The sequence below is a fragment of the Leopardus geoffroyi genome, chromosome D2 (genome assembly GCF_018350155.1).
Source record: "Leopardus geoffroyi isolate Oge1 chromosome D2, O.geoffroyi_Oge1_pat1.0, whole genome shotgun sequence".
In the NCBI taxonomy this organism is placed as follows: Eukaryota; Metazoa; Chordata; class Mammalia; order Carnivora; family Felidae; genus Leopardus; species Leopardus geoffroyi.
The window spans coordinates 4,032,397-4,176,575 of NC_059334.1; positions in this window are offsets into that span (position 1 = coordinate 4,032,397).

Below are 144,179 nucleotides of genomic sequence, written 5' to 3' on the forward strand. Positions count from 1 at the left end.
GATTTACGATGCACTGGTTTCCCTTCCTCCTACAAGCTTTGTCACAGGAATTAGATGTTGGAATTTTATGGCCTCATATGTCCCCTAAAAGATAACACTTAACTGTATAACTTTGACCTTTTCCATGTTCCATAATTTTACTGAATGGCCGTTCTGATTCTTCCCTTTACAAGGTGGCTCAGCAGCCAATGACAAGACCGAAAGTCACAAAGAACGCCATTTGTAATTGATAAGTGGCCAAAGACAGGCAGCCCAGTCCCGTATCTCTCATAACAGTCTTGGTCTTCTCAGGTTGGTTTCTCATCTTGAAACAGTCATTACAAGGAAGACAAAACAAATCTCGAAAGTAATACATGAGAAAACTGATGCCATGAGGAGGTATGATTATCTCTCTCAATTCACAGAAGAGGTCCTCGGCAAGATAATTAATTTAACCTGTGGGTCACTTAATGAAGCAGGAATATGGGGCACCTGGGTGGCTCAATGGGTTAAGCATCTGACCTTGGCTCAGGTCATGAACTGGCAGTTCATGAGTTCAAGCCCTGCATCAGGCTCTGTGCTGACAGCTCAGAGCCTGGAGCCTGTTTCAGATTCTGTGTCTCCCTCTCTCTCTCTGCCCCTCCCTAGCTCATTCTCTCTCTCCCTCTCTCCCTCTCTCTCAAAAATAAACAAACATTAAAAAATAGAGTCGTAGGGGAGCCTGGGTGGCTCAGTCGGTTGAGCATCTGACCTTGGCTCAGGTCATGATCTCATAGTTCATGAATTCAAGCCCTGCGTCAGGCTCTGTGCTGACAGCTCAGAGCCTGGAGCCTGTTTCGGATTCTGTGTCTCCCTCTCTCTCTCTCTGCCCCTCCCTAGCTCATTCTCTCTCTCTCTCTCTCTCTCTCTCTCTGCCTCTCTCTCACTCATACTGTCTCTCTCTCTCTCTCTCAAAAATAAACATTAAAAAAAATTAAAAAAAAAAAAAAAGAAGCAGGAATAACTCCCTCTCGGTTCCCACACATTTGTGGCACCATCAGTGACTACTTAAATAAACAGGTAAGCCCTGTCACCAGTACCAGGCCAGCGGCTACGGACATAAAGTCTTAGACAAAGTAGCCCTGCTGTCTCAGTGTCTGAAGATAGGAGGAGAAACCGAATTGCCCTCTTCAGTGACAGGTTTCCTGATGAAGATGTACACTCTGGATTCCCAAGAGCTGTGGGATCATGCACTTTGTGTGATGGCTGCAAACCATCCAGGCAACAGAAAGCCACCTGCTTCGGTTGTTTGGGGCGTTCAACTGCTCAGGGTGAAGGAGGGGCCCAGGTGAGACCCAAAGGGGCCTTTCAGCCCTTAGATTCCTTGATTCATCGCTGTCAGGATACTCCATGGCCCCATAGCTACTTGTGTTTGTTTGATTGTTCTGGAATAAAAATGAGTCAGGGGGCACCTGGGTGGCGCAGTCGGTTAAGCGTCCAACTTCAGCCAGGTCACGATCTCGTGGTCTGTGAGTTCGAGCCCCGCGTCGGGCTCTGGGCTGATGGCTCAGAACCTGGAGCCTGCTTCCGATTCTGTGTCTCCCTCTCTCTCTGCCCCTCCCCCGTTCATGCTCTGTCTCTCTCTGTCCCCAAAATAAATAAACGTTGAAAAAAAAAAATGAGTCAGAACGTACACTTGCATTCCAGATTTGCATTCAAATCTATGGGCAAAAGCCAAAATACGCAATACTCTACTCCACACTGTTAAAGAAAGAATTGGCAAAAGCCATTTTGATGCTGAGAATAACACACATTATTAAAAGATTTAGGTTGAAAGGAAAAGTGATTTGAAATTGAATAGCACTGGGAGTCATCTGCTTTGAAAACCGCTCAAGAAGGAGTTGAAAATAGATAAAAAATCTTAGAAAGTTTTAGGTGGTCTGATTCTCTATAAGTAAAGGATTCAACCAAGTCATTTTGACTTCAATGGTTTCCTCAATGAATCTGTAGGTTGCAAAGTAGAGGCAAAGTTACTTTTTTTTTTTTTTTGCCAAAACGGCATACATGGAATGAATCAGAACAATACATTCAGTTTCAAAGATTCAAAATAGAACAGAAATATTTCATATCTAGTCTTTGTTGTTCTCTAATCATAAAGAAAAAAAAATCAGAGAAACTAGATGAATAAAATATGTGAAGACTTCAAATAAAATTTAACATCCCTCTTCCCCTCATATCAAAATGGAAAATTTATCTTATCTTTATAAGTTGCTTTATCTTACGCACTTGTTGCTTTGCCTCATAGGCTAAATGCATACAATCTTCAGATTTCAGTTGTCCATTTACTGTGTCTCTTAATAGGTTCTAATTAGATCTTTGTTTAAAATTAATAGATGAAGAAAAATAAGGAAACTTTACTCAGAAAACAAATAATTATCCAAATTCATTTAACTGCTCTTTTGTGCACCATATCTCTTCTTCTCCCCTAAAACTGTCACTTGCCAAAGTTCACAGCTCAGAATTTCACAGGAAGGAGAACCTCCTTGATTCACCCGGATGCAAACTTATGCCTGGCGGACCCGTTTCTTTCAGGTGCTTGTTTTCTACTCTATCTTCTATAAGTGAAGTGTACCAGCCTTACATTTTCCCCTTGAGTTAGAATCAAATTCGTTGATTTATAAATCAGACTTTAAGACTCAAATCTCTATTACTCTGTCTCTTAATAGATGATAGATAGATAATAGGCAGACAGATATGGATAGATAGGTAGGTATGATAGGTAGGTAGATGGAGAGATAGATAGGCAGATACATGACAGATGACAGATGACAGATAGATAGATATGGGGATTAATATACTATTTTCTTCTAGTTAGTAAGTGCCTCTCCTCTAATCCCATACTACTAGATTTTGTCTGAGAATTGCCTAAAACAATACAAGCATGACATTTTCCAATTATTAGAAAAATAATTAAACATCTCCCATTTTACTGAGCACAAAATAAAATTAGGCTAAATATAAATGTGTCAAATCATAGATGCTATGAACACATTTCTGTTTTCTCCACCTGGAATATCCTTTCCTCTTCTTATCCTGCCCCATAGTCCAATATCCTTCAGGTATCAACTGAAGTATCATCTCGCTCATACAGTCTTCCTTACTCCTGGGTGCAGTTAGCTGACCCAGCAAAATCCCAGCACAAAGTAATGTTTCCCTTGTGGCATTTATCCCTGTCGGTTGTCATTGCACATGTAATCATCACTTCTTTGGCAATAGCCTGGGTGCGGGAAGGGAGTCTGTGTACCTTGATTAATGTATACTCAGGGTCTTGCATCGTGCTTTGTGAAATAAATATTTTCTTTTAAAAGATGAGCAAGTGAATAAACATGAAGACTACTATCAGTCTGGTAAAACAATCAGAGCTTCTGTTTTACACCAATGAAAAAAATATCTGCTTACTTAACCGCCCTGACACATTTAACACACATTTACAAGACACGAACTGGAAACTACTGGGTTTTTAGCACTCTGGGTAAATGACTTCAATAGGATGGGCTGTCATTGAAGGTTTAATCACTGTGAACAGAAACTGCTAGTTCAGAAAAGCTTTCAAGTAGTTTGATTTATGTTTTTAAGTTTTTGTTGCTCAGGGCTTCCTAGAGTTACAAGACTGAATCTTGAAATAATTACTTTTTTAAAATGATTCTTGAGAACTCTGACATTTTAAATAATTTTATCAACTCCTCTGAGAAATAATTCCTGGATTCCACAAAAATGGGCATTCACATGGCATTTTGCTGACAATTTCAGAGCATTAACAGAACTCTTTATTCTGTGTCCTGTAATGAGTCTAGTCTGGCCATTTAGAAAGGTGAGAAGAATCATCAACCGAGGACATTTTCAGCTTGAATCATAGAACCAAATATCATAGTTCCATACCTGGACCCTCTTAGAACAATCCCTGGTGAGGACTCTAAAGTCAACCATTTCCCGAGGTGGCTCAGCTGGTTAAGCATCCAACTTCAACTCAGGTTGTGACCTCACAGCTCTTGGGCTGGAGCCCTGCTTTGGGCTCTGTGCTGACAGCTTGGAGCCTGGAGCCTGCTTCAGATTCTGTGTCTCCCTGCCTCTCACTCCCTGTCTCCCCTGCTTGCTCACTCACTCTCTCTCTCAAAAATAAACATTTAAAAAAATAAAAATAAAGTAAACCATTTCCCTAGTTAATTGACCATCAAAGTTATAACAGAAACAATTTCTGTACTGTGTCTATAAGAACATTCTCATGCAAATTACAAATTGTGTCTGCAAGCTTAGAAAAAAGATGCTAATGGTAACTGTGGTTTACTGGCAAAACCCAATTAGCTGGCACCAGACCAACCCCTGCCTTTGACAGCTGGCTTCCACCGAAACTCAGATTAAAACTGTTGAGAAGAGGAGTGTATCTATATTCAGGGCAAACTTTTCGAAATCCTCAAATAAGACTTCATTTTTATATTTCCCAGGATTTGTCCTCTGAGAGGAATATGCTCTTAGGAGAGAATGTTGATATGATGGCAATACTTCAACTTTAGGAATTACCCATAGATGCCTAATAATCCTCATCTACTGGGATATTTATGAGTTAACAGTGTTAAGATACATGTCCACGTTGACTCAGTAGCTACAGGACAATGAACTCTACGAGTTTACCTGCTTTGGCACAGTGGCATTAAACTCCTTAGATTTTTCTACTCCTCTCCTTACACTTCACAATTTCTCATTTCAAGTTCTGCCCCACAAGTATAACACGCTGTGATTCTGTAATTAGCAAAGCGACCAAATACTTACAAAGTCATCCAGTGACATGGGAACTTGGTACTGCTAACTCCTTTATTGAGGGCCATTAAGGGCAAAAAAGGATGAATCACTACCCTTCGTCCCTGAAGACAGAGCTGAAAACAGCTGCAGAGAACTCTCTTTTGATACACATACTTTTTCTGATAATATTATCCCTAGTTTGTATTTTATTGTATAAACCTGTTGAGGTTTCAAAATGATCAACACAGAAAAAGATCTAGTAGGCTAGGGACACCTGGGTGTCTCACTCAGGTCATAATCTCCTGGTCAGTGAGTTCAAGCCCCACGTCGGGCTCTGTGCTGACAGCTAGGAGCCTGGAGCCTGCTTCAGGTTCTGTGTCTCCCTCTCTCTCTGCCACTCCCCTGCTCATGCTCTGTCTTTCTCTCCCTCTCTCAAGACTGAATAAATATTTTTTAAAAATTTTGAAAAGAGGGATGGGGGAGGAGCCAAGATGGGGGAACAGCATGGAAGCTTTTTGTGTGTCTCTCATCCATGAAATCCAGCCAGACCAACACTCAACCATCCTGCACACCTAGAAAACTGACTGGAGGATTAACACAACAATCTGCACAACCAGAACCACAGAATTCAGCAGGTACGCGGCGCAGCAGGTACTGAGTGGTGGACTGGGCAGAGAGGACCCGGCAGCCTGCAGGGAGCCTCTCTTGCAGGCGGAGAGAGGAGGGGGGGGGGGTCAGGGAGAATACGAAAAAAGCACCCCTCTACAAAAGCAGCTGGAGAGAATGTGGAAAATTGGAAACAGCCGTAGGGACTAAACTAAAATGGGAGAAAGGAGAAAGGAGAAGGTTTCAATTCCATTAAGACTGTAAACAAGGGGGACGCAAAGGCTGCAACCCCGCAGCTCCCTACCTGGCGGTGCTCTGGTGCGAAGGGCGAATCCCCAGGAGCAGGGTGGGGTCCGGGAGGTTCTCGGGCCACACGGGGAAAAGCGGTTCCACTGCTGGAAGGACATTTGCTGGAGACTGTTGAAGCCCCCTGGTCCCGGCAGACCCCAGAAAACGGCCACATTCGCTGGGGCTGGAACAAGCACCCTCGTTAAGGGTGAAGCCTGGTGCCAGATGCGTGTTGTGAGTTTCCATCATCCCTGACACGCTGCTGCTACCCTGTTTCCCGAACTTTTTCTGGGGCGGGCTGGCACCCGGCTGCAGTCTCGGGCACCGGCAGCAGCAGGGTCCCGCAAGAGTTCCTGGGTGCGGCCGACACTCGGCCATTGCTCCTTCGGCCATTGCTGGGTGAGACCCTCTCGCAGGGCGGACGGGGCAAAGCCGCGGTCCTTCAGAAGTAAGGGGCCGGGGAAAACAGCCGCGTCTGAGACAGAACTCGGGAGAGAAGTGCTGCCTGGGGCCTGGTCACGGACAGTGAGAAAGCGGGGCGCGGCCGAGGGCTGAAGACGGAGGACGGGCGCGTGATTGCTCACCCGGGAGAACAGACCAGGTAGGTGGCTGACGCCATTTGCACCTCTGCCGCGCATGCGCATACGCACCCGCACCCAAGAGCGCCGCAACACTCCACCCCAGAAGGCGAGCAGCGCCACCTAGTGGAGGACGGAGCCGTTACACTGAGCCCCGCCCACCTGGGCCAACCTCCCTCCTTGAACACAAGTCTCACCACCGGCTTAGTTTATGGACCATAAAGCGCTTCAGAGTCTGACTTCTAGGGAAAACGAAGTCACGTCAATCCTGTTTCAATCTGTTAGCAGGTCCATCTATTCAATTTTCTTTCTTTTTTTTCTCTTGTTCACTTCTTTTTCTTGAATACAGAAATAGAAAAAAATTCATTTTTATTTTAAATTTTTATTAAAAATATTTTCCTTAATTTTTTTACTATACTTTTTCCTTTTGTGTAAATTTTTTCAAATTCTATTTTACTTCCATCATTTGATTTTAGTCTACTTCAGTGTGTTCACTTTTTAAATTTTTCAAACAATTTCCTTTTTTTACTCTTTTTTCTTTTTCATTTCTTTTCTTTTTCTTGAATACAGAAAGAAAAAATTCGTTTTTATTCTTAATTTTTATTAAAAGATCTTTTTCTTTATTTTTTCTACTATATTCTTTACTTTTGTGAAAATGTTTTCAAATTCTATTTTACTCCCATCATCTCATTTTAGTCTACTTCAGTGTATTCATTTTTTCAAATTCTCAAACGATTTCCTTTCCCCCCCTTTTTTTCTCTAATCTGTCAAACAACTTTCAACAACCAGACCAAAACACACCTAGGATCTAGCATCATTTATTAGATTTGTGTGTGTGTGTTGGGGGGGAGGGTATGTGTTTAATTTATTTTAATTTTGATATTTTTAAAATTTTAATGTTTTTTAATTTTAATATTTCTACCTTATTAATTCCTTTCCTCCCTTCAAAATGACAAAAGGAAGGAATTCACTGAAAAAAAAAAAAAAGAGCATGAAGAAAAGACAGCCAGGGATTTAACCAACACAGATACAAGCAAGCTGTCTGAACCAGAATTTAGAATCATGATAATAAGAATACTAGCTGGAGCTGAAAATAGATTAGAATCCCCTTCTGTGGAGATAAAAGAAGCAAAAACTAGTCAGGATGAAATAAAAAATGCTATAACTGAGGCACAATCATGGATGGATGCCACAGCGGCAAAGATGGATGAGGAATGACAGAGAATCAGTGATATAGAGGACAAACTTATAGAGAATAACAAAGAAGAAAAAAAAGAGGGAGATTAAGGCAAAAGAGCATGATTTAAGATTTAGAGAAATCAGTGACTCATTAAAAAGGCACAACATGAGAATCATAGGGGTCCCAGAAGAAGGAGAGAGAGAAATAGGGGTAGAAGGGTTATGTGAGCAAATCATAGCACAAAACTTTCCTAACCTGGGGAAAGACACAGACATCAAAATCCAGGAAGCACAGAGGACCCCCATTAGATTCAACAAAACCGACCATCAACAAGGCATATCAGAGTCAAATTCACAAAATACTCAGACAAGGAGAGAATCATGAAAGCAGCAAGGGGAAAAGAGTCCTTAACCTACAAGGGAAGACAGATCAGGTTTGCAGCAGACCTATCCACAGAAACTTGGCAGGCCAGAGAGGAGTGGCAGGATATATACAGTGTGCTGAATCAGAAAAATAGGCAGCCAAGAAATCTTTATCCAGCAAGGCTGTCATTCAAAATAGGAGAGATGAAAAGTTTCCCAGAAAAACAAAAATTAAAGGAGTTTGTAACCACTAAACCAGCCCTGCAAGAAATTTGAAGGGGGACTCTCTGAGGAGAGATGCCGGAAGCCAAGCTATCCAACCAGCCTGATGGCAGGGCCCGGGTGGTGGATGGATCAGGACTGCATGGTGGCCCACCGACAGTGAAGCTTCTTGTACTCCTGCTTTTATGTAATTTGGCCTTAGCGTTGGTTGGGGCAGCCCCCCTACCAATGAAAGTACCTGGGGATTTGTCAGTTGGGGGATTGCCCAAGACAGGCGCCCCAGGAAAAGACCTTCGGGGAAAGAAAAAAGATTCTGCAGGGAAATTATGTGGCCCTACCTACAGCCCTTGCCACCCCCTATAAAGACTCCTCTACATAAAGGAAGGATAGCTCCATATATTTCCCAGTCAAGGAGGGGGACAAATGGATTCAAAATCCCAACTCCAGTAACAAAGGAGTGTATCTATGGATACAAGTTACTCCAACCCCTAGGCCCACTTGGCCCCCAGGAGGCATTCCAGATGATAACTGGACCTGGTGGGTTAAGGTACAGAATGGTTCATTAGTTCCTAGGTATACAATGTCTTTCTCAGAACGCATAAGGCATGGGTTCCCAGGGTCCTCCTGGCTCCCGCCCAGCACCCCAGACCAAAGTGAATACTTCTCTTCCTTGTACCACAAATGGCACAAAGGAACAATTTAGAAGTCATGTCCTTGTAAAACATTCCACTTGAGGTGTTGAGAGCTAGATGACCTCGAAAGGGCAGGGGGAACGTTACAAGAAAATAACTGTTTGGGTGATTATACAAAGGAACATTTTTAGCATTAGGTAATGCCGAGAAACATAGATAAGGCATGCTGAAAGGAATTTGCTAACAAATATAATACTATTCTTGCTACAATAAAGTGGCCAGTCTAACACACTGCTGTTGTCTGTGCCCATTTGTTTTTATGTTTTTTGCCAACGCCGTTCATCCTTCAGGAACCCCTGGACCTGCTGGGGCTGCTCCCTGGCAGGGAGAAAAGATGAGGAAAAAAAAAAAAAAAAAAAAAAAAAAATATATATATATATATATATATATATATATATATATATATATATATATATATTTAAATAAATACCAAAAGCAACAAAGATTAGAAAGGACCAGAGAACACCACCAGAAACTCCCAACTCTACAAGCATCATTATGGCAATAAATTCATATCTTTCAGTACTCACTCTAAACCTCAATGGACTCACTGCTCCAATCAAAAGACACAGGGTAACAGAACGGATAAGAAAACAAGATCCATCTGTAGCTGTTTACAAGAGACCCACTTTAGACCTAAAGACACCTTCAGATTGAAAATAAGGGATGGCCAACCATCTATCATGCCATTAGGCATGTCAACAATTAGGTTGACAAAATAAAGCCAAAGTAGCCATACTTATATCAGACAATCTAGACTTTAAAATAAAGACCGTATCAAGAGATGCTGAAGGGCATTATACCATAAGCAAGGGGTCTACAGACCAAGAAGACCTAACAACTGTAAACATTTATGCGCCAAATGTGGTGGCACCCAAATATATAAATCAATTAATCACAATCATAAAGAAACTCATTGATAGTAATACCAGAATAGTAGGAGACTTTAACACCCCACTTAACAACAATGGACAGATCATCTAATCAAAAAATCAACAAGGAAACAATGGCTTTGAATGACAAACTGGCCCAGATGAACTTAACAGATACATTCAGAACATTTCACCCTAAAGCAGCAGAATATACATTCTTCTCCAGCGCACATGGAACGTTCCCCAGAATAGACCATATACTGGGACACAAATCAGCCCTAAGTAAGTACAAAAAGGTCGAGATCATACCGTGCATATTTTCAGACCAAAACGCTATGAAACTCGAAATCAACCCCAAGAAAAAATTTGGAAAGGTAACAAATACTTGGAGACTGAAGAACATCCTACTAAAGAATGAATGGGCTAACCAAGCAGTTAAAGAGGAAATTAAAAAGTAGATGGAAATCAATGGAAATGATAACGCAGCAAAGGCGGTAATAAGAGGAAAGTAGATAGCAATCCAGGCCTTCCTAAAGAAGGAAGAAAGATCTGAGGTACACAACCTAACCTTATGCCTTAAGGAGCTGGAAAAAGAACAGCAAATAAAACCCAAAACCAGCAGAAGACAGGAAATAATAAAGATTAGAGCATAAATTAATGCTATCAAAACCAAAAAAACAGTAGAACAGATCAATGAAACCAGAAGCTGGTTCTTTGAAAGAATTAACAAAATTGATAAACCACTAGCCAGTTTGATGAAAAAAAAAAAAAAAAAAAAAGGGAATGACCCAAATAAACAAAATCAAGAATGAAAGAGGAGAGATCACAACCAACACAGCACAAATAAAAACAATAATAAGAGAATATTATGAGCAATTAAATGCCAATAAAATGGGCAATTTGGAAGAAATGGACAAATTCCTAGAAACATATACACTACCAAAACTGAAACAGGAAGAAATAGAAAATTTGAACAGACCCATAACCAGTAAAGAACTGGAATTAGTCATCAAAAATCTGCCAACAAACAAGAGTCCAGGGCCAGATGCATTTCTAGGGGAATTCTACCAAACATTTAAGGAAGAGTTAACACCTTTTCTCTTGAAGGTGTTCCAAAAAATAGAAATGGAAGGAAAACTTCCAAACTCTTTCTATGCAGCCAGCATTACCTTGATTCCAAAACCAGACAGAGACCCCACTAAAAAGGAGAACTACAGACCGACTTCCCTGATGAACATGGAGGCAAAAATCCTGAACAAGACATTAGCCAACTGGATCCAACAATACATTAAAAAAATTATTCACCACGACCAAGCGGGATTTACACCTGGGATGCAGGCCTGGTTCAACATCGGCAAAACAATTAACGGGATTCATCACATCAATAAAAGAAAGGACAAGAACCATATGATCCTCTCAATAGATGCAGAGAAAGCATTTGACAAAATGCAGCACCCTTTCTTGATAAAAACCCTCAGGAAAGTAGGGATAGAAGGAGCATACCTCGAGATCATAAAAGCCATATATGAACAACCCATTGCTAATATCATCCTCAATGGGGAAAAACTGAGAGCTTTCCCCCTGAGGTCAGGAACAAGACAGGGATGTCCACTCTCACCACTGTTATTCAACATACTATTGGAAGTCTTAGCCTCTGCAATCAGACAACACAAAGAAATAAAAGGCATCCAAATCGTCCAGGAGGAGATCAAACTTTCCCTCTTCACAGATGGCATGATACTCTATATGGAAAACCCAAAAGATTCCACCAAAAAACTGCTAGAGTTGACTCATGAATTCAGCAAAGTTTCAGGATATAAAATCAACACACAGAAATCAGTTGCATTCCTATACACCAACAATGAAGCAACAGAAAGAGAAATCAAGGAATCGATCCCATTTACAGTTGCACAAAAAAACATAAAATACCTGGGAATAAATCTAACCAAAGAGGTGAAAAATCTATACAATGAAAACTATACAAAGCTTATGAAAGAAATTGAAGAAGACACAAAAAAATGGAAAAAGATTCCATGCTCCTAGATAGGAAGAACAAATATTGTTAAAATGTCGATAGTACCCAAAGCAATCTACATATTTAATGCAATCCCTATCAAAATAACACCAGCATTGTGCACAGAGCTAGAACAAATAGTCCTAAAATTTGTATGGAGCCAGAAAAGACCCCAAATAGCCCAAGCAATCTTGAAAAAGAAAACCAAAGCAGTAGGCATCACAATCCCAGACTTCAAGCTATACTACAAAGCCATAATCATCAAGACACCATGGTCCTGGCACAAAACCAGACACTCAGATCAATGGAACAAAATAGAGAACCCAGAAATGGACTCACAAACGTATGGCCAACTAATCTTTGACAAAGCAGGAAAGAATATCAAATGGAATAAACACAGTCTCTTCACCAAGTGGTGCTGGGAAAACTGGACAGTGACATGCAGAAATGAACCTGGACCACTTTCTCACACCAGACACAAAAATAAACTCAAAATGGATGAAAGAGCTAAATGTAAGACAGGAAGCCATCAAAATCCTCGAGGAGAAAGCAGGCAAAAACCTCTTTGATCTTGGCCACAGCAACCTCTTACCCAACACGTCTCCAGAGGCAAGGGAAACAAAAGCAAAAATGAACTATGGGGACCTCATCAAAATAAAAGCTTCTGCACAGCGAAGGGCACAATCAGCAAAACTAAAAGGCAACGGACAGAATGGGAGAAGATATTTGCAAATAACATACCAGATAAAGGGTTAGTATCCAAAATCTACAAAGAACTGATCAAACTCAACACCCAAAAAAACAAATAATCCAGTGAAGAAATGGGCCAAAGACATGAATAGACACTTCTCCAAAGAAGACATCCAGATGGCCAACTGACACATGAAAAAATGCTCAACATCATTCATCATCAGGTAAATACACATCAAAACCACAATGAGATATCACCTTACACCTGTCAGAATGGGTCACATTAACAACTCAGGCAATAACAGACGTTGGCAAGGATGTGGAGAAAGAGGATCTCTTTGGCATTGTTGGTGGGAATGCAAGCTGGTGCTGCCACTCTGGAAAACAGTATGGAGGGTCCTCAAATAACACTAAATAGAACTCCCCTACAACCCAGCAATTGCACTAGTAGTCATTTATCCAAGGGATACAGGTGTGCTCTTTTGAAGGGACACATGCACCCCCATGTTTATAGCAGCACTATCAACAATACCCAAAGTATAAAAAGAGCCCAAATGTCCATCAATAGATGAATGGACAAAGAAGATGTGGTATATATATATATATATATATATATATATATATATATACACACACACACACACACACACACACACACACACAAGGGAGCATTACTCAGCAATCAAAAAGAATGAAATCATGCCATCTGCAACTATGTGGATGGAACTGGAGGGTATTATGCTAAGTGAAATTAGTCATAGGAAGACAAAAATCATATGATTTCACTCATGAGGACTTTAAGAGACAAAACAGATGAACATAAGGGAAGGGAAATAAAAATAATATAAAAACAGGGAGGGGGACAAAGCAGAAGAGATTCATAAATACGGAGAACAAACTGAGGGTTGCTGGAGGGGTTGTGGGAGGGGGGATGGGTTAAATGGGTAAGGGGCACTAAGGAATCTACTCCTAAAATCACTGTTGCACTATATGCCAACTAATTTGGATGTAAATTAAAAAAAAATACATAAAATTTCAAAAAATTTAAAAATGATCTAGCAGGCTAAAATGTTGTTCCCTGAACACATGAATAATTTTGCATCCCTTATAATCAATACGTAATAATCACATTAGCACATATTGAGAGGAGAAGGTGAGTTCTGCTTCGGGCAGAAGTAAAGAAGGAGGGAATCTTGTCACAGCACTCAGTGTGATGGTTACTCTCTTGTGTCCAGAGCATTAGGGTCTGGATCCGTACTTGAACTTGCCCATGAAGCAAAATGAAAACTATATGATCGACAAATGGAAACTCATCATGTTAGAAGACAAACTAGTTACTATCTCTTATGCAAGCATGCCCTCTGGTATTTTTTACCACTTAAAAAATACTCTTTCTGAATAGTGTTAACTGATTCCATCATATTTCTGGTAATACTTCAACAACCCTACAAATTGGCATACCAGGAACTTGTGCGATGACAGTCCCTTATTCATTCTGGGTTTTCACAAGCTTCTCCTACCGGCTCCATGGCTTTATGGATACCCTGAATGTTCTCTCTTACCCCTATTGACACTTAACACCTCAATTTAAGAAGTAAAGGATAAACTGAATCCCAGTTATTCTACAGAGAAATAAGGTGAGCCATTGACATGTGAACTCACTTATTCAACAACTACACCATCTAACTAGAAACAGATCTCATCTGCTATTGATTATCCCCCCCCGCCCAAGAACAAATTAAGAGCCTTAGAATCTTTCATTTTTGTAGTATAGGCAGTAGGAAATAGGGAGTGACAACAAAGAACTAGAAACTACAAGAGCTGATTTATTATAAGTCAGTTAAAATACAGTACTTCCCCTTATCCATGACCCCCAGTGGATGCCTGATGTCACAGACAGGACAGAATCCTGCATATACTATATTTTTTCCTATACATACATGCCTGTGATAAAGTTTATAAATTAGGCACAATGAGAAGTTAACAGCAATAATCCATAATAAAGTAGAACAACTATAACCATATACTGTAATAAAAGTTGCATGAGTGTGGTCTCACTAGCTCTCTGCCTAAATATGTCATTGTGCTATACTCATCCTTCTCTTGATGATGCGAATTGATAAAACATCTCTGTAATGAGGTGAAGAGAGGTGAATGACTAGGCAGCGGGATGTAGTGTTAGTCCCTAATATCCTTCTGAGGATACATCCGAAGGAGGGCCATCTGCTTCAGATCTTGGTTGACCATTTGGCTGCAGGTAACTGAAACCATAGAAAGTGAAACAGCAGATAGGAGGGCACTACCACACGTAAAAACCTGTCTTGGCAGTATCTTCTGCCATATCAGCACATTGCCAATAGATGTCAGATATTGTCAGATGATTGCACAATGATTTATAGCCATTTCTGGATGTTTCGTGAATTTTATTACTCAGTGATGCTTTCTTCAGGATCTTAAAGACATTTTATTCTTTATTATCTGATTTATGTTTGGTGGTAATAGCATCAATGTTAAGAAGATTAGCTAATAGCTGTTTTGGAAGCACTTTTTTTTTTCTTCTATCTTCTATTTCATCTGTTTAAAAAAACACTTTCTAGATAGATTATTTATAAGTTGTGGACCTCCTGAAATTGCTGGGTAAAATACTTTATGAAGCGCTTTGTTCTTTCTCACACTTTTTTAAATAACCAGAGTACTTGATTTTGCATGTCTGGTTTTATTTGGTGCATGTCCCAAATGTCTCCTGGGACACATTTATCCTAAGAGAAATTACTTACTGTTTATCAGAAATCCTGTATTTTTAACCTATGTTAACAATCTTATGTTAACTTCCTTTGGTCCTAAATATATTCATGATTAAACCTGCTCTTCAAGAACATTTTTTAATGTGAAATTATGACTCTCATATAGATAGAAAAATATAGACACGATTTTTAGTCTATTATTTTCTACTAATTTTGTATAGCAATAAAAGCATTGACTAAGAAGTCTTGAACAAATGGCAATGGTCATGTTGGGTTTTCTCTTATATCTCCTTGCAGTATTGATCTGCTAACCTACTACCTACTCTTGAATTACAGATTTAATCTCTTTAGTAATTATAAGACTATTCACAATATCTATTTCATGTGGTTGACTTTCGTTAATTTGTGCATTTCAAAGACAGTCTATTTCACGTAAACTGTTGTATTCACGTGCATAGAGTTTTTTTTACACATTAACATTTATCATTGGTGATAAATCAGTTACATTCCTGATATTTGTGTCCTCTCTCCTTTTATCTTAGTCTTGCTAGAAGATTATCAATTTTATTGCTTTTAAATGACTCATCTTTTTGTTTCATTGATTTTCTTGATTGTTTCCTGTTTTCATTTTTTTTTCATTTTTACTCCTATCTCTATTTCCTTCTGCCAGTTTTCCTTGGCTTTATTTTGTTCTTTTTCTAGTTTCTTAAGCTCAAATATTTGCTTTTGATTGTTTTCCTTCTCTAATATAAGCATTTAATTCAATGAATTACCTGCTAATTACTGCTTTAGCTGTATCCCACAAAATTTGATATGCCATAATTTCATTTTTGTGCAGTTAAAATATTTTCAAGAGGTGCCTGGGTGGCTCAGTCAGTTAAGCATTCTGATTCTTGATTTCGAGCACAACATTGGGCTCTGCGCTGACATTGCGGAGCCTGCTTGGGATCCTTTCTCTCTCTCTCTCTCTCTCTCTCTCTCTCTTCTCCTTCCCTCTCTCTCTCTCTCTCGGAATAAATAAATAAACTTAAAAAATATTTTCTAATGTGAGACTTTGTCTTCAACCAGTGTATTATGTAGATGTGTGCGGTTTAATTTTACAGTGCTCGGAGATCTTCTGTTATTTATTTCTAATTTATTTCCATCATAGTCAGAGAGCATACTTTGTATAATTTCAATTATTCTACATTTTTCAAGGTTTGTTTTATGGCCTAGGATATCACCTACCTTGATAAATGTTCCAGGAACTCTTGAAGAGAGTATTTAGCTGTTGGTGTGTGTAGGATTCTGTAAATGTCTAATAGATCCAGTTGGTTGATAGTGTTTTAAGCTCTTGTGTATCCCTGCCCCTGCCTGTCTATTAGTTCTATTAAAGTCTCCAACTAAAACTGTGGATTATTCTATTGCTGCTTTCATTACTATCTGTTTTTAAAATGCATTTTGCAGCTCTGTTTATATATGATGTTTACTTATGATTGTTATGTCTCCCTGGAAAACCAACCCGTTTATCACAATCTAATATGACTTTTTATACCTGAAAATTTTCTTTGTTCTGCAGTCTAATTTGTGTGTTATTAACACTCCAGCTCTTTGATTACAGTTCAGATGGCGTATTTACCCCCATTCTTCTATGTGTAGCCTAATTATTTCATTATACATAAAGTAAGTTTCTTGTAGACTAAATATAGTTGGGTATTACTTTATTATCCAATCTAAGAGTGTTGTCTGTTTTTTAACTAGCATGAGCAGATAATTTGCATTGAAAGTGATTATTTATATGTTTGGATTTAGGTCCACCAGTGTTCTTGATGATCTGTCTATTCCATTATTTTAAAAATTAGTTTATTTCCCTTTCCAGCTTTCTTTTGAGGTATTGAAGTTTTTTTTTTTTTGTTTTTTTGTTTTTTTTTTTAGTATTCCATACTGATGAGCCTATTGTGCTTTGTGCTTTGGTTATACCTCTTTGAACACCCATAGCTGAGCTTAAGAAAGAAAGTCATGGTATCAGGCTTCAGGCCAGCCTTTGCCAGACTGGCTACTGTGGTGCTTCCCTGGAATTTCTATGTCTCAACCATCTTCCTATCCCAGGTTTTAGCTTGTCCATTTAACCACCTGTTCACAGCATGATCTCATTTTATATGGGGGTCACCAGTACAAGTGCACCAGCTAATGGAGCCCGTGTTGAACTGTACCACAGAACCAGAAGTGCAACACTTTAAAAAAAAATTAATGTTTATTGACTTTTGAGAGAGAGACAGAGAGAGCATGCACAAGCAGGGGAGGGGCAGAGAGGGAGGCAGAGCATCCCAAGCCGGTTCCAGACTGACACAGAGAGCCTGATGCGGGGCTTAGTCTCATGAACTGGGAGATCATGACCTAAACTGAAGTCGGACGGTTAACCAACTGAACCACTCAGGCCCCCCGGAAGTACAGCACTTCTGTGCCCCCTGGTAAACCTCCACAGTTTAGTTTGAAGCAGACTTCACAGGAAGAAAGTGACCCACTGGTCAGTTGTGGCCAATATGAAAAATAAGCCAAAAGATAGTACTGAAAGCCAGTGTTAATGAGTGAGATACACTGTTCAGCAAAAAAAAACAAGGTTACTGGAGAGCTAAGCAAGAATCTTAGAATGGAAATATCTAAAGAGGGTTTAGATATTTATAAGAAGTTGACCATTCGACATAATGCTAAGAGAGCGCAAAGCCTCATAACATGTTTAAACGTAACTATTTTTAATTAAAAATATATGATGAAATATGTGATAAGTATAAAACATAATCCTAAGAACCAAAGGCTGGGCCTCATTTTCCAGAATTTTCTGAGAGCCTATAATTATTACTGTTTTGTTGTTGCTGGGAATCCTGCTGATGATACAGAATTTATCATCTGCATGAACAGTAAAGTGGGAAATGTTTGAAAACATGTCAAGAAATTAAAGAACTTCATGGTGTGATTTTAGGTGATCAAAGAGTAAGGACAGCTTTTAGAGAAACCAAATAAAATATTCATTCTAAGGAAGTGTTTCTGCTTCAGCAAACACTAAAGGGGCTTCAAAAAAATTCTAGTGGAAAATCTCTAAATCAATTTTTGGAACAAAGAAGACAGTATAAAAATAACTGAAAGGTGGAGTTCGGTGGAAATATTAGAAGTTCTATGGAGGATCATTAAACTCTCAGGGGGAAAAGAGTCACACACAAAGCTAACCCAAGGGCAGTAATTCAAGTACGTCACTGCAATCCAAGAAGGAGACCTAACCTCCACCAGCTTTAGGAAACCAGAGCTGTTCCCCAAGAAACAGATTCCAGAAGTGAATTTGGAGAGAAAGAGAAGAAAATATTAGAAGTTATAATAGAATAATACAAAATTCAAGAACCAGAAAAAAAATTACCAAAAACAAAACAAACCAGTCAAAGCCTCATGAAACTCCCTATATTTACAAAGACAGTCCCCAGCTCCATAATTACTTCTCACGCTTTGGAAAGAACTCTTTTGGAACTGAGACATCAGCTGCCAACCTGGAGATATATACGAAGACAAATAAACCAAAACACGGGTCTGCTTCAAGGGCAAGCTCCTAGAAGGTATGTTTACCAAATATTTTCAGAAACAGGAACTCTAAGGCAAGGGGGCTTCACTTTTTGCCACCATCACTGAAAATACATCTCTGTATTTTATTTTTTCTTTCTTCTTAATGAAAAACATGAGTCTGTGTTTACAACAACTGGCCTCCATCTGGGGCAGCAAGAGATCCAGCTCGGGTTTGGAACCTGGGGCCCCTCCAGCATCCCCTTTACTCTGAAATGTGGTGGGTATTACACTGATGCCCCAAACCTGAGACCTTGCACCTATGTCCGTTATGGACTGTCCACAGGAGAATGGCACTATCCATCTGATTAATGTGGACAACCCCTCAACTGCAGGATCTCGTGACCTCTGAGCCCTCTTCCACTTCTGATTGTGGCTAGGCACTGTCTTTTTTTTTTTTTTTAATTTTGATGTTTATTTATTTTTGAGACAGAGAGACAGAGTGCAAGCAGGGGAGGGGCAGAGAGAGAGAGAGAGAGAGAATGGGAGACACAGAATCCAAAGCGGGCTCCAGGCTCCGAGCTGTCAGCACAGAGCCCGATGTGGTGCTTGAACTCACAAACCGTGAGATCATGACCTGAGCCGAAGTCGGCCACTTAACCAACTGAGCCACCCAGGTGCTCCAGCTGGGTACTGTCTTTAAGGGTCCTCACCGAGGCCTTCACCTTGACGAAGGGGCTTGCCTTCTAATCTTCAGGGTATAGACAAAGACACACACCTTAGAAATTCAACTCTGAAATTCACTATTTTGGTGAAAAAGGAAGTATTCATCACCCATGAAGACCACTCTAAGCTTTGGAATCCTATAGATTTAGCTACCTTTTACAAGGTAGCTACCTTTTATATTGCTCAGCTCATCAAAATAGAGAATGATTTAAAAATTAAAATAAATATACCTTTTAATATGTGCTATGTTTGTATTCTAGATTTAAATTTTCTATTGCCTTAAAAATAATTGCAAACTAGACATTTCACTCGGGTATTGAAGTTATTTCTTTGAACATTAAATAAAGCAACATACATAGTCTCTGGCACATTTGGCGAAAGATACTTTGCGTTAAGATCTTTTGCGCTTTGATTTGTCATGCATACTTCAGATTAGCAGGTATCACCTGATTTTCCAGCCAACAAATGATCTCAACTGTTGCATTTACTATAGATAAACTGCCTTCTGCACTTCCCTTAAAAGTGCATTATGATAAATAAAAGGTAGTTGTCTTCTGAACTATAATCATCTGCTGCTAAAAGTTGGTGTACAAAGCCTCAAATGGCGAAATGGCAGACATAAAGAGCAAATGATCCCTTAATCACCTCATTGTAAATGTTTACAAGAAAGAGCATCACAGGCCTGAAATGTGAACTTCGTGTTCCCTTTACTGCAATCCCTTGCAAAATTATCGTTAAATGCTTTGCTAAACTGCCCCATTTACAACACATGTTCTTATATTACTGCCATTTCTTAGTTTGATGGACCTATACATCCTGGGATATGGGCTGAAACAGAGCCTACCCATGTGACTACAGCAATATGACCAAGCTGTCAAATAATTTGTATCCTAACCATTACAACATTGAAGGGAATGTGCTTGTTTTAGCTTTTCTGAGTCAGGCCACCAAGTAAGAAAATGGCAACTTTGAAAATAAGCTTTGAAAAGCTCCTTAAGGGGATAGACAATATTGTCTGTTGTACACGTTCATGTTAGAATAAATAACTAAAAGCAAGACCATCCAAAAAACGTGATAGGTATTCAAGTTTAACTTACATCTCTATCAAATGTAATTCCAAATTCTGCCTGAGGACACGTGCATATGTTACCCTCTGTGACTCTCCTCCGTCATCTTTCCTCAGATGTAATTTACACAGTATCATCAGAGAGGAACGGATCAAAAGGACCTATGGATATAATATCTCAGCGCCAGTAAAATTCGGCACACTTACTATGGGAAGGAATTGTTTTTATTTAACCTGGACATAAACCTATTTACCTATTTTCTTTAGTGGTATTTTTTTCAAGCTTTCAAAATTTTCTGTAAACTTTTCAAATAAAAGCAAGCCTGTTGACACTGTTTCCTCCATATAAAGGTATTGATTTGAATTCCATTCTCTGTTTTGACTTAGTGACATTTCCAGGGTATTTTATCCCTACAAAGGGTCACTTAAACATTTGCTATGAACATTTGCCACGTTCTTTTCCTGTTTGAGGTAACTCTGGTGTTGTGGACTGTCTACAAAGAGGAAAACATATATCTATACTTGATTAAATCTGAACATAGTCTAAACACACCTAAACTCACTGCAGAGGAAATGGTTGATAACAATGAGTGTCAGGATAGGCTCTGGAAAACATAAATCTTCCAGGATTCACGAAGAAAGGAATTTTGCACCAGGAATCCCGGGATTTAAATCTGTTGAAAGGGAGGCACCTGGGTGGCTCAGTTGGTTGAGCGTCCTGCTTTAGCTCAGGTCATGATCTCATGGCTTGCGAGTCCGAGCCCCGAGTCGGGCTCTGTGCTGACAACTCAGAGCCTGGAGCCTGCTTCAGATTCTGTGTCTCCCTCTCTCTCTCTCTGTTCATCCCCTGCTTGTTCTGTCTTTCTCTCTCTGTCTCTCTCTCTCAAAACATAAATAAATAAAAACACTAAAACAATTGTTTCAAGCTGTTGAAAGGTAAGGCTGAAGGAGTAATACTTGGGGAAGCCACCTCCAGCTTGCCTCCTTCAGGCACCAACGGCCAGAGCTCCCTGCAGCCCCTAGGAGGTAGTTACCACCCAAATCACTGGCCACTGAAAAACAACACACCCGCCAAACTCTCACTTGTCCCCTGGGTGGCGGGAGGAGAACTCTTCTGTTGGTCTTTGCCTTCCCAGTCTCTCTTTTCCCTTGGCACACTCTCCTTCCCAGATTCGGCCTCTTCAATGCAGGGACATTTTAAAACCAGTGGGGGAATCCAACAATTAGAAACAGCTTGGGTAACATCTATCAAGTTCCTTACTCAAAGCTGACAAATAGCAAGGAATGAAAATGGTAGCATAATGGTGACTTCGTGTCCTCACATCTCCGTTGGGTCCAAAACCAAAAAACATAAAACAAAACAAAACAACAACAAAAACCCACAACAACTCAAACTGATTTTTTTTTTTTTTTTTTTTTTTTGCCTGTTCAGCTAATTCTCGTTATAAGGGTAGGTGTTACAGTTTGCTGAAACTATAGACAATTATCATTATCTGTGTGGAATCAGCAGTCAACAAGCTCATTTTTGATTCAGGTTGCATTAGTTCATTTGACGTGCATGTTTCCTATAGGGAGTCTTCATTTATCTGTTCTTTCTCCTTCCCTGCCAGAATTAAGCAGATGTTTTTCTGTATGATATCTGTTCAATGGACGCTTATACAATTGCTTTCCAAACTAGTGTTATGGCCCTTCCAGAGAGGGATAGAGGGACCAGACATAAAATGTCTATCATCCCAGGATGACTTCAGGTAGGCTGGGTCCGAATAGAGATAAATGGGATATTTTTGAGAAAACCTAAACAATTTAAGTATATTCGCAATTGTATCTCCATTAAAAGTGACTTTTTTTCTGTGTTTAGTTTAAGCGGGAATTACTTCAGCTCTTTATTTTTCTTTGCAGAAAATATCTTCATGTCTGCAGCCAGAAAGAAGAAAATTCACACCCATTTTTTAATGCAACTTTTAGAGAATAAATCCTTTGCTCCTTACTCCAAACATCAGTGGTGCTGCAGTGAATTCACTAGTGCTCATGTTTTTAAGAAGCTCTATTGAGGAAATAGTCAAAAAGTTAATAATAGGGAGTCTGGTGTAAAAATGGAAAGTGGTCTGAACCATACCTCACATTGACCAGTCTACCTTGCTGTTTTATGTTATGTCACATTGTTATTTATTTTACCTTTCTAAGGAGTTCAGAATTTTTTGTACAGATGATAGATGTGGGGCAGGTAGATAGATTTTGGGTATGCCAAGAATGACAACTCAACTTTTGCAAAAGAGAGGTTCATCTATATCTTCTTGTCCAGATCAGTTATAATAATTACTGATGTAAATATGAGGGAATTTAGCCTAAAAAAAAAAAAAGAACAAAAATATAAAACAGAACACAATAACTCTGCAAAGAGTTACATGAATTGAGAGAGGGTCTGAACTGGCAATGTAGCTACAGAGGTCTTGACAGGAATATGTTTAAATCGTGCTCATCATTGGAATTTTCTGGAAAATAAATGACTGCCTATTAATGACCAAGTCCAAGACAAACAAGATTTGGGAGTAATTGCAAGTTTTGCTCTTAGAAGTAGAGCTTAAGTTTTAGTTATACATGAAAATCAGGCAAAACAGAGAAAAACTTCTGGCTGAACTAGAAATTACTTTGTTAATTACCACACAGCTATTTAACATGAATCAATGTGACAGATCAATAAATGCACCAGAAAACAAAGAAATTATTTGTCTTTTGCTATTTTAATCCACCCCATGTAAAACAATCTGCAAATGCGTTACTGTTTGGCGAGTTAAAAATCCATAGGGGTGTTAATCACTCAGAGACAGGGTTTTCCATATTCAATTTGTGAGCGACCCAGAGTATCTCTGGAACTGTTACCTTATGACCACCTGGACCCAAATCACCTGTATGGATTGTTTATTGTGTTGATTGATGTCTGGGTCCTTTTCCAAACGTATTGAATTAGAATTTGGGGGTTTCAACTGAAATTTTGCAATTATAGCAGACTTCTCTGCTTCTTATCACACTGAGGCTAGAGCACTACTGGTTTTTATACGATAGGAAATTTCTGTCTCTCAACTTCAGGCATATTTTTAAACTGGAAGATTCACTGCAGAAGTGTTAATAAAGGACAAGTTTCAAATAGAAGAAAAAATTCTTCAAATTAGAGACACCCTACATATATACCCTTAGAACAAGGAGAAGTTGCACTGATTTGTTCAGCAAGAAATATTTGTTAACCAGGCCTTGAGTGGCAGTGTTCTAGAAACTGGTGCCCAGCGTTTTAAAAAAGGACAAGAAGGGGCGCCTGGGTGGCGCAGTCGGTTAAGCGTCCGACTTCAGCCAGGTCACGATCTCGCGGTCCGTGGGTTCGAGTCCCGCGTCGGGCTCTGGGCTGAAGGCTCGGAGCCTGGAGCCTGTTTCTGATTCTGTGTCTCCCTCTCTCTCTGTCCCTCCCCCGTTCATGCTCTGTCTCTCTCTGTCCCCAAAAAAAATAAATAAACGTTGAAAAAAAAATTAAAAAAAAATTTAAAATTTAAAAAAGGACAAGAATGTACACCCTTATGAAGCTCACAGGAAAAGGTCAGATAATAAAACACAGTGAACCTAAAAGTATGTTAAAAGAAAATTAAAGGGGCGCCTGGGTGGCTCAGTTGGTTAAGCTTCCAACTTCAGCTCAGGTCATGATCTCAGTTTGTGAGTTTAAGCCCCGCGTCGGGCTCTGTGCTGACAGCTCAGAGCCTGGAACCTGCTTTGGATTCTGTGTCTCCCTCTCTCTCTGCCCTTCCCGCACTCACACTCTCTCTCTTTCTCTCTCTCTCAAAAATAAATAAACATTTAACAGTTTATTTTAAAAAGACAATTAGAATGGAAAAGAAAGAAAATAGAAATGGGTAAGAGGGACCAAGACTGCCAGGGAGAAGTTGTCGAAGGGTTTTAAACAGCCTTTCAACAAAGATTTGAAGGAAGTGAGGGAATTGGTCATGTGAACATTCTAAGTAAACGAAATAATCTGTACAAAAACCTCAAGGGTTACATCTTTGCTGACAATCACATTTTCTTTAATATCACTCATTTCACCAAAGAAAAATAATTTCTCCTATTGACCAAAGACCCCTGTGATACTTGGTGTATGTAACATGTCTTCACTGTGGATTTCTTCCTAGAGGATTTCAAATACCAACTAAATGTTAAATATCCTTCCCTAGGGATTGATTAAGGTTGACTTACATACTCTGGTTATAGTAAAATATAAAGTAAATGGTAGAAAATATAGAAGATACCACCTTAGGGGTTCATTGATGGGAATATGCAGGTGTGATTGTCCAATGTGAATTCTTTTTTTTTTTTTTTTTAACGTTTATTTATTTTTGAGAGACAGAGAGAGACAGGTTGTGAGCAGGGCAGGGGCAGAGAGAGAGGGAGACACAGAATCGGAAGCAGGCTCCAGGCTCTGAGCTGTCAGCACAGAGCCCGACGCGGGTTTTATTTGTATAGCTATCTTAGAATCTTAGTATTATTCATTTAGAGAGTTAAGAGGAAATTAGACATAAATTGTCTAGTTAGAAGATGAGCTAATGATGATTTAAGCCATTTCAGGAATGGGGGTTGGCTGAGACTTTCAGAGAAACATCATCCTCTCCAATCCTTCCTTCCTTTCCAAAGATGCTGATCTTAAGAATGTTTCTACTTGGGGCGCCTGGTGGATCAGTTGGTTAAGTGTCTAACTCTTGATTTCAGCTCAGGTCATGACCATATGGTGTGTGAGTTCGAGCCCTGCATCGGGCTCTGTGCTGACAGCACTGAGTTTGCTTGGGATTCTCTCTCCCTCTCTCTCTGCCCCTCCACTGCTCTCTCTCTCTCTCTCTCTCTCAAAATAAAATTTTTAAAAAAGAGCATTTTTAAAAAAAAGAACGTATCTACTAGACCTTCTGCATGCTACTCTCCCCTTCAGTGTTTCCCAGGGATCCAAACAGACCAGAGCAAGGGAGTAGTTCCTCTCCAAGAAAACTTTCTACCAAACAAGCTCTATGATCAGATATTTTATGGGACCCCAGGGGAATGGTGTAGATTTGGAGCAGTACTTTATTGAAATACATTTTTCATTCCATTTTGATTTCCAGTGTGGTGTTTTTTGTTTTTTTTTTAATATGTTAAACTGGCTGAATTGGCTGCCTAATGCAACTTCAACTTTTTGGCGCACTGAAGACTGTTTCTGCTTCTCGGTTTTGCAAATTCCAGACAATCTGACTTTTCATATCTATATAGATATATAGATATATATAGATATAGATCAGTCATCCTGAAAAAAGAGAGTTTTGAAATAGATCTTTCCTGTAGTTGTATAGTAGAGAGATTTGGAAATGATGATATTCACATCTCCTATCCCCATAACAATATTCAGACATTGCAAATCCAGTCTCGTTTACTTTTCTTTTTACCTGGAATTTCCATCATATAACAAGTTGAGCCTTTGGGAAGATATTGAAATTATTTCTTGCTTCTGAATTTACTTTTAGCTCTAAAAAATATCCCCTGTGTCTGATCTTTCCTAATTCTTAACCACTTATTCCCATTATTACATATATCAGGAAGAAGAATTTGTTCTCGCCCATTTTGAGAATTTTGTGATAAGAAGATACAGAATTGGATTTTAATGGCTCAGCATAAGCAGAAGGCAAAGGCACAAGCTTCTGATCTTCTAACATAAGGGTTAATTACGTGGAGCCTGATGGCCAGATGTCCTCTCTTCCCCTTCGGCACAGATCAAGGATAAGGAGGTTTCAGTTCAACGCTGGAGATTCAGAAATCACACCCACAAAGCCTCCAAGCAGTCAGGCTCTTCTCAGAGACTACATTTACAATTCACAAAAAGAGAGCAATGAACACTTTGCTGCCAATCCTCATTGAGGAGATTCAGATTCTACATTCACCATGAGACAAAATAAAAAAGAGTTGATGTTTAGGAACATGTGTTCCATAAAATGGTTACTGGGAATTTCTGAATATAATTCATGATACATTATATTGGTCCCAGTTTTAATGAATCATGTATTTATTGTGTCCCTATATAGTTAATTTTACGCTAGGGAAATGAATAGGGACAACACAGCCTCTTACATTTTCTTCTGCACTGTAATGTTCCATTTCGGGGCCCACTGAAAAATCAAACCATGGACCCCAAATACTCTCCTGCAGGTAAAACCAACATAACTACTGCTCAGAGTTCATCCAGAGTATCGCCAGTTCTGACTACATATTTATTGTAAACTGTGATGATCAAAATATATAATACCTAAAGAGCAAGAATCAATGATGTATAATGAGCTTATGCAAATTAGTACCATATGCCCAATAGAAAAACTGGTACAAACAAGAACAGAAACAGAAACATGTAAATTACCTGACAAGCTGGTAAATTCCTAGGTAATATAAAAAAAAACACCCTAACCTTTATGAATACAAAATGTGTGCTAATGGAAAGAACATTATTGTTTTGTAGTTATCAATCTGATAAAGTTTAAACATTAACATAAACTGAATGTGGCATGGAATAGGATATTATTTGGCTTTAAAAGGAAGGAAATCGGTCAGATTCTGCAATATGCGTGAACCTTAAAAGACATTTATACTAAGTAAGCCAGGCACAAAGAAGACAAATACTATATGATTCCACTTATTTGAGGTATCTAAAGTGGACACATTTCTAGAAAGGTAAATTGCGATGGTTGCCAAGGGCTGGGATAAGGGGGAGATGGGCAGTTATTTAACGGGTTCAGAATTTCAGCTTTACACAATGAAAAAGTTACAGAGATATGCTGTACAAGGATGATATACGTGACATTACTGAACTATATGCTTAAGAATGGTCAAGATGGCATACTTTATATGATGTGTTTTTGTCACAATTAGAGGTGTTTTTTTTTTTTTTATAAAATGCACACACACAAATTATTAAAGTTATCTAATGGAAGTGAGGATCTGGGAACATAGATATTTTCTTTCCTTTTAGGTGCATTACTTGATATAATATTTTAAATTTTCAATTTGGTAACGTTTGTCATTTAAAATTTGTATCCTAGGGGCCCCTGGGTGGCTCAGTCAGTTAAGCATCTGACTTGAGCTCACTGCTCATGGGTTCAAGCCCCATGTCTGGCTCTGTGCTGACAGTTCAGAGCCTGGAACCTTCTTGGGATTCTGTGTCTCTGCCCTTCCCCCACTCGCACTATGTCTGTCTGTCTGTCTCTCTCTCTCAAAATTAATAAACATTAAATAACTTAGTGTATTTTATCTGTGTCTTAACATAATCCTCGTGTGAATAATACTCATATTAACATTGGAGAAGAGATGCTTTAGACAAGGGACAGGCAATGTTGCTGGCCAAACAGAGCCTGCTACACTCCAAAACATGATAGCTAGGGATTAGTAGAAGGGAGAGTATATGAAGGGCTTCACAATGTATTTTCTGTATTTCCATTTCAATGGCCATGTCATATTTGTCATATACAGGCTTTTGTTTTAAAAGCACAAGAAATTACTATCTTGCCACCTTTGTGTTCATCTTGATCCCTGATGATGGATTAACCTGTAGTCTATCTGGATATGTAAGGTTTTAGCTCATGAAAATAATCTCATTTAATCTCTCTGTGTTCATTTAGATAATACTGTTCTGGAAAAACAATGTTCTCACTTAATGATATTGGGCGAATACTACACAGAATTATGAAAAGCACTGAAAAGTATTCTGGCAAAAATGGGAGAAAATTATTCCAATTAGAGAAAGTAAATTTGCTTCTGTGACCACTTTGAAAGAATATGAACATCTTGTCAATTCAATTTCTTCATCGTTAATTGGAAGTATATATAGGTATGTGTGTGTGTGTGTGTATATATATATATATATATATGTATATATATATATATATACTTGTATACCTATAATTCATGGAGGTTTTGAATACTCAATGGAATCATACTCTCCCAAAGATGAATTTTGTGAAGATAGTTGCCAAGTTTTGCTATAGATTTTTTATGTTATAATGGCATTTGAACGAGCAGGCTTACTCTGGTGGTAGTATCGTGTTTGAAGGCCTACCATATTTAAATACTAATTTTCACAACCAAATTAAAAATGAGCACCTTTCCTAAACCCGCTGTGAACCAAGGTAAGACAAAACAGTATTAGAGCGCCGCCTGCTGACACACAGCAGCCACAGCTAATACTCCTATAAACTACCATTTTACATGACCAAGCCATTAAACTTCGAGATTATTCCTTGAATAATTAGAATACTTACGTACTTTAATTTTTCTAAATCCTTCTTTATTACTCTGCAATATACAATTGGTTCGTTTTGTAAAACATTAAATAAAGGCTTTTTCTTGAAACTGTTTACAAAAAAAAAGTAGACTGCTACTTGTAGTGCTTGAAATTTTTTAAGGTGAATCTTTCTTTTTTCTGAGAAGAATGCTTGAGAATATTTACCATCAAATGGAGCCCTAAAATTTTAGCCCTGAAGGAGATCTGGGATTTCAACTTTTTAAAAATTGAATCCCCCAGTGAAAAATCAGAGAAGAAAGCATTTGCTAGAGTTCCGACAGCTAGATTGTATCAGATTCTGACTTAGGACCCGGGTTGATGTCCAGAACCCATTGGTTGATCCATTACTTATTAGAATAACTTAGTGGAGTGCGTTGAACAAAGGCTTGTTTTTTCTCCAGCATTTAAAGACCGTCAAAGAGCAAAGGAAAATTGATATAAAGATTATAAAGTTTATTCATATAACAAACACACCTCATTTATTAAGTTCATAAACTGGGGGTATTTTTTTTTAATGTTTATTTATTTTTGGGAGAGAGAGAGAGCGGGAGTTGGGGAGGGGCAGAGAGAGACACACACACAGAATCCGAAGCAGGCTCCAGGCTCCAAGCTGTCAGCACAGAGCCCGATGTGGGGCTCAAACCCACAAACCATTAGATCATCACCTGGGCTGAAGTCGGAAGCTTAACCAAGTGAGCCACCTAGGCTCATAAATACTCTTTATTTTTATTCATTTTATTTTTTTTTAATTTTTTTAACGTTTATTTATTTTTGAGACAGAGAGAGACAGAGCATGAACAGGGGAGGAACAGAGAGAGAGGGAGACGCAGAATCTGAAACAGGCTCCAGGCTCTGAGCTGTCAGCACAGAGCCCGATGCGGGGCTCGAACTCATGGACCGGGAGATCATGACCTGAGCCGAAGTCGGACGCTTAACCAACCAAACCACCCAGGCGCCCCTATTTTATTTTATTTTTTTATTTTTTTAATTTATTATATATTTTACTGCTTTGGCTTTTGTTTGGTCTGGCTGAATATTTTACTTACCTGCCTGGCTATTTTTGTAAGTAGTTAACTCCATCTGAAAGGCCATGTGGAAAAAGCCATAATCAACTAAATTTAGAAAATTCAAACTCTAAGAACCATTCTATTTCATTTTTCTACTTCCCTGACAATTTTCTACAAAACTCAGTTTCAAGAGAGAATAGCCATGAATTTCTACAATAATTTTAGTTGTACATGCTGACTTCTGAAAAACATCTTATAGAAAAATAAACAATAGTGATTTGCTACAGGGCATAAGGACCAACACAATTCTTTTCTGATACATTTTAAATGTCTCACCAATTCTAGGCAGTAATAAGCTGGTAAAACTCACTACAGGAAGATAATAAAAATATTTCAAAGAGTTTTCAAATCTTTCTTTCTTTTGTACTGCAGTAACTTAAGATCATCAAGAAAGACTCATTTTAGGGTATATACATGCGTATGTGAACAATCAACAATCATTTCATTGTAAATGTATTTTCCTCACCTCAGGTTCTATAACAACAAAAAACAGTAAACTTTACACATAAATGTTTTAAGTTCATCATATCAGGGTCTGTGGAAGGCTTCCTTTATTTTTTTAACGCTTATTTATTTATTATTTTGAAAGAGGAAAAGAGAGCACAAACAGGGGAGGGACAGAGAGAGAGGGAGACAGAATCCCAAGCAGACTCTGCACCATTAGCACAGAGCCCCACGCGGGTCTTGATCCCAGGAACCGAGAGATCATGACCTGAGCTGATCCTGTCGCTTAACTGACTGAGCCACCAGATGCCCCGAAAGGCTCCCTTTATAATGGCAGATTTTTAGCCAGCATGTGGTACTGTAAATCTGTACATCCGCATTGCATTTAACTAGCAGTGTCAAGGAAATACAAGGAAAGATTTCTGGACAAAACGTGCACTTTAAGAGTGTGATTGGAAGATGAAGCTAACGGTATATGGGGAAGCAGTGATTCACGAACAATAGAATTATTTTATATCGTCCACTAGCAAAGAAAAGAAGCTGAAGACCCTGAAATGAATTGATGCATAGTCCTTGGTTTGCTGGGAAAACACTAGCTTGGAAACCATTAGGAAAATACAGTAATCGTATCTTTAATTCAATATTAAATAATGGAACGGAAACTTATAAAAAGAGGTGGTAGTTTTTTTGTTCAAAAGAATCAGTTCTACTAAAGCAGTTTGATACAAAAAGAGACTTGAAGAAGCCACTTCTTAAAGAAAAAAGAGAGAGAGAGAGAGAGAGAGAGCAGAAAGCTGTTGAAAACATGAAGAAATTATCCCTAACCAAATCTGTCAAGTTATTAGTACAGAGAAAATAAAAATAAAGGAATTGCATTATGCTCTGTGGGGAAACAATAACTAAAAATAAAGCCAAGGAAATACAGCTAGAGCAATTTTTAAAGATTAAACTCAGTTTGAAACATTAACACGCATTTCTCTTGCAAGCGTGGCTTTGCCAGGGCTAAGACCCCAGTCTGTTGATGAACTCGGGACATGTAAGCCAAGACCATCCAAGCGGGCTGGCACATTATCTTAAGCTTCACTTGTAAATGAGAATCTCTTGAGCCGGGACATGACTTGGTTAATTTCCCTGAACAGGGCTTTTGTTTGAACATACTGATGAGAAGGTGATCTAGTGAAAGAAGACATTTATAAAAGGCTGTTTTGCCAATGTTCCCCAAGTAATAAGGAGATCAAAGTGCTACAAATCTCATTGGGAATTCTATTCACTGGAAACTGCTTTTATAATTTAATCATCTTGTCCTCAAGAGAAGGGTCAGGCGAGTTTCTGAAGATCTGGTACTTAGCTAAAGGTGTAAACATGTTAAAATCTGTTTTTTCCTTTAAATGATTAAATCTCCACTTTCAGTTCCAGGAGGTCCTTGTTTCTGATATGATCAAGGCCGGTAACTTTTTAGTTAATTAAAAAGTACGTTAATCTAGAAAATCACAACTCATTATGCATAAATATTTTAAATGTTTTAAGTTTAAATACACACACATACACACACACACACACACACACCTCCTTTGATGTACATCCCAGGCCATTGTACGGCTGGAAGTTCCCAGCTGGAGTGCTACATGACTTTACAGTAACTAGAGTCAGTCACCAATTATGAACTAGTTTTCAAAAGTGCAGTGAGAAGTTAAAGATCATTCCAAAGTAATCTGAGGGCAGAATCATCTAGACCTTCATTTCTCCTTGTCCCTATTTCCCCAATATATTTTACAACAAAGTCATGTATATCTGATTCAACAAAATTGATTTATTTTTGGCATTTATCTTTATTGAGTCCACACAAAGCACTGTATTGTTAAAACAGCCCTCTTTCCGATGTTATGTGTACTTGGTGGGGTTTTTTATAAATTTTTTTAAGTTTATTTATTTTGAGACAGAGGGAGTAGAGGCAGAGAAAGAGAGAGGGAGAGAGGGAGAACCCCAAGCAGGCTCCACACTGTCAGTGCAGAGCCTGATGTGGGGCTCGAACTCACGAAGTCTGAGATCGTGACCTGAGCCGAAATCAAGAGTTGGATGCTTAACTGACTGAGCCACCCGGGTGCCTGATCTATGTGCTTGGTTTGCACAACACTAAATTAAAGTGTATAATTCCAAATAGCTTGTATAACTGGCTTAGTGACTAGGAGAGTTTGAATATTTATCAGTAAATATTTGCTTCCTCCTGTGGGCAGAGAACGATCCCATGTCTCATTGATGTTGGCCTTGTCTAGGTGACTTGATTTGGTCAATGGGATGTTCATGGATTTGCCTTCAGCACAGGCTTGAAATCGACTTGCTCTCTTGCCTTTCTGTCATCACAGTGAGAATGACACCCCGTGTCTCTGCCAGAAGGAGAAACACAGTGAGGAGAGCCACACCGGCTGACACACAGATGTGTCAACAACGCAAGAAATGCTACTGCTGTAATGCCTCTGAGTTTTGAGGTGTTTGTCATGCACCGATGTATGAACACTACAGAAACACACTCAAGTGACTTTGGGAAAGCATCAATTCAGCTCGTTAAAGCAGGTGGAGGTGGGCTAATAGGATCATACGAAGTGTAAGCAGGTCATGGAACCAAAAAATAAAAATTGGGAGGAATCACGTTTCTGTTTGTCCCAGAACTTTGTCGACTGGCTTGTGCCGCTCTCCCTCATAATCAGAAATAATGTGGCCAACGGTGTTTACCGCCAGTGTTGAGTCTAAGGCCACTGCTGCACACACACTGTTATTTCGCAGTTAAGAAAGATCACCCCTTGATTTTTTTTTATTGTTGTTAAAGCTATTATTAGCAAAGCCTGTGACTGAAGTTGCCTTCTCAAGATCCTAGTGGGCTCAAGATCTTTGTAGGAAAGAACAAACATGTTTTGGACCCTCATCTGCTAACGGTCTCGTCCCATGACTGTCGTAGGTGTCCTTCCGTTGGTCTAGAGCCACGCACCCCGGGTTAGAGCGCCAAATCCCTCAGTCCTTAGGTGGCAACTCCACGACCGCAGAGCAGAGGACCTCTTCGCTGCAGAGGACCGCTCCCCATAACTGAGACATACGGACGCATGCCGGGCCACCTGGGGCACTCGCAGCTCCTTCAGCCTGCTCTGCTCCACACTCAGCGAGCCTGATCCATCGCTGGCGCTTTTCCCAGCCGGCGGCCTCAGGGACCCCTGGGAGGAGGGAATACACCTGTTCTGTACCTCAACCACAAGGTTGTCTTTCTCCGCAGAGCTGCACTGATGGACCCCTTCCCTGGGATGAATGCTTTTACGGGGCCCCCCACACCTTTTCCTCACTCATTCATGCATTATTTACAGAGTGCCATCTACAGACCGGGCATTACTCGAGAGTCTGGAAAGCTGCTGTAAGCACAACATGACGAACCCCCTGGCTTCAAGAACATAGATTCTCATCCAAACATAAAATGCAGTAACAATTTTCACCTATCAAATTAGCAGACAATAGATTTCTAATCTACACTCACTATTAAAATTACTATATTTATTTTCCTTCACTGAAGGAAAGAGTGGGGAAGAGTGTGCTATTATACTCTACAGCTGGATGAAAGCTGGTAAGACTTTACAGAAAGCCAAGAGAAAATTTTTAATGACAAAACAATGAAAAAATTTAATGAAAGGCTTTAGAAATGTCTAAGTCTACTCAGAGTATTCTAAGGAAAATAATTATGAGTGGGCACAGTTATTTAAATAAAACATGTTTATTTCAATTATTTAGGTATAAACGGGAAGAGACATTCAACACCTGAAGACAATGATTTTGGTTAAATAAATTTTGTAATATTCTTAAAATGGAAAAATACGAAGTTATTGAAATTACAAATTTTACTGACATAAGAACTTTTGCATACTATTAACTTTAAATATTTATTTTGAGAACATGTGTGTATGAGTGGGGGAGGGACAGACAGAGAGGAGAGAGAGAATCCCAAGCAGACTCCATGCTTAGCTGACCCAGGGCTCAATCCCACACACCATGAGATGGTGACCTGAGCCGAAACTAAGAGTTGGAAGCTTAACTGACCGAGCCACCCAGCCACCCCTTATACCATTAACTTTAGAAATTATACACACACACTATACTAGTGTTTCTTTTTCTGGAAAATCTCCATGGAAGTCACAGATGTGTGAAGGAACACATGAATTCGGATATCGTGGAATATTATTTTAGCCCTGAGACAACAGAGCCTATCAATAAAAAGTCAGGTGTTTTCTAGACTTCACATAAGATGATATTAAAAACTGACATATATTTTGCTTTTTCTGTGAATAAATATTAGAAAGCTATAACTATATGTTAATTGTGATCAAATATTAATATGCTTTCATAAGCTTATGATTCATATTAAAATAATATATTCTGGCAGTTACAGCTTTTATTTTGTGGAAATTAAAAACCATTTTGAAAGAATAACATTTAGAGAAAAACTGGAAGTCTTCCTGTTTTTTTGCCTCATATTTAAATGCTCAATATTTAACGAAAGACAAATGGCTTTCAGAAGTTCCACCAAGCATCTTATTAGAACTCTTCAGCAATTAATCTATTATCTGTAATGTCATCCTATTTTTTTCCACTTTATTAAGAGTATCTCAACAACCCAGTAAACAACAGTGCCCGCTTTTGCCTCAAATCAGGAATTTTTGCTCAGGCAACTTATTTTTTGTTTGCTTACAAATATAGCCATCCTTTTCCATGAGGTGGTAGGTGGGGTCTTCATAGTAATTGGCAGCTGTGTTTTCTGATGGAAGCACTACAGCCCTATGTTTGGGCAGAATATCTTACCAGTTTTTGATGGACTTAAGTAAAATATGCAATGAGCTTTCTGTGAGAACACCCAGACTGCCTTCGTGGCCAAAATCTATTGTCACAGAACCTTCCATGAGGCTCCATCATCCCCTGGCGTTCTCAGAAAGCACATTCACTGAAACAAAGCCAAACAAAATACGCAACCAAAGCCCCAGGAGTCTTCGGAGGAAGAAAATTAAGTCTTCAATTTCGGTTTCAAAGAAGTGCTAATTAGCTAAATAAAGTCACTGAGATCTGAGTTTTAATTCCATCTCCAAATCCCCAACACTTTATCTGGATGTGTTACTCTGTTCCATGGTGAAGCTTTTGTAGTTATTTTCCTGTTTTGTTTTGTTTTGTTTTTAACCAATTTAGTCTACTATCAATATAAATCTAGTGTCTCTTAAATTTGATTAAAATTCAATTTGCAACCAGTACCTATTCAAACAGCCATCTCTTCTGTAAATTTTAATGATGCTGAGTTAAATGTCAAGAGATCTGTTCTTTTATTTCCATTGATTTGCCTATCGATTGCTAATACTAAGATCTGCCATGCTGTCCTCCCATTTTATCTAATGCCTATCCATTATGTAAAAACTAAGACTTAATAACCATTGTCATGTGACCTTTTACTTGCCTTAAGACTCAAAATCAACTTGTTATTATAAGTTGTTCATTCATTTACATAATTACAACAAATGTCACTAGTTCAGGCTTTATACAAATCTAAATTATGTAACTGCTGAAATAAACTGGTGAGTCCACAGTCTATCACCAACTCTGCCCCCCAACACTCTTACACACCCCCATGCCCCCCACCAGACTACCACTCTTGCCAAATCCCTTCTCTGCACTCTTGTCGGTAAGTTAGGGTCTGTGTGGTCAGCTGGCTCCTTGAAAGCATTTACTTTACTTACACTGAAGGACACAATATCACATGGAGGGGTAACACCATTTTCACCACATGAGTCCAGAACTATCTCTTCTAGTGACAACACAATGTCTTCATGCCTGATTTCATTTTTTTTTTGGTCTGAGGTCAAACCTTTCCCAGACAACCTCTCAGCCTTTCTTTTAAGCTAAAACTGCATTAGTTACACAGTCTGTTTCTCCACCTCTGATGTCACCGAATCCAGTGTTTTCCCATTTTCACATTAACACATGGAAAAGAATGTATTCTCCTGAGTCTTACAAAATCCAACAGTGGTCAAGATGTCTTATGGGCTCCCAATGGTCAAAATCCTTTCCACGATTGGCCAGGTTCTATCGTGTTCTTTCTGGCATATTTCACTTCTGTGATGTAACTACATCAACCTTCCTGGTCTTCTCTTTCCACTTATTTCCTTCAAACTGGGAAGATTCTTCCTTTTATCTTCCTCTTTATCTTATTCACCGGAGCAATTCAGCCTAGCCCTTAAAATATTCACAAACCTTTTGTGCACTAGATTCCACTCTTGTCTTCAACTTCTTAGCAAATAAAATTGTTACTTACACTGCTATGTGAGTATATCCACATGCTCCTATTATATATATTGTCATATAATGCATATAACATAATTCAGTTTTTACCATAGCTCATCCTTGATGACCTAGAAAAACTTCTTCGCCCTACGAATGCTCACTTCCTTACACTGATAAACATTTGCTAATAATAATTTTATTATTTATAATAATCTACAGGTTGGCTGATCACATCAATACTTGTTTTTCCCTCTAACTCCTGTTCTAAATTGCCAAGACCTTGACATAAAAGAAAAGGACACTGTATTCAAGAAGTATCTACCCTGTATCCCCCAAAACAGCAAAAGCTTTAATTCTGAAGGATGGAATCATAATAATGTGTTTGTGGAAGTTTGAGATATTTCAGAAACATGGTAAATTACAGTATAATAGGGCTCAGTATTACATTTAGCATCTAAAATCACACAAATTTAATTCAAAATAGCTGTTTTACAAAAGAATCTTCAAAAATGCATCTAAATTCAGGCAGTTTTCCACATAAATGCAGACTGACAAAAAGTCACCTTTACTCTTTTTAAATTTTATTATACAGAGAGATAGAGAGAATGTGAGCAGGGCAGAGGGGCAGAGAGAGAGAGAGAGAGAGAGAGAGAGAGAGAGAGAGAATCTTAAGCAGGCTCCACACTCAACACAGAGTCTGAAGTGGGGCTCGATCCCACAACCCTGGGATCATGACCTGAGCTGAAATCAAGATTCATATGCTCAACTGACTAAGACATCCAGGTGCCCCAAAAGTCAGATTTTCATAAAGAATAAATATTTCTTAGCCCAACTCAGTTAATCATTGCTCTCAATTACCTGGATTTCTCTGCAATAAATTCTGAAGAAAATAAATTACAGAAAATCAGAGGGCATATTAACAACCCATAAACTATATTACATGCAATTGAAGACAAGGGTTTTTCTTGTTTATGTTTATTTATATTTGAGAGAGAGAGAGAGAGAGAGAGAGAGAGAGAGAGAGAGAGAGAGAATGCACACAAGTGGGGGAGGGGCAGGGAGAGAGGGAGACACAGAATCAGAAGCAGGCTCCAGGCTCTGAGCTGTCAGCACAGAGCCTGACGCGGGGCTCGAGCTCATGAACTGCGAGATCACGACCTGAGCTGAAGCCGGACAGTTAACTGACTGAGCCACCCAGGTGTCCTTGAAGACAAGACTTTTTAGCTTTTTTTTTTCTTTCATATAGTTTTGGCTTACAGAGTGCTTTCAAAAACAGGAAGTTTCACCTGACATCCAGATTTCTGGTATCAGCTGGAAAAATCCAAAGATGAGACCATACACTCCTATATGTTAACAATCAGTTTAAGTGAACTGCTGCCATATTCGACAGGTCACACGCAATCCACGTCCCCGTGGTCCTCGCTGCTCCCACACTGAGATTCAGTGTCATTTGCCATTTTGAAGTACTAACTCCTGGTCTCCCTCTCGACTGCGACTTGTTTTCTGAAGTCTTGGGCAATGCCTAGTCTATTTGGAACCGGACACACTCAACTGCAAACTCCGAGGTCTTTTCCACCTCTGGCAATAAGTGCAAAGTCTTTCATCATTAAAAATATGCTAAATTATCTTAATTGCAGTTGACCGACATCTTTTGAAATGGATTTATAACAATGTAGAAAAACTGCTGAAAGCTATTCAGAAATTTCAGTTAATGCATTTGTTGCAATCAAAATTAGAGTAAATCAATCTCTTTATTTTAGAATGAACTGAGTAATATAAATGCTGATCATTGTAGGAAGCACTGAAGTCTCATATACACAAATATATTTTTGTATTTGTTCATCAAAACCAATGCAACTACATGTGCTAATCAGACAGAAAAAGATGCATTGACCCTAACTGGAGTACTCAGATACATCTTTAGCAATGAAGAGGTTAGCAGATTCGAACATATGATCATATGTGTCTATGCATGAGAAACCTCTCACGTCATCCCCTTCGGGATCCACACCCTCTAGGGCATGAATCATTATAGATCACAAATGGGTGTTTCAACACAAAGAAGAGGGGAGTCTTGCCGGTCTTAGAATTCTGCACGCCACAGGAATATTCACAATTAAATTATGTTACAATACAGTGATGCCCATAAATCCTATTAAGATGAACGTATTTCCTTGTCTTTGTGTCAAAAAACTCCCAAATAAGATATGAATGATTGCTCGCAAATATAACTTGCTCATTGCCTCTTTGCAAAACACTCCTCCTGTTGTGCACTTTCGCTTTCCATATTTTCACATCTTTTCCCAAAATTATGTTTCCAATCTGCCTTATATTCTAAATCTGCCTTTTGGTATAATGGAGGCCTCTTCCATAAGTACAATCAGTGGATTTTTAGTACCCATGTGTGAGGACACCAGCTTTGTTTACTTGGAGGTGTTTGGGCTGTCAACAGTCACTTGCTTTGCTCTACTACACAACGTGGTAGCTGAATTCCCAGACACGTGGTCTATTGTTAGGCGACTCCAGAATACTTCTGAGAATAGTTTGTGAGTTGTGTTTCCTTTTGCCTCTCCACCGTAAGCTACCAAGTTGGAGAGTGTAAAGAACATACAAATATTGAGCGCTTGCGGATTTTTAAAGAAATTAGTGAATGCTAGATATTCCCTTAGAAAGGCAGAATGGTTAAGTGAAAGAGTGTGCATCTTGGGGTCACTACTGACTAATGGGGACCCTAACTGAGACATATTCTATGTCTGTGAATCTTGGCTCCTTTCCAGTGGAATAGCAAAGAAATATAATTCACTGCCTTGTTACCATAATTCCATAACAACCGTGAATTTGAAGACATTTGTTTTATGAAATGATGTTAAACATTCTACAAAATAAACATTTCACAAAATAATCTACAACAGTGTACTCCTGCATCTTTGAGAGGATATTTCATTGTTTATCTCTCATATATTATCTGCTTTTCTTCTGGGAAGCATTGGATTTCTCAAGGTTCATTTCTGAATTAGAATCAAGCTGGTGGCTGGCATTTACCGAGAACATGGCATCCATTGATTAGAATGAGTATCAGAGAGTGCCGAGCAGAGAAAATCTATTTCTTATGCTGGCTTCACGTTCTGGCAATTTGGGGCACCAATGGATGATCTCTTAGTTCCTCTCAGAGAGTACAATTTATAATCCTTATCTATTGAAGTGTTACAAGGATTAGTTTTTGTAAAACATTTTTAAAATCCCAGTGTAAAGCTATTTTATGAGTATCAAAAAATCATCGTACAAGCTTAATTTCCAATTTCACAGAAAAGGATATGCATGGGCTCTTTATTATTAAATAAATATGCGGGATGATCCAGCTTTAGTGTGATTGTAACAGCCTACTGGTTGTTGTAAATTTCATCCTCACAATGTTTATTGAAGGAGACTTTCATACTGCAAAGTGCACACACAGAACTGGGAGAATAAAGCTAGGGTTTGAACCAGAGAGCTCAAGGCAGTGATCTGCAAAGTAATAAAGAAGAATTTCCCTGAGAAATTACAAGCAGGTCCCTTTTTCCTAAACTTAACCTTTAAAAGTACAGTTACCCTGTATCACAAATCTATCTACTATTGAGACTCAAATAAAATTTCAAACGTATATATACACCTGCACCCTCACTCCCTGGCATCCACACACATTAATTCCCTCTTTTGTATGATAGGTAAATACGAATCATTTTAGGTGGAAAACAGAATTCACAAAGAGTGTGTGGACCAAATTGAAAGATGACGTTTCAGATGTACTGAAAAGAATTTTATTTATGAAAACCAAGAACTGATTTAAAATAAATTATAAAGATAAAAGTTGTAGAAACATTAGACCAGAAAGGAATTTCATTATGAAGCACTACCTGCTTCATAGTTGGTGTTTGGGAACAAAAACTAAATTCTATGTGAGGATATTAGGAACGTAAGAAACATCAATATATGTGGAAATCTGTGTAATTTTATATTGCATAGAACAAATTAAAAAATAAGACACTGGAAGGCATACAATAGACTGCTGCAAACGCAAAAGTCTCACCGCCCCCCCCACCATCCGCCATTTTGAGCATGGTGATCATAAAAATAACTGATTGAAAGTTAATGAGTACTCAAGCATTGTTTGATCACGAACTTAATCTCAATGATGACCCTGTCAAAAAGCATATGTCCTCAGACAAGAACAAGGTGGAAAACAGGCAGCACAATTAAAACCCCTCAGAAATGGGGAGGTAGATATGATGAATAGGGAATGGAGAATCCCTGGGTATCCGCTCAGGGTCATACCCACCCAAATCTCAGCAATCTCAGACCATCCCTTTAATCTTTTTGCCTCAGGTTCTTCCTGGTAAAGCGGACATGGTAATTTCTGTATTACTGAGTTGGCAGGCACCATTGCTGTGCGGTAAGGCAATGAATAATAGGTGTCACTTTGTAAGTTAACAAACACATTATATACCTGGAATACAAACCAGGCTATTAAAGTTTGAGTGGCGATCAAAACAATGACTGTAAGAGAGAGTGAGAGGTTGGATTCAGAATTCCCAAGGCCTTGTGATCACTTTAGAAAATGACAAGAGAGGATCTGGGACTTAAGAAAAATGTGGTTAATCCTGTTGACCAGCATTTCCAGTCCCCTGTCTCAAACCTCTTAAATTCCATTCCATCCAAGTCAGAATTTCCATGCTTCTTGACTGACCTTTCTCTTCTCTCAAAGACGAGGTATTTCTTATTTAACCAACTGTTGAATAGCTTCTTTTGGAAAAATCTAGCGAAGAACTCCAATAAATGTTTGCACTTCAAGTAAGGTATTCCACCAGGTTTTAAGCTGCTTCCAGGAGGAAAAACTCCCATTAATTTTTAAAAATAGATCTTATATTTTGGAGAAGTTTCACATTCACAGCAAAACTGAGTGGCAACAACAGAGATACCCATATAGCCCTTGCTCTCATGCACACACAGCCTCTGCTCCCATTACATGTGACTTCCTGCCCCTGAGTGTGGGCTGCCCACAGTGATTACTTCCGAAAGAGGACAGTGTGGGAATACGTTGTGATGGACAACCATGACAAAACTGTAGCAGGTGACCAAGGTCAGTATCGACAGTGAGAAGCCAGGTGGCCATTCCGCATCCTTGAGAGGACATGGTGAGAATGTCACTTTACCCCAGCAGCTTCCCTCCCAGAAAAAAAGCAAAGCCAGCGTTGGTGAGGAAAAGATCAGACAAATCCAAACGGAGGGACAGTGTACAAAACATCTGACCAGTGTGCCTCAAAACTATTAGGCTCATCACAAGCAAAAATGACTTGGGAATTGTCACAGCCGAAAGAAACCTAACAGGACAGGAGGACTAAACGTCACATGGTACTCTGGGTGGGACACTAAACCATTGAAAGCACATTAGATCATTAGATAAAAATAGTAAGAGTATAGAATTTAGTTAAAATTAACGTGTCAGTACTGGTCCGTTAGTACTAATGTTAAGATGTTACTAATTTAACTTATTAGTAATATGGTAAATTCTGTATGGAATTCATGGAACACTACTATCTTTTTAAATTTTCTATAAATTTAAAGCTATTCTAAAATTTAAAAGCTTATTGAAACATTGGTAGAAACTGAGATAGAATTATGTTTCCAAGGAAAATAAGAAAATGATGTACTATTTCTAAACACTAATAAAGATCTCAAGCATTTATTTTTTTAAGTTCAATTGGAAGAATCAAACCAAAACATCATGTGTGGTCTTTTATGTTTATTTAAAAGAAAAATGGAGGTGCCTGGGTGGCTCAGTCGATTGAATGTCCAACTTCACTCAGGTCATGATCTCACAGTTCATGAGTTTCACCTCGTATCAGCTCCCTGCTATCAGCACAGAGCCTGCCTGGGATTCTCTCTCTCCCTCTCTCTCTGCCCCTCTCCTGCTATGCTCTCTCTCTCTCAAAAAAAAAAAAAAAATTAAAAAAATAAGTAAAAGAAAGAAAAATGTAGCTGTTTTGCTTTATGATGTTGACCACTGAAAATTACAATTTTACAAATTATTTAAGCTTGTGATACAAAGTTTTCATAGTATTCCCTGATAATTGCTTGTATCTCTGAGAGATTGGTTGTAATAATTCCATTTTCATTCATGATTTTATCTATTTGGGTCATCTCCCTTTTCTTTTTGAGAAGCCTGGCTAGAGGTTTATCAATTTTGTTTATTTTTTCAAAAAACCAACTCTTGGTTTCGTTGATCTGCTCTACAGTTTTTTTAGATTCTATATTGTTTATTTCTGCTCTGATCTTTATTATTTCTCTTCTTCTGCTGGGTTTAGGCTGCCTTTGCTGTTCTGCTTCTATTTCCTTTAGGTGTGCTGTTAGATTTTGTATTTGGGATTTTTCTTGTTTCTTGAGATAGGCCTGGATTGCAATGTATTTTCCTCTCAGGACTGCCTTCGCTGCATCCCAAAGTGTTTGGAATGTTGTATTTTCATTTTCGTTTGTTTCCATATATTTTTTAATTTCTTCTCTAATTGCCTGGTTGACCCACTCATTCGTTAGTAGGGTGTTCTTTAACCTCCATGCTTTTGGAGGTTTTCCAGACTTTTTTTCTGTGGTTGATTTCAAGCTTCATAGCATTGTGGTCTGAAAGTATGCTTGGTATAATTTCAATTCTTGTAAACTTATGAAGGGCTGTTTTGTGACCCAATATATGATCTATCTTGGAGAATGTTCCATGTGCACTCGAGAAGAAAGTATATTCTGTTGCTTTGGGATGCAGAGTTCTAAATAGATCTGTCAAGTCCATCTGATCCAATGTCTCATTCAGGGCCCTTGTTTCTTTATTGATCGTGTGTCTAGATGATCTATCCATTTCTGTAAGTGGGGTGTTAAAGTCCCCTGCAATTACCACATTCTTGTCAATAAGGTTGCTTATGTTTGTGAGTAATTGTTTTATATATTTGGGGGCTCCTGTATTCGGCGCATAGACATTTATAATTTTTAGCTCTTCCTGATGGATAGACCCTGTGATTATTATATAATGCCCTTCTTCATCTCTTGTTACAACCTTTAATTTAATGTCCAGTTTGTCTGCTATAAGTATGGCTACTCCAGCTTTCTTTTGACTTCCAGTGGCATGATAAATAGTTCTCCATCCCCTCACTCTCAATCTGAATGTGTCCTCAGGTCTAAAATGAGTCTCTTGTAGACAGCAAATAGATGGGTCTTGTTTTTTTATCCATTCTGATACCCTATGTCTTTTGGTTGGAGCATTTAGTCCATCTACATTCAGTGTTATAGAAAGATATGGGTTTAGAGTCATGGTGATGTCTGTAGGTTTCATGCTTGTAGCGATGTCTCTGGTACTTTGTCTCACAGGATCCCCCTTAGGATCTCTTGTAGGGCTAGTTTAGTGGTGACGAATTCTTTCAGTTTTTGTTTGTTCGGAAAGACCTTTATCTCTTCTATTCTGAATGACAGACTTGCTGGATAAAGGATTCTCGGCTGCATATTTTTTTCTGTTCATCACATTGAAGATCGCCTGCCATTCCTTTCTGGCCTGCCAAGTTTCAGTAGAGAGATCGGTCACGAGTCTTATAGGTCTCCCTTTATATGTGAGAGCATGTTTATCCCTCGCTGCTTTCAGAATTTTCTCTTTATCCTTGTATTTTGCCAGTTTCACTATGATATGTTGTGTAGAAGATCGATTCATGTTACGTCTGAAGGGAGTTCTCTGTGCCTCTTGGATTTCAATGCCTTTTTCCTTCCCCAGATCCGGGAAGTTCTCAGCTATTATTTCTTCAAGTACACCTTCAGCACCTTTCCCTCTCTCTTCCTCCTCCTCTTCCATGGGCCTCTCGTCTGCGCTTGGCTCTGGAGACTCCGTTCTGCTAGTCTTCTGGTGGTTTTCTGGGTTATTTAGGCAGGTGTAGGTGGAATCTAAGTGATCAGCAGGACGCGCAGTGAGCCCAGCGTCCTCCTACGCCGCCATCTTCCCCCAATCTGTTGTGATACAAAGTTTTAAATGCTGTCTGGAACTTAGCACAGGATCCATCTGGTTTTTGAAAAACATTTTGGGAGTTTCTGGAGCAAATATATTTTGAATAATCTTTATAGACAGTAAAGATGCCAACATTTCAGAATCATCTAAGACTTGAAGAGGGTTTGTGACTCTGATAAAACATTTCAAGAAGATAATTTTCTTATTCTTGGAACAAGGGAAACAACCTTCTTCTGAACTTGACAGGAGCATTTCCCCTTCAACCATGTTTAAACATGATCGAGTTAATTATACTCTTCATCGCATATTTTGTACAGCAACAAATGGTGTGATTTACAATCTGACCTTTTTGTTTTAAGCAATACTTTTTTCTCTGTGTCTAGAGCAACATTCAGCATCAAAGACGTCACATAGCATGAAATACTCAGCAAAAAAGGAAGCATCATTAGTGACATAAAGAGAAATGTAAAAAAAGAAGGTGTTAAGCCATTTCATCAACTAAAGTGTCCATGGAAAAGAGGTATGTGCTTCTAAACTTTTGAAACGACAAACTTCTCAAGTGTTTTCAGTGTCCCAGTCGCTTGAACTGAATGGGCACTTTGGAATCACTCCTGCATTTTGTAGGTGGGTAAATTGAGATTTAGTAAGACAGTCACTTCCCAGGCTCACAAGGAGTTAAGCTGGATAAAAGTCCAGATCTGTCACTGGCAGCTGCCCTCAGCACCCAGAGGCCACAAGTTCCTTGACATCCTGCCTCCCCTTTCCCCAAGCAGCACAGAGAGTCCCAAGGGGAGGGGATTACATAAAAGCATGGGCATCAGAAGGTGGGCATCATGGGGGGGGGCAGGGTCACACCCATAGGGTCTGTTCTCCAGAGCCTCCAATAGATAGAATTGGGGAAGTGTCTGCTTTTTATTCAAGTCACTTAATTTTTTTTTTAAACATTCCCTTTTGTGGATAAGAAAACTATCCTGGTTTAGTAGAAATGCCAGGCTATTTGACCAGTAATATCCAGAGCCAAGACTCTGAACCCAGTTCTCAAATGTCAAATACCTTTGTGAAAATTTTACTTTACCAATTCGTTTGTGATACTTTGAGAATATGAGCACCCTTTGGTACTGTTATGAGCATTTAAAAATGTGTAGTATATGTCTTAATACTTGATATATTCATATAAATGATGAGATAAACAAGAGCAAGGCTCTAAGAAAGAAAAGAACAATAAAAGTTGAAGGTGGGTGCTCTGGGGTCTGACCAAGACGGCCTTAATGATCCCGTGAGCTGGACGAAACCATAGGCTTCTTCCTGACTCTAGGACATGACCTCCCTTTTCTAAGAACATTTACTTTAGACAACTTGTCATTGTAAATTCTTCTCTGCCTTTTGGGACGCATATCTTTTTAAAAGACTCTTGCCACTTTTGCAATCTAGGCATGTCCGTCTCAAGGACTTAGAGGAGTCATCCCTCTGAAATGTCCTCATCAAGGAAGATAGGGTCCCCACGCCCAGCTCCTGCGGGAGGGTAGGAGTCTAACTTCATCAGGTTCCTAGCTCCAATTTGTGACACTACCTCCTCTCAAGAAGAAAAAGTTTTCTCTTACTTAGGCTAAAACCAGTCAGCAAACACAGAAAGTCTTTAATCTCCCTTTCACTCCAATTTGTAAAAACCCCTGTCTTATGCTCCAGTGGAGTTGAATTTAGACTTGGTTCTGGACTCTTTCTGTGCTACAGTAGTCTCGAATAAACTCTTCCTTGTCTGTTTAAATGTGTCCAGTGCATGGGTACCTGGGTGGCTCAGTCAGTTAAGTATCCGACTTCGGCTCAGGTCATGATCTCAGGGTTGTGAGTTGAGCTCCGCATCAGGCTCTGTGCTGACAGCTCAGAGCCTGGAGCCTGCTTGGGATTCTGTGTCTCCCTCTCTCTTTGCCCCTCCTCTGCTCATGCTCTGTCTCTCTCTGCCTCTCAAAAATAAATAAAAGTGTTAAAAATATAAAAAAAATTTTGTCCAGTGCAATTTCTGATTTGACAAGTCAAATCTCCATTCCTAATGCTACATTTGGAAATGCTTTAGGAAGTTTTGGACTCAAGTCCTCAATTTGCTAATTTAACAAAATTTTGCCAGTGTTAACCAGCAGAGAATGACCTTTGAATGCTGGCTTTGCTTTGCTTTGATCAAATTTAAGTCTAAATGCACTTCTCCCACTGGTCTTAGAAGTAATTTTCCCTACACTTGAATCAAAACAAGCAGGTGACGGTTTCCTAGGTTTACCACCATTGTGGCCTTCTTTTTTGCCAATGAGAAAGCTTTAATCTAGCACTAAGCTTTGCCTTACTAAGAACTCACTGTCCCCTCCTTCACTGGAATGGAGATGAAGTATCCAGAAGACAAAATCCCTCTTTGTATTCTATTGTATTCTTTTTCAAGCTAATGCAAAAGAGCTGAAAATGACATCAATAAAGATGTAAATGCCTACAAGAGAACAGAGTGTGTTTACTGGGTGTTTGCTTTGCAATTCTGGGCAAGCTTTAATTGTATATACCAGCATGAAGCATGCAAAATAGTCAGTCGGAGGAGGAAATTATGGTGCCACTATACCAAAAGTAATTTTTTTTTTGTATTGGAATATGCCTAAACAATGGGTCTTGATGTGGTAAGTTTGTCCCCAAGACTCAAGAATTCTTCTATGGAGGGAAGGTTTGAGACTGCTTTAATTAAGGTCAACATAGAGCTCCAGGGTGTAGAGCTCTGACAGTCTTGATGATCAGGCCCCATGTTCACACTCAGCTGATTTGAGTGGGGATCCTAGGTGTGAGGGAATACGTTTGCCACACCCTAAATGCACAGCACTGCTACTTCCCAGACACACTCTTGGAAGTTTTTATGCCCAACCTTTTATCTTTCTTCTTGTACACCTGCAGGGGATTTTGTGACTTTATGCTGGTAGTATATTCCAGTCTTTCCATTTGACTTTTTTAATTAAAGACAAATGTGGGCAGTAACTGCTCTCTATAGTTATTTGTGGATATGCTTCAATTTCTTTCTTAATGTCTCTTTCAGCTGCTCCAGATCTTTCTTTATTTTTCATCTTTTTACAAGGGTGACATTCACATATTTTGTGATTGTTCTTTCTCCCCTACCTGTGTGTTTTCTATAAACTCACTTGAGCTAAAGCCAAGGTATGGTTTGCAAAGTACGTGAGATTTTTCAGGACAAACATTTTCAATTTGGCTCTCTCTAGGGGCCAAGCACATTGCAAATGAGTGAAACAGTTTCAGTTTAAGATAAATGATGTCTTTTTTTTTTGCATATTAAAGTCTAAAAATAGTCTTCACTTGGAACAAAACAAAGAGTGTGGTTACCAAGCTTCCCTGGGATATGAAGCCTCTAAGTGTAAATTTTATTTTCCTGCTTGTGAGAGGGATTTTGTCATAAGACATATTTTTCTTCCACACAAAGTAGTTGTTCAGGAAAAATGATGACGGTCAACTGACGTTTGCCATCACTGCTGGGAAGGTACTAAGGAACGCTGACTAACGTTCTGAACTGATGGGTACGTTGCCCTTTTTCAAGGGGGTGGTGTTTACTCATTAAGCATCTTTTTGCTTCCTGGGAATACAGACCCAGTGATGCCAAGCTGTCTGCTATTTCAAGATAAAAAAAATATATGAATTTTTAAAAAACGTGAATGATCCAGAGGTTAAAAATACTTCCCACACTTGCTTTAAGACACTTTAAAGACCAAGCAATATACGTATTTGCATCATATAAAGCCTTTGGGGCAACAATTTTCGGTCTTCGCTATTGAAAACAAATTACATGAGACAAATCATCACACCAGCAGGCGGTTCCCCTGTGCTTAACAAACAAGCGTCCGGTGTTGTGGTGAGCACAACCGTGGAGCCCACGACTCACCAGCTCACCAACCACAACCCTTCAGCGTTTAGCGCTCTAATCTGATGAGCTAGATGTGAAGTGGCTACTTCGGAGACTCGTGTCCATCGCAAAGCCGTAGGTGAAAATAGTGAGTTCTTTGCAACCAGTGAGCCGCCTCTTGCCAATCTGCCATCTTCTAGGGCGTTTCCTTGGCATGAACACAGAAGATAATGTGCAAAATCACAACGTCTCCGACTTCACTGAGAGTTAAACTCGAGTAAGTAAATTTAATCAGATGATGTGAATGCATTGTTTCTTCTAGGTCTTGTGTGCAAAAAAGATTGTGTTAAAAACACAATTGTCTCCACACAAGAGTGAATGGCTTCGTCTAAAACATATTTTAAATCGTACATATTTTAAACAACTTGTTGGCTTACAACATACATCAAAAAGGGAACAATTATAATTGTACAGCTTGACCACATCTCCATCTGACCAGCGCCCAGATTACTGGCAGCACAGAACCCTTCACTCGCTCCATCAAGAGTTACCATTATCTTGACTTGCACACTATATATGTTGCTTTTGATTGCTATAAAAATGGAGTAAGACTGTAATCATTTTGAATCATTTTGGATGATTCCAATCATTTGGATGATGTAAATGGAACCCTCACCTACTTGCGTACGGCTCCATTTATTCAACACTATGCTTGTGTGTTTCATCCATACTGTTGGTTGTAGCTGTAACTTGTTCATTCTCGTTGCAGCATAGCACTCCATTGTGGAAACATGGGAGTGTGCATCCACTAGCGGTCTATCTTTCTTTTAAAATTACAGTTCTCAGAATGCATTCATCCATGGCTGGCCTTTCTAAAAGCAAAATTATCAAGAAGATAAAACGGAAACCAGAATAAAAATTTATTTACCGTTTCAACTTTTTATTCATAAAAATATCTGAGTGAGAGTTTATAAGGCATTTTTCTAGAGCCCAGGGACACAGTAGTCCACAAATTCTTGTCCATGCTATAAGCAGAACACTTAAACCAATTCAAGTGCTGTAAGAATTACTATTTTTATATAGACGTCAAAAAAAGAAATCATCACATACTTCTCAAAACTGACCCCTATGAGTATTACAAAAATAGGATCCTGAATTAAATGAACTAGTGTCTTCTTCAGTGTGAAATCCCTTTATTTTTATCATTTGAGTTTCTGATAGTCCCCAAGTAATTAGTTTACTGGGAAAGACAGAGTAGAGAAAAGGTTAAGAAGGTATTGGCTGGAGGACTGCATTGATTTCCCATGAACAAATTGCTTGTGATGGTTTGTGATGATGAATTATGTTCTCTTCAGAGAAGAAGGCCTCCTATTCCTTTACTTTCACTTGGACTGGTTACATCGGCACTGCTTTCAGATCCCTGCACTGATTACTGGATGCCTTTCAGCCTGTCTCTGGCTCAGAGCTCAAGCTGTATATGAGAAAAGACAATGCATTCAGAGTGAACGTAATAAGTACAGAGTGAATTTGAGCGGCTTTTGTCTTTGTCACACTGAAGAGCACAGTCAGTCACAGGTTTTCCCCGGTCATTAGAAGTAATTAGTCTTAGCATAGCAACTAGTGACTTTAAGGCCTATATTTAAAGGAGAAAAAGAGCAGCAACATGAAGAATTCTTAAAAATGGAATCATACTCATTCTAATGTAGATCCAGTTAGTAAAAATCACACTCATCTGGGATTAGCCATCATATCTTGCTTATGAGTAGTGTTGTGTTGTCCTCTCTTTGATGGCTTATTTATTTTATTATTTTTTAATACTTTTTTATGTTCATTTTTTTATTTTGAGAGAGAGAGACAAAGAGCATAAGCAGGGGAAGGGCAGAGACAAAGGGAGAGAGAATCCCAAGCAGGCTCTGTGCTGTCAGTGCAGAGCCTGATGCAGGGCTCGATCCCACAAACTGCCAGATCATGAGACAAAATCAAGAGTGGGACACTCAACCAATTGAGCCCCTATAAAGACTTTTTTTTTATATCTTTTCAACGTTTATTTATCTTTGAGAGATAGAGATAGAGTGTGAGTGGGGTAGGGGCAGATAGAGAGAGAGGCACAGAATCCAAAGTGGGCTCCAGGCTCCGAGCTGTCAGCACAGAGCCTGATGCGGGGCTCGAATTCATGAGCCACGAGATCATGACCCAAGCCGAAGTCAGATGCTTAACCGACTGAGCCACCCAGACGCCCCAAAGACTTTATTTTTAAGGAGAACTTTAGGTTCACAGTAAAATTGAAAGGAGAGATTTCCCATGTACTCCTTCCCATAAACTCTCCATTACAGTCACAATTGGTTAAAAATAAGCCTTCGTTGACACGTCATACTTATCCAAAGGCTATACCTTAGGGTTCATCCTTGGTATTAAACATTCTTTGAGTTTGGACAAATATTTGTGTCTATCATAATAATATAGAGTATTTTCACTGCTCTAAAATCCTCTGTGTTACACCTATTCATCCCTCTTGCCCACCCTCCAATCCCTAGCATCTACTGATCCTTTTCTTTTTTTTTTTTTTTTTTTTTTTTAATTTTTTTTTTTTCAACGTTTATTTATTTTTGGGACAGAGAGAGACAGAGCATGAACGGGGGAGGGGCAGAGAGAGAGGGAGACACAGAATCGGAAACAGGCTCCAGGCTCTGAGCCATCAGCCCAGAGCCCGACGCGGGGCTCGAACTCACGGACCGCGAGATCGTGACCTGGCTGAAGTCGGACGCTTAACCGACTGCGCCACCCAGGCGCCCCTCTACTGATCCTTTTAATGTCTCTATCGTTTTATCTTTTTGTCTTTTCCAAAATGCTGTATGATTGGAATCATACAGTATATAGACTTTTTATAATGGTTTCGTTCATAGTAATATGCATTTAAGTTTCCTTCGTGTCATTTCATGGCTTCATAGCTCATTTTTTAAGAGATGAATAATATCCCACTGTATGAATGTTCCATAATATATTTATCCAATAAGAGACAGGGAAACTCAGTAGAACTACTGCCTGTCTTATAGGATGGAGGGACAAAATATCAGAGACTTCAGTGAGTTAAAATTTGAGTACCCTAGAAGGATAGAGAGCTGAGCTCAACTTGTCATTGAACTTGTCCTACTAATATTTGCATAAATTCTGAGACGGACATGGGACATGCAGAAACTGAAAAGAATAGATTATAAAGTAAAATAGACCTAAGAAAATAGACGGATTTACAAGACTTTATATTTTAAATGTTTTTAATTTATTTGTTTTAGAGACAGAGCATGAGTGGGGGAGGGGCAGAGAGAGGGAGACACAGAATCCCAAGCAGGCTCCAGGCTCCAAGCTGTCAGCACAGAGCCCAAGTCAGGCTTTAACTTGAGGGGCTTGAACCCATGATCCCTGACATCATGACCTGAGCTGAAGTCGTATGCTTAACCAATTGAGCCACCCCGGTGCCCCAAGACTTTATAGTTTAAAGATGGACATTATTTCCAAATTTATCTATAGATACATTCGAATTCAAATACATTAGCTTTCATTTATAAATAAAAAAACACAGGTAAGATGTAATGTGTGTAACTGTGAATACAGAGACTGGGTTCGACAAACTTATAGAAGAACTTATAGAAGAACTTATAGATATTACTGACGTAAGATCAATATTGAGATATATTTTAAACCTACATTAATTAAGAAAGTATACTATTGGTGCAAACACAAATAGATCAGTGGAGTAGAACAGAGTTGAAACATATCCACAATGCACAAAGGTGGCAGTGCATAAGAGTGAGAAATTATGGTCTTTTTAATAGATGGCATTGGGTCAGTTGTACATCTATGTGGGGGGGGGGTGTTTGTGAATCCCTACCTTAAACTATATACAAAACTGAATTCTTCATGTATTATAAATCCAAATGGAAATGGAAAAAATGAAAATTCTTTAGAGGAAAAAACAGGAAAATGTGGTCATAATCTCAGGGATAGATGAAGATTTCCTAAGCAAGACATAAATAAAGTGTACTAACTATAAAGGAAAATGGTGATAATTAGACTATATTTAATTAACACTTCTGCCGATCAAAAGACACAATCAAAGTGGGAACAAACAAGCCACAGAATGGAACATGGCATTTTAGCTATATTTTGAAATTTCAATACACAGTTTGAATATGTAATAATGAGTATGAAACCATTTTTACATGTCACAATATGATGAATCTCAACACAATGTTGACTGAAACTACCCAAAGTCACTACAGTACCATGCGTATGATTCCACTTATATAAAGCTTGAAAACATGTGACATTAGGTTATAGTTAGAAGCCTGAACAGAAATTACTTTTGGAAGTGACTAGAAGGAAAATAAGAGGGCTTCTGGGAACTGATAGAATTCTTTTTTTTTTTTTTAAGTTTGTTAATTTATTTCGAGAGAGAGACCATGCATAAGTGTGGGAGGGGCAGAGAGAGAATCCCAATGCTGGGCTTAATACCATGAACTGTGAGATCATGACCTGAGCTAAAATCAAGAGTAGGATGCTTAACTGACTGAGCCACACAGGTGCCCCAAGATTCTACTTCTTGATTCGATGCTTGTTGCAGCAATCTGTCCACTCTGTGAAAATTCATGGATCTATGCATGCATGATTTGGGATACAGTGCACAGATATGGAAATACATGTGTATATATATTTGTGTATGTATGTCTATCGTCTGTAAATATCTATATAGCTCTACCTATCATCTATTTATCTATCAATCTATCTGTTATACCTCAATATGTGTTTTAAAGTGTGGTGTTGGGGTAGAAATATGGCTATTAATTCATGTTTTCAACACACAAATATGAACAACCACTTTGTGTCTAGTGCCAGGTTCTATGTTAGACGTTCAAGAATGACTGGGTGACACTATAAAAAAATCTTCCACCAGTATTTTCTACTAAGAGATGAGCACAAATGATTGTTTATTTGATATAATATACCTACATATGTATATTAAATGATGGTAAAAATATGGACAGTCCCATTGTTTTCTACCAGCTACATGTGTTTTTGAAGCATAAAGCCAAACGGAGACTTTTCCCTGTCATGTAGTTATATCTCCATTAAAAATAAAATCCATGTTACAGAAACTTTTTGGTACTCAAATAACTTAAAATCATAAAGTCTGATACATTTTTAATTGAAGACTTTTTGGAGGAAGGTAGTGAATTAGCATCTAAATATTACAAATATTTTCATAGGAACATTACATTTCTCTACTAAACGTTGTTTACTTTTGTGGAGACATTCACTATTTTTTTGCATCAGGTAACCTTGTGCTTTGGTTGACCCTAAGCCTAAGATGAGCTCTCCCTGTTGATCAGAATCCCCAATCTCCCCAAAGACAAGCGGTGCATGGAAAAGTACCATGGAAATACTACAATCCATAGTCAGAATGGTTTAGTTGGGATCCATACACTGCAGAAAGAGACTTTGTATATTCATATAACCCTAGTTTATTTTAGTAATTCCATCATTCATATTCTCTGGGTGTGGTGATTGGCTAAAAATATAAACTAGGTATCAAAATGTGCAATCAACATACAATGAGTTTGTTTCAAGTATTCCATTTTCACAGAAATGAACAACTCAAAGCAAAATAAGTTAATACACCATCAGTAGTCAAGTATTGCTAGAGAACCTTGAAAACATGCATGCAAAGTTTATTTAACACAAACACAACAAAACATTTCCAACAAATGATCTGTCTTGCTTTATTTATTCAGAGCCCTGGAACTGCCTTCCACTGTAATTTGTATTGGCACTTTAAACTTTTAAATGATTTTCAAATACGATAACTAGCTACTAGATAGAATGCCTCCAGAAAATTCTTTCTTTCTTATTTGTTTACCTCTTTCATCTTTCTACATTGGAATTACGGGCCAATGCTCATTTTGGACAGGAAGGCTGTGTGTGTTTCAAGCGTATGGCAATTTTTAAATGAGTGTGTCAATAGAAAATAAGAAGTTGGCAGTATGCATTCTATTTCTCTTTAATTTTGAACAATAGTATTTTTATTTAAGATAATTCTTACATAATGTTGAAAATATTTGGCAGAAGATAAATACAATTTTGCAAAGGAAAATAAGCATCTTACTCAATGCATTCTCCTTTCTCTCTTTAGTGGAGGTGAGATAAACTCTTACGCTGGAAGATGTCTTCAATTTCCATCAGGAAATGCTAATTCCACTTTCATCTTAATGACTTGGCAAAGTGAAATAGTGTCATTCCCTGCTCTCTGCTGGCAACTCTTAACTACAAGTTCTGCACTGGTTAATACTAATCAAAATCTTAGGTCATAGAGAAATGTATGGATTATCCACATGATATGAAATCCATCGTTCTCTATAGTTTGCTTTGGATCCTTGCATTATGCCAGATCATGATGCCCAAGTTCAGAAAAAAATTATTTAGCTTGTCTGTTCATGGGATTTATGAAATTGTGCTGTTATTATATAAAAGATATGTGTTGAAGAGTTAATGGCAAATGACCTTTTGATTTTGGTGAACGGATTTATGACTAGAATGTCATTCTTATGTTTCTTAATTATATTCCATCCTATAAGAAATAAAAAAAAATCATATTTTAGTTCATAGTAAAAGTAAGTTTTGCTTCTGCTGAGCAAGTTTTATTTTCATTTATTTATTTCAGTGTTTGTTTTACACTGTGGATCTTGTAAATCAATGTGTTTTTCTTTTTTCTAGGGTAGCTAGGAAATACAAAGCCCAATTCTGACCTATAGATGGTGAAAGCTACAGGATCTCCTGACATGTGCCTTGGGGGCTAAATGTTATTACTAGTTGCACCTGATATTCCCATCTATGTTTTCTTTGTGTCTCTCACCTCACCTGAAAATACATTTTTTTGTGTCTTGTTTTTTTTTTTCTTTTTTAAAACTTGCAAAAATTTTTAAATACAAAAGAAGTTAAAAAATAAACATATAAATTTATTTCACTCTCTCACCTTTTTAAAAATAAACCAATCAATAAAAATACCTGATTCTAGTAATTTCATATCCCATCTGGAAGAGTTTTAAATGATTCACTTACTGTTGCTTGAACTTTGTTCATATAGAAACATGTAGAACTGTGGCAATCACAAAAGTGATGTAAGAGAGCATTGATATAACCCAGAAAAGGCAGTTTTCCGTACTTTTGAGCTGTAACCTCTTTGTTAGTATAAATTGAGTACAGTATAAGGCAACGAGTATGCAGTGAAGAGATTACCCCAGATAGATTACTGTTCATATGTTCTAGTCAAAGGTGTTGTAATGCACTATTACTCATTTATGTAATACAGCACTGTCATATAAAAATATATTGTTAGCCATAGATATAATTTTAAGTGTTCTAGTAGCTGCATTAAAACAAGTAAGTAGAAACAGATAAAATTATTTTAAATAAAATTTTTCTTTAATACCATACATCCAGGGACATCTGGGTGGCTCAGTCGGTTAGATGTCTTGACTTCAACTCAGGTCATGATCTCACAGTTAGTGAGTTTGAGCCCCAGGTCAGGCTCTGTGCTGACGGCTCAGAGCCTGGAGCCTGCTTTGGATTCTGTGTCTCCCTCTCTCTCTGCCCCTCCCCCATTCACGTGCCTGCATGCTCTCTCTTTCTCTCTCCCTCTCTCAAAAAAATTAAACATCAAAAAATTAATACCATACATCCAAAATATTATCTTTCAATTCAGCTAAAGTAAAAAATATTGAGGGAGTTTATATTCTTTCTGTTTCTATGTTCTCTTTCAGTTCTACCAGATTTGCTTTATATATTTTTAAGATATATTAGTTAGTGCATAAACATTTAAGATGGGTATGGTCTCTTGGTGAGTTGACCTCTTTATTAATGTTTTGCCTCTCTTTATTTCTGATGGTACTCCTAATTCTAAAGTCTAATTTATGCTATATTAATACAGGCAATCCAACTGGATTAATACAGTGTTAGCATGGGATATCTTTTCATAATCTTTTAATTTTAAAATATCTATGTCTTTATAGTTAAAGTGGTATCTTGTATACAGTATATATTTTATTTGAAAATCTCTGAATTAAAACCAGGATGTTCAGACCATCTATAGTAATAAAATTATTGATATGGTTCGGTTTAAATCTACTATTTGCTAGCTTTTATTTTTCCCCTGTATTATTTATCCCTGTCATTCTTTCCTGCCTCTTTTATAACTGAGTATTTATGATTCCAATTCAACTCCTATTGGCTCATTAGTTAGCTAGTTAATCAATCAATTATTAAATATACATATTTAAATAAAGATGTAATTATATAGGTTTTAAATATACATATGTAACTCATCTTAATTTATGTTCACATAATGTTATACCATTTTATGTATAATGTGGGAGAGTCACAACATTATATGTCTATGTCCTCTTTCTTGTTGTTTTATAACTGGCATATGGCATGCATGCATATGGCAGAAGAGATGGAATTCTCACAGTCTGTCGGAAGACAAAGACATCCTGTAAACTCTACCACATTTTGGTTCTTCATCTTTTCAAGTGTCCCTTCTAATGGTCTGAAACTATGAGATAAGGAGATTTATTGTATTCTTTACTTGTATTTTAATTTTCTTTTTTGCATAATCAAAAATCTTTTTTGCTTACCATGTATGTTAGCAAAATGTAAACAAAATAATAAAAAATTCAGTCAGGCAAAATGTTTAAAAGTAGTGTTTGAGGGGGCGCCTGGGTGGCGCAGTCGGTTAAGCATCCGACTTCAGCCAGGTCACGATCTCGCGGTCCGTGAGTTCGAGCCCCGCGTCGGGCTCTGGGCTGATGGCTCAGAGCCTGGAGCCTGTTTCCGATTCTGTGTCTCCCTCTCTCTCTGCCCCTCCCCCGTTCATGCTCTGTCTCTCTCTGTCCCCCCAAAAATAAATAAACGTTGAAAAAAAAAATTAAAAAAAAATAAATAAAAAATAAAAAAAAAATAATAAAAGTAGTGTTTGAGGGCTCTGTTCATGGTTATGAGTGAACTTAGCTTCTATAACATGAGCAGCTCAGAGTGGAGAGTTTCTTGTATTACTCACAACATAGCTCCCAACACTGAGTGCTACCAAAACCCATGATCAATAACCCTTCTCCAAGCTTTCTATTCTCACTTACTAATGTCACTATGAAATTATCTTGGTTGTTTCCTTATTCTTAAGAAAAATAAACGTTGTAATTTTATAACTATGAGAGAATTAAAAATATAAGACAAAAAGTAAGAAGCAAGAAATTTTGATTTTTTTTCAAAATGATTTTATTTTCTGTACAACATGGAAGAAGAATGCCATGTAAACTTTTAATGTGTGTTCGTTTTGTTTTATTTTAGTTGACTTAATAAAATAGAAGCCTGACAGAAAAGTCTTCCCACTACATTTGTTTGTTTTATTCCCCTAATGATGCATTTAATAATAATGTTTATTTTTCATATATGCTAATTATGGTGCTATAAGCAAGATGGGAGGAAGGCCAGAAAAATATTAGAAAAAGCTACTCTATGTGGAAATATTCTTTCCTGGGAATACTTTCTCCCTTACCTCATTAGTGTCAATAACTTCCACTCTTTGACCACAGCTCACCCATAGCATATCAGTAAATCAATGTTTTAAACTGCATATGATAAGAACTCAATTAATAGTGCTTTATACAATATCAAAAAAATCTCACAAAAAACAAATACAGAAGTAAGAATCTAGAACTGATGCAGGAGATAAACAATGTAATCAAATCCAGGATCTTTCTTTCCATCCTGTCATCCCTGGTACGTGTGTGTGCGCGCGCGTGTGTGTGTGTGTGTGTGTGTGTGTATATGTGAACTCATTGAGACAAAATAGCTGTTGCAGCCCCAGTAATCACATCTACGTCCCAGATGATAGAAAGAAAGAATGGGTTATGTCAGTCTAATCTCTGCTTAATTCTAGGATTATGCCACTTCTCAGTTCATTAACTAGAACTATTAGCTGATAGGTCAAGACTAGTTTCAAGGGAATCTAACCTCAAAAGAAGTTTTAATAGTAAAAGTAAAGAAAGGGGAAGGTAGGTTAGAAAATGATGTCAATCAGCTAATAGTATCTGACATCATTACTTTTTATAGAAACTCATTTGACCTTGCAAGCATGTCAGATTCCTATGATATGCTCTAACAGTAAAGGTCATGTTAGCATGTGATATAATTATAAATTAGCTTTATTTGTATTTTATTTTATTAAGACCTGTCTCCTATTAATGGGAGAAGATATTTTCTTTTTTTTTTTTAGTAGGGGAGGGGCACAGAGAGAGAGGGAGACACAGAATTCAAAGCAGGCTCCAGGCTCTGAGCTGTCAGCACAGAGCTGGACGTGGGGATCGAACCCACAAACTGTGAGATCATGACCTGAGCCAAAGTTGGATGCTCAACTGACTGAGCCACTCAGGCACCCCAGAGAAGATATTTTCAAATGACATATATGATAAAGGGTTAGTCTCCATAATATAAAAAAAATTATAAAACTCAACACCCAGAAAACAAATAATCCAATAAAAAAATGAGAAGATATAAATAGACATTTTTCAAAAGCAGACAACCAGATGGCCAACAGACACATGAAAAAATGATCAACATCACTTACCATCAGAGAAATACAAATCAAAACTACAATGAGATATCACCTCACACCTGTCTGAATGGCTAAAGTCATCAACGCAAGAAACAAACAGGTGTTGGTGAGGATGTGGAGAAAGCGGAACCCTTGTGCACTGTTGGTGGGAATGCACACTGGCGCAGCCGTGCTGGAAAACAGTATGGAGGTTGCTCAAAAAGTTAAACATAAAACCACTCTATGATCCAGGATTGTACTAGTAGGTATACTATCCAAAGAATATGAAAATAATAACTTGCAAGGGATACCTGCACCCCAATGTTTATAGCAGCATTATCTACAATAACCAAATTATGGAAAAGCCCAAAGTCCATTGACAGATGAATGGATAAAGAAGATGTGGCATATATATATATATATATATATATATATATATATATATATATAATGGAATATTACTCAGCCATCAAAAAGAATAAAATCTTGCCATTTGCAACAATGTGGATGGAGATAGAGAGTATTATGCTAAGTGAAATAAGTCAGAGAAGGATAAATACTATATGATTTCACTCATGTGTAGAGTTTAAGAAACAAAACAAATGAGCAAAAGGGGAGAGAGAGAGACAGAGAGAGAGAGAGAGAGAGAGAGAGAAACCAAGAAACAGACTCTTAACTATAGAGAACAGCTTCTGGTTACCAGAGGGGAGGTGGGTGGGGGGATGGGTAAAACAGGTGATGGGGATGGAGGAGGGACTCATTGTGATGAGCACCAGGAGTTGTATGGAATTGTTGAATCGCTATGTTGTACACCTGAAAGTAATATTACACTGTATGGTAACTAACTGGAACTTAAATAAAAATTTTAAAAATAATAAAAAAATGTTCATAATTTTTATCATCACACATGTAATGTTGTGTATTGTTTATTGTGCCACCCAAAGTAGTCTGTATATTCAATTTACTGTAGGACACCTAAAAGTAAAGCCTTTTAAAATATTTCCTTGGCTTTCCTATAGCAACTTTTATCTTGCTTAGAGCATAGTGATTTGTATGTATGAACAAATCAGCATTTTATTTTAAAGCATCATTTTGGAAGATGATGGGTTGGAACCTTAACTTTGAAATGTTTACAACAGTAAGAAGAACTATTAAAATACTACGAAAACACAGCAACTGCGTACAGTAAGCATGTGCAAGTCCCTACCTGTTGCCTCCTGTCACTCAGATTATTTCCCCTACGGGAGAGCTTTGACAAATGATCACCTAATGCGATCATACAAGAATGGCTACAGTGATGGAAAAGATAAATCACTAGTGAGACTATGTCTCAGTGTTAGTAACAATTAATGATTAAATATAGATTTTCAGTTTAGACTGGAATCTAAGTAACAGGAGAGAGTCAAACCATTGCTGAGGTAATCGCCCACCGTACGTGCAGGTGAAGGGACCAGCAACAGGAAAGTAATGAAGAGCTGTGTCTACCCTCCGCTTTCGGCAGAAAGCCTCCGCATACATACTGGCTCTCGTCTGTTTCATGACAGTAAAGAAAAACTTGGGTAGAACAGAATCCAAACTCAACATTTATATGTCGAGCAGGCCGGGTGTAATGTGGTCAAAGCGACAGGCACAGTTAAACCTAAATGCACAGGGATGGCCGGTGAGGGGAATCGGTTATTGATTAATTTATTCTTTCAGCAGTGGTTTATGGATTATCCACTGCCACATATGGTCTTAGCCATACAAAGGAAGTTAAATGCTCATCCCAGTCATAGTAAAGCTCTCATTTTCGAAGAAGGGATTTAAGAAATGTTCTAATAGCAGCCATGATTTATTTGGAGAAAAATATATTGGGTTACAACTACTCTGTATTTCTTTCCCCTCTTTGTCTTTCTTCCCATTTTTGCTGTTGTTACTGTTTGTTCACTGCTGATCATGCGTAGGCACTGACCAGGGCAGCCCAGGTGACTTGGGTGTGATATTTACTTTATACATAAATATACATCAATATAATTAGTTACAGGTAATATACATAACATTTTCTTCAATGTATTTATATTTATATTATTTTGTATGATTTTCCAACTTTCCAATTCTATATAAGCCATATCAGATGATGAAGGTATTTTCAATTCTTTCAATATTCCATGGAAGAAATAAAAGAGGGCCACCTGGGGGGGTCAGTCAGCTCAGCATCTGACTCTGGATTTCGGCTCAGGTCCTGATCTCACAGCTGTGGGACTGAGCCCTATATCATGCTCTGCCATGACAGCATGGAGCCTGCTTGGGATTCTCTCTCCCTCTGTCTTTGCCCCTCCCCCCACTCATGTGTTCACTCTCTCTCAAAAAAGTAAACTTGAAAAAAAAAGAAAGTAATTCTCTCTACAGAGTATATGCTCAGCAATTTTCTGGTGCATAAATTAGTAGTCTCTTGAAAGGAAGTAAATAATTTTAAAAGACCTGTATTTCTCCATAGGTTTTATGAGGAAGTGAAGGATTTCTGCAATTCTTTGTGTGTAAACACACCACCCATTTTTCCCCTTGAAATTCAAAACAAATGATTTTGGTGATTATGTTGGTTCTTATTTGTTTATATCTATATCGATATCAATATATATAACAAATATACTATATATAATTTATATTTTTTGTTTATAAACTATATATATATACATATAACATAATATATATAATTTATAAACAAATATAGTTATATAATTGTTATATATTATATATTGTATGTATAACAAATATATAATTTACAATTTTTTCAGTAACTCATTATTAGTAACAAATATTGTGATGCATTAAAACAAATGATCGAAGGCACCCTAGGATCTTACGCTCTGAGTGGGAGGTTCCTGTCATCGTCTTCCTTCCCACATTTTAGTAACATTCACATGCCTAAATTTCATAAGATCTTTCTCTAAGAAATCAGAAAATATTCTCTTTATATTCCAAGGGCCACAGTATTGATTTTACTGAAATCTCATTAACAAGACATTTTTTTGTGTGAAGGAAACATCTTTTGACTAAAGTGAATTTGAGAGATGTGAAATCAAACTCAGAGTAAAATGTATTTTTCACAGTTCACATAATTAGCAAGAGGTCAATTGGACACAGTGCCACTACACTTTGTAACACTCCTTCTTCCATAGAAGCATACATGTCTATTCTTAGATATTTTGGGGTAATATAACCAAGAACCCTGTGCTGCTTACGGGTCTGGCTCCGGGTCTCTGCGGTGTCCCATGGACAAAATTTCCTCGGGCTTGAGCAGCGCTCTGGTCCAACAGGGAGAGCTGCCAATAATCTCCTCGAGCATAGAATTCACCAATGTTCCTTATATCTCAGCTGATCCCTTTCAATATGTGTAAATATTTCAACCTGATTCAGCTGAACATAACCTGAATTAGCAATTTATCTTTTTAAAATCTCTATTTATTTTTGAGAGAGAGAGAGACAGAGCACAGGTGGGGGAAGGGTAGAGAGAGAAGAAGACACAAAATCTGAAGCGGGCTCCAGGCTCTGAGCTGTCGGCACAGAGCCCGATGCGGGGCTCGAACCCATGAACCACGGGATCATGACCTGAGCCGAAGTCAGATGCTTAACCGACTGAGCCACTCCCGTGCCCCAGCAATTTACTTTGTAAACAGTGAGCTGTTGTAGCATTTTGTGTATGACACTGTGTTTCTGTTAGAGGGCCTGATAGGTGCTCGGCTGCAGAAGTGATCTAAGAAAATGAATCGGATGCAGCCTCTGACGTTATTGGCTTATAACCAAAAGGAATATTTAGGCTGAAATGTACCAAGTTTGCTCACATGGGACACATATTTGGTGATGTAATAAAAGATGCAGTCTCAGTGCTGAGGGGTCAGGGACACTTTTGTCTCAGTCAGTCAGGGAAACCTGTATAAGGAAGGTGACCATGAGGTGGCTTCACTGGTAGAGAAGAGTAAGGTGCAAAGATTTTGGAAGCCAGAAACTGCACGCTGCGTGGAAAGCTGTAAGCGTGTGAAATGAAGTGGTGTATTTGAGAGTAATTGTGAGTCTGTGCAAAGTCACATCCAAGACGAGGGGTGAGGACAGAAGTAGGGCAGGTTGGGTTTGGGCAGATCGGGAAGGGCTGAGGATGCCAGCCCAAATCATCTGCATGTCATTTCAGGAAGTTTTAAAGCAGTTTGAACAAGAGAATTGCCTTGTGTGAACTGAGCTGTATAAACACATCTGAATACCGCGGTGAGACTGTGGAGACGGGAGACGCAGGGAACAAGGCTAAGTCAGACACGAGGTGGAATTGTACTTGAAAATGAAAGCCCAGGGGCGCCTGGGTGGCTCAGTCGGTTAAGCGTCCGGCTTCAGCCAGGTCACCATCTCGCGGTCCGTGAGTTCGAGCCCCGCGTCAGGCTCTGGACTGATGGCTCAGAGCCTGGAGCCTGTTTCTGATTCTGTGTCTCCCTCTCTCTCTGCCCCTCCCCCGTTCATGCTCTGTCTCTCTCTGCCCCAAAAATAAATAAACGTTGAAAAAAAAAAAAAATGAAAGCCCAGAGTCGTCTTTCATTTCATAGGTCTTTGGCCCATGGTGAAATGAACAGAGAGAAGTGTTTTCTCTGACATCACGGTTGCATCAAAGTCAGACGACCTTTCTACCCTCACATAGCCTATGTTGCCTGGAAAGCACATTTTCTACCCTTGTTTTACCAGCATGTCCACCCTGGTAACAAAGTTAGCGCCCCCTAAATGGGGATGGGATCTTGTTATGGGATCTTGCTGCCTGGTGTCCGTCAGTTCCCTCAGCACAAAGGGACACAGGGTGCGCTGTCCTTAGCCTGGGGAAGGTCATTTTCACCCTGGCTAGAGTGGGCGAGTAATCTTAACCCTGGTTTCTTAACTTGGTCAAATCCAACCACACGTACCTGTTTCTGTCACTTTATGAATCGCTTCAACACGAGGAGCTCATTTCTATTTTCTTGGTTTTTTTTTTTTTAATTAATTTATATTTTTATTTTTAGGGAGAGAGAGTGTGTGTGTTCAAGTGGGGAGAGGGGCAGAGAGAGAGAGAGAATCTCAAGCAGGCTTTGCACTGTCAGCACAGAGCCCAATGCTGGGCTCCGTCCCACGAACCCTGAGACCATGACCTGAGTCGAAATCTAGAGTCTGATGCTTAATGGACTGAGCCACCCAGGTGCCCCAGGAGCTCATTTATGAACCCATTTTATTGATACCTAAAGTGCCTGTAACTTAAAACAACATGGAGAGGATATGAGTTATTGAAAGCAGTTTGCAGGAAAGCAATCTAAGCTCATAATGATTACAAGAGTGGGGTAGTCTTACTGGATTGCCCCAGGAAAGTACCGTTATAGAAACTATTTTTGGTAGTTTGACTGAATGGTTACTTCACTTGAATACTTAAAAACCAGAAGGAAGTAGTAATAACGAACATTTACTTACAAGATGGTTCAGACACTACCTTAAACGATGCGCATGAATGATATCTTTTAATGTCTTCATAATGAGTTCATGGGCTCGATGGAATTAATACACCCATTTCACAGTTCCAGAAATCAAAGCATACAGAAAATTGATTATCATAAAAATCACAAATCAGGAAAAAAAAAATGCGTTTCCTGGTATTAAAGTGTCTCCTCACAGGAACTTCTTACAAACCATTAGGTTCTTTCCTCTGCATTAATTTTCCATAGGTCTCAGGACCCGCCACTCTCTTTGACTGTCACTCTACGTTTTGGGGACACCACACTGGCGAAGGGATTCTTGAATGCTGGTATTACCTGGGATTATTTTAGGTATGTAACATATCACTGATGATCATAATGATGCGATAAGAGGGTTAATATTTATTGAAGATTTAACACATAGTGTAAATAGGTCCCATCCATTTCAGAGCTGCAATGCAAATATGAAAACAGTCCTATAAATGGTCACATGGGAATTAGAAGTGTTTATTTTTTTCTTAACTAGAAAACATTCTATCCTTTTGTTGTCTATGTAATTCTAGCTGAATCTTCATGCTTAGCTTAGAAATTATCCCTCCAAGCAACCTATGTGTCGATCAGTGGAGTGGTCACCAATCCTGCCCTTGTTACATTTACACCCTATTTGGCCCATATAGATCACATCTGTGCCACTGCTATTGAAATGACTCCCTCTTCTCCTTTGTGTCCAGTATGCTGTGAGCACCAAGAAAATGGGGGCTCGCCCATGTTGCACTATTCCAAGTGACAAGAGATAATAGGTAGTTGATGAACATAGGTTAAATCCATAAAACAAAAAGGTCTACATTTCTGTTGCCTCTTCATCCTTGGGCATTCAACTTACAGACACTTTCTACTTTAGGGAAGCTCAACAGAGCTGGAGTAACATTTTCTTGGATGCTCTCTTGTCTCAGCTAGAGTCGTGAGGGCACACTTGGCATCACCCTGACGGGCAGGTCCCACTCCATCATGGTTCTGAACCTGGCGGCCCATTTTTCTCTCTTGGGGTCCTTCGGAAGCCATGGAGATGCTCAGCATATGCAAAAGCACAGGTTGGAAATGGGGGAAGCTCACCACGGGTAATTTCAACTCCCCATCAACTGGATGAATCATTCGGGGAGATATTCTGAAACTTGCTTCGAGGTGCTGGTATCATTTTTACGGGTTGCCTACCCTGGTGTCCTCACTAGTGCATATCCTTTCCTCTCGAACTCCCTCAATAACCTCTTTACTGCTCCTTTGGATAAAGTCTTAGACAAATGACCTCACCCAAATCCTTGACTCAGGCTCTGCTTAAGAGAGCTGTCAAACCAAGACAACTCAGGAAACATAAAACTCTTTTTAATCTAGAGCAATTTGAGCCGTACCTCCCCAAATTTCTCTTCCCATACTGCTCTCAAGACCTGAAACCACGCCCCACGTTGCTTGAGACTAGACGATGGTACCAGGACAGCCGCAGCGGCAGGATGGTGACATGAATGCAGCAGAGACAGAGTATACCCCTGAACTGTTTCTTCAACACCTCCTCCCACCCACACCCTCACAGGTGGCCCCTCACACAGCCTCGGGCCGGCTCTGCTAGTCACTACACAACTGTCCCTCTGGACACTGCCATGGAACACCAAGGCAAGCTGGCCTAGAGCAACAGAAGGAAGGGGCCACTGCAACCAAATCCTAATCCAGACATCCATTACTATGACTCCCATAGGGCTCTTATTCATCAGTGTCGCTGTGCAGCCTTTGACTTCTGAGTCATCTAAAAAATATTCTACATCCTAGGAGAATGGTACAAGCATAGTTGCAATCGTACATCATTGGTATGAAGAGGAAGAGACAGCCATGGAGAGGTCCAAAAGGAATGAATGCTTCCGTCGCGAAGTTGGAGAAAAGAGCGATATATATATATATATTTTTTTTTTTAATTTTTTTTTTCCAACGTTTATTTATTTTTGGGACAGAGAGAGACAGAGCATGAACGGGGGAGGGGCAGAGAGAGAGGGAGACACAGAATCGGAAACAGGCTCCAGGCTCTGAGCCATCAGCCCAGAGCCCGACGCGGGGCTCAAACTCACGGACCGCGAGATCGTGACCTGGCTGAAGTCGGACACTTAACCGACTGCGCCACCCAGGCGCCCCTAGAGCGATATATTTTTAACGAACCAGTGGAAAGGGAAATTATCCAGGTGCAGTAGAGACAAGCCAGAGGAAGAAAGGCTGGGAAACCAGTCCCTGAGGCAGAGGGCCAGAGACTTCAGGTGAAGAGAGGGTCAGCGAAGATGACAAAGTCTGTGAGGGGCTCGCTCTGGCCAAGTTTTCCCAGCATCACCAGTGTCATTCTCCAGCCACCCCAGACTCCGTTTGTATGGCTCCCACTGCCTCCTGGACTCAAGAGTGCTTCTCAGGACTGAAGTGGCTCACAGTCCTTCAAGACACATTTATTCCCATTTGTCACCACCCCATCTTCCCGGAAGCTCTACTCTGGGTTCCGAGGAGCCTTCAGTGGCTCCATGTTGGGGAACGTTCTTCACTGTTACTGCCTAGCTGGTAGAGCTGCATGGACAATGGAGAAGCTCCTGCAGCCGGAACTTGGGGAAATGTAACCCCAACATTAACAGTTAGGGGTCCCGGGGAGCCTGGGGGGCTCAGCCGGGTAAGCGGCCGACTTTGGCTCAGGTTATGATCTCACAGGTTGTGAGTTCAAGCCCCATGTCGGGCTTTGTGCTGACAACTCACAGCCTGGAGCCTGCTTCGGATTCTGGGTCTCCCTCTCTCTTTGCCTCTCCCCTGCTCATGTTCTGTCTGTCTCTCTCTCTCTCAAAAATAAATAAACATTACATTAAAAAAAAACAGATGTCACGAATCCCTATTTTGTGAGAAAACTGGGTTAGGTGCTATTCCTCAAAGAGTTTTGTTACATCCTGAAAATGCACCTGTAAAGTATTTGCCAATTTTCTCAACCATTTTTCTGAAGCCTGAGCAAGGTGTCCCGACTTGCTCAAGATAGACATAGCCTTCAAACTTAGGCTCAGTAAGGGGGTTAAATAAATAGGTAGGACGTCTTTGGAACCTATTTGCCAAATGCAGAAAATGGTTTCTTTGGAAAATAAGCACAAAAAGTTCAAAGAGAAACCGTCAGAAGCGATGAGAGAGACAGAACTGGAGGTGCAGAGGGACAGAGAGAGAGACAGAGACGGAGAGACAGAGAGACAGAGAGACAGAGACAGAGAGAGACAGAGACAGAAAGACAGAGACAGAGAGAGGCAGAGACAGAGAGACAGAGACAGAGAGAGAGACATGGAGAGAGACACAGACAGAGAGAGAGAGAGAGTACAGAGGAGCAGAGGGCACAGATGAGAACGCTGGGAATAAAGCGTCATTTACCACAAATGGCACAATAAGGCAAAATTAAAACATTTACTTCTGTCAAACTCTTCTTACTTTTTCTTATTATCTTTTGAATTTCCTTTTTCCCCTCCTTTCACCCTCTATTTTTTATAAGGAATTACACATGATGTTTATCTGATGTGTGTGTGCACGCACTTTTATGATTTCGCTTTCAAATTTGAAATATGTTATTTTTTTCTCTCTCTTTTCTGAGTTCTGACAGTTCTCTTTTCCAATCATGCTGGTCTTTATCTCATTTCTGAGCTTTTAGTTCTTATTCATATTTTTCTCAGAGCTTCTATTGTCTTCTTAAACTGTTTTAGCTTGTTTAAAACATAGTCTTAGCCTAAAATTATGATAAATTTTGTGGGCGAGTTTTGTGTGCCTGTATTATCTTTAGATTTTATGTTCATTATTCTCTTTTTTACTCACAATGGCCTTATTTTTTAATGTATTTCGTAATAAAAAAATTAAAATACAGGCATAATCACTGACATCACAAAGCTCAAAGAACAGTAGAAATATAGAAACGCAAGCATGCATGTTATAGCCTCTATAATCCTGGGCATACCACTGATCATTCAACGTGATCAGTTTTCAATTTTACCTTAATGAAACAAAACAAAATTGTTCAAGTCCTAAAGGTGCTTTTCCTGTCCCAGCTCATTTGGTGTTGACATCCTGACCTCAAGAAAACAGCATTTCCTCCCTTTTGTTTTGATCACATCAAACCAAACCATAAACCAACTTTCAACACTTCCATCTGAGGGCATATCATCAATATTATCTGAACACAGTCTATCATGCTAAAGGCAAGTGACGTGTTTATATAAGAGTATCCATTAACCTCTTCTCAAAATTATTTGGAAATGGCACAATTTCCTACTAATCAGTCAGAAATTAAATGTGAGAGAAGACTATGGAAAAAATATATTTTAAGACAAAGCATTAGTTTGTCATTCCCGTCAATCCAGAAAATACGTAAGGTAACCGCACCATCGGGGCAACAGCTATAAAAGGAATTTTTGTAATTTTTGTTACACCTCATAGTCTATGATTATTTGGCTGTTTGCCATACTGTGTGGTGTTTCATAAGTAAGAGCGATGAAGACCGGAAATGTTACATCTTTCTACCAAGCAATTGCTGACATGCATCTGTTAGTTTCAAAAACAACTGATAAAATATGAAGAAGAAATCCTGTGTGCTAACTACAGTTGTATGGAGTGGCGACATTTTACCCAGAGGACAAAATACTAAAATGAACTGTATACTCAATGATAAGGTGTCGTGAGCACCTGGAAACCAAATCTTTAAAAAAAATGTATTTTTTCTCTCAAATAAGAGTACTTCACACTAAAGCAGCAGCGTATGTGTGCATATGTGTGTTGACTGCATGTGAGATTTTAAGTTGGTGTAGTCATTTTATATTTTGAACTTCTGATGCATCGCAGATCCTCTGAAAGAGGGAAAAATAACTAATATCAATGACAAGGAGAACCAGTCTTGTCTAACAGCTAGATGACTTTTGTTTTTTTCCCCCCCTGGGAAGTGACCAGTTAAATAATTTGTAAATGATGCAAATCCCTGTAAAATTGCTTTCCTTCTTTTCAAAGCATTCCTATTAGCAAGCTAATGATAATCTTCACCGCTTCAGGTAGCCCAAAATGCCATCAATAAAAAATAAAACAATTTTTAAAAAGGCATCTGGAAGCAGAAGGATTATTTTCTTTGTCCCTGGATTGATTGATTACATTATTTCTAACCAAATAATCTATGGAGCCCATGAAATGCACACATTTTCTACAGATGTTGTGCAAGAGTGGACCACTTTTAGCCGTGTGTCACTAGAACCAGTGTGCAGGAGGGAAAATGAGTAATCGTCTCTATTTTGCCAATGAATGAAGTTCAGCATGTTGGTCTTGCTCAAGGTCACAGCACCTATTTGGGGACAATGTCAGAAAAGTGGTCACTAACAAAGTGAATTTTGAGGATAAAATGATGAAAAGTACTACTTTTTTCAACTGAAAGGTAATATTTGTTTATAGATTTTGTGTGTAATTATACATACTAATATACATGTAAATATAAACATTTTAAAATATATATTTAAAAATATATTTATAGGTATATGTATAAATTATATAAATAATGGTGTATAATATGTTTTTAATCTTTCTTGTAATTAGTGTCCTCAAACTTGAATACTGTATGGGTGATTCCAACTATATATAATTATATATATAATCCCTTAATAGTGACTTAAATTATATTTATTTTAATGTTAACGTCACATGTATAAACACGTGTATCAACACCTCTTACATGGGGCTTGTTCAGCTACAAGACCAAAATAAATTTACAAATTAATCATACACAAATAACCAATGCCTGTTAAATTCTAATTAAGAACAGTATGTTAGCATGATGGATGATTATTTTAATTGGAAATAAATCACCAATTTAAGACAAAAATTTTAAAACATCTTGTACCGTGTACTATTCTGTTTGACTTTTTTTCTTTTCTGTGACTTCAAAACTATTACACTTTATCTTTGTTATACATCTATGTCATACCACATAAAATTGATGTTAAGTCTGTTTACTAGGGAAAAATAAAAGTTAGGGTTCAAACTTATCAAAACCCCATTAAGAAGAAAAACTTTTAAGGATTTGCCATTTAATAACACTAAAACTGTATTTCCACCAACATACCATTAAACTTTAGTGTCAATGCAAAGGATATAAAATGAATATCTAATCCAAATTTTGTTTTAGGAGCAAAATATCTATTACATATGTAATACCACTTTGTAAGAAAATACAGCAAATTGATACCTCTCGGTAGGTGATAGATTCCAGAACTGTACCAATTCAGAATATAAATCAAGTCTGTTATTTGAAAAGCAAGCTTTATTTAAGATTTATTGAGGTATAATGTGCATAGAGTACAATTCACCAACTTGAAGAGTACAATTTCAATAATGTTCATAGTTCTTCTGCCACCAAAACAATCCTACGGTTTTCAGCCATCGCACACACAGAAACCCTATGTCCTTCAGTCAACCATTCACACGGCTCCTGTTCCTGGCTTTCTGTCGTGACAGTTTGACTTTGCTGGATTTTAAGACTAATGGAATCAGAGTATGTGGAATGGGCTGTATGTGTCTCTGTTCACCTAGCTGACTAGTTTTAAGCTGTGTCCATTTAATTTCATGTGTCACTGGTCTGTTTCTTTTCTCATCTTTCCAGATTCTTTCCTCTCCAGTTCTGAAGGAAGAAAGTTGTTATGCACATATGAGTAAATGCTTTTCTGTGGACATATTTATTTTTATTTCTCTAGATCACATGATATCCTCGCTTACTGAGAGAATACACACTGTTGTCAAGGTGATGGCAGCAGTAAGCATTCCCACACACGGCACGGGAACCTTCCTCCTGCCCTATGATCTCAACTGTTACGGCAATTTGTTATTTTAGATGTCTTGGTAGATGTACAGAAAAATACATTGTGGCTTTCACTTCTCTAGTGATGAATAATGTGGACACATCTTCATGTGTCATCTTGTCATTTAAAAATATTCTTTGGTAACATGAAAACAAACATTTACTCATTTTTAAAAACTTTTTACTTTTTTTTTTTTAATTTTGGAGACAGCATGAGTGGGGAAGGGGCAGAGAGAGAGAATCCCAAGCAGGCTCTGTGTTCAGTGCAGAGCCTGACACAGGGCTTGATCCCACGAACTGTGAGATCGTGACATGAGCCGGAATCAAGAGTCAGATGCCCACCTGACTGAGTCCTCCAGCTTCCCCTATCTTTTATTGTTGGGTTTGTGCCTTTTTTACTACTGGCATGTGTTTTTTTTTTTTTTAATTTTTTTTTCAACGTTTATTTATTTTTTGGGGGACAGAGAGAGACAGAGCATGAACGGGGGAGGGGCAGAGAGAGAGGGAGACACAGAATCGGAAACAGGCTCCAGGCTCTGAGCCATCAGCCCAGAGCCTGACGCGGGGCTCGAACTCACGGACCGCGAGATCGTGACCTGGCTGAAGTCGGACGCTTAACCGACTGCGCCACCCAGGCGCCCCTGGCATGTGTTTTTTTTATATATTCTAGGAGCAGTTCTTCGCTGGATATATATTTAGCCAACATAATCTACACCCATGACTTGTCTTTTACTCTTTACAGTGTATCACTTTAACAATAAGTTTTTACCTTTTAATGAAGTGCATTGTATCGGTTGTTCTCCTGGTGATTTCTTCATTCTGTACGCTAGCTAGGAAAACTTTTCCAACCCTTATTAGTCAAAACGTCCTGTCACTTCTTCTAAGTGTTATATTTTCAGCTCCTTACATTACATTCGAGATCCATTTCTAGTTAGGTTTTACATGGAGTGAAATAAGATTTCAGCGTTTTCCAAATGATCCAAACCACTTGTTGATTATTGTTTCTCATAATGTCTTGAACATTCATAAAATCAATACCAAGTGGTAATATAAACTGAAATCTATTTGTGGACTCTTTTTTTCTGTTCCACTGCTCTACCCAAGTAAACATATGCCAAAAACGAACTGTCTGGATTTCTGTAGCTTCTTGGACATCAGCCATTTGGCTACACCCTTTCGAAACTCTTTTAGCTAGCTAGTTCCTCAGGCTCTACAGAAATTTTAGATTTGACTTGTGAATCTATACCAGAATAAACTCCTGGGATTTTGGTTGGGCTTTCCCTGGATATACATATCGTTTTCATGGAACTGATTTCTTAATAAGATGGAGTCTTCGCATATAGCATGAGTCTGCTGGCATTGGCTTATCTGAATTTTGTATTGTTTTTGTTATTTGAGAAAGTCTTTATTGTACCTTAATTTTTAAAGAGATCTTGCTAATGGGGAGCCTCGGTGGCTCAGTTGGTTAAGCCTCTGACTTTTGATTTTAGCTCAGGTCATGGCCTCACGGTTCATGGGTTTGAGTCCCATGCTGGGCCCTGTGCTGACCATGTGGACCCTGCTTGGGATTCTCTCCCTCCCTCTCTCTCTCTCAAGGTAAACAAATAAACTTTAAAAAAAAACACATAATTTTGCAGGGTAAAAAAAAGTTGACTTCTTCTCCAGAACCTTAAAGATGTCTCTCCTCTGTCTCTGATTCATATGATATCTGACAAGCACATTTTCACTGTCATTCTTACTGTGTCTCTGCGTATAAGATGTCTTTTCTTTCTGCTACGGATTTTATTTATCACTTGTTTTCATCAATTTGATTATGGTATTTCTCACTGGAATTCTATAACTTAAGTTGTTTCTAATTCATTGAGCATCTTTTATTTGTGGTTTTCATCAGATTTGGAAAAAATTCATCCATTATTTCCTCAAATATATTTGTAATGCCTTCCTTCCTCTGGGACGCTATAAATGTCTGTTACATACATGGAACTGAAGCTCTGTTGATTTTTTAAAGACTTATCTGTCTGTTCTTTATTTTGGATAAGACCTCTGCTTTCTTTTCAAGTTCATGAGCCATTACTTCTGGAGTATTCTTTTAATCTCTATACAGTGATTTTTTTTTCAGATGTATTTTTAATTTCCAACAATACCATTTTCTGAAAGCATCATCCCCATATTACTTATGTTTCCCTGTATATTCTTTGTTTAATGTTTTATTTGTTTTTGAGAGTGAGAGAGACAGAATGTGAGAGAGCGAGAGATGCAGAGAGGCAGAGGAAGGGAGACACAGAATCTGAAGCAGGCTCCAGGCTCTAAGCTGTCAGCACAGAGCCCGATGCAAGGCTCGAACCCATGAACTGCGAGAGCGTGACCTGAGCGGAAGTTGGATGTTTAACTGACTGAGCCACCCAGGTGTCCCTTTCCCTGGATATTCTTGAACATATAAAGTCACTTATAATGAGTTGACTAGTTCTTTGAATACCTTTGATTTGCTAGTTCCATCATTTCTGTGATTTCTATGATTTGTATGTATTTCTATCAATTGTCTCCCAATCATCGGTCCTATTTTCCTGGGTTTTTTGTTGTTTTTTTGTTGGGTTTTTTTTTTTGCATGAGTGATAAATACGTGTTTAGATGCCAGACATTGTGAATTATACGTTAGCGTTTGCTTAATTTTGTTGTGTCCCTTTCCAGGTGTTCCATTTTGTCCTGGCACAGAGGGAAGTGACTTGGCATTAGTTACCCACCTGTGAGGTTTCCTTTATGAAGGTTTATTAGGGTGCCCGCCTACTAGTCTGCTTAGGCAACATACTTCGGGGACTTGATCTGACATCTTCCTGTGTTGTGAGTTCTTTCCCCTGACTTACAGAAAGAGAAAACTGCTAGCCCTCTGCAAGCTCCAGAAAAGGCTCCGCCTCTTCCCTTTGTGGCTTCTTCCTGCCTAGAGAGGTAAGGTACCTCCTTCCAGCACACACGTGGCCAAATAATGCTGATACCTTGATGCAGATCTCTGGGAACTCTCCTTCCGTGCAGCCCGTTGCTCTCCAGGATTCTCCACACATTCTAGCCATTCTGTTCTTTGGGACCTTCGAAGTCAATCTCCTCAACCCATCATGAATGTCAGGGTCTCTGGGTTCCCCTTTCCTGGTGTCCATGCCAGAAATCACCTGCAAAGCAGCTACAGTATTTCTCTAGGCTTCGCTTGCTCCCCGCTCCCAGGAATCACACTGCTCTGCCACCCGCTTTCTGGTGTCTGAAAACCACTGTTTCACATGCTGTGGTGATTCGCCTGGCTTTTGGAGATAGGAGAATGAGCACAATTCCCATTACCTTACCCCATTCTGTTGTTTTAACAGTCTGCCTGCACGTCTGTCTTGACTACATGAACTAATGAAGAGCTTTGTTGGCACGGTGGGCAATGTTTTCTGGCTCTTACTTCACCTAAGTTTGATTGCAAGCACACAAATTTGGGCAATGCCATATACAGTACGGATCTGTAATGTAATATTCAATATTGGGGAAGAGTATTTGTCAGCTGTACACACAACTTTGTAAAAAGATGGAAAGACTTCATGGAGCTTCAAGTACATTCCTACTGGGCCAGAGAGGAGGGGAAAGAACACCTCTTTCATCAGGTGTCAAACCACAGCGGATCTATGGAGCTCGGTGTGAGCAAAGCCATTCAGAGCCATACTGAGTCTTGATGGAAGAAATTATTGTTTCATTAATATTAATGTGAAGCAATTAGAAGACAGTTTCCTCTACTATATTATTACTGTTATCATTTTAATATGTACTCATTTAATATCAGAGTGGGAACAGCACCAGGGAGACTTCTATTGTCAGAATAATGAATGTCTCTTGCTTTTCAAAAATCAATATTCCTTACTTGAATAATTTTTTCTTTCAATCATTTTTTTGAGAGTATATATCTTCTCTAAGTGTCCTTTTGATGAAATAGGAATAATTATATTGGTCTCAGGAGGAGGCCACAAAAATATCATAAAATATCTTCTCAGAGGAAGACTGAAATATGATAGTTTTTTCTTTGCTCTCTAAGGGAGGTTTTTATAGGGCTACATAAGAGGAAAACTGGTCCTTTCGAAAGGGTGATGTAGAAATAATGTAAATAGAGAAACTAAATAGAGAAAAGCTATTGTGCGAATAGTATAAATCAATTAAATGAGGTTTTCTTCCCCAAGGAAAATCTTACAAGGTAGGCTTTGCATTTTCAAACTTAGGAGAAAAGATACATGATATTTTTAGGTAGAAAAGAGAAGAGTGCCATTTGAACAAAAATGCATCATTCACCCAGCCTCTAAAATCTCCTCAATCAACAAAATAAACTTATCAATTGATATCATGAAGATATAAGCACAGTGGAATTCATAATCAGATATACAGTACAAAATCTAATAATAATTACAACATATGAATAGGGTTCGAAGAGCTACAAATAATTAAAATGAAGCTCCAGTTAAAATTTCTACTTGCCACTCGACAACATCAACAACGTCTGCCTCCCCGTCAAGATTATCACAATTACTCTTAAAGGATCCTCAAGGCAAACTCCGTTTATATTGGACTCGGCATAAAGGAGATCACTTATCATAATGACAATGGTGCAGAATATTCTGTGTGGGTTCACGACCCTGAGCATCAGCCGGTGACTTTGCAGTGATACATAGCTCTAATAAATAAATAAAGTGACTTCTCTGCTCGGCAGTGTTCTTGTGATAGGGGACACTTGGCGATCTATTATTAAAGAATCATTGTACCCGTGATGTATTGAAAGAAAACACCAGAGAGTCATTTCCTTGGTGATGTACTGCCCCTTCCTAGGGTCTTGGAGATCCAAGAATGCATTTCCAAACCCAGGCCAGGGCCCGTTTGAAGAACAAAATCAATTTTTTTCCCTAATAATTTTAAGATTGCAATGACTGCCTAGGATAGCTGTAATCGTAGGCAATCCAAACTCATAAATAATTCATTGTGCTTGCATTGTGTCTATCTATGAAAACCTAGTTAACTTCTGGAGGAAAAGGAGCTTAGACTGAAGGACAGACACAGTGGACAAGATGAAGTGTGATTGTGGTCCAGGAGATTTATGAAAGCAGTATGCACGGGCACAGGAGAAACTGTCTCTGTAAGAGCTCAAGCCGCCATGAGGAAGAAATGATACAGTGGAAGGTTTTTAACTTTAAAATAAGTTTGAAGCCTCTCTGCCCAAAGCGTATTTTGAGGGTGAAACTCAGAGCACCGCAAAACAAATGAGGACGAGATGATTAATTCTGTGTGCTTAGAAGAATATGAGATATGTCAAGGTTGCGGCTTCTGCCCTGGCTGCCCCACGGTTGCTAGGATAGAACCTTTCGTAGGCTCGATTATTCTAGGCCAAGATAACCAATTACTGCCATCAACACAGCCGGACACTGACTGCTGTGCAGAAAATGTGGCTCATTACAGTCACTGTGTACAAAGGTGTGGGTTACGTCCTGCATGGAAACGCCTGTGCAAGGTCTCGGGAGGTGCGGACGGCGACGGCCAGGAGCCTGTGAATCCAAACGAGGCTCTGCTTTGCAAGTCCTTGGCTTTGGGGTCCAGCTGAGAGGATGGCACCATTCTTTAGGTTTTCCAGATGAGGATGATTTGGGGTTTTGGTTCCCCCAGAAGGAGTGTCTTCCTGTAATTTTAACAAAATGTCCTAACTCCCTGGGGAAAGGGGATTGCTGAAGTTTGTGGATATGGGAAAAATACATCGGCTATTTAACATCCTATAGGTAAAAAGCACCTAATAGATCTCACCTCCCTTTACGAGGTGCCATATTGATCAGTAACCCCACAGGAGCCGGGAAAGAATTGATGATCTGAGACTGCAGCCTTAGAAGTTGTCTATTATCTCCCACCGCCCCCACCGCTGCCACACACACACACACACACACATTACCACTTCTCATCTGCCTTTCCTCTAATCCCTGCGATCCAACTTCTAGGAACTAAGTAGCTTGTTTTCCTCAATTCAGCTTTCTACTTAACACTTGGCCTTTGTTTTACGAGCCTTCCCCTCCCCATGCCCCCCTCCCCCCCATTAATCAGGGAAATGGGTTAACATCCCTAGGCCAAGGCCATGCTTTAACTCTGCACCTGTCTCAGGGGACTAGGGCTGGTGTCCTTCAGTATACCACATGGGTTTGTACCCATGGCACAGAAGGGACAGCTGGAGCCGGCCACCCTGAGCCCCTATGTCAGGGTGAGCCCGACCTGACAGCTCATGGAGAGTCACAGGTTCTTAGAGAGAATGTATGGAGGTTTTAGCAATAAAGGGACCTTGACGGGCTGAGAAAGAGCAGTATTTTTTTTCTTTTGCCAAGAATATAAAAACCATTTAAATATGCTGGCAACCACTAGAGCTGTTTCAGCACATATGGGCAGGACATCAGCCAATACGGAAGTGTCTTGGTCGCTCTATATGCCAGCTTACTCTCTTTATGGTTCAGTCTTTTTGGCTGACATTCACGATTCTTCATTAGCATCGTTCTTGCATTTTCTTAATTGGCAAAATCTCAATTCCTTTCATAGCTAGAAGTTGTGAGCCAAATATTTCCTTCTTACATATACATATATATATATATATATATATATATATAAAATCTGTGTATACATATGCATACATATGTATGCATATGTATATATATGTGTATATATATGTGTACACATATACATGTACATGTATGCATATATATGTATACATATATATGTATATGTATACACATATATATATTAGATTTGGCTTTAATTTAATTGGGAGTTCTTCTCATGAGATACAGTTTCCTGACTAATGTACCTTCCTGGCACCCAGGACTTTGATCTAGCAATTATGTAGTTTTTGTTTTATATTTCTGTTTTTTCCCTCTATGTTTATTTTCCCTTCTGCCTAAACACAAAATCAACGGTACCCCATTCTAAAGTTTTTCTTTACCCTGGCCAAGACACAGAGAGGTGTCGAGCACATTTGGAGTGCGAACCACAGTTTGAAGAACCCACAGGGTCATTGTAAGAATGTGAAATCGAAGGCAGGTAGAGGAGTAATAGTTAAACTACAGTCACGGTTCATGTGACAAGTAATAAAAGCTGCCCATTGCATTTACGGAGACAGTTTTTGTCGAAACCAGATATCAGCAAACTATGTCCCGTGGGCAAAATTTGGCTCTCTGACTGTTTTTATAAATATAATTTTATTGGAACACAGCCATGCCTACTAATTTATGTCATATTTCACTGTTATTATGCTGCAAAGGCCGAGTTGAGTAGTTGTGACAGAGACCATATGGTCTTCAAATCTAGAAGATTTATTACCTGGCTTTTTACAGGAAGTTTGCCAACCCCTTGTCTGAACTCTCTCTCTATGACTTTAGCACTGACTATATCTACCAATGTTGCTTGTCCAGCCACGCACTCTGCTCTGAGGTACTGACTTTGATATAAAACTGCTTATATTATAGAGACACAGAAAGTGGACTAGTGTTTGCTAAGTATTATATATCTCATATGATCACTTTTCAGTCTTCTTTTGCCCTTGCTAGACTGTGAGCCCCAGGGAATAAAAGAACTACGCACCCATCCTATGCTAACAGGTGATACTTAACAAATACATGTTGAATGTATATTTAATATTGCTCAGAAATATGCCATCTCTTTAAAATATGCATTATGGAGTGAAGATTCGTATACCTCCAAAATTAATGTGTTGAAGACTCAACACTCAACGTGATGGTATTTGGTGGTAAAACCTTTGGGAGGTAGTTAGGGTTAGATGAGGTCACGGGGATGGTTATCCTCACAATAGGATTAGGGCCCTTTTAAGAAACAGAGATAAAGATCTCTCTCTTTCACTATGTGAACAAAAGTTATCAACAAGTTAGGAAAGGACCTTCGCCAGAACCCAACTATGCTGGCAACCCAATCTGGGACTTCCCAGTCCCCCAAAGTGTAAGAGAAAAACTGCCTGTTGTTTGAGCCATCCAGTCTATGTTCTTTTCTTTTCCTTTCTTTTTTTTTTTTCTTTTTTTTTTTTTTTTTGTTAGAGCAACCTAAGGACATGAAGACAACATGTAATCTAGTAACTGGTTATTTTTTTTTCACTATTGGTTTTGAAAGAATTCTACTTCTATCAAATAAAGAACATTATTAACTGAAACTGATGATCACTTAAGTTTATTGTATAATATACCCTTGGGAAGTCAAAGCATTAGTGACATGAAAACACAAGGTTGTTTTTTGTGTTGGGTTGGTAAATTACCCGCATTGAAGCAAGTTACCTGAGAAGAAATTCTACCACTCCTGAGATGACACCCATACCACTTTAGGCACCTATGTGTTCTTGTAAAATAATATGAGAGCATTAGAGCCTGGTTGCATTCATGTTTTTCCCCTTGGCTTCTGAAAATTAGAGTACCTATAGTGAAATGTGTGAGACACACTTTGAAGGGTCTTAAAAAAATTAGATCTGTTCAAAAATTTTTAAGGGCCTAAAACTTCCATTTTATATATTAAGATGACAATAATTTATTCATACTAACTACACTCTAAGACATCCTTGTGGATAAAATAACCATTTGTGTATCTAACTCAGATTATTCATTTATCTTTCCATCTGTATCCAAGAAGAATATTTGTTAAAATGATATTTGGATTGCTCACCTATGTTCCATCGAAGGACACAAATGAGAAAAAAAAAGACAAAAACACAGATATTTTAGCATTTACTTTCCTTCTGGTTCTACTAAATTTTTCTTTTCATAATTAACAAAAGCATTTATTTTTCTTCTGGTTCAATTAGCAATTTTCCTTTCCTGTTAACTAATTATTATTACAACTAATAATGCCAATTGTTTCTTAAAAAAGAAAATAGAGGGGCGCCTGGGTGGCGCAGTCGGTTAAGCGTCCGACTTCAGCCAGGTCACGATCTCGCGGTCCGTGAGTTCGAGCCCCGCGTCAGGCTCTGGGCTGATGGCTCAGAGCCTGGAGCCTGTTTCTGATTCTGTGTCTCCCTCTCTCTCTGCCCTTCCCCCGTTCATGCTCTGTCTCTCTCTGTCCCAAAAATAAATAAACGTTGAAAAAAAATTAAAAAAAAAAAAGAAAATAGAATTGAAAAAGTGGGGAAATCTTTGAAATCATACCACAATTTGACAAGGATGTAGATAAAATCAACTTTCAAAGACAGCCATCATCAGAGCTAAGAAAATAAATGTTCTTTTCTATATATTATGCTTTTACTTGAGTATTCAAATTCTCTTTCTTTGCTCTGAGGTTTCTTTTTTCCTCAGATTGCCACAAAGAGATTTGTGTTCAGTATGAGTTAAAACATTTGCAATTATTCACTTGGGCTAAATCTCTCAGTGTATTAAACATCACAAATCTTAAGATGACTATTAATAATAAACACATAAGGCAGAAAGGAATAAACATTTACTAGAGAGTCAATTCAGCTCAACAGTAATTGTCATCAAAATTGTCTTAGAGATTTCTGTGTCTATAGCACTGACATGAGGATTTCATGCCAAAGACCCTACTTTCCAGCCAGTTCATTATATACTGTCAGCCATACTACTTGTAAGGACTCGTTTATAACTGGATAGAAACAAGAATTAAGTCAAAGGTAAGCAATTTGTTATCGGTAGAAAACATGGGCTGAAAATATCCAAATTCTTCCCTCTATGGCTTAGTAATTTTCGCCTCTGCTAATCCATGTTACAACTGTTAAATTAACATTTTATGAAAGAATGTTTTATATTATTGTTTGTTACTTATTCAGGATAAGTAATGCTCTCTCCTCAAATGTTTATGAGCTTACCGAAGAAAGAGCCTGGTCAGGTAATTTTGTGCATTTTTATCCAATTTCTATTGCCTATCCCTAAGCATATTTCTAGGATGCAAGCTAAACAATCATATTTGCACATGCTTCAGATAAACATGAATTAAAGTTCATCATCAGAAATTTGGCCACACAGTTAAGAAAGGAAATATGGTGGAGGATGTGATTACAAGAAAAACAGACATGTGTCTCTGAGAGTCTGTCATTGCTTAATAGATGCACATCCATACATAATACATTTGCACATCACAACAGATGTACATCCCTAGATCTCTGCATATTGTGGCAGGATAAAGTACATCAAGAATAGATTATATTTCCGTGGGTTTTTTGCTCAGTAATTTGTAAACCCATGTTCCCAAATCACATTTTCATGTCAAAGTTCACAGCATTCCACGAACACACCTGCTGTGCAAAGTGAAGATGTATTATTATAATGATAAGCCAGATTTCTACAATAAGTGGCCTGCCAATGTTTACAAAAGAGTAGTATATTTGATACCCAAGATTCTGTGCAGATGAAATAACACAAGGTTAATCGTTAATATCTGCGAATGAAAAAAATTATTCTTGTACAGGTCATTTAACAAAACAGAACTATCTTTCTCAAATATATTTGGAATAAACATAATAGAAATGATTCCAAATATCTAGAGAATTGTACCAAAGAAAAAAAAAGCAAGGATCATAAGCAAAATAATTCTTTTGTTGAAAATATCTTCACTTACCAGCAAATAATTTAATGCATGGTCATCTGAAAGGACTTTGATTGGATTTTTCCTTCCAAAACCTTGAACACTTTGATAAAATCCATACATCAGATGGAATCAGTTTGATGAAGAAAAAGAAAACCATATCTGGTATTTAGAAACACTGGCAGCCAATGCACTTTAATTTACATCAGTAAACATCTAAGTCATTAGGAATCTACTATGTTCCAGGCATTTCACTTCACATGGACCACAAAATGCTTGTCACAAAGTCACAAAAATAAAAGTAAAAACACATATCCCATGCATAGAAGTACCAGTAGAGGCAGAAAAACAGAAATAAACAACGTAACAACTGAAGCAATGATCTATGTGTGTGATAGTAAAAGAGTATTACCTTCTTTGCAAATTTAAAACTTCTGGTTTTCAGAAGTTTAAATAAATCACAGATATACTTTCCTCAGTGAAAAATCTGTTAGTGACTCATTAGTATGACCTATCTGTATTCAAAGCAAAGATGACAGATAAGAAAATGTACCTTTCTCTAGAGAACTCTTAATTCACATGTTACCACTTCCCAACATCTTTCACCTTATTCTAGCATTGTTTCTATTTAGTTACACGAAGGCTTTGCCAATGCCCTGTAATCGAAGTATCAATCTTTGTCCAAAGCCAAATGGGTAGGTAAGCTTGATACCCTACTTACATCCCCCCCCCCCACTTTCATAAATTGTGAGAAAGAAGAGATCGTACATACTTAAATTTAAGACATTATATTTGATGTGGCAGGACATTGCATTTTTAATCAAGTCCAGAGCCAAAGAGAAAAGCAGCAGTTCTATAAAACCAAATTACAGGATGCCCTTCTGTGATGTTCTTGGGCTTTAAGGATCCGAGTGTCACACAGATTGAATTATAGTGTTCAGAGTGTATTGAGGAGACTCCCAGGGAACACGGCACAGTAGGAGGGCCCGAAACTCAAGCTGTCCCATGGAAACAGCTAGATAAGACTCACACGAGTGTAAATAACCCAGAAGATGACCCAAAGACCGATAGAAAAGGCTTTCCACAGCTGAATGTAGCCAGGAGGGTCCTGTGGAGAGGGAGGAAGGGCAGGAATGCAGTCAGAGCTAAACTTTCCATGTGACTGTTTACAAGAAGGAAGGATTCGTTAGGCTTGAGGAAGGGAAAGGAACACACCCTCACACCGAGCACCCCAGGCAGGGGACCCACACAGGGAAGGCAAATCCCCGCAACATTTGCCTGGAAACTAGAGGAGCCAAGTTCTGAGAGTTCTTACAGTCAGTGAGGCTAAATATTTGGAATTTTAACCACCAGCAGGCCTGGCTCTGGGAGACCTGGGACGGCAGAGGAAACTGAGTCCCTGCCCTTAAAGAGACAGCATACTAAACAGCCTGGAGACACAGCACGGAAGCAGCAGTCTGAGAAACACTTGGGTGTGCAGGGGGGACCTGCGCTCAGTGACCTCAGAGAGTCTGCCGGAGGGCCAGGGACCTTGGGAAGAGTCCTCAGGGAACAAAGGAAGTGACAGGCGCCGTTTCTGTCCCGTGACCCCAGCCTAGACACGTGGACACCCGAAAGAGCCCGCGCAGCACTAACACTCACCACGTAAAATGCGAACACTATGACTCCACCCACCCCTTCCCCTGTTCACCTGCCCCTTCTGCTCTGCCCTTGTGGGGAGCCTCCCCCCCCCCCCCACAAATGGTGGCACAAGCCCGGCAGTGAGCAAGCAGCCCTGACAGGGGCCGGTACCTCTGCAAGCGATTCCTGCCCAGGGGAGAGGGGAACATAACCACACACATCTGTCTGACTGAGACCCCATTGTTCTGGGGACAGATACCTGGTCTGACTAGCGCCCCACCCACCAAAAAAGGTCTCTCAGGGGAACATACAGGCAGAGCACCCTACAGTCTGAGGCTACTGCATCTCTGGCGAACTTAGTCTGACTCAACTCAAGCCCAGGCGGCCGCAGTCTGGTCCACGAACAACAAGGGCAAGACACCGCCCAGAACAGGCAAAGAGAGACACTGCGGACGACCGCACTGAAGGCGAAAGTGGCTCAGTTACGAGAGTAAAGCATGTGCAACACACACAGCAGACACCCCCACGGCACCAAGCTCTGGGGAACAGGGGGCGTTGCACCGCGGGCCACTGCAGGACCTCTTCTTCATTAGGCCATGACTTTCGAGAGCAGGAGACGTAGCTGACTCTCCAAACACACAGAAACAGACGTGGGGAGTGAGACAAAATGAGGAGATGGATGAATGTGTCCCAAATGGAAAAGACAAAGAGGACAAAACCACAGCAAGAGACCTAACCAGAATGGACATAAGTAATATGTCTGATAGAGAAGTTTAAGTAATGGTCATACAGGGGCGCGTGGGTGGCTCAGGTCTTGAGCGTCCAACTTCGGCTCAGGTCATGAACTTGCGGTTCATGAGTTCAATCCCTGCGTCAGGCTCTGTGCTGACAGCTCAGAGCCTGGAGCCTGCTTCGGATTCTGTGTCTCCCTCTCTCTCTGCCCCTCCCCTGAGCACACTCTATCTCTATCTCTCTCTCTCTCTCAAAAATCAGTAAACATTAAAAAAAAAAGAATCAAGCATGAGAATCACTCCATTTGGGGTCATATGGAATGTCCAATCTCATCATCACTCACTCCCTCCTCTAGATGGTATTGAACCGAAAGCTTCGAACTAAGTTTACATTTGTTTGTATCAACTGTTAACTATGGTCTATGCTCCTAATTTATCATGTTTCCACATTTACAAAATTCCAAATTTATGTGCTTTATTTCTTGTAACCTCCCAATATTCACACTACTAATGATTATAAGACTACCAATCAACTGTTGCTCAAGCATGAGCAGGGGAGCCTGGGTGGTTGAGTTGGTTAAGCATCCGACTTTGACTCAGGTCACAGCCTCATGGTTTGGAGTTCTAGCCCCACATCAGGCGCTGTGCTGACAGAAAGAAAATAAAAGAAAGATAAAGATTTAAAAAATTAAAGCAATGGTCATACTCACTGGATTTGAGTAAAGAGTGGGGAACTTCAGTGATACCCCTAACAAATAGATAGAAAACAGAAAAAAGAATCATTCAGAGATGAAATACTTAATAACTCATAGTAAAAATAAATTAGGAGAAGGAATAAATATCAGGCTAGAGGAAAAAGAAGAATTAATCAGTGCCCCAGAGGACACCGTAATGGAAAATAATCAAACTGAAAAGAATAGAGACAAAAACATAATGAAATATGAAAATAGAGAACTCAGCAACACCATCAAGCATAATAACATTTGCATTATAGGCATCCCAGAAGGAGAAGAGAGAGAAAAGGGGATAGGAAATTTATGTGAAGATATAACAGCTGAAAACTTCATGTATCTGGGGAAAGAAACAGAAATCTAGATCCAGGAGACACAGAGAGCCCCCCAAAAAAGTCAATCCAAGGATGTCAACATCAAGATACATAGCAATTAAAATGGCAAAAAGTAATGATAAAGAGAGAATTTTAAAAGCAGCAAGAGAAAAGAAAACAGTTACATACAAGAGAAACCCCATAAGGTCATCACTTAATTTTCAGCAGAAACTTTGAAGGTCAGAAGAAAAGGGCATGATACAGTCAAAGTGTTGAAAGAAAAAAAAGTCTGAGCCAAGAATACTCTATCCAGAAAGGCTATCAATCAAAACAGAAGGAGAGGTAAAGAATTTCTCAGACAAACAAAAGTTAAAGGAATTCATTACCACTAAACCAGCCCTACAAGAAATGTTAAGGGGGATTCTTTGAGTGGAAAGGAAAGGACATAAATAGAAGTAAGAAAAGTAGGAAACACATGAGCAGTAAAATTAAGTATATTAAAAAAATCATTCAATGGAATCACAAAATAAAAAGGATGTAAAGTGTGAAACCATATACTTAAAACATGTTGGGAGAGGAGTAAGAATGGGTTTAAGCTGAAGTGACCATCAACTTAATATAGACGGCTAAATGCATAAGATGTTATATACAAATCTAATGGTAACCACAAATCAAAGGCCAATAATAGACAAGCAAGTAAAGAGAAAAGAATCCAAATATATCATCAAAGAAAGCCAACTAATTTGTGAGAGAAGAGAGCAAGAGAAGAAAGGAACACAGAATAACTACAGAAACAACCACAAAACGAGTAACGAAATGGCAATAAGTACATACCTATCAATAATTACTTAGAATGTAAATGGACTAAGTGTTGTAATCAAAAGACATAGGGTGACAGAATAGATAAAAAAGCAAGACCCATTTATATGCTGCCTATAAGAGACTCATCTTAGACTCAAAGACACCTGCAGATTGAAAGTGAAGGGACAGGGGCACCTGGGTGGCTCAGCTGGTTGAGCGTCTGACTTCGGCTCAGGTCATGATCTTGTGGTCTGTGAGTTCGAGCCCCACGTCAGGCTCTGTGCTGACAGCTCAGAGCCGGGAGCCTGTTTCAGATTCTGTGTCTCCCTCTCCCTCTGCTCCTCCCCCACTCATGCTCACTCGCGCTCTCTCTCTCTCTCTCTCTCTCAAAAATAAACATTAAAAAATCTAAAAAAAAAAGAAAGAAAGTGAAGGGATGGAAAAGCATTTATCATGCAAATGTAAGTTTAAAGAAAGCTGGGGTAGCAATACGTATATTGGAAAAATAGACTTTAAAACAAATACTGTAACAAGAAACAAAGAAGGACACTATATGATCATAAAGGAAACAATCCAAGAATATGTAACAATTGTACATATTTATGCATGCAACATGGAAGGACCCAACTACATAAAGCAGCTAACATCAAACATAAAAGAAATAATCAAAAACTACGTGGAGAGGAGCACTTGGGTGGCTCAGTCTGTTAAGCATCTGACTCTTGCTTTCAGCTCAGGTCATGATCTCACAGTTTGTGCGATCGAGCCCCATGCCATGAACAGCCAAAGCAATCTTAAAAGAGAAGAACAAAACTGGAGGTATCACAATATCAGATTTCAAGTTATACTACAAAGCTGTAGTAACCAAAACAATATGGTAGTGGCACAAAAAGAGACACATATATTCATATATAGAGAGTCCAGAAATAAACCCATGATTTACATGATCAATTAATCTTCACCAGAGGAGGCAGGCATATGCAATGGGAAAAAGACAGTCTCTTCAACAAATGATACTGGGAAACTTGGACAGCAACATGCAAAAGAATAAAACTTTCTTACACCATTCACAAAAAGAAACTCAAAATGGATTAAGGACCTAAACGTAGACCTGAAACCATAAAAACCCTAGAAGAGAGCACAAGCAGTAATCTCTCTGACATCAGCCATAGCAGCATTTTTCTACATCTGTCTCCTGAGGCGAGGGCAACAAAAGCAAAAGTAAACTATTGGGACTTCATTAAATAAAAAGCTGCACAGCAAAGGAAGTAATCAACAAAACTAAAAAACAACCTACTGGATAGGAGAAGATATTTGCAAATATGTGATATACGAGAAATGTTCAGTATGCAAAATATGTGAAGAACTTACACAACTTAACACTAAAAAACCACAAATTAGTGGTTAAAATGGGCAGAAGTGTTGGTGAGGATATGGTGAGAAAAAGGAACCTTCATGCACCATTGGTGGGACTGCAAACTGGTGCAGCCATTCTGGAAAAACAGTGTGGAGGTTCCTCAAAAAATTAAAGTTAGAGCAACTACACGGTCCAGTAATTCCATGACTGGGTATTTCCCAATAATATGAAAATGCGACTTAGATACACACAATCCTATGTTTATTGCAGCATCATCCACAATAGCTAAATTAGAGAAGCAACCCAAGTGTCCACTGATAGATGAATGAATAAAGAGGAGGTGGTATGTATACACAATGGAATATTATTCAGCTATAAAAAGGAATGAGATCGGGGCGCCTGGGTGGCGCAGTCGGTTAAACGTCCAACTTCAGCCAGGTCACGATCTCGCGGTCCGTGAGTTCGAGCCCCGCGTCGGGCTCTGAGCTGATGGCTCAGAGCCTGGAGCCTGTTTCCGATTCTGTGTCTCCCTCTCTCTCTGCCCCTCCCCCGTTCATGCTCTGTCTCTCTCTGTCCCAAAAATAAATAAACGTTGAAAAAAAAAATTTTTAAAAGGAATGAGATCTTGCCATTTGCAACAACATGGATGGATCTGCTAAGTGAAATAAGTCAGCTAGACAAAGACAAACACTGTATGATTTCACTTATGTGGGGAATTTAAAAATTAAAACAAGTGAATTAAAAAGGAGACAAGCAAACAAACAAGATCTTAAATACAGAGAACAAACTGGTCATTACCAGAGGGAAGGTCGGTGGGTGGATGGGGAAAATAGATGGAGGGGATTAATAGAATATTTATCTTGAGCATTGAGCAATGTATCGAATTGTCGAGTCACTACACTGTATGCCTGAGATGAATGTAACACGATACTGGAATTAACATTTTTAAAAATTTTTAATAAGAGTGCACTTGAAGGAAAAAAATGGTCAAAGTAGGTCAACAGTGGTGAACTCTATTCAGGACCATAGTTCTCACATGTCACACTGAAACAACACAAGGGGAAGTAAGTCATGCTGGCTTTGGAATGAATACAATATGGGAAAAACATCAGCCAATCACTGAAGTTGGACTTTTGCAAAATCCAGGCAACAGAAAGAGCAGCACTTTGTTTCCACGTAACATAAGAAATGGAAAGATCCTCGAGTAATGTGATCTAACTGCCTCGAGGAGTTGTGGGTATCGTCTCAGGCAGATGATGGTTTCCAAGACCGTTTCTGTTCACAAAATGGGCCACCATTCAAGTAACTGCTCCTGGATCCAATAAGTCGTTGTCAGCAATATCAAATGGGAACCTCAAATGTGATACATTCTTTCACCTTAACTTTCCCATCAAAAACTAACTCAGTTTTCCTTAAGAATTCAAAGCTGTTTTAATAAGTGGTGAATTTCAGTTCAGTTCAGTTCAGTTCAGGGAGTTTGTAACGAGGCTGCACGTTGAGCCCAGGCTGAGCAGTTTGCAACAGCTCTTTGTTCCTAAACAGGAGTAATCTTGCACATGCATGCACCCCCACCCCCTCCCCGGGCTACGGGACAGGAGTGAGATTATACAGGTTTCCTCTTTGGCTGACTCAATCTTCAGATCTCTCTGTTAAGTTTCTGATTGAACTGCAGAACTGTTTGTGTGCCTTTGCTACTATCACAGAGAAGTTGGCTTTCCCAGGCTGCTCACCACTGGGATCCCCACTGTTTTCAACAACACCCTCATACTTGTAGGCTTCCTCCCTCTCCTCTATAAGGTCAGCTCCCTCGGCAAGATGGCAGACCACCAATGTTTGTGGTGGGTCACATCCACGCCTGGCAGAACTCTACGATAGGGCGCTGGAGCCAGGGGGAGCTTGGAGGCTGTCGTGAGATCACTTGGTGCCTGGTGTAGAACTTTTGCAACATAGATGTATGGAAGCACGTGGTTTAAAATCATGGACTCCCATTGTCCTCATCAATTCTGAATAGATAGCTGTAAATAACTTCTTCTCTATTTAATGCATGCCCTTTGTGATACATTTTCAGAAACCTTAAATGGTTGTTTTGAGCATTTTTTTTTTTACATTTTTATTGATGCTTTGGTGAAAAGACTTGCCAAGCTCCTTGAATAGCCATTTTGGAAGTCCCACACTAAGGCCAGTCATATATAGGGGATGTGTACAGAAAGCAGGAATGGACAGAGAATAAATCCACGTGACCTGCAGAAATAAATATCACTTAGTGCCACATGAAAATATTAAAATTCAAATATATAGAGATAACATAAATAATAGTAAAAAAAAAAGTCCAACATTTTGTTAAAAAGAGACAAAAGTGTTTTTCGTTTTACTTTTTTTTTTTTTTATTTAAAAAAATTTTTTTTTCATCGTTTATTTATTTTTGGGACAGAGAGAGACAGAGCATGAACGGGGGAGGGGCAGAGAGAGAGGGAGACACAGAATCGGAAACAGGCTCCAGGCTCTGAGCCATCAGCCCAGAGCCCGACGCGGGGCTCGAACTCACGGACCGCGAGATCGTGACCTGGCTGAAGTCGGACGCTTAACCGACTGCGCCACCCAGGCGCCCCTCGTTTTACTTTTTAAAAAGCACCTGGGTTTTCTTTTTCTTGATAAACACAAAAGTTCCTAATTTGTCAAAGTAGCAAGATACTTGAAACCTCCTCATTCTTATTGAGTATGAGTACTTTTAATACTGTTCCAATCCAGGTAAACGTTTGTTATTTACAAAATTCCTCTTGAAAACAAAGCACAGCTTGAGTGTTAAGAGTTCACAAGTGAATTTCTAGCAGCGTTAAAATATCCTAAAACAGTGAAAGTAACGTATTTTTAATATTAGGATTGTTCACTTTATCAAAAATAATCAAATAGTATTTAATATGGATGTCTGTCTGCCTTTCTATTGAGAGACCATATACTCTATAGTGAAATTCTTATCTTGGAAATGCTAATTATGATGAAACCAAAGACACGCAGAGGTTTTATTTGTTCATTCAAAAAGAGACGTATAATAGTGAAAAAAGGGAAAATGAGAATTTATACTTTTATAAATTCTAATAATTTAGGGAAATTTTTCATTAGATATATTTTGGATAATTTTTAAATTCTCCTTCAGTGTATGTTTGTATTTTGTGTGTGTGTGTGTGCTTGTGTGTGTGAACACACAACAGTTGCACACAGTTTATTTATATTTGTTTTATTGGTATGTGATTTCCTTGTATTTGATTTGTACAAATTTATTAGTAATCTTTGTGACATAAATTTTTTTTCTTGAAAAGGTAGGAACAAGGGTATCACAGTTTCGGTTAAGAATATATGTAGAAACAAAATTAGTGACACTATATGTCACAAAAATCACAAAACATAAATTTGTTTCCATTTAATTAGAAAACAACTATGTCGGGGCGCCTGGGTGGCGCAGTCGGTTGAGCGTCCGACTTCAGCCAGGTCGCGATCTCGCGGTCCGTGAGTTCGAGCCCCGCGTCGGGCTCTGGGCTGATGGCTCAGAGCCTGGAGCCTGTTTCCGATTCTGTGTCTCCCTCTCTCTCTGCCCCTCCCCCGTTCATGCTGTGTCTCTCTCTGTCCCAAAAATAAATAAACGTTGAAAAAAAAAAATAAATAAAAAAAAAAGATATGTATCCTCCCATACACTAGATTGATAGCCAAGACTAACTGACAATGAAATCAGACCAGATTTGTGCTGCACCCCAGAAGGGACAACAGTTCAGTTTGATAAAAATAAAAACAAATTGGGGCGCCTGGGTGGCGCAGTCGGTTAAGCGTCCGACTTCGGCCAGGTCGCGATCTCGCGGTCCGTGAGTTCGAGCCCCGCGTCGGGCTCTGGGCTGATGGCTCAGAGCCTGGAGCCTGTTTCCGATTCTGTGTCTCCCTCTCTCTCTGCCCCTCCCCCGTTCATGCTCTGTCTCTCTCTGTCCCAAAAATAAATAAACGTTGAAAAAAAAAAAAAAACAACTATGTCTTTATACTCATGATACAATACTAAAAAATAAGCAAAGACAATAGATTCTCATACTGATATAAAGTGATCGTTTCATTAATGACTTGCAGAATTGGTGAACATAAGAAGGAAGCAAAATAATGTTTGTATTAATGAAGAATGAGCACGGTTTTAGCTACAAAAATAGATTTTAAACAGCCCTTTCAAAAGATCTATTTTTCTTTCTGCCTCCCAAACTACTGGAGTTTTTCCCTCAAATTTCTTAAAATCTACATTAAATAGATTTGTATTTTGCCTCCAAATAAAAGCAGTATCTCAGTCCCAGGGTAACATTTTTCAAACTGTAATCCAGACACCACACCACATGCATCAGAATAACACTGGGAGATACATATTAAACTTGTATTTTCCCAGCTCCCACTTCAAACCTGCTGACTCAGAATCTCTGGAGTCAGGACACTACAATGTATATGTGCAGAGTTTTCACAGGTGATTGTCATACTTGAGAAAGTGCCACAAACAGAAGAGGACCCAGTGGTTACTAGGTATGCACGTGCCAAATACTGTTTATCTCTGATCTCTCATGTTTAAAGTGCACATATTATTATCACCATCTTTGATATTAAAAATAAGCTTTGATGGAATAGATATTTTCTCATATTGCATGACATTTAATAAGATGTAAGGATTTTAAAATCATGTTTGCATCGCTACAGAGATTATTTAACAACACAAGGTACAGCCATAAAAAATTTCAAACTGGAAAAACAGATATTTGAATGAATGATCAGATTAGCTTTGCTCCACAAGTTAGAATCCCACATTCCTGAAGCATATTGAGTACACCCAAATTATTTTTATTTTTATTTTGTAATGTTTTATTTTACTTTTGGTGGGGGGAGGGGCAGAGAGAGAGGGAGACACAGAATCTGAAGCAGGCTCCAGGCTCTGAGCTGTCAGCAAAGAGCCCCACGCAGCGCTCGAACTCACAAACCGTGAGATCATGACTTGAAGTTGGACGTTTAATTGACTGTGCCGTGCGAGTACCCCTATCCAATTTTTAAAAAAATAATTATATCCATGATTGTTTTCTTGTTATTAAATCACATGTGAATATAACTACCTAGACAAATGAGGAAAATAAATAACGTGGTAACACTTAAATTCCGAAGATAATTTTTCTTTGTTGTGCAAAAACTTATTTGATAGTGTCCCAATAGTTTGTTTTTGCTCTTGCTTCCCTGTCTCAGAAGACATGTCTAGAAAAATGTTGCTACAGCTGATGTCAGAGACCTTACTGCCTGTGCACTCTTCCAGGATTTTTATGCTCTCAGATCTCACCTTTAAGCCCTTACTCTGTTTTGAGTTTACGTTTGTGTATGCTGTAAGAAAGTGGTTCCATTTCATTCTTTTGCATGTTGCTGTCCAGTTTTTCCAGCACCGTTTACTGAAAAAACTGTCTTCTCACCATTGTATATTCTTGCCTCCTTTGTTGGAGATTAACTGACTGTATGTGTGTGGGTTTATTTCTGGGCTCTCTGTTCTGTTCCATTTGACTATGTGTCCATTTTTGTGTCAGTACCGTACTATTTTAATTACTGTAGGTTTGGAGTAATTCTTGAAATCAGGGATTAGGATACTTCCACCTTTGTTCTTTCTCAAGATTGCTTCGGCCATTCAGGGTCTCTTGTGGTTCCACACAATTGCTAAGATTATTGTTTTCTAATTCTGTGAAAACTAATGTTGGTATTTTGTTAGGGATTGCACTGAATCTGTAGAGTGCTTTGGGTAGTATGGATGTTTTAACAATATTAATTATTTTAATCCATAAGCATGGAATATCTTTCCATGTATTTGTGCCATCTTCAATTTCCTTCATCAGTGTTTTATAGTTTTATGAGTATGAGTCTTTCACTTACATGGTTAAGTTTATTCCTAGGTGTTTTATTATTAAGAGTACTATTGTAAATGAAACTTCTTAAAAATTTTTTTCATTCTACTACTTTGTTATTAGCGTATAGAAATTGTACCGATTTCTGTATATTAATTTTGTATTCTGCAACTTTACTCCATTTATTCTTATAGTTTTTTTTTTTTTTGGTAGAGTCTTTAGGGTTTTCTATGTATACTATCATATCATCTACAAATAGTGACAGTTTTACTTCTTCCTTACCAATCTGGATGCCTTTTGTTTCCTTTTCTTGTCTTATTGCTGTGGCCAAGGTTTTTAGTACTATGTTGAATAAAAGTGATGAGAGTTCACATCCTTGTCTTCTTCCTCAGGGGAAAAGGTCTAATTTTTTCACCACTGAGTATGATGTTAATTGTGGGTTTTTCATATTTGGACTTTATTATGTTCTCTCTAAACCCACTTTGTTCATCAACAAAACAAAAATGAAACCTACTAAATGGGAGAAGGTATTTGAAAATTATATATCGAATAAAAGGTTAATATCCAAAATGTATAAAGAACTTCTACATGTCAACATCAAAAAAAAATAAACCCAAATAATTTGTTTAAAAATTGGTTGAGGACCTGAATAGACATTTTTTCCAGTGAAGACATACAGATGGCTAACAGACACATGAAAAGATGTTCAATGTCACTCATCAACAGGAAAATGCAAATAAAGCCATAATGAGATACCACCTCACCCCTGTCAGGATGGCTAGGATCAAAGACAATAAACAACAAGTGTTGGCAAGGATATGTGATATATTTACCCAAAGAAAATGAAAGCAGCACATGCACCCCTATGTCAATGGCAGAACTATTTACAGTAGCTAAGATATGGAAGCAACCTAAGTGTCCATCAATAGATAAATGGATAAATAGCTTATGTGAGATCCACAAAAAAAAAATGAGATCTTGCCGTTTGTGACAAAATGGATGGACCTAGAGGGTATTGCGCTAAGTGAAATGCGTCAGGCAGAGAAAGACAAATACCATACGATTTTACGTACGTGTGGGGTCTAAAGAACAAAACAAAGGGAAAAAAGGCAAAAATAAATCTATAAATAAAGGGAGGAAACTGATGGCTGCCAATGGGGAGCATGTGGTGAAGTGGGGAAATGGGTGATGGGGAGTGCCAGACATGGGCTTCCAGCTACGGAATGAGTAAGTCACAAGGATAAAATGTGTCGCAAAGGGAATACAGTCAATGTTCTTGTAATAGTGTCGTATGGTGGCAGAGTTTAGTCACATTTGAGTGGACCATTGCATAAGAGATAGTCTTGATGAATCATGATGTTGTACACCTAAAAGTACATTGTGTGTCAAATATACTTCAGTTGAAAAGTTTCTGCCCTATGCATGATATGGCACCATAGGCAATAAATTCAGAGCTAGTAAATTCACTATGTTACACCTTATCACTGTTGTAAAATCACAACTAAACATTTCTGTCTGGAGTAGGTGGGATGTATTTTCGTATATCTTGTTGATATCTGAGTAATTCCTTTGGCTAGAAAAGAGAGAAAGACCATTGGACAAATGTGACTAAGAAACACCACCTAAATATGTCCAGCAGATCTGGTTTCTGAGTCCAATGTATCAAGATAATGGCTTCGCCTCTCATTGAACAGCGTAGAAAGTAACTTCATTCACTAGTCCTGAAGAATGTTCCTACACGTACTGGGAATATTTTATTGTTAGCATAATAATGATGCAAGTTTTTGGCCAAATATCTGAAATTTAGATTTGAAAGTTCCCCCCACCCCGACACACACCTTTTTCTTTCTTGTTTGTTTGCTTTTTTATTTTTTTGTGGCTCTATAAGATTTATTGAAGTGAAAATTAATTATTATGTAAACTGAATCACACATATGGCAAAATACTGACAAGAGATTTTTAAAAAGTGTTTCCTGGAGTCACTGCTAAGCAGAAAACAGAGGTATCTAGACCCAAATCCACCAAATGATATGCAGATTAGTTTCACCTGATAGTCACCTCTGGTTCGGTTGTAACAGACTTCAAATCTGTGCCACATTTAACACAGCCATTTTATTTTCCAGACCTTACTATCTTTGCAAGTAATTGATTTTTTATTCTTTGGTCTTAACGAATTTAGCTCTGATATTATATCCATCACTAATTAAACACCTGTGCTGTGCAACTTTGTGCTGATCCATTGTGAACATTTCCAAGATACATTAATGGTTTATGGATTATCCACACTCTTCCCGTTAAAATTAATGGGAGTCACATGGCTAATTCCCTAAGTGCCAGAATGAAAATTGCCCCATACTGTTCAAAAGTCCTCACAAGTTCTCATTTCTTACCTGGTGTGCCAAATGCTGATAAGTAGATTGTACCACCTGCTTTCATCACATATTTATCTAAGTGGGAATGGAAAAAAAAGATACAACAGTACTTCATTTGTCATATAGGGATTCAAACCATTTTACAGGTTGGAAACACATCAGTAATAGTTACAAAGTTATTGACTGGGGATGAATTAATATTTTAAAATTAATTTTATTACGAAAAAGTTCCTAAAGAAAATCTAATTGTAAGCAACACATAGGTCATAAAACTTTTAGACCAGATGCTTCATGAATATGGGAAAGATATGAATCTTTTTTTTTTTTTAAACGTTTATTTATTTTTGAGACAGAGAGAGACAGAGCATGAATGGGGGAGGGGCAGAGAGAGAGGGAGACACAGAATCAGAAGCAGGCTCCAGGCTCGGAGCCATCACCCCAGAGCCCGACGCGGGGCTCGAACTCACGGACCGTGAGATCGTGACCTGAGCTGAAGTCGGACGCTTAACCGACTGAGCCACCCAGGCACCCCAGGAAAGATATGAATCTTAATGTGAAAAAATGTTGGCTTCATTACCAGCAATAGCAGTCAGATATTTGCTATATTGATTATTGAGATTCATTCTTCTCTTCTTCTAAACCTGTTGCTTATTCTTTGACAATTTTGGAATACAAACACATTTGTACTGGAATTTGAGAAAAAGGAAAGTAAACCTTACATTTTACAATTTTACTACATGGGACCAATTTTCATAAAAATTAAGTGAAAAGATGGGGCACCTGGGTGGCTCAGTTGGTTAAACATCTGACTCCTGGTTTCAGGTGAGGTCATGATCTCATAATTTATGAGTTTGAGCTCCATGTCAGCCTCTGTGCTGACAGCATGGAGCCTGCTTGGGATTCTCTGTCTCCCTTTCTTTTTGTCTCACTCCCACTTGCTCTGCTCTCTCTCTCTCTCTCTCAAAGTAAATAAACATTTTAAAAAATTAAGTGAAAAGAGAAAGTAAAACAATGGCATTTTTCATGTATTACTGAATTTATAATTTTCTGCAGGAGTGTGCTTATCTTGTCCCCCAACCCCACCACATTGGGTGGACGCCACATCATCAGTGGTGCTTTAAAAAATTAAGGAAAATTTTACACGGAGACAAAGAAATCTTCAATGTACAATGTTACAGTTATGGACAAATGCACACTTCCCTGTACCCATATCTTTTTCAAGATAAGATATTTTTATCAAGTGAGCAAATTCTTCCTTGTCCCTTTCCGGTCAATTCATGATCTCCAGGAAGTAAACAAGATTCCTATTTCTTTAAACATAGATTCCACATACACGGAATTATGCCTTGTGCATTCCTTCACATCTGTCTTCAATGGTTCAGCATAATGTTTTTGAGATTTATTCTGATTGCATGTGTCAGTATTGAGTACTGCTGTTGAGTGGGGTTCATGTGTGGCTATGTTAAAACATTTATTACTTCTATTGATATTTTACTTCAAGTTTTTTTTTTTTTTTTTTTTTTTTTTTTTTTTTTTTTTTACTATTATGAACAAAGCTCCTGCAAATATTCTTTAACAAGCTCTTTCATGGACCCATGTAAACATTTCTGGGAGGCAAATCTGTAGGAGTAGCATTGCTGGGTCACAAGGGAGGTGCCTATTTATAATAAACGTCCAACCATTTCCCAAGTATTGTTACCACTTTACACGCTCAGCATGAAGCCATGAGGGTGCAAATGAATTCCTATTCTAATCCCAATTTGGGGTTTTCAGGCTGTTTAATGAGAGTGATTCTAACAGGTGTGAACTAGCATCTCCCTGCATCTTTGATTTGCACCTCTCTCTCCTTGACTAATTAATTGTAGCAAGTTCATGTACTTAGAGAATATGCATGGTCTTACTGGGCTAACTTCTCTGTCCAATATTTTTACATTTATTTTTTCTTTAAAACATTTTTTTAATGTTTATTTATTTTTGAGACAGAGAGAGAGAGAGAGAGAGAGAGAGAGACAGAGCGTGAGTGGGGGAGGACAGAGAGACACACACACAAAATCCAAAGCAGGCTCCTGTCTCTGAGCTGTCAGCACAGAGCCCGACGCAGGGCTGGAACTCACAAACTACGAGATCATGGCCTGAGCCAAAGTCGACGCTGAGCCACCCAGGCACCCTGACATTTTTAATTTTTTTTAAGTTATATTTACTTTTGAGACCAAGAGAGACAGAGCACGAGTGCGGGAGGGGCAGAGAGAGAGAGGGAGACACAGAATCTGAAACAGGCTCCAGGCTCTGAGCTGTCAGCACAGCGCCCTACGCGGGGCTTGAACCCACAAACCGCAAGATCATGACTTACGACGAAGTCTGACGCTCAACCGACTGAGCCACCCAGGCACCTCTTGTGTTACATTTTTAGATCTATTTTGTATTTTGTTGTTGGGTCAATTAGGTTAAGTTGTTTGACAGAGCTGTGTCACTCTTCCTGTGTCTCTAATTGTTGTATCAAGTACTGAGAGAGAGGTACGGAAACACACATGGGAGATCAGAATGACAAAAATATATATAAAAAATGAAAAATGCCACGAGCTTTCATTTGGGATTACAAAAGATAACACCCAACAGTGAGATTCTGGGGGTGCTGGTGGTGGTGTGGTGAAAACAGTGTTCTGATGGGTGGTGTATTTAGTCATGCACCAAAGTTTAGAATTGATACATGATGCTAAAAACAAATAAACAAACAAACAAACAACAACAAAACCCCCAGAAGATTTCTACATTCAAGTTGTTAAAATTTTATGTGTGATCCAATGAAACAAGATTAATAGTAAATACATTTTGGAGTGTGGCTTATAAATTGTTAAAATGACACAGTTTAGGTATAGGTCAAAATTAGCATAGGAGGGGCCCATGGATGGCTCTGTCCCTTAAGCATCCTACTCTCAATCTCTGTTCCCGACACGATCTCACGATTGTGGGATCAAGCCCCACATCAGGCTCTGTGCTGACAGTGTGAAGCTTGCTTGGGATTCTTTCTCTCTTTCTCTCTCTCTGTCCCTCTGCTGTTTGAGCTCTCTCTCTCTCTCAAAATAAATAAATAAACAATTTTAAATTAACATAGGCATGTTATTCAAAAGAAACAACCTGCCCAGAATAGAGTCACTCTTGCTAAGCCCATGTCACGGGGCCAAACCTGTTCTAATTGCCGTTTCCACCTTCCCCAGGAATATGATGTTAACTGGCCGGTTATTTAGTTGGATTTTTGTTTTTGGCAGTGTTGGTTTTGAATCACATATCAGTTGATATCTACAAAGTTAGTTAATGCCACATTCTATTTTTTAAAGATAAACTTATCAGAGTCACACATTACTATCTAAAATTCATTTCCTCTTTATAATTGATTAGTTATTTTATTACTATACATTCTTTCTTGTTTCTTTTCTTTTAACCTTTTGCTTTTGTTTTATTTATTTATTTATTTATTTATTTATTTATTTATTTATTTTGAGACAAAAGAAAGAGTGTGAATGGGGGAGGGACAGAGAGAGGAAGGAGAGAATCCCAAGCAGGCTCCATATCTCAGCGCAGAGCCCCAGGCAGGGCTCTAACTCATGAGAGATCATGACCTGAGCCAAAGTCTGTCGCTCCGCTGACTGAGTCACCCAGGCGCCCCTCTTTCTTGTTTCAATGGTGGCGATAACAAGGTTCCATGTGAGTATTTTTTAAAGCTGTGTGTTACTGTTATTTAAGAAAATGCATTATATTCAAGGGTTAGTATATTTTAGTTTCTGCAACATTACTCGGTTTTCATGAAAGTGCTGAAAGTATTTATGTTTTTGTAATCTTTTTAAACAAAAAGACACAAAGTTAGAACAAAGCAAAATACTTGGTGCTGGTGTGGTATTATAATTTATGAGGTAATAGTCTGTTCATGAAATTTAACTACTCTGTACAAGACCCTCTGGGCTCATGCCTTACAAGTACTTTTTGTCTCACCTATTAAGTGGGTTATATTGAGTTCTGGAGACGAATTTTAAAGTCCCTTTTGTACTTTATTTTAGTAACACTGGGTTCGATTACTTTCTTGCACATAGCTAAGGTCTCACTCGATGCAGCATAATGATGCTTCCCGCTGGTCTGGGAACCATACAGATAACTGCCTGCCGAGCAAATGGAATCCAGCATGCAGAACGGAGGAAAGCGAACATTGGTAAATGCAAGCCTTGAGAGAGGAGGCTTCTTTTCAAGTGAAATAATCCAAAAGATGGGTAAGATCTGCTAAAGAATAAAGGAGCCTGTGCTTCCCGGGGCCCCAAGCAGTAGGAGAAAATAGCTAAAGTGTTAAAAATTGTGGAATTATTTTCATCATTTTACAAGTCCCACTATTCCTGTTTCCTCAACCAAAGACAACCAGGTCTTTTTTAATAAAACGTAATGGAAAGTTAAAGAGCGTGGCACAGGAAGTCAGTATGCGGGAAATGACACCTTTCATCTCAGCCGGAAGTTACTTGTTGATAAACCACGTGATTCTAGCGTATGCAAACATAAGACGTCTGAGCGAGACAAAGTGGACTCTGGCATCCTTTCTCACACAGTAACATCCCCAACTGAGAGCGGCGATGTACTCAGACAAGCGATTTAACAAAACTGGGATTTTGTAGCAGAGCGGGCTACTGAGTTCGTATAGAAAGAAGAGATCAAAACAAGAGCCAAAAGGCCCAAATGCTCCAAGACTAAGGAGGCGCCCCAATTAAAGCAGAAAAGATTCTGTCTTTTTGTGCCTAGCTGTTCAGTTCTTTCTACACCATTTATTCAAAAACTCGTCTTTTCCCCACCGCTTTGGAAACACGTTGTCATCATGAACTGAATTCCCAATGTGTTCTTCCCCCATTTTAGAACATTTTGTTCTAATTGGTTTATCTATTCAAGCAACAAAATTGGTTTTAATTATAAAACATTTACGTTTAGTTTTATTACTGCTAGGGTTAGCCTTTTTTTGCAGCCCTGCTTGCGTTTTTCTTCCAAATCAACGTGTTAATTCTCTTATCTAGAAAGTGGCTATCCTGTTTTGGGATTGCATTAAATGAAATTATTTTAGGAAAACAATGACATCTTTATGATGTGATCCTTCCTATGCAACATCATAATATGGGCTTCCATTGTTTAAATCGACTTTCTGTGCTTCAAAACAGTTGCCTTTTTCTTGTCTTGTTAATTTTTGTTTTTGTTTTTAATGTGTTTGTTATTTTAATGCTTTTTAATGTGTTTGTTAAGTGGTGGGGGTTGGGGAGGGGTTCTTCATTGACATTATTCCTACTGCTTTCTTCTTCCTGAGTAGTTTTTGTTTTTACACATTGGGGGTCTGGTCTTTAAATGTTTATTTCCTAAGCTTCTACATTGTTAAATTATCTTGCGTGCAGTAGTGTTTCCATAGATTATTTTCAGCTTTCTAAACATAAAATTACGTGATCTGCCAAAAGATATAGTTGCACTTTTTTTTCCCTTTTCATATAGCTAATTGCTTTATCTTGTATAATTGAATTCGCTAATATATCCAGCACAAAGTTAAACAGTAGTAGAGAGAGTGGTCCTTCCTGTCTCAGTCCTCATGACTTTGATTTTTTTGGCCGAGGAAAATAAATCACATTACAGATGCAACTTATCAATTTCTGTTTCACCGAGTATGTGTAACATGCGTGCATGTTAAATTCTCACAAATACATTTTGTCATCCAAGGAGATAATTACAAGATTTTTCTTCTTAGTTCTTCTGATCAGTGGATGATTTGAATGTATTTTTTAATACTGAACCACCTTGGCATTCATGAAATAAATGCAACTTTTTCACAGCTTATTGTTTTTTAATGCACTGTTGGTTTGATTTTTGATTGCTAGTATCATAGTTGTTAATTTACATCAATATTCATGAGTGAAATTTGGCAGTAGTTTTTTATTTCTGTGTAATCTTTATCAATTTCAGAGAACACCACCAATCTTTCAAAATGGAAATTGTCATTTATGTTTGGAATAGTTAAGTAGCACTGGCATTATCTCATCTTTAAAAAAAAAAATCTGAGCCTAATCCTTTCTTGGTGAAGAGTTATTTGGCTTTTAACAATTTTGTCTATTTCTTTTATCATAATTATTTTATGTCCTTATTTTCAATATTCAATTTGGGGAAGCTTCATTTTTTTTTTCTAGAAAAAGTTTCCTTTGATCTAGAATTTCATATGTACACAAAGTTGTACAAACGGGTCTCTCACAATTTAAAAATTGTTCTGTAATTATTATCACCCCTTTTCACTTTCTTTTTCTTTTATCTATTTTTTACTTATTTTTTTAATTCAAGTTAGTTAATGTATAGTGTAATAATGATTTAACTTACATGATTTAATTCATCACTTACATGTAACACCCAGTGCTCATTTCAACAAGCGCCCTCCTTAATGCCCATCACCCATTCAGCCCATCCCTCCCCCACCCTTCCAGCAATCCTGTTTGTTCTCTGTACTTAAGAGTCTTTTATGGTGTGCCTCCCTCTCTGTTTTTATCTTATTTTATTTTTCCTTGCATTCCCCTATGTTCATCTGTTGTGTTTCTTAAATTCCAAATATGAGTGCAATCATGTGATATGTGTCTTTGACTGACTTATTTCTCTCAGCATAATACTGTCCAGTTCTATCCACATTGTTGCAGAAGGCAAGATTTCATTCTTTTTTGATCACTGAGTAGTATTCCATTGTATATATGTGTGTATACACACACACACACGCCACATCTTCTGTATCCATTCACCCATCGACGGACATTTGGGCTCTTTTCATACTTTGGCTATTGTTGATAGTGGTGCTATAAACATGGGGGTGCATGTGTCCCTTCGAAACAGCACACCTGTATCCTGTGGATAAATGCCTAGTAGTGCAATTGCTGGGTCACAGGGTAGTTCTATTTTTAGTTTTTTGAGGACCCTCCATACTGGTTTCCAGAGTGGCTGCACCAGCTTGCATTCCCACCAACAATGCAAAAGAGATCCTCTCTCTGCATCCTAGCTAACATCTGTCATTGCCTGAGTTGTTACTGTGAGCCATTCTGACAGGTGTGAGGTGTTATCTCATTGTGGTTTTGATTTGTATTTCCCTGATGAGGAGTCATGTGGAGCATCTTTTACTTTCTAATTTGTGTATTTGAGAAAGCTAACTATACTTGCACTGTTCTATTGTTTTTTTTCTAAAAACTAACTTCTTGGGGCGCCTGGGTGGCGCAGTCGGTTAAGCGTCCGACTTCAGCCAGGTCACGATCTCGCGATCCGTGAGTTCGAGCCCCGCGTCAGGCTCTGGGCTGATGGCTCAGAGCCTGGAGCCTGTTTCCAATTCTGTGTCTCCCTCTCTCTCTGCCCCTCCCCCGTTCATGCTCTGTCTCTCTCTGTCCCAAAAATAAATAAACGTTGAAAAAAAAAATTAAAAAAAAAAAACTAACTTCTGGATTTATATAACATATCTACTATTTTTTTTTCTTTTATGTAGCATCAATGTCTGCTTTTATCTTTATTAATTTCTGACTTCTGCTTTCTTTTGTTTTATTCTGCCTTTTGTCTTTATGCTTCTTTTTCTTAGTTGTGTAGGTCTTAAGTTAATAAAATGAAACTTACTCATATGATGACCACTCGTGTTTGTGATCGTTTTGGGTCCGACGAATCCCTGTGTCCCCAATCCCTGCCACCTGAGTGCTAAGGACATCTCTCCTCAGCCACTGCTTTAGGCGTCACTGCCGGTGAGCTCAGTCATTTTGGAGGGAGCATCTGAGCCCAGATTTGCTCCTAAGCCTGAACATGCACAGCAATTTTAGCCTTCTCTTGCTGACACTGAAAATAGCTGAAAAAAGAGGGGAAAGTTGAAGGAAGGTGGAAAGAGCGGCTCCCGTAAGACTTCTGCAAAGCCCTCTCTTGCCCCTTGAATAGCATACGAATCAGCAATATTTCTCTATAATGCACCGGAGGATAAATTTAACAAAATCTAAAAATCTACATTTGAATGACAGTGTGAGTAACTGACATTACTCAAAGAATAGTCAAATATCAACATGTCTCCATATTAATATTTCTTAAGGAAGAAGACAAAGCAGGAGGATGAGTGGGAACAGGAAGGAAGAAAGAAGAGTTCTATGGCTCCAATGAGACAAAACTATTATTCTTCATTTTGAATGATGAAAAGAAATTCCGTTTATATGCGTCATTTAAATGGAAAAATAACATAACTTTTATGCTTTGGGATTTTTTTTTCATTTCTTACAAATCATATACATAGAATGAGTACGTGTTCCAAGTAAAGAATTTGAAAAATACCAAAATATATGATGAATAAAATTAAAATCACCACTAACTCAACAACAACAACAAAATCAATTTTAAAAATTTGTTTTTTTGTTTTTTTGTTTTTTTTAGGGGCACCTGGGTGGCTCAGTCATTTGAGCTTCCGACTTCGGCTTGGGTCATGATCTCATGGTCTGTGAGTTCGAGCCCCATGTCGGGCTCTGTGCTGACAGCTCAGAGCCTGGAGCCTGCTTCAGATTCTGTGTCTCCCTCTCTCTATGACCCTCCCCCGCTCATGCTCTGTCTTTCTCTGTCTCAAAAATAAATAAACATTAAAAAAAAATTGGATTTTTTTTCCTTCTAGATTTCTATCTAATATACTTGTTAATACAAGACCTTCACTTCATATACCATGTTACATATTTGCTTACATACTGAAAGAGTTTATATCCTTTTTCATTTATTATATAAAGAAAAATTTCATATATCACTAATATTTATCAAATATTTTAATGACTACATTCCATCTCATTATTTTTCAACCTGTTCTCTAAGGTATATGAAACAGCACTTTCTGCAGATGATGTGACTTCACCTCCTCAATTTTGAAAAATTGTAACTCTTTAATACGTTTTTGGTAATTGCATTGACTAGAGTTTTTAAATCAATATTTAACAATATGCAAAATTATTGACAGGAAATTTGCTTTATTCCTGATACTGAAATGGTTCTTGGATTTCACCATTAGTATTTTTTTTATTCCTGAATTTATGGCCAGCAACCTGTGTTGTATTTTGAAAAATTTCTTTACTATATTTATGATTATGACATCAATTCTTATTTTACTCAAGTATTTAATTTATATCAGTAATATATCACCTAACACTGTAGCAGATTTTTGCCATTCTGGAATACATCTTAGTCAATTATGATGAGATCTTTTTTGATATAAATTCTGCTTTCAGAATTCACGTTGGCTTCTAGCAAGGTGTTCGAAAGTGTATCATTTCAAAGATACCTAATTACATGAAATGCTATGTAAAAATCATCTTCCTTTTCCAAATGGCTTTGAAAATGCTACATAAATTTAATAATGTATGTATACGTGTATTGTATTGCAAAAATGAATCCATTCAATTTTATAAATGACACTCAGGTTATTGCAAATTTGTTTGACTACAAGGTCTTTTTGTCCCCCTGAAATAATATATTAAAATGCTGCTGATAGTGTTTTAATGAGCATTCTGCAAAAATTGGCTGTATTCGTTTCCTAAGGCTGTGGTATAAAATTACGAGAAATCTGGTGCCTTAAAACAGCAAAAATGTATTCTCTAATAGCCCTGGAAGCCAGAAGCCTGAGATCAAGGTGTGGGTAGGGTGATGCTCTCTCTGAGGGCTCCAGGGAAGAGTGTGTCCTTGCCTCTTCCTAGTTCCTGCTGGTGGCCTCATCCCTAGCAGCAAGTTCTCCCACTTGTGACAACATAAGTACAGTCTCAGCCTCCTTCATCCTTGTGTATCTGTGTCTCTGTGTGTCAATATCCTTCATCTTTCTAATATGAAGACACTGGTCACTGGATCAGGGTTCACCCTCAGGCAGCATGACTCCATTCTAATCCGATTACATCTCCAATGACCCAATTCCAAATAAGGTCACATACACAGCTAGCAGGGGGCGGGGGGAATTCAACGTATCTTCATAGGGGACCCAACACTGGCCTAAACCTACCGAATTATATTATCATATCATAAGAATAACTATCACTGATTGGTGGGCTTTCTTGTCAACATCCCCCCACCCCCCCCAAAAGAAAAACCTTGCCTTTAGTTTATAATGCTGCTTTCTACTTTCATGTTATGGAGACTGGCATAGTAGGAAATTTGTCAGACATGAAGTTTATGTTGTCAGTCAAACGACATGTCTCAAGTCAGAGAATAAACTTCAATAATGAATAGAACCTAACACAAATAATACAAATCAGAGAGCTTAAAAAAAGGTCTCAACTTAGGCAAGCTATTACTATGGTTAGGAGTATATTACATTGGAGGATTTAAATTACACGCATTCCATTGCGATGTTGTGTATAAACGGCTTTCTCGAATGGCTCACATTTAATCCCCAAGTCATTTTAAGGTACCTATACTATCCTTATTTTACAGGTAAGGAAATCGATAGTCTCAGGGAAACCTCTGAATTGTCCAAAGTGAAAGTTGGTTTTGAAAGATAAGGCAAGTGCTTTCATCTTTCTCCAACCTGCTTTTACTAGACCATGGTGCCTGGGGCTGCTGCTGTTCAGCAAAGCCAAACGTCAAGACGAGAAGCTGAATAAGGACAGTCACTCCTGCAGCCATCTACCGTGGCATCTGACCGCGAAGGCCCGCTGTGCATAAAGAATGAACTTCTTTCTTTCTTGTCAACTCTCAAATCTAGCACAAGTTCCTGTTTTCAGTCAGCCAGAAACACACAAGAAAAAGATTCTAGAAAACAGTTCCCAGTTTAACCAAGCTGATAATCCAACAGTATAACACAGGTTCAACTTTAGAATTGGATATTATCTTTCAGTTGATTAATTTGAGAGTTGAGGTGTTTGAAATTGCTAAAATCTTAATGACAAGCCACAGGTAAAGAACATGCACAAAATCACTTTTAAGCTACTATATACTCTGCTCTCGGATTCAGAATATCCTTTACACTAAGGCATCTGTGTAATAATAAGTGTGACTATATCGTTGGGAACCATTTAGTTAATTTAATTAGGTTTAAGCTAACACTGCAAAAGTGAGATCCAAAAGTTAAATCTTTTCCAAGGAAATATTCTAAAGAATTACTTGTATGGATAAAATAGGATCAAAAAGAAGTCAGATAGCAAATTTCATTAAAGCTTTATTCCAGAGATGTGATTCTCTCAATTTAAGGCTACATAGGTATTTTTTATAGTCATTGTCATAATTTAGTTTGGGAAATAAATGCCTCTTTCCTGACTTGAAATGCTGCACTATTTATTTAAAATGTCTTCATGTTGGGAAATTTGTCACTCAATTTAAAAGAAGAATGCAGCACTACAGATAGCAATATTTGGAAATATTACATTCAAACAGAAGTTTAATAATGTATTACTTTTTTGAAATGTTAACTTAAAAATAAGCTCAGAACACTTTCAAATGGAGGAACCAATTTTATATGGTTCCTAATGAGAGAAAACGGTAGTGCTTTGCACATAAATGGATTAGTGGATTATCTAATGAATCTTTTATACGTAGTAAAAGTAGATATTTTCAAGTAAATCTCCCTGAAATGCATAGATAAAAATGGACTCATCTGAGCTTTACAAACTTAACTTCAGTTATTCATGTCTATTAGAAAGAACCCCCTCCTCCCCACAAACACATGCACACAAATATACACAAATACGTACACACACACACACACACACACACACACAAACATGACTCAGACATAAGAACTAAATGCTGTGAAACAAAGAAAACAGCCAAAATACTGCATATAAGCTAAAAAAGAGTGCACATTTAGAAAACGTACTGACAGTAGAAAACTATTAACCTTTTGCATTAAGCTTCATGCCCATAGCTAGGAATTCAGAAGACAGAAAAGGCCAGAGAAAGAAGAAGGTTAAAGTGAAGAAAAAATACAAAGCCAAATGCACCTATATTTATGCACAACTTGTTTCTTAGCGTATTTTGAGTGTTTAAAGATGGTGCTATGGACTGAACTGTGTTTTTCCAAAATGCATATCTTGAACCCCTATCCCCCAAAGTGATGATATCGGGAAGCCGGGTCTTTGGGAGGTGGTTAGGTCAGGAGGGTGGGCCCCTCATGATTAGATTACTGCTTCTGAAGAGCCACAGGACAGTCCAGGCTTCTCTCTCTTCATCGTCTGGTGAAGACTCAGGGAATAGGAAGCCATCGTCTCTGGGCCAGAAGGAAAGCCCTGGACAGTGACTGAGTCAGCCGGTACCTTGACCTCGGACGTCCCAGACTTCGGAACGACGGAAAATAATGTCTCTTGTTCACCCACCCAGTGTCTATTATTCTATTATGGGAGCTCACGCAGACGAAGATGGCTCAGAAGGACCAACTCCTACGTTTAAATTCAGACTGCGCCTAGATCAGATGTCCTGTGAGTGGATTTCATTTCATCTTAGATTTTGATCTCTTCCAGCCACTGAGGCGGCCCCAGATCCAGTCCCAACCAGTTGCCTTTGGTGACAGGTAGCTGGTTCAGAAATCTGTTGTGCCTCCCAGCTGAGCGATGTGATGAAATTCGACATGGTCCTTGCAGTACGTGTCATTGCTTCCGGTGCAGTGAAGACGGCGAAGGGTGTGCTAGGCCAGCTGCACATGTTCTGTACACAGGTGTGGAGGGAGCAGGTTGCTCCTCGGAGACAGAAACCCAGAGGGACTGCTGACCACCTTGTTCTCAACATCCAAAGGGACAGTCCCAAGGTAAAGGGTGGAGACTGGCCACATTTGAAAACAGAAGGGGAAGGAATTGGGAGGAGGGGGCAGAGGCCATGAGAAATTCCTGGCAAGAGCATTCTAGGCAGTGGCCTTGATCTCTCTGGCACAGACCCAGTAACTCCGCGGCTGAAATGTGCTAACCATTGGTACCGTGCTGACGGAGGAAGGTGTGCTTTAATAATATCTGTGCATTCTGAAAGGAGAGCATCATTGGTAGTTTGAAGTCACTGATATAAAAATGTTCAGTCAGATGCAAAGTTCCAGTTGAATTGTCTCAGAGTTCTAAAATGCCATTTGTTAAGTAAAGAAAAAAAAAGATGCATTGCACCTTTTATGCCGATAATCCTGACAAATTCCTGGAAGCATTCACTTATGTAAAGGTTGGATTCTTGGAGCTTGAACTGACTGGGCATTTCAGCCAAACTGTTTCAATACTTTGTACTGTTCGGTACAGTCACTAGGTAGGCAAAGCCACTAAATTACTTGGAACTACGCATTTTGGGAAGAGATTTGTGAAATAGGGAATAAATAAATTACAAATAAGAAAAAAACAGGTTTTAGGTATAAGGGGAAAAAATTAACATCCCTTTTCCACCTACATTCTCTATAATGATGTGCTCTCCTACCTTCCCATATACTAATTATGTTGATTTTTGTCCTCTGTTTGAATGACTGCATGTCTCTGAGAATGGATTATTTTATCTTGCACTACACGCCTATTCTTACTCTACTAACAACTGAATAATACTGAATTTTGCTACTGATTAATAAAAATAAATACTTTTCCGGGACAAATGCAGTTTTCTAACAGACACTGTGACCAAGAAAGATTTAATTTGAGCCACCGGGAAGTATACTCTATCAAAATCCAGGAAACATATTTATAAGAGTAAGTTGTACAAAGCTGTTTGTCACAGAGAATAAAAAACTCACGGAGACAGAAAATTCAACTTAGAATTTTAGCATTTAGGAAAACCATTGTTGGAAAATGACTTATTCAAGAAAAATATTTAAGTAACGGTGTTGGGTAGTAACTTGTTCTGCTAATGACGGGACTCAATATATGTACTGGTAACACTTATGAAGCCATCGTGATTTGTCCGAGAATTTCGAAAACTATTAGGTGCCATTGTCAAAAACTCTAATTTGCTAATTGGCAATGATGAGAATTGCAACATCTATGTCATAGTGACTAAACGACTAAAGTTCCTAATCTTGTCAAGTTCATTGACTCTTCTTTCACTGCTGCAAATTATGGACACATGACAAAAAGTGATGAGCCTGAAATAATCTTATCAAGCTTTCAATAAGCAGTTATTTCCTTATATTAATCAACCATCAATCTCTCTCTCTGTAGTCTAGTTTGTGTGAGTTTATTACGTTCAGGGAACAAATAAATAGACAAAGTTTTCTACATTCATTAGGCATTCTAGTATACCATTAAACATGTCAGCCCAAGGCAAGAAGATGATTTTCTTTTAGTAGATTAGTATATAGTGGATTGTCATGGTTAGAGGCTGTGTACCAGCCTAAAAATAGTATGAAAGTTAGTTATTCTTGTTGAATGATCTGTTGAAAATTTTCCTGTACAAATAGCTACTCAATTTCACCATTACTAATTCCTTTAGGTCCTGAAAAATTAGATAGTTTAGCTAGCTCTATTAAAGGGCAGTAAGAGAGTACTTTATGCCTTGGCCATATAACACTAAATTTATAAAGCTAATTTGGTAAGAATATGATTTTATTTTATTTTTACAGGTGTCAAGTTGGCTGCCTTCGGGCATAATTTTACGGTCAGAAACATTTTATGTGCCCAGAACAGTATCTTGTAGAAAAATCAGGTCAGCATTTAAAAACCAGATTTTACACAAAAACACTAATTTTCAGTGTCTCTTGATCAAGTATCATATGTGGCAATACATTACCTACAATCCAATAAGGAAGTAACTGGGGAATGTCTTCTTCATTAAAATTTAAATGGCAAAGGCATTGATATTTTTTGAAAAATTTTACCATATTTCCTTTACTCCTAAAGCACATAAACAAACATGTATAAGGGCCCCTGGGTGGCTCAGTCAGTTAACCATCTGACTTCAGCTCAGGTCATGATCTCACAGCTCGTAGGTTTGAGCCCCGCATCAGGCTCTGTGCTGAAAGCTCAGAGCCTGGAGCCTGGTTCAGATTCTGTGTCTCCCTCTCTCTCTGTTCCTTCCCTGCTCATGCTCTGTCTCTCTATGTCTGTCTCTCTCTTTCTCTGTAAAAATAAATAAACATTAAACATTTTTTTAAAAAACAAACATGTATATATTCTAGCCATTTCTCTCATTATTATGAGAGTGCTTGGACTTCATAGGCATTTAGTTGTGACTCCTACAATATGAATAGATGCACAGACCCACACACCCTGTAATTGCTGGAATCACAAAGGTGAGTATTATTATCACACACACACACACACACACTGCACACACATTTCTGATAGTTTACAGGGATGCAAAAAAAGACAAAGCCTTTGAAAGGAGAAGGGTGAGAACTCAGGGAAAAAATAGAATTTTTGTTTCCAATTTTCTGAGCCCTTCTCTTCATTTGCAGGAAATATCAGTATTAGGCTTGCCATTTGCAGAGAGCTGACACAGTTTCTCTTCAATGGGTTTAGAGACAGTCTGTCAACAGTAGGCTGGAATATCCTTTTCTGTTTGATCTAAAGTTGACATTTCCTTTAGGCTCTGTCCCTTCAATTTACCCAAATGTGCCAGCGCAAGACAAATGTAGGGGCTTTTCATAATTTTTTAGCAAATTAAAGAAATGGTCATTCACAATCAATATATTAAGCCAGTGTGTCAACTAAGTTATGGCCTTTTACATTTGTATTTGCATGAAAATACATAGCCAGAAAATGGTAGCCATCTTTTACTAACATAAAGGTACCAATAGAAAAAAAAAAAAAAGAAGGTATACATGTGACAGATATCCCTTAACAATCTTTCCACATCCTTTTTTTAAGATGTTTATTTATTTATTTTGAGAGAGAGAGAGAGAGAGAGAGAGAGAGAGAGGGAGAATCCCAAGCAGGCTCTGTGCTGTCAGCACAGAGTCCATGCAGGGCTCAATCCCAAGAACTGTGAGCTCCTGACCTGAGCCGAAATCAAAAGTCTGACGCTCAACTGACTGAGCCACTCAGGCGCTCCTTTTCACATCTTTAATACTGAAAATTAGCATCATATGTAAAGAAATAGATGGCATTTATTTTATAGTGGAATGAGGAGGGACCTCAGAGTCTAAAATGTATCGGCTCTACTAACTGGAATGTAATGATCAGGTCAATAAAGTTCAAACTATTCCCATGGAAAATTGATCTAATTTTACACGGCAGTCGGTTTCCAAAGGAAAATTCTTTTCATTTGAAAATCAAAACACCGAATCTGACACCGGTTTTTACAATTTATAATTTATATAATACTTCCATTCAAAACCCTCGTATGATTCAATCTTCATAGTTTTCAGCTATATTCATCAGCCTAAATTAGGAAAACGGTAAAATTTCAAGTAGAGCATAACTGAGTTGCCTATAAGCCTTTTCCTTCCCTTAGATGATGCCAACGGCAGGCATTCTTGAACGTTCAGAACACTGACTGTTGAATTATGGTCATCCTCTATGGTTTTTGAAAAGTGACAAGGCTGCATTTCAGCTTCCTCAGTGACAAAACGAAAAATTTGAATTAAGTAGTGTGCATGTTTCTTCCACTCTAAAATCCTATGCTTTAATTATTCTAAGGTAGCTATTTGACTGGACCAAGGCATCTATTTGCATCACAGAAAGTAAGAGAATCGGGATGTTCAGTACATCGGTGTTTTTTCTTCTAGCCTCCATACCCGTATCATCCTTAGAGCTAGAGTTTAATCACAGAAACTCACAAATATGGCAGATGTTAAGTTTCTTCTGGTTTTGCAACAAATGAAGACAAATTTAGGTGGCTTAATCCAACACAAGTTTATGATTGCATAGTTCAGGACATTGGACATTCGAGTTAGACCTTCTAGGCTGAAGTTGAGGTGCCCGCTGCATTGGTTCCTTTTGGGGGCTGAGGGGACAATCCATTTTGTTGCTTTCAACTTTAGGGGCCACCTGCATTCACGGTTCACAGCAACTTTCTCCTATGACTCCAGCCTCTTGCCATTTCTCCTACTATTCAAGTTCTGACCTTCCTATCTCCTGATAATAGGATCCTTATCATTACATTGATCCCACCTGGGTAATCCAGGTCATTCTCCCTACTTCAAGATCCTTAATTTAAGCACATCTGTGAAGTTCCTTTTCCTATGTAATGGGACATAGTCACAGACTCCAGAGGTTGGGACATGGACAAGATTGGGGAGCCATTACTGAGCCCACCACACCGAGGACTGAAACAGTTCCATTGTTCAAAATGATAGAATTCTCTTAAGGAGCTAATTATCTCAACAGTCTTCTAGGTCCTTTTACACATTGTCACTGTGCCACCGGGATGTCCATACACTTAAAACAGGACTCTGAAATGGACTCAAACCACTGTCCCTATTTCTATCACCAGCTTCCGAAGTAAATAGAGTGTGCGTTTTGATGTAAGAAATTTAACAGATGCTTTTTTTTTCAGGTAATCCTCCTCACTCTCAAGAACTGGCACCATTTTGATGATTTTCAACATAAATTAATTTTGTCCATTTTAGAACTTTATGCAAACTGTATGTTATTTACACAGCTTCTTCATCTGGCATACTATTTTTGAGATGAATTCACATTGCCGGGCATATCATTAGTTTTTTTTTTTCTTTTCATTTTTATTGACTAGTTTTCCATTAAATGAAAACACTACAGTTCATGTAACCATTCTACTGAAGGATATCTGGGTTGTTTTATTTTATTTATTTATTTATTTATTTATTTATTTATTTATTTATTGTTTTATGGATAAGTGCTTTACAAACATTCTTGTAAATTTCTTTTAAATGGTTATAAAACGAATAAGTGGATATAAATAGAGGTTTATGGTAGATTTATGAGAAATTACTGATTTTTTCCCAAAAGGTTTAACATTTTACCCTTCTGACAACAATGCATTAGAGGGAGCTGTTTCACATCCTTTGCAACATTTGGTACTGTTAAAATTTAACCCTCTGAGTGGCTGTGTACTGGTACCTCATAGTGATTTTAATTGCATTTTCCTTACAACCAGTGAAGCATCACTGTTTAATGTGTTTTTTGACCATTTAGACATCTTCATTTGTGAGGTGTATTGCAATATTTTGGTTATCTTTCTGGAGCATGTGTCTTGTTACCACTAAGTGGTTTGAGAAACTCTCATTTAACATAAGGAAATATACAGATTAAAAGAAAAAGACCTAGCATGCAAATACTAATCAAAAGATGGGATAGCTACGTTAATATTAGTCAAGTTTAGTTCAGAGTAAGAAATATTAATAGAGGATATAGAAACATTACATAGTGATAAGAGTGTCCATTCACCTGAAAGACAAAGATGAAAAGGCAAGTAAATGCACACAGAAAGAATCTTTGTGACCTTGGACTGGGCAAGATTGATTGAACACAACATCAAGACAGTGATTTATTTATTTATTTTATTTTTTTTAATTTTTTTTTTTCAACGTTTATTTTTTTGGGGGACAGAGAGAGACAGAGCATGAATGGGGGAGGAGCAGAGAGAGAGGGAGACACAGAATCGGAAACAGGCTCCAGGCTCTGAGCCATCAGCCCAGAGCCCGACGTGGGGCTCGAACTCACAGACCGCGAGATCGTGACCTGGCTGAAGTCGGACGCTTAACCGACTGCGCCACCCAGGCGCCCCAAGACAGTGATTTATTTTTAAAAAATATATAATCTTGAAATATTGATTATAGCAGGGTCACAGGATTAGTTAACATAGCAATTAACATATAAATATCAATTGTTCTCTTACAGAAAAATGAACAATTGCAATTTGAAATTAAAAACACAATACTAAATACACAAGCACCAACAACAGTAAAAAATAAATACTGAGATGTAAATATGCAATAAGAGGAAAATTACAATACTATGATAAAAAGAAATAAACAGCTGAATTACTGGAGAAATATTCCAAATTTAGGGATTAAAAGATTCAATGTTGTCAGGATGTGAATTCTTCCCAACTTGATCTATAGATTCAATGCAATACCAACCAAAATTCCCGTAAATTATATCATGGATATCAACAAACTGATTTAAAAGTTCGATGGAGACACAAAGGCCCAGAGTAGTCAGCAGGATGTGGAAGAAGTACAAAGTTAGCAAACAGACACTATTCAACTTCAAGATTTGCTGTACAAAGTAATCAAACCATCATGGCATTGATGAACGAATAGACAAATAGATCAAAGGAACACAAGAAGGCAAAAATAGACCCAAATAATTATAGTCAACTGATCTTAAACAAAAAAGTAGAGGCAATTCAATAAAGACTCGTCTTTTCAACAAACGGTACTGTAAATATTGGCCATCTATATGTAAAAAAGAGAAGAATCTAAACACAGATCTCATACATTTAACAAAAATCAACACAAACCAGATTATAGATCTAAATGTAAAATGCAAAACTATAAAACTCTTAAAAGAAAACACAACAGAAAATCTACGTGGTCTTGGGTTTGGGGATGACTTTTTAGACACAACACCACAAGCAAGATCTGGGGGAAACAAGTCGATGAGTTGGATTGCATTAAAATTAAAAACTCTCTGGGGGCACCTGGGTGGCTCAGTCGTTTGGGCATCCGACTTTGGTTCAGGTCATGATCTCACGGGTTCATGAGTTTGAGCCCCGCGTTGGGCTCTGTGCTGACAGCTCAGAGCCCTGAAATCTGCTTTGAATTCTTTGTCTCCCTCTCTCTCTCTGCCCCTCCCCCGCTCACACTCTGTGTGTTTCTCTCTCTCTTTCAAAATTACATAAACATTAAAAAAACTAAAAACTCACTGGAAGACAGGATGAAAAGATGAGCTAAAGTGTAGGAGAAAATATCTGCAATGCATGTATGATAAAGGATAATACCTAAAATATGCAAAGAACTCTTAAAATAAAAGAAACAAGAAATAAACAATTAAAAAACAAGCCAAGGATCTAAACATTGACCTCACCAGGTGGCAAAGGAGCATATGAAAAGATGCTCAAAGTTACCATTAGGGAATTGTAAATGTAAACAACAAGGAGATGCCACTAAACACCAACTAGTAAAAGTAACATGTAAAACATGTAAAACACATGTAAGTCACTTTCACACCAAATGCTGGTGAGGGTGTGGAAAACGAAAACTCTCAGTAGAACATTCAGTTTTGCATAAGGCACCAAGAACTGATACAACATTCACTGTTCTGCCCATGGTGGGGTTACCAAATCAGCCACAAAAGTTGCAAGAAAATATAAGTAATATCTTCTCTCTCTACCAATGAAAGGAAAGGAAACGTCTGTCACTTTAAATTGCTTTTGTTTCCATTATTATGCATATTGGCAGACACACATACAGGATGCATCTACAAACACAAAGACATTGGAACCCAAACACTCCAAATACCAATAGATTAATATATACTAATCTGTACTACAAACTTCCTATTCCAATTAATTCCAAATTGATAAATATTAATGTACATTTCAATACTGGTAGTCAAATTTCATTAGGAATTCAAGTTGAACTTAGAAGCTGGGTTGGTAAATATGAAATCAGAATTAGGCAGTTTGAAATGGTCCTAATGATTCATCTCAGCAAAATCTGGACATCCATTGTACATACTCCATTGTTCAGATATAAAATCTGTAATTGTGGATTCTAGAATCTCCTCCCATAGAAAGGGCTAAAGATGAAATTCCCTGCTCTGAAGGTATTCTCTTCTTTGCAGCTGTGAGCCAGAGTTATGTTGACCTTTTCCGTCACTGTCCACAGTGTGCAAGACTCTGGTCTGGTGAAAGGGTCACTTTCAGCAGGCAACCTCCCATCCTTTGTCTATTCTACTGTTCATGTGGCATGAAGAAGCCTTTGACAGGTGATCTACACGCTTTTACAAGTGAGTGTCCCCGAAGGTCTTATGTCCCAGGATCAACTAACTTCTTACTTGGGGATAAAGGTGGGGGAAGGGCTCATTCTTTCTAAAAGAAAACATTAATATATATCTGAATGGAATAAAACTTTCTGAATTTCAAAGAGACACGAGACTTAATCTTTTTCTTTCACTTTTCTTTGTATTTCTGTATAGTACTTGAAAGCAAGATAATTCAAAATTGTACTGTAGAATATATTACCTCTTTCCTTCATAAATCATTAACAATGCCATTCTAACTTTTTCAAAGGAAAATTTGTTTTAAGTTGTGAAGAGTGAAGTCTCTCATGAGAAAAACATACATTTAGAGAGTTTAAATCATAACAAAAATCTGACTAGAATCTTTAAGAACAATTTAGGTATAGGACAAGGCTGTGTTTTATAAAATGAACTAAATATGCCACAAGATCCATAGTAACTTTTGTGTGGTGATAGGTAGAGTAGAAAGGAGCAATGTGTATATGCAGATAGTGTTTTTATTATCCTCTAGGATAAGCAGAATACCATACTTAATATATATTTTCTGCTTTGAACTATTTTTACATTCACAGAATACTCCATGATTGAAAACTTCCCTTTAATCCTATACTAAATGTTACAAAATTTAAAGTTAGCCATAATCTCTATGTCCATTTCAGTAGAGTATATTTTTTTGAATTTTACTTTTCAATCGGATTTAGTGAACAGAGGGTCCTGAGGGACAAAGCACTTCCTTCCCATTCATATCTCTGACAACATCAAGGTCAGGAAGTATTCGGTCTAGATGGCGATATCGCAGTAACAAAATTCATTTTGACATTGCATTGCCAGAACATTCTGTTTCCACTCTGCATGAGAATCATTTAAAATAATTTCTTTCTGTTGGCTGAGCATTATTTTTCTTTCCTTTTCTTTTTGTCTATTTACTTGCTTTTTTTTAAGGTTTGGGAAGAAAAGAAGGTAATCAGACAACTTCAATGGATATAATTCAACAATTATGCAAAACACCACTGCCAGACATAGAGGTTGACCAAGTGGCTAATTATGATAACGTATGTTTTCACGTATTTGTTTGGAAGCTTAATATAGTGTTCATTTCAGAGCAGTCCTGCTTTGCAATGACATGGTCTTAATTAACCAGACCATTTATGCCAATTTTAATAATAAGAGAAAATAAGATAATTCCTTCCAGCATTGGGATTTCGGTGGAAAAGACATCAATTTTCTCACATCAGTGTAATTTCTTAGCATTTCCATAAATGGTTACCTTGGATTCCAAATAAACCCCTGAGAAGATACTTTGTCACCCATACAGTGAAGTAACGAAAAGCAGCTGACTTTCTTTGCTTTGGTATCTACTTTAGAGAGAAAAAATATATATATCAATAACTTGATGTAGGGCTGCTGAATGCCTTTTTTTTTTTTAAATCAAAATTACATTCTGAGTCCGCAGTTATCCTTCCTGCTGTGGATTACTCAGAAGAAGATGCAACTAGGGGAAGAGCATGTAAGGAGCACAGGCGAAGTCTGAAGGAAGGCTAACTTGGTGTCTCAGGTGAACGCAGTATCAGCTCCCATTTCCTCTGTGCCTTTTGCAGAACATTAGGTTCAATAGGCCAGCACGAAGCATTGCTCTTTCAAATAATACAGTACTATACCATAGAGTGTCTAGTAGACAATCTAAACTAGAAAATGTTCCTGGAGCTCCCTGGTGGCTCAGTCAGTCAAGCATCTGACTTCGGCTCAGGATATGATCTCATGGTTCGTGGGTTCGAGCCCCATGTCAGGCTCTGTGCTGATGGTGTGGAGTCTGCTTGGGATTCTCTCCTTCCCTCTCTCTGCCCCTCGCCTGCTCATGCACATGCTCTCTCTCCCAAAATAAATAAACTTATAAAATAAAATAAAATAAAATAAAATAAAATAAAATAAAATAAAATAAAATAGAAAATGTTCCTGAGTTAGTTACTAAAAGTACAAAGAAGTAGCACACTGAAAGGAAATGAGGGAAAACAAAAGAGGTTCAAGGATGAAGCTTGTATTTATTACAAAAATAGTTGTATCTGAAATGATAAAACTGAAAGTAGTTGAATCTTCAGAGCATTAGAAGCCGATGTGTTGCCCAACAATACAGAAGAATAGTCCTGCATTTGATCTTTTTACCTAAACTTTCCAGCAGGTAAAAATCTATCCTTGACTGCTTAAACATGAAGCCATTGCTACAATTTCAGATAATTTTGCATATTTTATTTGGTTTTATATTTTTATACAGGCATTTAATGAATTTCAAGTTTACTGGGACTTTAGACAAAAAAAATATTTCATGTGTTATTATAATCTCTTTGATCTGTATACCTGAGATCTACCCTCAAAACATACCATGAGTTCACTCTGTTCTCTTCATCTCAACTGTTACCACTCAAGGCATCATGACTCCTCCAATGGAGAAGTATCACGGCCCCCTGAGTACATATATTATCCATCAATACATAATATATATCTTATATATATACACATAATGTATGTTATATATATGTGTGTCTTTGTGTGTATATATATATATATATACACAATTGTATGTATTATATATTATACTATTATATATTATATATTTATATCTATATTATGCATAATATATATTATATATTTATATGTAATATGTTATAGATAATATATATATTATATATGTGTATGTATATATGTGTATATATATGCGTATGTGTATATATATATACATGTGTGTATATATATATATATATGTATATAATTATATATATGTAATTCTTTTCAGACTTTCATGTATAAATCCATTCTCCCACAACCATAGAATAGTCTTTAAAAAATATAATTTGGGGGGTGCCTGGGTGGCTCTGTTGTTAAGCATCCAACTTCAGATCAGGTCATGATCCCACAGTTATGAGTTCTAGCCCTGTGTCAGGCTCTGTGCTGACAGCTCAGATCCTGGAGCCTGCTTTGGATTCTGTGTCTCCCTCTCTCTCGGCCCCTTCCCCCACTCACACTCTGTCTCTGTCTCTCTCAAAAATAAATAAACATACAAAATTTTTAAAATATAATTTGGGTCATGTCATGTACAAGCACAAGTAGTTTGAAAGGCTTGCAGCTATACTAGTAATAATAATAATAATAATAATGATAATAATAATAATAATAATAATAGTGATAGTAATACACTGAACTAACAGAGTACTTACTGTGTAATCTCACTCTGGTTTAATCTCCATCCTAATTTTGGTCAACCCCCCTGTTCATCCATTGGCAAAGTACCAGCTACTTTATCTTTTGTGAGTTCTTCTCAAATATCAAGGGGAGCCCTGCTTAAAGACCTTCTTATATTCACAGTCCCTAACCAGGATTGTTCTTCCTGGACTGTCCACACTGAGGCATCCCTCTCCTGTAGGTCACAGATTAGGTATCACCTTTTTCCAACAAGCTTTTTCTGACCGGGTCCCCCTGGTTAATAACCAAGGCAGAAATGTATCAGTTTATTTCACAGAATTTACCATCATTTGTAATTATATATACACATATTTTCCTTGGCATTTTTATTTTATGACCCTTACCAACAAGCACTCAACTGGGTCTGCTCTTTCCTGAGTCCAATCCTTGAGGTTGTATTTGTTTGTTTGTTATTTTACCCTTTAATAACTACCGATAAATTATTTCAGGTGCACACTTTCCTTTCCTGATATAATACAGACTTGTTATGATCAGGCATTTCACTAACGTCAAGGCAGTTTCCATAAAACACGAGAAATCTAGGAAGACAAAATTCACTGTCAAATACCTCGCTCCCAGGTGCTGATGAGTAAATACAAATGAACTAAATTTAAGGCAATGAAAAGGGTTATGGTGTCGATTCTAGCATCAGAGTCTATGTTATAGAAAAATTCCTTTTTTCATACGTTGCTATTATTTTGTTCCTACTCATACAAGAAAATTTTTTTATGTTTACTATTTGTTTTTGAGAAAGAGAGAGAGACAGACAGACAGGAGGGTTAGAGACAGACAGAGTCACAGAATCTGAAGCAGCCCCCAGGCTCTGAGTTGTCAGCACAGAGCCCCATGCGGGGCTCAAACCCACCAACTGTGAGATCATGACCTGAGCTGAAGTCGGATGCTTAACAGACTGAGCCACCCAGGAGCCCCAGTTTCTAGTAATTTTTTGATGCATGTGCCCTTTGTTATGTCATAATTTTCAGTTCTCTACTATGAATGATTTGCTTGATTTTAAAAGTGTTAAAAAATTTAAAAGGTTTTGGCAAAAGAAGTATTGTGGGGTCAGGTACGTGACTATCTTGTCTTCAAAGATAAAAATAAAAATGCATGTTTACAAACATACCTTATAAAAAATAAAGTAATGTAAAAAAATAAAAATAAAAAAATAAATTTAAAGGAACATTTTGCACATTCTGTTGATAAGCTCATGGTAAGCTTCCAATTCCTTTTCGAGTTCATTATAGATATCAAGGAACCAAAATCTTGAGAAGATGTTTTAAAAGTCACTTAAATTTGGGGCACCTGGGTGGCTCAGTCAGTTGAGCATCTGACTCTCGATTTCAGTTCAGGTCATGATCTCGTGGCTCATGGGTCCAAGCCCCCAAGCGGGCTCAATGCTGACAACAGAGCCTGCTTGGAATTCTCTCTCTGCCTCTCTGCTGCTCTCTGCTCAAGTGCATGCACGCTCTCTCTCTCTCTCGCTCTCAAAAATAAATAAAATAAACTTTTAAAAAGTCATTGTAATTATTAGTACTTCTTTACACACTCTCTCAGTCATCCATAATTATTTTTCATCCGTACCTGAGATGAAATTCTATGGAAATGTACCTAGAACGTCGGAAACTCGCTGCTGAGAGTTGATGAGTTCTAGTACCGCACTGTCTGTACCAGGGAGACCATAGGGTTTAGTAAGAAACTATATTACTGAAGTTAAAGAGACTTAAGGTTTTGTCTCGATTAAAACTGAGACTATAGAGAATTATTTTTTTACTACTCTGGGTTTTAATGATGACGCTACTCTTGTTTTGATGATCATTACAAATACTCTGCAGCTGTGAACAGCACCAGCGTGGATTGAACAAAAGTCCCTCTGGTAGTGGATGCTGTGCAGAGGAGGCTGGGAGGAAAGCTCTCTGTACTAGGAGTGGTGCCTTTCAACCCCCAACCACCAGCCCTGGACAGCCCAGGACGGAAGGACCTCCTGCCCCTTCAGGTGGCTCCAGTGGAGACAGCGAGGGCTCACTGGCCCGGGGGGCCTGTGGATGGAATTTCAGGGCCACTCTCACCTGAGGGTGCCAGGCTCGGGAAGTTTATTCTGCTGCTGCAGGTGGAGCCAGGGGGGAACGTGTGGGATCCCTAGTCGCAGCCCGAGCATAACAGAGACCATAGCAGCTCTGCAAGCTCCTGAAACCTGAATTTTCGCTGGACCGGTAGCCCCCAAATCAGGCCAGGGCCTGCGTGCCGATCCAGTCAGAATGACTACCTCCTGAAATGGGGAGATAGTAGGATCCAGGGTATCCTAACCTAATATCAAAAATACCCAGGATACAATCAAAGATCATTTGTCACACTGAAAATAGGAAAACAATCACATGAATTAGAAAAATCAACCAACAGGAAATCACACTGACATGAATCACATGGGGGAATTATCTTGAAGGATCTTAAAACACAGCCATAAAAAAAAAAGTATCACTGATCAATGACAACTGTCCTTGAAAGAAATCAACAAACTGATAACCTCACCAAAGAAATAGAAGATATATAGGAGAACCAAATGGAAATTAGGAAACTGAAAACAAAATAACACAACTAAAAATCTCCCTGAATGAGGCTGATGACAGAATAAATACGATGGGAATGAACTGGTGAACAAGAACCTAGAACAAGGAACATTGTCCAGTCTGAAAAACAGACAGGAGCCAACACGAGAGAAGAAATGAACAGAGGGTCAAGGATCTTTGGGGCCATAACCAAACATCCGACACTGCATCACATCCAACACTGTATCATCAGCATCCCAGAAGGAAAGGGGAGGGAGGGGTCTGCAAAAGGGTTCCAAGATATATGGATTGAGCTTTTTCAAAATTTGCCAAAAGACAAAAACATACACATTAAATGACAGAACCCAAACAATGTAAACCTAAGAAAGTCACAATAAGAAATATAGGAGCTGGGGCGTTTGTGTGGCTCATTCACTAAAGCATCTAACTCCTGATTTTGGCTCAAGTCAGAAGCTCACAGTTCATGGGATCCAGCCCTGCATTGGGCTCTGCACTGACAGCATGGAGCCTGCTTGGGATTCTCTCTTTCTCTTCCGCTCCCCTGCTCACTCTCTCTCTCTACATAAATAAATAAACTTAAAAAAATGTAATAGCTAAAACTTGTGAAAACTAATGGCAAAATAAAAATCTTGAAAGGAGCCAGAGAAAAGCAATGTATTACTTATAGGGAAATACAAATTTTAGTATCAATAGATTGCTAATCTAAAACCAGGGATCCAGAAGAGACAACATTTTTCAAGTACTGGAAAAAAAAAAAAACCAGAATGTTTCCTGAATATTCTTTATCTAATGTAAATATTCTTAAGGAATGAATAGGGAAATAAAGACATCCTTGGATAATAGAAAGCTAAGATGATTATCAACTAGCAGACACGTCGCTAAAGAAAAGCTAAAGGGAATTCTCAAAATGGAGAAGAAATGGTAACTGAAGAAGGATTGGAATTTCCAATAGGAATGAAAAACAATGGAATGTGTAAAATTACATATAATACACTCAGTTCAAACATAACGGTATAGGTAGGTTGGAAGCAGAAGAATAGAAAAAGATATACCACGTTAAAATTAACGTGAAAAATACGTAAGAGTGGCTCTTTGAATATCAATATAGTAGACTTCAAGGTAAAAATATGAGGGACAAAGAGCAACATAATATAATAAAAAAGGATCGACCCACCAAGAAGAAATAGTGGTATATCAAAGGATACAAAAGTACAGATTTGAATGGGTACATGCACCATGAAGTTCATAGCAGCATTATCAATAATAGCCAAACCGTGGAGAGAGCCTTATTGTCCATCAGCTGATGAATGGTTAAAGAAGATGTGATAGGGGCGCCTGGGTGGCGCAGTCGGTTAAGCGTCCGACTTCAGCCAGGTCACCATCTCGCGGTCCGTGAGTTCGAGCCCCGCGTCAGGCTCTGGGCTGATGGCTCAGAGCCTGGAGCCTGTTTCCGATTCTGTGTCTCCCTCTCTCTCTGCCCCTCCCCCGTTCATGCTCTGTCTCTCTCTGTCCCAAAAATAAATAAACGTTGAAAAAAAAAATTAAAAAAAAAGAAGATGTGATATATATACATACCATACACCCACATACAATGGGATATTACTCAGCTGTCAAAAAGAATAAAATCTTGCCATTTTCAATAGCGTGGATGGACCTAGAATGTGTTATGCTAAGTGAAATAAGTCTGTCAGAGAAAGACAAATACTATATGATTTCACTCATATGTGGAATTTAAGAAAGAAAACAGATGAACATATGGAGGTGGGGTGGGGAAAGAGGAGAGAGGGAAGCAAATCACAAGAGACTCTTAACAATAGAGACCAAACTGAGGGTTGATGGAGGAGGTGGCTGGGTGATGGGTACTAAGGAGGGCAGTTGTTGGTATGAGCACTCGGTGTTATATGTAAGTGATGAATCACTGGGTTCTGCTCCTGAAACCAATATTGCACTGTATGTTAACTAAGTACAATTTACATCAAAAAAAGAAGAAATAGTGATATACAATCTATCAACACAACTTCAAAGATTTGAAACCAAAAAAAAATTTAAAGCAGGAATAGACAAATCTACAGTGACAGTTGGAAACTTCAATGCCCACTTTCAGTGAAGAACAGAACCACCAGACAGAATGACAGCAAGGTCATAGAAGAATTCAAAACACCAGCAACAAACAAAATGTAAGTGACATATGGAACTCTCCACCTAACAAAAGCAGAAAACACATTTTTTCAAGCATCCATGGAAAATTCACCAAAATAGACAATATCCTCGGGCATAAGACACACTTCCATAAATTTTACACATTTGAAATTATACAGAGCATATTCTCTGACCACAATAGAATACAACCAGAAATCGAAACTGGAAAGAGAACAAGAAAATGTGCTAACATTTGGAGACTAAACAACACATGCCTAAATAATCCTTGAGGAAAACACAAAGCCTTGTAGGACATTAAACATACACAGACTGATGATAACTAGAAATGCAATACATCAGAATTTATGGGTTGCAGTTAAGGTGACACTAAGCAAAAATTTTATAGCATCAACTGTTTACTTTAGAAAAGAGGAAAGGTCTCAAATCAATAATTTAAGTTCCTACCCAAAGAAAACAGAAAATGAAGAGCAAAATACACATATAACAAGCAGAGCAGAAATGTATTAACATTGAAAAAAATAGAGAACATCGATCAAAAGATTGGTTCTTCAAAAAATTATTACTTGATAAAACTCTAGCAAATTGACAAATAGGAAAAGAGAGAAAAAAATAAATCACCAATAGAAGGACTCAGACAGAAGATATTTCCACAGATGTCAGTCATTAAAAGAATAAATGTATAATGATATGAATAAGCTTATGCTCATAAATTTGACAATAAAAAATTCCCAACGTTAAGCTATTTATTTAACCACAATAATCAGTAGAGTGTGGTACAGAGGCAGTTCAGGCACATGGGTCAATGGCATGGAACAAAGAACCCAGAAGGAGACTCATACAAGTCTGCCCAACTGATTTTTCATTAGTGTGAGGCAGGTATTCAGTAGAGGAAAGAGTCTTTTCAACAAACAGTAAGGAAGCAATTGGACATCCATAGGGAAGAAAGAAAGGAAGAAAAGAAGAAAAAAAAAAGGAAAGAAAGAAGAGGAGAGGAGAAGAGAGGAGAGGAGAGGAGAGGAGAGGAGAGGAGAGAGGAGAGGAAAGAAAGAAACTCTACCTAATCCCCACATTATAGAAAAGTTAACTCAGTTGATCTCAGATTTATATTTAAGATGTAAAACGAAAAAAAAAAAAAAAGAAAATTGAGTAAAAAACAGGGGAAATTCTTCAAATTTAGGGCCAGGTGAATTGTTTGTAGACATTATTATTGTTATTACTATTAGTTGGTCTGTGTGAAAAACATTAAGAAGATGAAATGATGGGGCACCTGGGTGGCTCAGTCGGTTAAGCATCCGTCTCTTGGTTTCAGTTCAGGTTACCATCTCTTGGTTTTGTGGGTTCAAGCCCCGCATCAGGTTCTGTGCTGGAAGCATGGAGCCTGCTTGGGATTCTCTCTCTCCCTCTCTTTCTGCCCCTCCCCCACTCATGCTGTCTCTGTCTCTCTGACAATAAATAAATAAATAAATAAATAAATAAACAAACAAACTTAAAAAAAAGAAAATAAGATGAAATGACAAGGTACAGACTGGGAGATAGTATTTCCAAACCACTTATTCAATATAGGACTCGTGTCCAGAATATATACAGATCTCCCACAACGTAACAGGAGAAAAATCTAATTAGAAAATGTATAACAGACATGAACATATGAACATAAAACGATATTTTATCCAGTGGCAGACAAGCATAGAAAACGGACCAATCCCACTAAGGAGATGGGAATTAAGACTGAGACTAGAAACAGCCACGCTCCTATCGGAACGGCTAAACGAAAGGTCATGAAAAGCCTACCACTTGCTGGTGAGGATGTGGGAAAATGGGAACAGAGAATGCTGCTAGTGGGAAGGGAAGATTTTGCTACTTTCTTAGAAAATCTGAACATGTGACCACCCATAGGACTCAGTAATTGTGCCACTGAAATGTTTATCTCAGAGAAATGGAAATTCCTCTCACATAATATGTACAGGAATGTTAACATCAGCTTCCTTTGTGATATCCCCAAACTGGAAACAACTCAGGTGTCCTTCAGTGAGTGATTAGTTCAACCAGGATACATCCTAACCGTGAAATACTACTCAGTAATAAAAAGGAACAGAATATAGATATGTAAAATGACTTGGATGCACTGCAAGGCTATTATGCTTAATTTTTAAAAAAATTTTTAACATTTATTCATTATTGAGAGACAGAGAGAGACAGGACACGAGCATGGGAGGGACAGAGAGAGGGGGAGACACAGAATCCAAAGCAGGCTCCAGGCTCTGAGCTGTCAGCACTGAGCCCGACGTGGGGCTTGAACCCACGAGCAGCAAAATCATGACCTGAGCCGAAGTTGGACACCCAACCGACTAAGCCACCCAGGTGTCCCATGCTTAATTTTTTTTAAAGCAAATATTAAAAGGTTACATACTGTGGACTTCTCCTTATACAAAATTCTTGAAATAACAAATTACAGAGTTGGAGGACAGATTAGAGATTGCCAGGCTTAGGGAAGGAATTGGGTGGTGGAGGGCAATAAAGGCATAGTGCAGGGAGCTGTGAGGTGCTGGGTCCATTCTGTATTTTGATGCTAGTGACTCTACACATGCAGCCACATGTCACGTGAGCACACACACCATGCACATGTGAATGTCCGTAAGGTTGGCAAAATATGAATAAACTTGATGTCTGTCTCCTGTGTTTAATATTCTACTACAGTCATGGAAGATTTTACTGGTGGGGAAACTGAAGGCAAGGTATAAGGAACCTACCTATACAAAACAGTCACAGCTTCTTATCCATTTATAATGTTTCAAATTAAAAGATAATACATTTACTAAATAAAAATATACATGATAACGTGTAAAAATAATATGAAATGGATCAAATTTTGAAAAGGTATGAGGTAGTTACGCATTATGACATGTAAAAATAAAGAGAGCAAAGAGCGAATGTAAAACCTGTAACTTCTACAGGGAAACCTGGAAAATAATATTTGTAACCTTGGTTCAAACAAAAAGCATGAACCACCAAAAAAATCATATATTTTGATGAACTGATATTCACTTAAATTGTTAAAATTTGCTCTTCAAAAGATACAGTTAAGGACAGAAAAACATGAAAACTGAGATAGGATATATTCAAAATACCTACCTGGTAAAGGATTTAACATGTATACAACACATGTGCTAACATGATATATAGTCACACACATACATGCACACACACACACATACACACACACACATATATATACATATATAGTTATATGAAAATTACGTGATGAGACACTTTACCAAAAAGAAACAAATAACAGACAATGATATGAAAATATACTGAAAATAATTAACGATGAAGGAAATGCAAACTGAAATCACTATTCGATACCAATCATACTTATTGGAAGGACCAAACTAAATAAATCAATAAAACCAAAGCAAACCAAAACAAAACAACAAACAACAAAACCCTAGCTCATAATACTAAGAAATGGAGCACAAACAGAGCGCCTGACACTTGCACATTGCTAGTGATAATGCAAAATGCTAAAGCCATTTTGGAAAACAGCTGGACAACTTTTTTTTTTTTTTAATTAAGATACTTACCATACAACACAAATCCTACTGTCCCCCACTTACTCAAGAAAAGTGACAGCATACTACACAAAGACTTGCATTGTACGAAAAACCAAAACATTCATCAACTTGTGGATGGGTAAACAAATGCGGTATATTCCTAAACGGAATACCACTTGATAAATAAATAAGCAAATAAACAAATAAATAAATACAACTCATCTAATCGACAAAATGGGTATATCTTCAAAGCGTTATGCTGGGTTAAAGAAGCCAAAGACAGAGGATTTGTATGATGTGGTTCCATTTATGTGATGTTCTGAGGAAAGAGGCAACACTCGGGAGATGGAACAAGAAGTGGTCAGAGGCGGAGGGTCCGAAAGGGCATTAAGCAACTCTCTGGTCTATCGGAAATGCTGTGTTTGATTGTGGTGGTGGTTACAGCTGTAAATGTTTGTCAACACTCAGAACCGTATACCTCAAAAAGGCAATTTTCCTTGGATGTTAACTAGACCTCCAATCCCAGGAGGAACAGCACTCGTGTGTGTCGGCCATACATTTTTCCAAGGCGAGAGCTCACGTGTTTGCAAACACATACGGTATCACGTAAGTATACATGTCTATCTGGTATCATACAAGAGGAACCCCCCAACAGACCTGGCTGGAAGCGAGGGGGTGCCATCCTAACAGATGTGTTTGGTGCCCCAGTGTGGTCTACGGTGATCCTGGACCACATCCTGAGACTGGTTGTCCCGGCAGCATTTGGACACGGCCTTAGAAAGCATTCTGTAGCCTGGTGATGGCTTGGTGGACACGTTAAAGCAGGTGCATTTCTGTTGTTTAGAACATTGCAGCCTGAGCTAAGTGTGGCCCGACAAATGAGCATTGCTGAGGAAATGCCAGAGTGGGTCACGGCTCCCGTGCATTGAAGACAACAGGGCTTGATAATAAAGCCTTTTAAAGCTAGCCAACACTGGATAATACCTGATTCATTCTTTTCTTTTCTTTTCTTTTCTTTTCTTTTCTTTTCTTTTCTTTTCTTTCTTTTCTTTCTTTCTCTTTCTTTCTTTCTTTCTTTTTCTTTCTTTCTTTTTCTTTCTTTCTTTCTCTTCCTTCCTTCTTTCCTTCCTTCCTTCCTTCCTTCCTTCCTTCCTTCCTTCCTCTCTCTCTCTCTCTCTTTCTTTTTTAATCCATAAAGTATTGAGCCCAGAAACTCTTGCCTATAATTTCTGTCTGATGAAAACCCTACAATAAATGGTTTCTTTCAACCTGCTTTCATGAGGGCACTCGATATACAACAATATGATTAGTTATACATCATCCTCTGCAATGACGTTTGTTTATTCTTATTAATATACTTACCGTTTTTGGTTTTATTGCCCACGGGACAGTAATTGACAGCTACTTTTCATATTTGCTATGCTTCAAATTTCACATTTTATTTATTTCCAATCTACTATTCCAATCTACTACTCTGACAGTAAAAAATTAAAATTGATTGCAGGAGCAAAGTATAAAAGGGGAGTAAGTCTCAGCATTTTTGACCCGACTGAGAGAAAAAGTGTTACACGAACCACACCAAGGACCTTGTTAAAGATTTGCTGCTTGTATTTTTCTTATTCCCAGAAGATCTAAACCGGGTTTGAATTACAGTCTCACGATCATTGGACTATAACAATAAAGTCAGTTTTTCCAATTGACAGTAGCTTCTCTGCAAAGGGATACTCTTTGAAGGTGGGAAGAGGCAGGTGTCTAAAGGAATTGCTGAGTCAACTATTTGAACACATTCTGCACACGGCACAACAGGAAAGCACTCCAGAGCAAAAGCCTTCTTGGGACTCAACAGCAGTACTTCCTCGATCATGTAGCAAAAGCACACAGTTGTCTCTCAGAGACAGGAAACAAAAGCTAATTGGACAGGTGACCCTGACTCCTAGCCCACAGCTTGATTTACATGCAGATAAAGTAAATTACCATTTCTCTTATATTCTTTGAGGAAAATCGAGTAGATTTTCTTGGCCCCCAGGATCCCTTTGCATCCATCTCGAAGGCTGACCTGCCCACTGACTTCCTGTGTTTTGGGCCTCGAGCATCGTGCTGTCTGAGCTGCCCTCAAGTACATGTTGCCCTTTCTAGACCACCGCAAGCCTCAGTAGGTTGAACTTCATGGTGGTGAGGCTTCTGTTGATTTTTAGCTTCCAGCAAGGACAGAAGACATCGAGTCTCACAGTATCTGCAAGTGCTGATGCTCAGGGAGACCCCCGAAAGTGTGGGGCATAGAATGCCTAAGGCAAGTTCACTAGACTTAGACCCTTAGATGACACGTCAGTGTTACTGGAGGGGCCATAATGTTCTTCCTGGGGCAGCATTTGAAGACTGCAAATTACTTAGTATTAAATCTGGCCTATGCTCTGTTCCTTGGACCATACTCCAACCACCCTGAGCCAGCATTTGAAACATTTAAAGTTTGAAGGCAGTCTCTGTGGATGCACCCAGTGTATTTAATTGACTCTCATTCCATAATTTACTGATTTAACAAATGCTTCCTGGATGTTTCCTGGGTATTAGACTCTGTAGCAAAGCTACATAAAGACACGCAATATATCTTGGAAGAAATGCTGTAAAATCCAGCCCTTCAGGCGGCATTCATCCCTGCATTCCTCCTCACATTCAGACATGGGTTCCCAAGGCCACAGAGACCACGCTGCTCCTATCAGCCTGCAGGGACTACGTGTCCAGCAGGCACTGTCCGTCCAAGAAAATCACTTCTGTTCATAGAAAGCTACAGACAGCCCACCCCGAACACACATGAGATCTGCCCAGACGTTTCTGGGTCTTAGAGAGGGGCAAATATTTATGTTCCACCTGTATCTGTCCCTCTGCCTGTCTGTGCACGTCTACGTTTCTCTTGTATAAGCAAAACTTGTATCAGAAACTGTCCTCAGGTAGACTTTCCTTGACATTAAAAAAAAAGAATAAAAATATCCAATTTTTAAAAGATAATACAACGCCGCTGACTCTGAAAAGAAGCTAGCAAGAAAACATTTTCTGATTCCAAAACTTATCTTGCAGGAACAAATTTCCCTCCCAGGCACAGATTTTTTTAAGGGAATTGGGGGAAAAAAGCAATTTACCTAGAAAAATTATTATATGTTGTACTAACTATCATCCAAGCTATTAATGTTAATATAAACATTTCATTTTGATTGTTAGTAATAGAGCAATAAAATTCCACAAAAAGAAAACCGAAGGATGTAAATAGATTTCATTTGCATGCAATGGCAAATAGACAATTTCCCAGAAAGTATGAACAATATTTCACTGATTACAATATTTTACAACAAGCATCCCCTCAAAATCCTGTAGTTTATATCACACTGGAGATACTGGTCATACGAAGAAAAAAAAGAAAGAAAATATCACCTTCAATATTATCCTTATGATAACCTGTTGTGAATTATGACTTCTAATTAATGAAGATGGAATTTGCCAAGTTACAATCCATGGGAAGGAAGCATTAGAAGGAAAGACCAGATCGACACATTGAGCTACAATAATGTATCCAACAGGATGGAAGAAATATAAATAGAGGAAAGAGAAAATATTAAGAGGATCTAAATTAAAGTAGATGCTAACTGTTTGTTCTCAGGGAGCATCATACCTTTGTGGCCATTAAAATATTTTATACACATTGAATTGTATGGAGAAAATAAAGTGACTTGTGCCCTCTTTTCTGTATCACACATTCAGAGCTGACCTATTGTATTTAAGAGCACTCTTTGTTTCAAATGAACACAGCCGCTGGGGTTCAGTTCATGCCCCAATTGCGGTTAAAAGGAGGACACCTCTCCTAATTAAAATGAGCCAAGCTGCCTGTCAGATGGGTCAGCTGCTTGTACTAAGATGTTTATTTTCATTAGAAGTATGCTTGTTTTTGAACAAAGGCATGTTTGCTAATAACACACCAAGTACTTCATTCATTTGCGTGTTTTTGTTTTTGTTCTTGCCATGGCAACCCCCCTTCCGGTTATCTTGTGTATTGAAGGCTAGGGTTACCGGGAAATGCACAAATGCAAGCGTTTTTGGTAGAGAAATTTTCGGTAGGTAAGTGCGGGCTTTGATCAGGTAGTGGTGGTGTATCCGTTTTGCCCTGCAGGCTCTTTTCTGTCACGCCTTCTGTCCGGCCTCGGAGCTGGGCCTCGTCTACAGGCCCGAGACTGGTCACTAAAACACGGGAGCATCTCCTCCAGCGGTACACCTGGGGGTTCCCTTCTGTCATCAGTGCAGGCTCTACGTCAACGTTTCGGCACTTCTGCTGCTCCCTGTTGCCGACCTGAAAGGCTTTAAAGGTAAGAGTCTGTAGTCCACCAGGAGAGAGAGAACCGGAGTGGTGGGGGGCGGACTTGCACCTCACGCGTGATGAGACAAAAGCCAGCGGTCGGTCCTCGCGGATGGGCGTGTATTCTGGCTCCTCCCTCTCCATCACCTGATGGTGACGGGTCGTGGCATCTCACCAGGCCAATCCAACTACCCCCAACCATCCTCTGACCCGTACTTCTGAAATACAACCTAAGCCTTCAAAACGAGTTCCCAGCTCGCATATAAGTAGGGCCAAGGGAACATTTTCTCTCCTGATGCAGAAAAGCTCAGTGCTGCATTGCATGTCCTGTACATCAAGAGGTCTGGATCGACTTCGACTCAATGTACATAATTTCCATCTTTTTAACATTCTCATTTTCCCCTGCTTCCTGTGCGCCATGATTTTGAGAGTCTTATCAACTAGATTAGCCCCCTTCTGAAGTCATTCCCGCTTGCTCCAACCTCCTCTCAATAAAGCAGGATTGTGACTGCCCCTGTACTTAGCATTTAAGTACTTTAAATGCAGGCTCACTTTGCATAAGAGTTATTGATCTGATAAAGAGTCACAATGTCAGATTTTTTTTCTTTTTTGAATGGCGGCTTTATGCCAGGAGCTGCATTTATAATAAATGATCTCTTCTGGTGAAATTTCTATTGTTTTAATTTTTTTTCAGTTTATTTATTTTGAGAGAGAGAGAGAGCGAGACTGACAGAGAGAGCAAGTGGGGAAGGGGCAGAGAGAGGAAGAGAGAGAGAGAATCCCAAGCAGGCTCCGCACTGTCAGCGTAGAGCCCAACGTGGGATTCGAACTCATGAACTCTGAGATCATGACCTGAGCCGAAATCAAGAGTCTGACACTTAAACCACTGAGCCACCCAGGCTCCCCTCTATAGGATTAACTATCTTGCAAATAAGGAAATGTGATTTCAGAAAGATGGTGTGTAGCGGGTCAGGCCTCCTGGTCTGAAGGAATCTTTGCTGACTCGGGGGTTTGCGCTCTTACGGTGCTGATGCACCTTGAGTGTTATATCCTATAAAACCTCTCAGTCTTCACACAAGCGCCTGCGAAGCCTCACCACAATATTTTGTGGTTTTGTGGTTACTTACCTAGATGCAAATGAAGACGTTTCCATTCACTTTGGTTATATGATTCTATATTCAATCTTGGTATACTCTGCCCATAAATCAACCCTGTTATTTGGCTACCTGATTTATTAACCACTCTTTTATCTAATCCTGCAGTTCTCGGCCATCGGTTTGCCACGTAAGTCATCAATAAGAGGAGAGAACTTCATCCCAGGCGCAGGCCCCAGAGTGGGCCCTGGGGGAGTGTTCCCCATCTGCTCGTGCCCGTGACTGGTGACAAGACGGCCTAAACCCGCCCCCTCCCGAAGGGATAAGCAGGCAATTAAAAGTGGAAAATGCAGAGGAGAATGCAGAGTTCATGCACAGCACAGAGCCTTCTCCAAGCCTTGACTTTGCTTCCACACTTAAGGGCAAGAAATGGTCTCAGACACAAGGTTTCAAATCTTGAACCATAATGTTCCCTGAAATACCTCTTGTTTCAGGATCTTCAACAAAGTCTTGAAATCTAGATTGAAAGGCAAAACATGGGGAGCCTGGGTGGCGGCTCAGTCGCTTACACATCCAGCTTCGGCTCAGGTCACGATCTCGCAGTCCGTGAGTTCGAGCCCCGCGTCGGGCTCTGTGCTGACAGCTCAGAGCCTGGAGCCTGCTTCCGATTCTGTGTCTCCCTCTCTCTCTGGCCCTCCCCAGCTAGATCGCTCACTTGCTCTCTCTCTCTCTCTCTCTCAAAAACAAATAAATAAATATATATATATATATGCATATATATATATATATATATATATTTTTTTTTTTTTTAATAAAAATAAGGCAAACTATTTCTGGACTTCTTCCTGAAGAAGTAACAATACCACTGTCCCCTGGAAACAATACCAATTCTTTGAAACTCCTTGTAATGGGGTATCTTGTAGTGATTAAGTGTTTGGGCTCCGGAGTCAGACAGCTTTCCTTTCACCTTCTTGTTCTGACACTCCCTGTAGTGAGAACTCATGAAATCCACTTAATCTCTCTCTGCCAACGTGTTCGATGAGCAGGGTAGTGCTGGTGACAGTAGAGGGAGAGCAGCAGTGTTGTTATTACCGCCAATCAGAACATCCCCGCGGATGCCGGCTTCACCTTGGGACCTCGCCGCTCGTCTCTGACTGGGCCCTATGCCCGTTGCTTCTGACACGAGAATCCTGGGTTCTGTTTTTCTCACCATAAGGTCCTTCCCCACTTTGAAGAGATGAATGTGAAAGAAGATGGGAAGGAGAAGGGGGAAGAGAAAAGGAGGAGGAGGAGGAGAAGGAGGAGGAGGGGGAGTTAGGGGAGGAAAAGCTGACCATTTACATTTGACTTGTACATCCATTGAATAACAGCTGCTGGGAGGAGCGGCTACTCTATTCCTGCCCACTTGCCCTTTCTATTTGCTTCTTAATACACTGAATTAGTGGCCGTTATAATGTACGTAAAGGCAATCACTTCTGTTTGTGATGCTTGACACCGATTTCACAACCCCACACGTCTGTGTGTTCTTTCTAGTTACCTGAATGCCATATGTGTATTTGTGTCTGAGCTCACTTCAGAGCTCTCTATGTAGACTTCTCGCTTTCTGGATCTGTTCTAGAACTGCACCAAGGACAACGAGGATGCTTTTGAAATTCTTAATGAATACTTAAGTGAGAAAATTCCCCCCATCTTATTTACTAAACATATGAATTCATCTTTGCCATCCATCTGTCCTTTCTAAGAGGTCAACCGAATAATATCTCCCAATATTTTGACCCCCTTTCTAGAGTATGATAGACATTCAAATTAATTCCCCCTTTCAGAGTGTTAATGGCTTGTGAAATTGGACTCAGTGAAATAGTCTGGCCAGCAATATAAAAATTTCCCTCCCATCCTGACGGTGTGAATGATAGACAGGCTTTCCTCTGTTTAAAAGATGCGTAATATGTACCCATAAGGATCTTATAATGGCAGGAAGACAAAAGCCAAGTAGGACCTTTATTATTCAACTAGCAGAGCTTAGAATATCCAGCCAAATGAAGAAAAAAATCAAAATACAGATCTAAATGACAATAACCTTAAAGAATGCACAATCACTGTAAAACAGAAAATCTACAACAACAGAATGCAGCCTTTGCAGTATGTCTTTCCCTTGTGAAGAAGAAAAAAAAACATTGAGACATGTCTTAGTTATTCATTCAATACCAGTATGAAATGGCAAGTTGTATGCAAAAGCATTTCCATTTCATAGAAAAAAAAATGAGGTACAAGAAAATGTTCTCAAAGGAGAAAATGGCATATCGGTGTGCGACCTTCACAAGAAATTGCCCTGTGTTGGAAGGAGATTTCTTAATTCACACGACATCACGCAAATCAAACGAATACAGAGCAGAGGAAGCTGAGATTTTCAAATTTTTGTACTAATAGCCGGAAGACTGAGAAGCGGAAATACAATTTTATCACAATTAATAGTTTATACAAAAACCAAATTACGTTTTTATAAGGTACCTCACAAGCTACGAGTCAAAGAAGACCTTTCTCTGTGTGGGCAGTCCTCTCAGACTGATAATTGTTCTTAGTTATAAATAATACAGGTGGATGTCTCACACTTAAGAGCACAAGAGTCAGCCAAATGTGATTCTTCTGAGAAAAGCATTTCCCCAAGAAGGCAGGCTGTTACTGTGGCTCTTTCCACCGGCTTCTTTTGACACAACGCAGGTGGAAACCAGTGCAAGTAAAATATTTATGCCATCTTAATTACTGTTAGCCTTGTGGTGGCTCTGTCTAGCCCTGGATCTATTTCATATCGGGTAAATGTGAATGAATGGAAAATAAGCAACAAAATGAAAATAACTCCGCCGTAGGAGAATATGGACTCCTTCTCAGGACCCTCTCTCCTCTCCAGCCTTCGATCCTGCCCGAACACTCAACAGGAGACACAGCGTCCTGCATGGAACCCCTCTGAGCCTAAGCAGCGCGCGAAGAGCTCAGCGGTGTGCAGTCCGCCACCAGTGACGACCATGGCACGAGCCCCAGCAGGAAATTAGTAACAGCACTGCCTGAGAGGTGCACACATCTGGGTATCAAGTGGCAGGGGTACCTTGTATGACGAGACTCAACAGGGAGTCAGCTGGCTGGGTGATGTGAACACCTTAGTGTTCCTGCTATTTGTCCCAGACTGTTCAAATTGTAAGAGAATTACAGAAATTACCTGCCTCCTCAAATTCCCATTGGCCTATGTAGTGTGATTGAGGACACTGGTGGGGTGCCGGCAGGGACAGAAAGGGGAGGGATGGGAAGTGGCCATGGAGACACCTGTCACGAATAGAGATCTTACTTCCTCTAGTGAAGTGGTTGCCAACCGAGGCCCTTATTTCTTTTAACACCTTTGCTCCAACTGAGACACTTAGTCCTCCTGGGCAGTTACACGTGCACGTGCGTTTAAGCACGCGGGTGTGCACACACATGTAATTCTTCATTCAGAAAACATTTGGTGAACACCTTACATATTTCAGGCACATTCCTAGGTTCTATTGCTGGGAAATCAGTGAGCAGAGGAAGACAATTGTTTTTTGAATGTCACGGTTATGTTACCTATTACTTTATTCCACGGGTTACTTAACTAAAGTGATCAGCATTTGTTGATCTTGGAGATACATTTTATGGTACAATTTCCCTCTATGGGCTTACTTTACATGTATTGAGATTCCTTCCAACCCCACTTAAATTTTGTTTTTAATGTTTATTTTTGAGAGAGAGAGACAGAGTGTGAGTGGGGGAGGGGCAGAGAGAGAGAGAAAGACACAGAATCCAAAGCAGGCTCCAGGCTCTGAGCTGTCAGCACAGAGCCCGACGCGGGGCTCGAACTCAAGCCCTGAGATCATGACCTGAGGCGAAGTCAGACGCCCAACCGACTGAACCACCCAGGCGCCCCTTCCTTCCAATCCCATTTAAACCACACATTCTATAATATATTCTGCCCATGAATTTCGCTACTGGTAGCTTAGATAGAGAAATGTATCTGTTAGTAAGAACAGAAACCAGCATTTATTTAACATTTACTATGTATGAGTTCTGTGCACATTTATTATTGATCCGGTCAGCAGGCACGGTGTTTAATGATGTAGACAGCCTTTCCTTTAACTATGAGGGGAACATGACCGCACCGTGGTCAAGATTTTCATCCTGTGAGCCTCGAGAGAACCGCCACCTGTAATACTCTTCCAGACTCAGGCAGGGAACAAATCAATAGTTTATCAGAATTCCTTTCTTTCTCTGTCTCTCTCTCAATCAATCTCTCTTTCTTAAAAATAGAAAAAAAAAGAATTAGAATTAAAATTAATAACTGCTTCCTTGCGTCCCTTGTAAAATTACAGATGAGATCCAGACTATACACAGCACCCCTGGGAAGTAGTAACTTTTAAAAAATCCATATAAATTTTTATAATGGGTCATTTTAGGTTATTTAAACATAGACCAAGACAGGACGTTAAACCAGTTTTCCTGAATTTGAGAATGTGTGCCTATTCTCCCTCCTGCTTCCTCTTTTCCATTTTTCTTTTTCTTTAAATTTTGTCAATGTTTATTCATTTTTGAGAAAGAGAGACAGAGAGAGAGGGACAGAGAGAGAGAGAGAGCAGGGGAGGGGCAGAGAGAGAGGGAGACACAGAATCCGAAGCAGGTGCCAGGCTCTGAGCTGTCGGCACAGAGCCCGATGTGGGGCTCAAACTCACAAACGGAGATCATGACCTGAGCCAAGTCGGACGCTCCACCGACTGAGCCCCCAGGTGTCCCCTCTTCTTCACTTTTCAAGAACAAATATCTTTGGCCCCATCTCTTGCTTTTCCAGCCTTTCCTCTCCCGATGCCCCACCTCCTACTTCTCCATTCCATATTTCATGTTATCACTTCCATCTTGATCCTCCCCTCTGAATTGCTCAGAACTTTCTCATGGACAAAGAAACCAGTAACAAAATTGATAAGATTTTTAAAAACCATAATGGATGCATTCAGTGGAGATGCAAAACAAGAATACGCAGTAATGACTTGAAATTCATAGCTGGAAAAATTTTTTATTGTTTCAGACTTATTAGGTAAAAAAATCTTTCTATGAAATTTTAGTTATTCAAAACCGGTTCAGGCTTCAATAAGGGACAACACGCTCACAAAACACAAAAACACATGTAAAAATACAACAGGAAACAATTCTCTCAAAGTGTCCTGGGTCCAGAAACCAGAAATATCTTCTTCCCCTCCCCTCCTCCCCCTCCTCCCCCTCCTCTTCCTCCTCCTCCTCCTCCTCCCTCTTCTTTTTTCTTTTTTCTTTTAGCAGTCCCGAGGCCTATCTTTTCTTACACTTACCGTGCCGTGAACTCGTAGGGACTGGGTTCCTGCAGCTCAGGCTCCTCTCTGTGTATTCTCACAAGGTGCGCTTCTCTGGGTGGGGCAGGCTGGTGCTTCAGCTGAACCGAAGTACCTTTCTCTTTGGCTTCCTTCTTCCTCTGATCGTTTTCCTTCACATGCTTCAGGAAGGCTCTTTGAGGGCTTAATACGCTCAGTATATACATTAATTCTCTCAGCAAGAATCTTACCTTCAACATGCTTGGCCAATTACACAAGTGCCAACAGCATGCTGGGTAACACGGTAGACCATGTTTTGCCATGGGGACGTCTGGGGGGCTCTCCTTTATGAACACTGCCCATTCCCTTGATGTGCCCAATATCACCTTTCTTTTGATTTGCATGTATGTGGCCAAAGGAACAACTCCCTGTTTTCTAAAGGGCCTAGGGAACATACAGCGGGTGCCTCTCCTCTTTCGCTTTGTGAGGGTCATTTTGGTGAATTACTGGAAGATGGCAGTTCTTGCCAAAAAGAGAAATCAGAAATGTCTTAACTGGATCTTTCTAGCATGAGGTCTCTTATGTGCCTACTGTGAAGCTGTCAGATGGGGCTACGGTCCTTCAAAGGCTTGACTGGGGCAGGAGTATCCATGAGCAAGGAGGTTTACTCACAAGTCGAGCAGCTGATGCTGACTGAGGAGCCCCTCAGTCCCCTCCACACGAACCCTGCTCTGGGTGTGTGAGTGTTTTCCTCACATGGTGACTGTCTTTGCACAGAATGAACAATCCAAGAGATCTGGTCTAGATATTGCTTAATATCCATCGCATGAGTAACACTAAGAAGCTATTCAAATTGCCTACAATCTTCCTGAACAAATAGTTTCTGGCTTAATTCCACAAGGAGGGAGTCAGGATGTAACGGAGAAGGAGGACACCGTGAGGACACGTTTTATAACAGGGTCTATGCCTCCTAGAGCAATGTCTTCCCATTAGAATATCTTGAACTTGTACCACATTCGTTGGTACCACTTGAAAGAGTTCGGTCGTGGGAGGGTACGTAATTGGTTCACATGAGTGAAAACTGGAAAAATAATGTTATGGGCTGAATTTTGCTGCCCTCTTCCAAATTTGCGTTGTGGGTCTGAGACCCCGTGTCTCAGAATGTGACTGCATGTGGAGATAAGGCCTTTGAAGAAGCAATTAAAGTAAAATGAAGTCATATGCATGACCGTGATCCAATATGACGGTGTCCTTACAGGCAGGGATCAGAACGGACAGGGCACATGCACGGAGAAGAGATCACATGACAGTACGATGAGAAGATGGCTGTCCTCACGGCAGGAGAGAAGCTTCAGAATGAAACCAGCCATGTCACCACCCTGAGTTTGGACTCCTGCCCTCAAAACTGTGGAAGAATAAATCTTTATTGTCTAAGCCATCTACTTACTCTGTGGTACTTTATCATAGAAGCCTTAAAAATAATACAAATAGCATTGCAGTAAATCAACTCACAGTAAGAACTGTGGAATCAGGCAAGGAAGTCGAGATGCAAAAAGGTTCAAACAGGTCAGATGTGACATTTTATGGTTTCACTCCATGGCTGTTGCACATAATTGCCTATTTGAGTGTGCTTTTTATGTGTTTATGTATAGCACAGTGTATTCCTTTGGTCATGGATTCAACTCTTTTTTTTAAGCTTACTTATTTATTTTGAGAGAAAGAGAGAGAGAGAGAGAGAGAGAGACAGAGTCCCAAGCAGGCTCTGTGCTGTCAATGCAGAGCCCAACATGGGGCTCGATCCCAAGAAACCATGAGATTATGACCTGAACTGACATCAAGAGTGGGATGCTGAACTGACGGAGCCAGCCAGATGGCCCCCCGGGTTCAACTCTTAAAGAAGCAGAGCCAACTAGGACTTACAGCAGAGAATCGCAGCAAGTGTAAAAGCTACTGGCTCCTTCTTAAACTTCTCCAGATGACAGTGTCTTCATGTTCAGTACAACCCAGAGGCACTAGGATTTAATAGGAATTAAATGAACCACTAGTTGATGTGAAAAATACCGTATGGCCTGTTTAGCACACACACGTGCACACACACGCACAGTTATCTATGTAACAGTAAAATACTGTCTTCTGTGACTCCCAAATGAAAAATGTAGTTATTTTCCTACTTTCCATCTCCTCCCATTCCCCAACTGTGTCACATTATTAGACATCATGAAACTATCTCTCTGATATTCAGGGCTCGCCCCACCATACTTCTGCCCGTCCTGATTGTAATTCGGATAGTGATATTTCCTATTTGTACTCTTCCTCTCCAAACCAAGATCTATGTTCTCTCGCTCCCAAAAGGCACCTTTGTAAAAACTGGGAGGTTTATTAAATTAATGGAGTACAATTTATATTAAATCTCCTAAGGAATATGAATAAATTGCCTCTCACGGAGGGGGCCTTCCCTAGAAAAGTCATTAATTTAAAAGAATTACTTTGAAAGTGGGCATGTTATAAACCAGATAAATTTCATATACTACAATCTCAGAGAAGGTCCCTTGGGTACTCATCAATGCAGGCTCCCTAATAATGTGTCTATAGAGTTAAAGTTAATGGTGCTTCCCCGGCTTCTTCAGTCGTATTATTGTCAATACAACATTTTGAGACTATTAACTGTGAACATCAATTTATCACCTTGAAGTAAAGTCACTTCTTTTAAAAGTTTATTTTTTACTTATTATGAGAGAGAGAGAGAGAGAGAGAGAGAGAGAGAGAGAGAGACAAAGCAGGGGAGAGGCAGAGAGAAAGAGAGAGGGAGACAGAATCCCAAGCAGTCTACACACTGTCAGCATGGATCCAGATGCAGGGCTCGAACTCACAAACCCTGGGATCATGACCTGAGCCGAAGTCAGGAATCAGACACTTAACTGACTGAGCCACCCAAGCACCCCAATCTTGGAGTAAAGTCACTTTTTAAAATCCTTATCAGTGAGAGGTAGCTATAGTCTACGACCTTATAGTTTTTTGTTTAGGTGTTCACATTTCTCATGATTTTTTTGAAATTCTGATTTCAATATTTCCCGTATTTAAAAGTCAAGCACCAAGCAGACTTCCAGAGTATTGAAAAATAATTTCAAAAACAAACCCTACCGGCAAAGTCAGTTCAGAAATTCAAAATTAACTGATTTATTTCATACTGAAAAATATATTATCTGAAATTTAAAAAATACATTAATAATATATACAAAAATCTGCCATCAAAATTCTTAAAAACTGTTGTGATAATAAAGGAAAATGGAATCTACCCTTTGGAGAAAATGTAATCTTTTCCAATGGGTGAACTCAATGCCCAGCTCTAGACTTCATTTTATAAAATACCAAATGTTTGCAACCTGAAAATACAATCATAAGAAATGTACATAATCTCAACTTTGTATTTTTCCTGACTTGCACATAGATAAGCTTACATTTTGTAGTCAATGGTTCCCATCTACCCCACACCAAACAAACTGATAACATCTCTATGGCCCAGCCCCTATGGGCACAGGCACAGACGCAGACAAGATGCCAAAGGCATCTCAGGCCTTCGCTTGCTCTCAGTCCTTAGGGTTGCAAGCAACATTGCAATTCCATGCATTGAAATTTATCTAATTTAAACATACAAAGGTAATTCAACCCATACATTGTAGGAGTAAGACAGAAACTTTGAGGATTTTATTACTATTTAAATTCAAGTTAGTTAACATACAGTGTAGTCTTGGCTTCAGGAGTAGAACCCAGTGATTTCATCACGACATACAATACCTAGTGCTCATCCCAACAAGTACCCTCCTTAGTGCCCATGACCCATTCAGCCCATCCCCCACCCACCTGCTTCTATCAACCCTCAGTTTGTTCTCTGTATTTACGGGTCTCTTATGCTTTGCCTCCCTCTCTGCTTTTATCTTATTTTTTCTTCCCTTGCCCTATGTTCATCTGTTGTGTTTCTCAATTCCACATATGAGTGAAATCATATGTCTTTCTCTGATTTATGTTGGTTAGTATAATACCCTCCAGTTCCATCCACATTGTTGCAAATGGCAAGATCTCATTCTTTTTGATTGCCAAGTAGTATTCCTGTGTGTGTGTGTGTGTGTGTGTACACACACACACACACACACACACACACACACACACATACACACCACATCTTCTTCTTTTTTTTTTTTAATTTTTTTTTCAACGTTTATTTATTTTTGGGACAGAGAGAGACAGAGCATGAACGGGGGAGGGGCAGAGAGAGAGGGAGACCCAGAATCGGAAACAGGCTCCAGGCTCTGAGCCATCAGCCCAGAGCCTGACGCGGGGCTCGAACTCACGGACCGCGAGATTGTGACCTGGCTGAAGTCGGAGGCTTAACCGACTGCGCCACCCAGGCGCCCCACACACCACATCTTCTTTATCCATTCATCTGTTGACGAACATTCGAGCTCTTTTCATAATTTGGATATTGTTGATAATAGTGCTTTAAACATCGGGGTGCATGTCCCCCTTCGAATCAGCATTTTTGTATCCACTGGATAAATTCCTAGTCGTGCAACTGCTGGGTCACAGGGTAGTTCTATTTTTAATTTTTTGAGAATTTTTTTTAAAGTAAAATACAATAAGCATGTTAAAATAGTATTGGATGAAAATGTGTATTAGTGAAAGTAAGATAAGTTCTCTACTAGGGTGGGTAGGAATAGGGAGAGTGAATAAAGGGGAAGGACTATCAATTTGTGGGGCGCCTGGGTGGCTCAGTCGGTTGAGTGTCCGACTTTGGCCCAGGTCATAATCTCACGGCCTCTGGGTTTGAGCCTTGTGTCAGTGTCAGGCTTTGTGCCGACAGCTCAGAGCCTGGAGCCTGCTTTGGATTCCGTGTCTCCCTCTCTCTGCCCCTCCCTTGCTCATGCTCTGTCTGTCTCTGTCTCTCAAAAATAAATACATGTTGAAAAAAAATTCATTAAAAACAAAAAAGAGGAAGGAATATCAATTTGGCCTCAGCTTTGTACTTAAATAGGTAAAATCACTAACTGATTTCTGATAATAGGGATTAAATGGTCATGGTTATATGTCACCTGCAATGGCTTTGTGCCTCTCTGGAGTCATTTCTAAGAAGTACCCATGTGGTTTACATGTGTTACATTGAAGAGAAACAGGTCAAAGATCAATGTTTATTAAGACATCCATTTATTCATCTATCTGCCATGCGTCCCTGTATCTGTCCTTCGTCTTTCTACTAGCCTGCCTCCCTTTTCCTGAAATGATTCCAGAGTTGATTAAGATCTGCTTTTTCCTGGAAGAGTAATACTGACACACTCCTTTTTTGTTTTGTGTGTTTGCTTATTTGTTTCTTGG